General features: G+C 46.4%; 1 protein-coding gene across 2 annotated transcripts; it reads left to right on the forward strand.

Annotated features, from left to right (window-relative positions):
• Positions 1-8415: 8415 nt before the first annotated feature.
• On the forward strand, positions 8416-121677 carry LOC138569690 (FK506-binding protein-like). 2 transcript variants are annotated; one of them, XM_069647880.1, is made up of 2 exons: positions 8416-8654; positions 117426-121677. In XM_069647880.1, the coding sequence occupies exon 2, from the start codon at positions 117734-117736 to the stop codon at positions 118619-118621; it is 888 nt and encodes a 295-aa protein (XP_069503981.1). In that variant the 5' UTR covers positions 8416-8654; positions 117426-117733; the 3' UTR covers positions 118622-121677. The 2 variants fall into 2 exon arrangements, with proteins under 2 accessions (XP_069503981.1, XP_069503982.1); XM_069647881.1 differs by having other exon boundaries at positions 8416-8572.
• Positions 121678-121896: the final 219 nt, after the last annotated feature.

A 121896-nucleotide genomic window follows, 5' to 3' on the forward strand; every position in this document is an offset into this window, starting at 1 on the left:
CCACTTCCTGAATGGTGAGAGCCACAGGTTTTGCTGCTCCTACCAGCAGATTAACATGATCTCCGACTTCTACAGGTGCTTTTTCCTCTTGTTCTCCTCCACTTCTCGGGTGTTGCAGGAGTGTGGGCTCTGGGTCTGTAGGTCAGCACCACCCCATACTCAATCAGGGACAGCATCCAACGTTCGATCCTGGTGGGTGGCTTAGATGATGACCCCGCCATGATAGGGAGCAGTGGTTTATGATCAGTCACTACAGTGACAGGTTTCCCCAGTATGCATATTCAAAAGTGCCGGCATCCCCATAGGACAGCCAGGGCTTCTCTCTCTATCTGGGATTATCGTTGTTCCATGCTGGTGAGCGCCTTGCTGGCGTAGGCAATCGTCCTCATCGGTCTTTGGGCATCCGGCTGTGACAGAACTGCTCCCAACCCGACTGGGCTGGCGTCTCCGATGATTTCAGACTCCTTCCTCCGGTCAGAGAATGCCATTGATTCTTTCCTCGTGAGCGCCTTTTTGATGGTCTCAAAGGCCTCTTGTTCTTTGCCAGACCATTCCCAAGTCTTGTCTTTCCTTTTCAGCATTCTTACAGGCTCGGAGAGGGTCATCAGGTTGGGTATGAACGTACCACAGTACGTAACCATCCCTAGGAAACTCCTGACCTCCGACACGTTTGGTGGTGGTTTTGCCTCCTGAATGTCTTTGATCTTCTGCGGGTCTGCGGATATTCCTTTCTCATGGAAGACAAAACCAAAGAATTCAATGCTGTCCTTCAGGAACTCACACTTTTTTCGCGGTGCATGGTGAGTCCAAGGTTTTTAATCCTTTCTAGAGCTTTCTCGAGGCGAGCCATGTGTTCGGCTTCTGACGTGGCATAGACCAGGATGTCGTCGCTTAGGTTTATGACCCCTTTGAGACCAGCTAAAGCCCCCTGAATTACATTTTTAAATACTTCAGCTGCGGAGGAGACACCGAAACGTAAGCATTTGTACTGGTACAATCCTTGGTGGGTTGTGAAGGTAGCAATGTAGCGTGAGTCCGGGTGTAGCTGCAGCTGATGATACCTGGACCACAGGTCTAGTTTTGAAAATACTCTTGCCCTTTGTAGTAAATCCCACCGCGTCATCAAGTGTCGGTGTGATGTGTCTCTCGCGCTTGATAGCTAGATTGGAAAGTCTCATGTCGACACAGATGCGGACTGTACCGGGTTGCTCCGACTTCATTGCCACAATGATGGGGGACACCCATGGGGTGGGACCCTCCACCCTTTCTATGATGTCCATGTTCACCAGGTTTTGTAATTCACTCTCCACCTGTAGTCAGAGGTGAAACAGTATTCGACGATGTTTAAGTGCAGTTGGACGTATGCTCTCATCTGTGTGTAGCTTAATGGGCCCGCCCTTTAGTTTGCAGACACCTCATAACACTGTTGTGAACCTCTCAAAAACCTCATTTATATCCTTGGCATACACAGTGAAGGCAAAGTGTACAATGCCGAGGGCCTCTGCAGCTTCGCAGCTCAATAGGGAGTGCATGCTGATGTCTGTGACAAATAATTTTGCTCGAATTTCTTTTCCTTCATCAGCAACTTTGGTCACGAACGTGCCTCTGAGAGGTAACGGTTGAGTCCCCCCAAATGAAAATATTTTGGCCCATGCTTTCACTGTGCCTCATAGTGGTGGGTTCCTAGCACACATACTGATGCCTCGGTATCCACAAGCAGAGGTGTCACTTTCCACCTACGGCCACTGTGCACATGGGCTGCCTCCTCTTCTTCTTGAGAAAGTCTATACTCGAGATAAAGAATATCTCTGCCTCCTCCTCCTCTTCTGCTAGGTCCGGACTCGGCATATCTTGTTCAACAATCGCCACCTGTTTCTGCCATCGCAGTGTGTCACTGGGCATTCTGCTGGCCCCTCTGGGAATGGTGACTGCTGAGGGGGCTTTACACATCCCTGCAAAATGTCCCGCTGCTCCACAGCGCCTGCATACTCTCCCCATTGCCAGGCATTGCCTGCGTGTGGAAGGTCATAACCACTGTTAGGGCACAGCAGCGGCGTCTCAGATCTCCTTGGAGGCCAATCTCGGCCTCAACGGGCCAGCATTTTGCAGTCGCCCTATCACGCATGCATCTTCCACTTTTAGTGATCGAATCGCAGCGTCCAATTTGGTGGTGTGGCTGTCCGCTAGTTCATATGACCTCCCTATTTCTAGAATGCGGGCCAGTGACAACCCAGGCTCACGTAGGACCTGTCGGCGCAGTTCTCCTGAGCTGCACCCCTGTATTAACTGGTTTCTTACCGTACCATCTTCATTTTCCAAATGACATGTACTTGCCAGGTGATGAAGCCTGCTTAGAACTGGTTGAGGGATTCCTCCTCTTTCAGTTTCTCACTGCACATGACGAACCTCTCAAAGTCTTGGCTGGCTAGTGGCATGAAGTCTTCTTTGAGGCTATCCTTGGCAGCCTGGTAGGACTTGTTGATGGGAGCAAGGGACTTGAATATTCTGTGAACCTCCGACCCAGCTGAGTATATGAGGGTTGCAACTTTGACTTTGTCATCCGTTTCGCCAGTTGCTTTAAAGTACATGTCTAGCTTCTCGATCCACAGCAGCTATTTTGGCCACAGCTTCGAGGATTGCCTGAGGTTTCGAATTCCGTATCGGGCCAGTGTTCCTTGTTGGCGTGGGGTCTTTCTAGCTTGCGGGGCCCCTGCCACGTCTTGGCCGGCTCCCTGGGGGTCCTCTGCTTCACTCATTTATTTATTTATTTTTTTAAAATTAGTTTTAAACAGTCTGAACCAAACTTACAATATTATCAGTGTATTGTTCATGATTCGCGCATGTGATTCCCTACCCTCCCCTCCAACCCCTCCCCCCAAAGACCACTGTTTGTCCATCAGTTCTAATTGTACCAGGTTCCGAGCTGAGGCTGGATATACTTCGTCTGAGGTGGTGTCTTCCTCTCTGGGGTGGAGTAATGGTACCGTGAGCGCCACCCATTGGTTCAAGTCTCCGCTGGTGTCCAGCCTCTGTTCTTGCAATGGATTCCCCCATGCTCCTATTTCGGCTGTCACCCACCTCAGGAGGTCCCCCCACCACAGTGCCATACTTGGGCTCTTTGTGCTTTTCCATCCCATAGCTATGCGTCTTTTCGCCGTTATGTATATCAAATCCTTCAGTTTATTTAGAGGTTTGTTTTTCCTGCTTCTTTTGTATCTGCCCAAGATGTAAGCTACTGGTGTCTGCACATCTATATCGATGCCTGCCTCTGCCACTTTTGCAGCTGCCTACGTCCAGAAAACTCTTATCATTCGACATCCCCAGAACATATGAGTCATTCCTACCATAGGTTCGTTACATTTGGGACATTCTTGGGCTCCAGCTCCCCTGAACCTTGAGATGACTTCTGGTGTGAGGTATTCTCTGTTGGTGATGTAAAACTGTATGAGTTGTAGGCGGGCATTCCTGGAGACCTTTTTGTGGTAGTGAGTTACATTTCCCCATTCCTTGTCTTCAAATTCCAGGCCTAGTTCGTTTTCCCATTTCGCTTTGCATTTGAGTTAATTCTTGGTCGTGCTGTCCAGTAGCGCTTTGTAAAGCCGTGAGGTTTCACGTCCCCCCTCAGCTGTGTTTAGTATGGTTTCGATGACCTCATGTTCTGCTTCCGGATTCATAACTTCTGGCCATCTGTCCACGAGCCTCTGCACCACTGCTCTATGGAGCAGAAACTGCCCTGTCGGCAGTCCTGTGGCCTCGTTGAGCTCAGCGAACGTTAGAATCCCCTGTTTGTTTATTAGGTCCCCCAATGTAGCCACGGCATGAGGCTCCCACTGACTATGCATTTCCTTTTGCGCCCAGGGTCTATTTGCCATGATTGCTGCTATGCGGATTTGTGGGGAGTACGGGTCGCCTATCTTTGCTGTCTTGCATGCCTATCTCTAAAGCTGGGTTCCCAGCTTAACCAGATATGGGCTGTTTTGTATTACGCCTGTTGGGACCCAGAGTAAATCCCTGAGTAGCATCTGGGGAATGGCCGGTTGCAAGAGTCGAGTGTCTGTCGTGGGTTCGTCCGCCATCCACTTCACTACATGTTTCAGTTGACTCCCCAGATAGTATAGTTCAAAGTTGGGGATTTTCATGCCTCCCCTTTCGTAGGGTCTCCGTAGTATCTCTAGCGCCACTCTGTGCCTCCCTCCCTGCCAAAGGAACCGTCTGCAAAGCTTGTTTATTTCCCTGAAGAATTGAGGGGGGATGTTGAATGGGACATTGGTAAAGTTGTGCAATAGCCGGGGTAGCGCCACCATTTTGAGAAGTCCAGCCCTACCTGCCACTGAGAGTGGTAATTTTCCCCAGAAGTCCATTGATTTCTCGAGGGTATCCTTGGCTCTTACCATGTTTAGGGTGTGTTCAGTTTTGGGGTTGCGGTGAATGGTGATTCCCAAGTATTTGAAGGAGGTTGTCCTCCATTGGAGGGCCATGGCAGGGAGGGGTCTGGTTTCGTCCCCGCTTAGTGCAGCCAGAGGGTAGAGGCAGGACTTATCCTTATTAATCTGGATCCCCGCATATCTATAGAACCCATCTAGGGTCTCTAGGATGTATGGCAGCAGGTGTTCCGGGTTATATAGGTATAGAAGTGTGTCATCGGCGTACATTGAGATGAGGTGGGGCACGCCGTCTATCACTATGCCCCCATCCCCATATTCCTGTCATAGGTAAGCAACTACAGGCTCAATAGTCATGATGTATAACATGGGGGAGAGCGGGCATCCCTGTCGCGTGCCCCTGTGGAGAGACCCATTGTCAGAATATGTTTTATTTGTGCACACTCTAGCTGTGGGGTTAGTGTATATGAGTTGAGTCCATTTTAAGAAGGATGGCCCTTTTCCCATTTTTGTCATGGTGGCGTACAGCCATTTCCACCGGACTGAATCGAAGGCTTTAGTGGCGTGTAGGGACGCCACTTCGTATTTCTCTTGCCTGTTTTCAGTGCTATATATGACATGGTGCAACCTGCGCAGGTTTTCTGTAATGGTGCGCCCAGGCACATAACCCGTCTGATCCTGATGGATCAGTAGGGGGATTACTCTGTGCAGTCTTTTCCCTAGCAGGGACGTTAGGATCTTGTTATCTATGTTTAACATGGAGAGGGGCCTATACGAGCCGCACTCCACACCGTCCTTTCCAGGCTTTAATAGTGGGATAATAACAGCTTCCCTCATGGTTTCTGGGAAGATACCCGTCTCATAAGCTTCGTTAAACACTTGAGCTAATATTGGTGCTAGGACCTCCTTGTATGTCTTGGAAAAACTCTCCCGGCAGGCCATCCGTGCCCAGGGTTTTCCCAGACTGTAGGGATCTAATGGTAACCAACACCTCATCAGGGGTGATGGGTTTGTCTAGGGCCTCTGCCGTTTGTATATCTAATTTGGGTAGCTTATTGATGTCTAGGACATCATCTATTTCAGTGTCTGTGGGCGACGCGGCGCTAGCGTAGAGGTCCTGATAAAACTCAGAGAATACCGAATTTATTTCTATCTGCGTGTGTGCTGTTGTGCCATCTGGTTTATGGACGTGGCACATAGGTGTCCTGGGGATTTCCCTCTTATAAAGCCAGGCTAGTAGTTTCCCTGGTTTGTCCCCTAGGGCATGGCTTCTCTCAATGTATTTCGCGTGGCTTCATTTCCCCAGTTTTTCCCAATATGTTAGGCAGGCTTGTCTAAGCTCAACCTCCTTCTGCAGATGTTCAGGAGTTGAGTCGGCTCTCCCTTCTAGCTCCCCCAGATCTTTTTCAGTGCGTTCCAATGAGGCTACAATGGATCTTTGGGCTCCCCCCACAGTCGCAATCATTTCCCCCCTCATGACAACTTTGTATGCTTCCCATACCGTACCAATGTGTCGTACACTGTTTATGTTCGTCTGCCAGAAGTCCACCGTGCTTTCTCTTATTGGTCCTCTGCTTCACTCATGGCGGCAAACTGCACAGGCACCTTCTACGTGATCGAAGGCCGCAGTCCGCTTCCCTTGGTGCACTTTGGTGGTAGCAGAACCGCACAGGCAACTTCTTTGTGGTAAAAGGCAGCGGTTTGAACCCATAGGCGTGCTTCTTGGACACCCTGCGTGTGCGTCACTTGGCACGTCGGCCCTTCCAGAGACCACCTCAGGATGGTTGATGAGATGTCAGTTGTGAGCACAGTACACTGTGCGATGGAAGAATAGAAGAAACATTTTTCTGTGACTATAAACAATTTGTTTTTGTTTTTTTTTAAAGCGCCCCTCTGGCCCTTTTGCAGCTCCTGTGGTCCTTTTGCTTGATGTTGGCCCTCACGGCGCACAAGCACTCCACGTGTGGAGCCGCTGCCGTTGGGACCTAAAATGGCAGTGGCTGTTTTCCCCGCAAGGGTTAATGCCTCTGGCAGGCATCAGATCGGGCTACCGAAGCTATACACAGCATCGGAGCACCTTCCCCCTGCCCAGCTGCATCCTCGTCGCCAATGTGATAGTTGTAATTGCCCCAGGACTTCCGTGAGAAGCCCTTGACCTGAAATGAGGGACATGGACACAGAACTCCTTGTCTCTGGCTCCCGGTGCACACTGCCTGTGTCGCGGGACCGCTTCCTTTATTGTAATACATGCACAACGGCAGAACGTTGCTGTCGCGCCACGTGATACTATCACATCTTCCATAGCTCCCAAGAGCGATGAGCCACGACACAATGTCCTGCCGGAGACTCTGCATTCATCCACCCAGGATGTCACTATGCCTCTGGTCAACCACCCCATAATCCGTAAAGGCAGCGGTACCCCTGCTGCCTCAAAGGCCATGCAAATTAGTTTTACAATACACAGGCCCCTCCCCAGGCCCTTCCCCACTTTGTCCTCTGCACCCCTTCAACGCCAGCTGCACGGCTCGGCAGGCACAACATGGCCCACCCTCTTGATCCCGAAGAAAAAAATGAAAACCATTATCCAAATTGGATGGGGAAACCAAGGTTGGCCCGGTACACCTCACCTTGCCGTGTGCGCTGGGCGGCTTCCCATCCCGGGCAGCAGCAGTTGGCTCCATGCTCCCTGCAGCGCTTTCTCAATACAGTGGGTCTGAAGCGTCATCTCCCTCAACCGCAACACCATAGCTCTCAACTCACACGCTTTTGGCGGGTGTCATTGGCCTTGTAAACAGCTCACTCACCTGCCAATCCTCCTACACGGCCATTGGTTTCAATGGGCTCTCACCTGCCAAAAACAAACCTTTGCGAAACAAATGGTTGAGAGCTATGCAACACCCCTTCAAACGGCAAGGGGCCTGGGAGACAGGCAGGCTGCCCTCCGCTTGCCTATTTGCAGGGGAGCATACCCACACCTGCCAGCAACCATTGCCCCTCAAAGTCAGGCAGCTTACATCCCAAAATTGTTAAGCATTTGAAAGGGTAGATTTTTTCCTGGAAAGCGGGAGAATTGAATTTTCCCATAGGCTTGCATTGGGGTTAGAATTATTTTAGGGGGGAGAAATAGAAAAATTGCAATATTTTTTATTGATAAATTGGGAGTCTCCCACCTAAATAGGGAGGTTTGCATGAATTAGGGAGTTGATGGATCTGGGTCCCTGTCCAGAGAACAGAAACATTTTAACTGAGGGGGGATGCGTTGAAGAGGTAGTCTACATCCTTGGGGCGAGGGGGGGGGTGTAAAGTTAGGAAAGGTTTCTGTGAGTGGATGCGGGGGCTCAAAATAAGTACTGGGACGAGGAAGAGGGACGTGGACGTAATTCTTTATATTTCACACACCTAACATGGCTACCACTGTGTCGTTGGAAGTTGCTGTTTTAGTTCTATCACAACTACCAATAAGGTAATTTCCTGATTGGATGCTCTGTACACGAGTCATGACAAGAAAACCAAGTGAAAGGGTCAGATAAATGTAGCTGGTCTGGTTCGTTACAACATTGAGAAAGCGCTCGAGGAATGTATGTTTCAGAACCAAGGAGCGCAACACGAAGCGGAGAACCACGGATGTGAAGTAAAAGAAGGAAAATATAGCTTGATTAAATGATCGGCGAACCGACCTCCCACTCGTGGTGCAGGAGCACCAAAGCCCGCAACCCCTTTATTGATGTGTCTGTTTTTCCAAAGTGTCTCGGAGAAAGACAGCTGCGCGCTTTAGTTATATGAACATAACATTTATTGCAAAGTAGACAATGTTGCAAAGAAGAGAGTCAACTCTCTATTTACGATAATATGATGCTTTGATTATTGTAAATGGATGTGCATGTGTTTTTTAATTTTTTTAACCCACCCATTTTCTATCTTTTGTGCAGCAGACTTTCTTATCTGCCGGTCGTCGGCGTTTAGTATTTATTTAGCCCACACGCGTCGTTTAAAGGGCTGGGCTTGCTTTGGGCTTCTTTCCCCAGAGGCTGGCCTTGGGTTTCCTAGCAGGGTGCTGTTGATGTGGAACACTGGTTTCCGCTATCGCTGCCTGCAGAGCTGTCAAGGCAGCGCACGTTGTTGCCCAGAAGCTCTGCCACCCACAGCCTTCAGGGATGGGGGAAAACAGCAGCCCCATCAGCGTCATTCTGGTGAGCTCTGGGAGCAGGGGCAACAAACTGCTGTTTAGGTTCCCCTTTCAGAAATCTGCAGAGCATCCAGCTTCCCAGACAAGTAAGTGACAGCGAGGTGCAGGCTTTTCCAGTGTAGCAGGCAGGACAGGGATCCCAGATAGCTACCCTCGTGATAGCAGGCACACTGTTTACAGCATTGTCTATGCCCGAAGGGTAATCTTTATTACGGCCTTTGCCTTCGCTACTCCCAGTCCTTTGTCAACAAGGACGTGGTAAGGATATCCGACTCGGTCCTGGAAATGGAAAGAATTTACTGGGGGAACCCTCTCATCCTTGACGAGGCCGTGTGGACGAGGGGGCGGCCCCAAGGGTCATAGTCCCTGGCAATACAGTATCTCTTCATAGATCCCAATCCTGGCGATTTGCATGAAAGCAAATAGCATTATGGGAAAATAGGTGTGTCCAGAAATTTAAATTTGAAACATGGATTATTGTGATTCAGTGAGAAACCCTTTTGAGTGAATAATGGAAGTTGAGCTCTGCTGTTTTAATTGGTCACACTATTCTAAGAAAAAAAGTCTCTACATTGCAGAACATATTTACCAGTCTAAATATCTACAACAAGTATGTGTCCCCAACCCTTTCTAGGTTTCCTTCATGCTGTTCTCAGCTCCTCTCGTGGACCCAGGTAGCACCCGTACTTTGTGTCTGGGCTCTGGGCATCCCGCTTGTGCTCCACCGACTCTCTGGGTGACCTTCCAATCCTCTTCTCTCCACTCTAGCACTTGTCCGCATCGCTAGTTCGCCTCCCCCACCTAAGGCTGCGCGGCTTCACTCCAGGAGGCATCCCAAGTCTTCTGCGCACTTGGTTTGTTTTCGGTTTCTCACCCTTTAGCTCTGCTATCTTCCTGGCTCTCGGCTTCTTACAGAGCCCCCCCCCCCCCGCCCCCCTCTGCAGCATTCATACTCTGCTCTCGGTTCCTCTGGGGCAGGCTTGACAAATGGGTTTGCCCTTCTATTTTGTACTTGGGATATCCAATAGGCAGTCTCCAGCAACTGGACTGCCCATCCTGGTTCTTGTAGGTATTCCTCATTGCTCTGTCCTTCCTTGTTGTAATACTGGACTGATGATCATCATACATTTCAGTAGTACTCTTCTTTGTCTAAGTATTTTCATGGGACTTAGCTTCCTCAACTCTACACAAATAGAGGTTTGGGGAATTACACGGTACTGAGTGGGGTTACAGGAAGGAGGGGGGTACTGTGACTAATCAATGTAAGCGCAACAGTGGTCCAGAGATGAATATCGGTTTCTAAACCATCAATCAGCCCCACACCTCTAGTACACCAGAAGGGATACAAACAGATTGGAAACAAGTAAATTATAAATCTCCTTGTCCAATTTTGGCGACATGGACGGAACTGCAGGCTTATCTCTGCAAGGTCGTGGATCTTTGGTTAGTTGCAACACAGCGAAAATACAATTATTACCCATTGATAAAAGGGACTGTCCAGTCAAGGCTGTATAAAAATATTTACTTTATTATTTTTACAACAGACAGTTCTAGCACACTACAAAATACAGCCCACCCTGTAAAAGAACACCAAGGACAGACCGTTTCACAAAGGAAAGGGATGAACTCTGAGTACTGATAGGAGGGTAGACGGTAAAGCAATCGGTCTTAACTATTCAAGGTTATTTGGTTTTAGCACCAAGGGAGCATGGGGTCATAAATGTCACTGTGGGCCATTGGAGAAGGCCCAGGGGGACAGAACCACAATTTACCTGGGGCTTGAGATGATCTTGATGCTTGACAGCATCGAGTCGGTTCCAGGACGCTTTGCAGCTCCTGCAACAGAGTTCAAGATGGTAGACAGCTGCGGGTATCAGACGACAGGCAGTTCAGCAAGCGAGGCTGGATGGATGGCTGCAGGCTGGCTTACATAGCGGCTCGGGGTCAAGAATTGTTATCTCTGTGCTGGTTTGCCAATCTGGAATGCTTGTCGAGGCGTCTTGGATGACTTTAGTGACTGCAGCGATTGGGTCAGTGGTGCAGCCGGTCACAGTTCGAGGGCTCGACTGTCTCTAAAAGATGGACGCTGGTTGATGCTTTTTGTGGCACTCCTAGCTTCTTCGCAGGGCTTGTGTCGTCCTTTAAGGTGGACGGCGCAAAGCTGAGGGAGAATGTTTGCAGGCAACAGCCTTGTCCTATGTTCAGAGAATCTCTGGCACTCCCCACCTAGGAACCTTGCTGGCAGAACCTAGCGGGGCACACTGTGTGCAGGCTGGGTACCGGTTCTGGAGCTGCTGGACGGGTCCTCTGAGTCCGGCATCTCCCTCTGTTCCCTGGGAGATGTTCAGGGGAGGGATCTTGCTTCCCTCTTGGAAATCCTGACCTTCCTTCACTGGCAGAAGCTGTAAGGAGACTGTACCTTCAGCCAGCGTCCAAATGAGTCCTCCTTACTCCTTTCGAAGTCGTCGTATGATCTGGCAAAAGAGGGTCTCAATCCTCTTTTAAAGACAAATGAGCCCCAGTGATTGGTGCAGGCTACGCCTACCTTAATAAACCAAAACTGGGTCCCCACCAACAATCTTCTGTTATGCGTGAGGTCATGACCAGAGTGCTTTGCAACAGGAAAGGCAAGGGGTGACAATTGTACTACTAAGTCCTACCCATCCTCCTGTCTGTTGTGGATCAACGTGTCTCTCTGGTTATTTGAGCTCTCTGTGACTCCTCGAAGTTTGTGGCGAAAACAGACTTTCTGTCTCCCATCAAATCACATACTTTTTCCTTCTGAAAGGGGATTCCCTGCAGGGTTTGCCTACTGTAAACAGTTGTCCCAGACATGACATTCACTTCCCTTCATACAGAGGGGTGGGAGCTAGCTTCAAGCAAACACATTGCATCTCAAAAAGGTGTTGGGGTTTCCTGCCCTTTGTTAGTTCTGTGAACAGACCTCTTTGTTGCCCTACTTCAATTAACTCTCATCAGTATGCGCTGCCACCACACAGAACTTAACAATGGGCACAGTGGGTCCATGGAGCCTTTGATATTTTAATTAGGCTGGCCATGGCTGGAGGAAAGTGTCACATTCTCCCTTCTTGAAAGGCTCTGATGCACCCGTGGCTGTCACATTCCAGCTGAACATGACAGGAGGACCGCGCCGTTAGGCTGTGCCGCCCAGAGTACACTTGACTATGTGTTTTTTTGTGCAGTGAGCATTGGCAAATGTGTACGGATTAGCCCCACACATTTCCTGGAGGTTTAGCTACCAACATTCAATTTCTTTAAAAATAATATCAAAACAGCCCAGGCGAGTGCACACTCCCTGTGCAGATGGTCGAATTCCTCACAGATACTGCCTTCTCCGAAGGGGATCGTCACTGGTCCCACAGGCTTTCCCTTCCTATGAGATCCACCCGCTGAGTACCACCCCCAGGGAGACTACTGCTTAGCAGCCTCACCTCCCTGGCCTCATGGAAAGGGGCTCCCTCCCATGGAAGTAACAACGATACCCTGGAATTCGTCAGTGTGTATATACCCTGTAGTCCTGGTTAAGTTGGCCTTCCCATAGGAAGATCAGTTTTCGGGTGGCTTATAACTTTGGCACCATTTGATGAATCCCCACAAAATGTTGCAAAAAAATATACACCCAACTCAGAATTTTTTTTGTTGCAAAGTTTGTTCTGGTCAAATGGGGTAAAGTTGTACGGGGGTTCCCAATCTTTTTGAAATTCAGATAGATTTGAACGGGACATTTTATTTTTACTCTTGCGGCTACAGCCCGATCTGCTGGACAGATTTCACCAAACCTGCGTGAGGAGCGCCATGTTTTTTAACAAATTCCCCAAAAGTTGGTACAAAAATATATCTGTCTCTGAGACTCACTTCCTGATTCGGTGTCCGCTGACATCTGTGGACCAATCCGAGGGCTGCATGATATCCGCAGACATTGTACGCAGGCGTTGTTTGGTCAATTGAGAAACGTGATGTGAATCAAACCTTTTGCAACGTGAGGTGCGTCCAAAAGTTTGCAACCAACACCATGAAGGATTTGCAAACTGCGCCCATAGTCTGCGAACATTACTGTAAAAAAATTCAAAAACATAACAATAGACTTGCCTAAGGGGTTAAAGTGGGCACAGGGCCTACCCTTCAGCAATGTCCAATGTCTACTCTGAGATGGCCTGCAGGGCCTGCAACATGGCGGAAGCCCATGCACCAGGTATTGTGCCCAATGGCCATGACTGGAAGTCATGAACAGTGGCCCACAGTCCCATTATTGAGGAATATGACCAGTGTTTACTTTGGGGTTATTCATGGGTCAGGCAACACTGGGCCTAGCCTCCAGCAATGCCCAATGCCTACTCTAGATGGCTAGCGGAGCCTGCAACATGGATGAAGTCCATGCTTTGGGGATTGTGGCCACTGGCAAATGTTTACTGTGGGTTGATTGGTGGGGCAGGCAACTTGGCTGAATTTCATGTTGCAGGGTGTGTGGCCAGTGGTCATGACCACAATTCATGAACACAGGCTGTGGTTGCCCATGGCCACCAAGAGAGGGGTTATGGGGTTAAGGTGAGCTGGAGCTTGGCATCCGGCAATGAACAATGTCTGCTCTGAGATGGCTAGCAGGGCTCTGCACCATGGATGAAGCCCACATCCAAGGGATTGTGGCCACTGGCCATGGCTGCAAGCCATGAACAGTGACCCACGGTTCCATTATTGAGGAAAAGGGACAATGGGCCAGGCTACAGACCATGGCCAAAGTTTACTGTGGGTTGATTCAAGGGGCAGACAACTTGGCTGAATCTCACGGTTCAGGATGAGTCGACACTGGCCATGGCTGCAAGTCATGAACAGAGGCCAGAGCCCCACAGTTGGGCTATAGTGGCCACTGGGTCCGGCTGCAGGCCAGGTTCAATCTGCTGTGGTTTCTTTGCAGGACCAGCAACATTTCTGAAGCCCATGCCTCAGGGTTTGTGGCCACAGGCCATGGCCATATGCAGTGGACAGTGACCCCTGGTCCCATTGTTGTATTGTACCAGCTACAACAGTCTGCAGGCCAGGACCCGTAGCTATTGCGGGTGATTTGGTGACGATGGGGTCATGGTTGAGACTCATACCCTAGGCAATTCATCCGTGAGTTTCATCCCCAACATCTGCTGCTCAGAATCTTTAGTTATAAAAAACTTTGAAATTCAGGCAAAAACATAGGTAAAGGGACGTTATGGTTGCAGTGCAAAATCTGAAAACCAAAGAAATTTGCCAGTTAAGTTATGGAACCACAATGCACTGCTCAGACTAACACCCAGGAAATTAATGACAACATCAAAAATGGTTCTAATAAAAGCGTTAAGAGGATGAGAATGGACGAAAAGATTGAATCTAAAAAGCTAAATGCGCGTTTAGTGTGCATTCGGCATAGTAGATGCGATCGAAGTCCATAATACTGGACAGGGGAGCAGGGATTGCGGGGGTGTCCACTGCATGCATGAAAGGCAAACGGGTACAATCCTAAAAGATCGAATTACAAAATGTGGACAAGTGGGCGCCTTAATTTTGTAATTTGATCTTTTGGGACACGTTCTTACGTACATCCCAGAAGGTGGTGTATGCGTAGCCAGATATGGCTGTCATCAAGGATACTTAAGCACCTGTTTGAAGCTATGTTGGCCATCAAAAGAGGTTATCTTTCATATATACCATTAACATTTCAGATTTGGCTACTAGAATAGCGAAAACCTAATGCTTTTGGTAAGGGCAGATGGGGAATGTGCGTGAATATTATACACATCCGCTTAGTGATGTATTTTCTATCCACCGTTTTGTAGCATTCAGGTCTTTTGATGTATTGAAAAGTGAACATTCTGTGCGTTGCTTGTTGCTATTGGTTGGCTCTGCTGTCAATTTAATGTCAAAGGCTTCAGATTTGTTTAGAGTGTGGTGTAATCTGTGTAGTTTCACCCTTTTGGGGGCAAACCTGTCCACTCCAGGGAAAGGCAATCTATCTGGAGCTACCGAGGATGCAGTCGTCGGCAGATGATAGCATTGCGTTCAATCACACGGCGTTTAGAGGAGGTGTCTCGTTCTAAGCAGCAACAATGCCCCCACACATTTACCTTGTACAAACGTTAGCATAACACCAGTATTCTAGTGAGTCTCCTTATTTCTAGAGAAGTGCAGGGTGTAAACCGATCTGCATCTTCACTTATTTATAGAAGTAATGCGAAGTCTAATTTATTTGCCATTGAAAAACAATATGAGGCAACTAGGGTCATTTTATGACATGTTAATTCCAAGGCAAACGTGCCTTTCCTTTTCCATTTTTCTCTGTCTTTTGAACAAATAAATGCTGCCTGCAAACTTCGCTTTGCAGGCAGCATTTATTCATGTATTTCTATCCAATCTATCTGGTCTTGAGCAGGTGGAAAGCTGAGGTGGATTCCACAGGAATCCATTGAAACAGATCTTATCTCTGCCCGTTCTCCTTTGCCTTGCCAGTGCCGGTAAAGGAAAGCATTCTGCACTGCTTTAACGCCTTGATTTACCACACCACCCCTTTTTAAAATCCGGGTGAACACGAGCATATAATTGACAGTTTCTTTTGTGATAAAAGCCACCCTAAAATGTGTTTTTCTAGTTTATTACAAAGATATAGGCATTTGTATTCCTCGTTCTTCAGTGTCACTGATTTATAATGATGAGGAAATCCACGTATTTACCTTCTGTTCACTGAAAAAGTACAGTTTCCCATTCTGTTGCATATACTTCTTGAGTTGCCAAATTGGTTTAATCTGTTCCTATTTCAAAAGTAGCAAAGTGTATTCTTTTCTTGCATATGTAACCGTCTTTACTCAGCTAAAAGTAATTACACAAAATAGATTCCCCAGACTGACTTGGTACAGCAGAGTACTGATTCTACTAAGGCAGCAAAAGTGATTCTTATGCTTCTCAAACTTTACTGTAGCTTTTAGCAACAGAACGATTTAAAACAAAATACATTTCCCAGCAAGTCTTGGAGCTTTGGTAGTTTCTCTTTCCATTGACATTTGCATGGAGTCACATGATCTGTCTGACCAATCGTGAAAGGTCTGTCCCTGGAGACCTTAACTCCTTTTTGATACAATCTTTCTTTGGTGTGCCTCACGTCGGCCAGAGGTAACAATGGCCACCACAGAGATGCCCAGCCAAACCATGAAGGACTATCCCGCCACTGTAGACCTGATCGAAAACAAGAAATCCAGGGAGCCACGGCACCCGAACAAAACTGCAGCCCAGCGTGGAAAAGCACCTCCACGAAGAAGTCTTCGGTTCAGACCCTGAAAGAAAGATGAGGACAATATCAGTCTGCGGTAAAGGTAGCGATAATTGAACAGTAATGATAACAGTCAAGAGGCACTGCCCTGTACTAAGTATGGGGAATCTATTCAACGGCAAGATGCAGAAGCAAGTGTTATGCCAGCTCAAAGCTTACTTACGCCAACAAAGCCACTTCCTTAATAGGCTTGAATTATAAACTGAGTCCCCCGACCTTTGGGCTATCTGCATGGCCCGTGCCAAGTGGGCGCAGAAGACTGACACGCCAACACCGGCTTATCCATGACCAAGCACATACATCTTGCCACGCTTGGTGTGGAAACTGTGCAAAAGGGACGGTGTAATCAAGAGTTGCCTGTGCCTATTTAACACGTTTGTATTCTTTGAAGCAGCACACAACCCAAAGGTTTGGGTGCTCAGGAAAGGTAGGATAGGACACGCAATGTATTCACATTTTGGTCCGCCTGGAAACAGTAAAAGTGACCCTCTCCGAGGAATAAACTGTGTTAAATGTCCTGAGCTCTGACATACGAGACATGTTTACAAGAGAGGAGACAAAGATGCATCGCCAGCGTACCGGATATGGCTTTCAGAGAGTGTTCTGAATTGTCACCCCAACTATCAAGGATTGCCAGCACGACCAATAATTTGAAGTCAGCGGTCGGAAGAAGCATCCGCCTTTTAACAGAAAGAAAAACTAAAGGATATTTGCATATGGGATCTCCATACACAAATTTGTGACCAGAGGGCTTGGAAAAATGGCATGGATAGACAAAGCTCAGATTCCCACCAGCTCGGCCAACTCCCTGAGGAACTTCTCCCCTTGACCCTCCTCTTCACTGATGTCACATTACGGGACTGCAGTGTCGCTGACATTGTGCCCCCTAGGAACCCTAGATATTCCAGGCTGCAAGAAGGAGTCGCCGCCTGATTTCTGCCGGTTTATTTACAATCCTCATCCTGGAGAACATCCACTGATAACTGAACAGGCCCTATCAGGGTATGTTGATATTTTTAGGGACATGATTTTCATGTTGTCAAGATATACTATCATCCGATCCCGCTCCCTGAGAGACACCACCACTACCAAGTGTTTAATAAATGGCAAAGTGGTTAAGAACAGCCCAAAAGGCGTGCTTCTGCATTCCTAGCATTGGTCGTCCCAGAAGAAATGCTTGAATTTCCTGTGCACGGGGAAGTTGGGGATTGAGAGTTAGCCATCCTGCAAATCTAACCACACCAATCGGCCCCCTTCTTGCAAGATGTCTCTGAGCATATGGATAACATCAATCTTGAAATAATGGTAGATCACCCAGCTGGCAAGCTCCCACAAGTGTATTACCAGGAAGATCTTCTCTTTTCTGTGCACTAAGGAGAGGTTGCTCAAAAATCTATTTGAATATCGGTGCGCTTTCCTCATTGCACGCTTCCTTATGCAGCAGTTCCACTTCTTCACAGGTAACTTGAATGAGACACGGTTGCCATTGCCAAACAGGCACTCCACAAAATTCCAGAATGAACCCTGAATGGTACCCAGTCATCTTATAAAACTCTCCCCAAGCTGTGCACAAAGAGTGCTGTACAGTGCCCACTGGAGACTGGAAATATAAGGCTACTCTCATCTTTGCTGTTGGCGGGATGTCTCCAGGTCGTCCTGAAGCATCATCTGCCTCCACAACCATAGGACAGTAAGAAGGAATCCTGAGGGCGACTATCCCAGTATTGCGAACCACATCTACTTCTATCGGACCTGGACGAATTATATTGAATTTGGCTGCACAAGTAGCCCCTGCTGCATACGTCCCTTCCGGAAATGTTGGAGGCAAACGCCTTCTCAATGGAGGATTGTTTATTTTATTTTTTTTCAAGGTGGTGAATGTATGAAAAAAACATCCCCAGGTCCTTGGAGAGTGTATTGCTTTAGAGGAGCCTGTTGGTAGCCACTCCCACCTTGGAGGAAGCTAATTCTCTGAGCTTGGAATCTATTTGAAGGAGTAAGCACCTCCGCTGTTGGCATTGCCTAGAAAGCATACAGCTCATTGAGGACCTCTCCAAGAGATCCATAGCTTTGCCAGGGGTCCCCATTATATCCAGTAGTTTTATCTTGGCGCGTGTGCCAGGGGCTGTCCATTCCCTTCTATGGGTCCTGGTGTCTCCAGGATATGAAGGCAAGTATGCAAGAATACATATCAGGGATGACTGCTGTCTTACCAGACAGTGTAGCCCTGAGGCTTGTTCTATCTATGACTTTTTTGTCCAGGTTCCAGCGGGAAATATACCAATATGTATGTGGTGTAAAGGGGGTTGGAGAAAAAAATAAACTCACCATTTTCTGCCGTCGAACTTCTGGGGGTCGCAGTAATCACACAGATCCCAACTTCACTCTTTGTTACACACATGTCGAAAGATTATAAGGCATTCTGGGGTTTATGGCCAGCTAAGCAAACAGTGTATAAAAGAAGCCCCATGAATAAAAAGAGGGGTTAGAAAGGAGAGATCTAGATATGAAGAGGAGAGTTGAGGCTGTAGGCATTCAATAGAGATACTAACGCCAAATTCTGCAGACAAAAGGGACCAGAAAACACATGCTTATAAATTGATATCTCACTAAATATTGAAATGCTACTTTTGCCACATGTGCTTTTCATTTTGGGTTATTTTTCATGAATGAATGCACAAAAATGTTCACAGTATAACATGCAGCTGTTATTTTTTACCCAATGAAGGCTCGTTAGTAATTCGATGCCAGGACCGTGAGGAGAGTATTACGCCCGTCAAACTTTACTGAAACTTGTAGCAGCAAAACAAAACAACTTTAAAAAGCATATTTCCCAGCAGGCCACAGTGCTTTGGTTCTTTACATTGACATTCCCACAAGATCAATTGATCCATCAGCCCAATACTGAAGGTTGTGTCCCTGGAGACCACCCTTCCTGTCTCTGACAAATCATGTTTCTTTGCTGCTGTTTCATCACATATGTCATGTATTTCTTGCTCTAGGAATTTGCGTCATTTATTAAGGTTTATGGCCATTGTTGTTGTGTTGGGAGACATGGTATTTCACTGTGCTAAAAGATAGGTTTGGATGCTAACCTGTGTTGGACACTGCTCTTGTTGTTACCTGCGTTCATGCCTTCTGGACAGTACATATTAGCCTTCTTTGGGAACTCTGAACCTAGGAGGACATAGCTGCTATAACTACTCTGGTCTGTTTGTATACTGCACTCTAGACCATATTGTGATTTTTAAATTTAGATGGTCACTACTGTTGCTGCTATTAGCGTTCTTGCCTCCTGCTCAGTTTCAGTGCACTCTAGCCCTTACTGGGACTTTTAAATCTAGAAGGACCCTGCTGTTATGTATCTCGCCTGACAATTCATTGCCATTTGAAAGTTGTATTCAAACATGCTTTTACAATCCTGCCTATGTAATCCAGCCCATGACTGTGACTCCTGTTAACATAATATGATTGCCTGTTTGAATGGGTCTGACACGCTGCACTACCCACTTTAGCTGCCTGCACCACCTGCTTTAGCTGCCTCGCCCATATCTAAGCCAATACAATACTGTGACTTACTCCGGCAAACCAGCCCATGCTCTTCACCCAGTTACATTAACGTGCTATTGGCCTGTACCTGTACCTTTATTCTGCATCACCACTCGACATAATTGCCCCTTGCCGCAGAGTTATTCTAATATCGTGGACATGCTGCCCCTGCCTCCGGCAAGCATTCTCCTTTCCATCTTAGCCATCACATGGTCTTTAGCTAAGGCATATTGTGCAACGCCCATCTGCACCAATTGCACCCCCTGCAACATCTCCTGTGCATACTCTACCATAATGCATCACAGTACATCACCACTGCCCAACCCCCACACATACACACACTCTTCTAACCCTTACCTTAACGATCCCACACTGTGGCTCAAACACTTCGCAACCAAGCCTACGCCCAACCAACCATGCAGACTTCCAATTAGGAATGCTAGACTCAGATCCAGACTGCCTCGCATTCCCTGTGCCCAACCCCATCACACCAACACCCCCTCTGCCTCTATTCAGACCTCACCTAAACCGCCCACAACCACACCTAAAGAACTTAAAGGAGCTCTTATCAATGCCAGATCCCTCACTGCTCACGGCCTCAATATCTCGGACCTCATCACCATCCAGAACCTCGATTTCATTGCCATCACAGAAACATGGCTACACGCTGCTTCTGGCCCGCTCTTATCCCTCGCCATTCCGGACGGATACTCTATCCTCAGAAAAGACCGCTTATCCAACCTATCCAAAGTTGGTGGCGTTGCCTTCATACATGGGGACAATATTAATATGAGACCGATCCCTAACGCTCACTGTAGTTCCGCTGAATCTTTATCAGTGAAACTCTCACTCTCACCTACCAACACAGCGTCACTTCATCTCATTTACAGACCACCCGGTCCCCTCTCCTCCTTTACAGAAGACATTACGACTATCCTGTCTAACACTAAGCCGAATTCACAAGCGCTGCTACTAGGGGACCTGAATCTGGGATTGTCTGACCCAAAGGATCTCATGGCTGCAGAAATTGCAAGCATTGTGTCTAACCTAGGTTTCCAACAACACAACCTTGAACCCACCCATAACAAAGGCAGAACGCTTGACAGGTTCATAGACATGAATTGTAATACTACGATAAGCTCTAACACAGCCCGTGCCTGGTCCGACCACCATGTCATTATTTTCCAGCTACCAGCCACCTTTCCCAGCACTAAACCTACGATAGCCCCCTCTATTCCCACCAGGAATAAAAAGGACATCACTAGGGACGCTACTCCCGCTTATCCTAGCCATTTTAAACAACTGTGCCACAGCCTTTAATGACCCCACGGTCCTAGTGGACTTGTTCAACCAAACACTGCTCAAAGCTATTGACACCATAGCCCCACTTAAACTCAGGAAAGCTAAACGACGAGCTCACCTGAATTTGTGGTTCACTCCACACCTCAGAGCTCTGCGTAAAGAAAAGCATAAGGCAGAATCGCTCTGGAAAAGTCTCCCGTGTACCTCTAACAAAGACAACCTCTTCATCACATCCCTTAACTACAAGGAAGCGATTATACAGGCAAAAAAAGAAACTTACAACCTGCGTATCTCGCAAGCTGAATCCAATACAAATGAGCTATTCAAAATTCTTAAAGAATTAGAATCCCCTTCACCCATATCAGATACCTGCAACAAAGATAGCACCTGGTGCAATAGTATTCAAAATGCTCTCCTTTCTAAAATAACCACCTTACAAGCCAAAATCAATGCCAAACAAAACTCTCTCCTCTCCAAACCACTTGCACCTCAAACCTCCACCACTTTCTCCCAGCCTCCATTTAGCTTGCTCCCTCTCACTATCCCTGAGGTTGAAAAAAATTATCATTAACCTTAAACCTTCCAACTGCCAAGGGCACTCCTTTCTGGCACCTATCATTAAGGAATCTGCACATGACCTTGCTCCCTTCATTACCACATTTATCAACTCCTCATTTCAATCTGGAATTGTCCCCAACAATCTGAAGGACGCATGGGTCATCCTACTGCTGAAGAAACCCACTCTTGATCCATTCATACCGACCTACTTCAGACCGATCAAAACAGTCCTGTTCCTCCTAAAAATCTTAGATAGCGCGGCCTACCTCCAGATACAGAAGTATCTGGAGACTAACAATTTACTTGCCACAAGACAATCTGGTTTCAGACCCAGGCATGGGACAGAAACAGCTCTATTTGAACTGAAAACTCAAATAGAGGATTTAAAAGATAATGGCAAACTAGCCTTGCTACTACTTTTGGACCTCTCTGCAGCTTTCGATCTGGTCAATCACCAGATCCTTTGCCAACACTTGAAATCTGCTGCCCACTTTTTTGGAAAATGCCAGTAACTGGATCAGATCCTTCCTTGACAATAGACTCATGAGAGTATTCTCACCCACACCATCTGCGACCCCCATCGCCGGTCCCATGCGGAGTCCCTCAAGGGTCGTGAGTATCTCCCACACTCTACAATGTTTTTACCAAACCATTGTTCGATGTGCTTGACTATCTGGGTGTTACCTACACCAACTACGCGGATAACACCCAGATACTCATCCCCGTCACTAGTGACTACATTGCAGACGCCAAAGCTCTGAACGACGTATACCAAGTTGTCCAAGCCTGGATGACTCACCACGAGCTCTGTCTTAATGACGACAAGACAGAGCTCCTCATCCTTGGCACCCAACAAATACTTAGCAAACTGGACCCATCCTTCAGCACCTTCAACATCGACGGTAACTCCATCAAAGTGGCTAAAGAGACCAAACCTTAGGTATCTAGCTCGATTCCACACTGTCCTTAAATCGACAAACAAATGCAGTCGCTGCAGCGTCGGCCTATACTTGTAAGCTGATTACAGCATGCTGCACATTCCTCTCTACCCAGAACTGCATCACTCTCGCTAGGACGTTAGTGATGTCAAAATTCGATTATTGCAACGCACTTTACCATGGCACCAACCAACGTAACCTTAGCATTGTTTTGGGAGATCTGCAATTTGTTATCAGAGCAGCCCTCAATATTCCCAGGTCAGCGCACATATCTGACACTAGGAAGAGCCTACACTGGCTTTCGGTTGCCCAAAGAATCTCGCTCAAATCACTGACTCTCACTCACAAATGTGTCAACCATCAGGCCGCTATCTACTGAAATTCCCACTTCTCTCAGTACATTCCCGCACGGACTCCAAGATCTGCCCAAGCACAATCGCTTATTATTCCTAAATACAACTTACAGACTGCCGGAGGCGTTTTAGTTTCCCAGTCCTTGCTTCCAAACTCTGGAACTCTGTGCCACTGTCCATCAGAACTATCCCGTCCGCTACACTCTTCAAACACAAAACCAAGCTTTGGCTTTCCTCTACTTCCCACCTACTCCCAGCCTAGTCACCTGTTCTACTACTCCCGTACTACTGGCACTTCTTTGCATGAAAAGTTAACTCTGTACCTGCTCTGATGCTTATTGTGACCTGCGACCTAAGATATGCACCTGTGAAGTTAATCTTTGCCTGTCACTGTATCAATGCCATTTTTGTACCCTGTGCCTTTAAGATATGCGCCTGGTTGCCCTCGGGCCTACCGCGCTATACAAATAAATAAAATAAAATATGAATACAAAAGCACTGTCCCATTTAGAGAACTGCCACTGGATATTAATCCCCCCTAGTTCCCCCAGACCTCCGTCTCATAAGATAATTCCATTTAGTAAAATGTGTTGCCATTCAGCGGAGGTCAGGACCTTTTTTGTTACTGTCTGCATGACATGCGCTGTACTTTTAAAAAAGTTTTAATTATTTGAGCAAAATTGGACTCCAATCAGAATATTTAGACTGCAAAATCTGTTTTTGTCTTTACAGTTTTTGTTCCACTGATTGAGCCTACTCATGTTTTGTGTTTTCAGAGTCACTTACTGAGGACTCAACCTTCGTAAAACCGATTCACCATATTCGTGGCAATGTTTGGCCTTACTGGCTCCTTCTAGATTTCATAGTCCAAATTTGTCCAGTAGGGACTAGCTAGTCCAATAAATTACTCAGTTCCATTTTGTTACATCGTAACATTGCTCCCAGCTTCATTTATCCAGAGTGGTCATTACTTATGTTTACTTACAAGCTTTGTGTGATTGGCTCAATCGTGGAGCATGCCTGCAATATTCTGTGTGCCATAGGGATGGTGTGCTGTTCTCTAATTCTCTGATTCTTGGACAGGATAAAACAGCTAGACTTTGACAAATGGACCAATATGATAAGGGGTGCCTCTTTTCAGTGTGGTCCCGCCCCTTTTTTTGTCTAATTTATTAAGGCTTCTACAAAGTGTAACCTGCTGATTCAGTCTACATTGTCAGCAGTATACTTGTGACTTGTAGACTGTCTCCTGGTATGATACTGCTTTCTGTGGTTCAATCTTTCAGAATATTGGCTGTCAGTGCAGGGGTAAATTGAGCAAAACTTGAAGATGCAGGACACAGACACATTTATGGTGATTATAGATGAATCGGGCTGGGGGCTGAAATGTTTTTTGCCTCGTCCACCCCCCTTAACCCTTCATTCAGGTTTTTTGCCTTGTACAGGGTATTTTCAAAGCAGCCTTCTGGGAGTTAATTACCAAATTGGTGCTAGTCGTGTAATACAAATGTCTTAATTAGGTCTGCCTTCGTGCCACTCGCTTTATAAGCACTATGCTTGTCTTTGACTGAGGTCCTGTTAAAAACAACCATTGGCAAAGCCAACAGTTTTGACTTATTCATAAGAGTTAGGCATTTTCCAGGCACTACTATTTGATGCTGGGTACTTGCACCATTTTTCACTTGCTACCATCCCTGTCCAATTAATACCACCACGGCAGTGCCTAAAAGCCCAAGCTGTTGGCATTCCCAATGCTTGTGTTACAGGTGTTAACAATGAAATGCAAATTTGGAGGATGATCGCCTACTCCCCCATCTCCCCAGACATATATTGTAAGCCATTTGTCGGTACTAATTCTCACTGGTTGTGAAATGTGATGCAAGGGTCAAATCGGGCAATAATCTGATTATCATTCTAATACTTAATGTGAGGATTATTTACCAATTAATCCTAGTCCAATTCGTACTCGTCCCAGTACATATCTATAAGGTGTCCGGCCTCCCCCAGAAGCCCATCTCCTATTTTTTTTTTCTCTTCAACGTTTGACTCCTTGTATCCTGCCTCTTTGTTGGGTATGTAACTCTTGACAGACCCCAGTTAAGCATAACCAACTCATAGCCCCATCCAGCCATGTTGGGAGGGAAAGGTGCGGCGAAAGTACTGCGGCGAGGAAGAGGTGGACTAGGAGTAATGTAGATTTTGAGTAAATTATCACATCATACCTGCATGTCCCTCTTATTGTCCCAGTATATATCTCTGAGGTATACCAACTAATGTTCTGAGTGGGAGTAAAGGAATACACAAGCAGACCTCTCAAGTTTCCTGTGGCTATGCATGAGAAGGCCATCCAGTCCTGTTTTTTTCCCTTTTGGATTCTTGAGCTTGTAGTTTTTAATATCCCATTTGAAATTTGGGAAAGCTAAGAGTCCCAGCTTTTGGAGCAAAAACAGGACTGGATGTCCTTCTCACGGATGGCCACGGGAAACTTGAGTGCTCTGCACAAGCCACAAAAGTATGCATACCACCCAGCAGCGCTTTATTAACTGCAACAGTGGGAACACTCTGGATTTACCGGGTACCAACCCCAAGAAGCCTAGCACCAGAAAAAGCTGCACACATGCTGTGAAGATTCAAACAGCAGTGACGTACAAATGTATTGTTGACCTAAGTAACTACCCTGCAAATATCATCAGTTGACGCACCTTAAGCCGAGGATGCAGCCGTTGCCCTCGTCGATTTGCCCTGGACTCTTATGGAGGATAGACTGAAAGGCCAAGGATATAGTGTCCCTCACCCATCTACTAATGGTAGGGACCGAAGCCCTGGACCATGAGCAACGGTCGCAGCAAAGAAATAAGGTGTCTTCTTGAATGAGTAAACTTGGAGGTCTACAAGTTAAGGCACATGTTCAACGCCCCCCCCCGGCCACCCTCAGTTTCCTGGCTGAAGTGATTGCTATTAAAAAGGCTGTCTTGATGGAAAAATCGTTAGGGGAAACTTCCTCTAATGGCTAAAACTGAGCTGACTGAAGGGCCTTTAAGAGGGGAGGAAGATCCCACAGGGTTAACTCAGAAACTGTAGTAGGTCAAAGAACAATATGCTGGTCCTAACCCTGTTGATGCTGGGAATGCTCTAATAGCCGACCACTGGTACCTTAATGTGGAAACGGGTTGCCCCGTATCAAACCCTTCTTGTAGGAACTGGAGAATACTCTGGGCCGGAGAGCAGGTCGCGAATAACTAATTTCTTATGCACTAGGCCTGAAATACTGCCCAGCGTCTAAAATATGGCTTCAAAGTAAACTGTCTTTTGACCCTTTGAATAGATTCTGCTAATCTGTGGAATATCCCAATTCTCTGAAGCCCCCCCATTTCAATTTCCAATGATCTTTGTGAAAACTCTGGGAGCTCTACGGGAGGGCTCTGAAACTGGTAGTGCTTCTCCCCTATCGGGAACTGTTGATGACTTTTCCAGATTGTTACATGGAAATAGGCATCCTCTAGATCCAATGAAGCTAGGAAATCTCCTTCCCGGATCAGGGGAATCACTCATTGTAGACATTCCATCTTGAAATGATGAGTAACGATGAAGAAGTTAAGGTCTTTAGGTCTATTATTAGCCACAACTTTCCAGGAATACTATTGAATTGGTTTCCTGACCCCGTTCCATCCAAGGAACTTGAGATTTTGTTTTGCAAATCCCACCATGAATGCTGTCTGTAGCAAGTAGCTAGATGATCGGAATGTCTGAGGCGGCCGTTGCCTCTATTGCTGTAGGGTGCTTTACTCGAAACGCTGAGTTCGTCTCTCGCGGTGACAGAGCTCACGCACGGCGAGTCTGGCCTGCTGGCGAGGTGTGCATGGCCGCGTTACCAGCAGTGTGAGTGCGGCGTCACACAGTGGTTGGGGACCGGCGACCCCCGAGTTCCTGATCTCCAGCTGTTTCTCTCATCTTGTTCCCTCAGCTACTCCCTGCCGGCGGCCTGCAGTAACACGCGGAAATAAGCTGTGGGTGCAGTTTGTAGCACGTACAGAGTCCTTCGTCTCAGGATTCTGACGGGCCTGGGAGCATCATAGTCGGTTAAGCTCCCGTTGTTCCTTTGCTCTCTTTCCTCTGGCGCTGGTTTAATGCCCCTGCATTCTCACTGCAGTTCCGTTATCAGTATGTCAGGTCTGACGCCAAAGAGCATAGTAAGTGGGTATAAAGCCTCTGTCCTGCACAAAGCCCAAGAGAACATGGAGACTTCTATTCCTCAATATGCTGTGGACGGTGTTCCTTCCCCTGCTCACCTTCTTTGGCTTCCCAGGGGATTGGCAGTCGATTCTCTGAGGTTCTTGCTCTAAGTGCAAAAAGGAGATTAAAGCTCCAGAAGGACCAGCTCCTTCTTAACAATCTTTCTGTCCAGCGAAAAAAACGAAATTGGTGCATCTGGGAAGAGTGGGAACACTATAAAGCTATGTACGCAGTACCCTATACCACCTACACTTAAGCTGTTTGATGATCCTGATGCAGAGAAAGGGGGCATTCTAAGATCAAGGCACCTGATAAATTGGAAGCCTGTAATCGGTTAAAAATCTTCAAGAACGGGGCAATCAGGATTCATGATTTCAAACACTTCTGAGAGGGGTTTGGATAGATCTAAGGTTCCTGACACTTGGCTGCTCCATAAGAACCAACTACTGCTGGACCTAGCGGCCTGTTGAAACCTCGCAGAATTTCAGTCTTGGGTGGCATTGGTGGGCTCAAAATCTCATGAGCCGGATCTACCAATCCCCCACAAGTCACTACAACCTGCAGATAACACAATGGATAAGTCCTCACAAACAGCTATTCAGCAGGGGTTACATCAGGGCTGTCAAACTGACACCACTGAGTCTCCGCCATTGAGGTCTATGCAGCAAGTGAAACCAGCAGTCCTTATTGCATGCCCCGAGATCAGTAAGTCTGCTGAGATCATGGACTTTTCAAAGAACAAGGATGTACGGATTAAGAACTCTGCTATGGCGAATATTACCGACTATAAGCTTGGGAGCGTTGCTTGGATCCCAGAAATTTTGTTCTTACAAATGTAAGAGACCAGCTCAATCTGAATCCAGGGAGGCCCTTAAGAACAAAATCTTAGCTTGGCTTAATCGAAAAGTGATACCGAACTGCGTTAGACCTCAGTACCTGAAGGTCCTTAGGAGAATACAGATCGAGAACTGGTGCAGCTCAGAGAACACAGACTGCATTGTAGTGGGATGCGGATCTAGTAGCCTACCCTTGTTTTTTGCATAAAATTATCAAGTTGAATCATCTATCACTGAATTCTAATTTAAATATTGTATTGAACTGATCTCCCCTAGCTATGGACTCATTGGGCCTCATTAGGAGGATGGCGGTAAGGGGTTAACGGCGCTGTTAAAGGTGCCGGAGTCGTTAACCTCTTACCGCCCTATTACGAGGTCCGCTCGCGGGACCCGCTCTGGACGCCTGGTTTTACGAGACGTCCTTTGCGGGTCCCGCGAGCGGCCCAGCATGCTAACGGGCCCGTCATTAACAGGTCCGTTGTTAGCATGCTCCCCAATCCCATTGAGCCCTATGGGGGCTCGAATGGGAAAGGGGATGTACCGGGTCGAGGTTCCCTGGATGGGGAAATACCGGGCCCTCCAAGGTTGGAATAGCCCAGTATTTCCCCATTCAGGGAACCTGGACCCGAGTTTGGAGGCCAGACTGGTAATAATGCCTATTGATTCTTATCGTTTGGCTTCACTTTGTTTTATATTTGTATGTGGTTTTCTGTCTGTATGCGCCATCATGCCTCCGGGCCCATTGAGCGCGTTCTAAATAAATAAAATGTAATAAATGGGGTGGTCATCTTCTTTTTAAAAAGAAAATGTTTAAATGCATTTAAAAGCATCTATATAATAAAAGGCCAGGTGTATGTTTGTCCGATGCAGTCATGCGCAGTAGACCCTGCCCGCTTTGCGTGTTGTCACCCCTAGATGGAGCTTTTGTCATAGGTTATATACTGGTCCTTCTGTGTGAATGAAAACCTACTGTATCTTCTGTATCCCATCGCCTGTTGTCACCAGCTAGAGGGAGCTGGTGCCTTAGGCGATGTAGTGGTCCTACTGTGTTAATGAAAAGATAAAAGCAATTTTTTTTCTATCAACAAGAATTCCAATCAAATATGCCACATAACATATAAACATTTTGAAAATGTCTTTCTTTACACACTTTGGCCCATCTGCAAAGTCCTTCTTACAAGGATAACAATACAAAACCAAATGAGCACAATTGATTGACCTAACCCAAGAGTTCCAGGAGTACGAAGGCAAACCAGTTTTTGTGTACCCATACAATTCCCACTATTTATCTTATCCTGCGGGTGACCATATCCCCCTACCCTCATTAAGAAGCTTCTTCCCAATTATGCCATGTATTCTGGAATTTGGTCGGGCATCCCTGTGCATTATACACTTTTTAAAAAAAAATGTTTTTTATTTTATTTTTCTTTATGGCATGCTGATATGCATATCCTATATCTGTTAGGACAGTTTTTCTAAAGTCCAAATAAGGGCTTCATAAAACTATATCTGACGCAGTACAAAACTCCACTGTACCACCTTGGTAGCGTAGGCAGAGCAGCCAGGTTTATCTTAGGAGGGAAAGAGGGCTGTAGATCAGTGCAAAGAAATTGTAGCATACATATGTTCCAATGAGTGTTAGGGAGAATTCTCTCTTTAGGCTGAATTTCCTAACCTAGAGAGTCCCCCAGCAGCTTTGCTGGATTTCTGGAGTTTTTTTTTTCTCCTGCCAAGAGTGAGACTCTCTTTCTCCCACTCTTGGACATGATTTATGCTGTTCCTTTGACTGCTAATGTGTTTTATGGGCTATGGGGTCCTTTACTCCATAGGGTCTCATGTGTTTTTACTATGGGCCTCATTACGACCCTGGCGGAACGGGTTAAACGGCGCCGTAAAAGGCTGCGGCGCCGTTCAACTCGTTCCGCCACATTACGAGGTCCCCTCGCGGGACACGTTAAGCACGCCTGGGAAAACCAGGCGTGCATACCGGGTCCCGCGAGGGGAAGAGGGAGCAAACAACGGGCCATCTCGTAATGGCCCGTAGTTTACTCCCTCTCCCATTCCCATTCAGCCCTATAGGGGCTGAAATGGGAATGGGGATGAACCGTGTCCGTGTCCTCGAGTGAGGAATTACCGGGCCATCCGAACTCAGAATGGTCCGGTAAGTCCTTAATTCCGAGGACACGGACACGGATGCGGTTTTGCCCGCAGCCATGCCGCAAATTGCGGCATGGCTACCGGCATAACTTGTAATGAGGGCCTATGTGTGTTACACAGCACCCTCCGTGCAGTAACACAGGGGTGTCATAGTGACACCCCACCATAGACTCCATACCCTGGGACTGACTACTGTCTCCCAGGGCATGTAAAGTCACCATTAGCTTTACTAGTCCCAAATTATTAACAGAAACCAGTACAAACCATCATATTGTGGACGTACTGGTCGGGGCAATTCGATTGCCCCGGGGTCTGTTAGTCGAGGGGGCACGTCTCCGTCCCCCCCTGATCGAGTTTTGGCTGGTGGCAGTGGATACTACTTTTTATATTCGACCGCAAATATATCCCTATGGGATTTTCCCATTGTTCGAGGCTACCAACTTTAATTATTTAATTCTCATAGCCTCGGACATACTGCCGGTTTATTTAATTAATATTAATTCGCCGGTTGGTATTTTTTGCCAGGACTCTATTCTAAAATGGCGTTTGTGTTCTCTTCTGTGACTCCAACCCAAGTCGAGCCCTTTGTTCCACTCTGTGCCACTCTGTCTGGGTACCACAGGGAGTGTGGGAGGGGGTTTAGGCACCCTGGCCTGAGTTACCAAGGTAACTCAAGTCGCACTCTTGTGTGATTGGCCGGCTCACCACTTAGCATGTTTGACAGCTAGGCTGAGTGAATGGGGGTGTGCTGCATAAAAGCAGGGCTTTGGGGAGTGGAACTTCAGAAGTCGCCACAGGACCTGAGAATCCGACGAGGGAGAAGCTGAGCCGACCTTCCACAACGACACCACCGGTGGAGCTCTGCGGAACCGACTCACCACTTCCCGACGACAGAGAAGATCTCCCGGCTGGAGAGGCTTCTTCCCCTGACTGGTGGGCACAACCAGTTTACCTTCTTCTCTTCGCACCCCAGACCGGCTTGTGGTCGAATTGCCTGTGCCAAGCACCCCGGCAACCAGATAGCCACTTACCACTGGACCGCAAACTAAAGGACCGCTCCTTTTACCTGAGAAACTCTGCGGCTGGTTTCCTCCCTGGCAGTGCAACGGACTCCTGTCTTCCTCCCCTCCCCCGGACGAAGCACCGACTTGCATCCGCTGCCAGGAACAACTGCCCCCCCTGGAGTATTCTCACCACTTTAAGGTACCGTGTCCGCCAGGCCTCCCTTTCTAAAGATTGCTACAAGGTAATAACCCCTTAACCTTCTGGACTGGGCTGGCCGTCTTGACCCTCTAACTGGTCCCTTTCTTTTGGTCCAACTCCTTTTTGAACCTTTACAAGACTCTTTTGCACTGCAACCGTGTGACCTTGGACACATTTCGTTTTGATCCTCTTAAAGTGGATCCGGCCTACTGAACTCTAAACTCACGGTTTTACTTTGCCTCCCTCTCTTGTTGTGTTCTTGAAAAAGTGTTGGGATCTGTTTCAATTTATTCTCTGCTTTTCTCTCCCTCTTAAAACGAATTATTAGAGTGCCATCTGCGTTAAGCGCTCACCGCTGTCTGAAAATAAGTGGGGCTTTACTTAAGACTTGTCTAATATTCTGCTAAGGGAGTGTATATCTTTTAGTGACCGTGTTTTTGAATAACTTACTATTAGTGCCTGTGTGTTTTTCTAGATGTGGTTTTAAATAAATAATTATATCTCTTTTACACCAAGCCCTGGTCAGTGTTTACTTGTTCTACTGTGCTCTTTTGACCTATTGTGAATACTCTGTATACTGCCTAATTCTTCTTGAGGGAAGTCTGACTGCTCAGCCACAGCTTCCAAGTGAATCTGTGTGGTACAGACTGCTACCAAGTGGGTTTACTGCCAAACACCTGTAGTCTTAAATCTTTTGCAGTAGTCCCAGAGGGAACTGCACAGGTTTCTGCCTAACAATGAAACACTATGTATTGTAAAAATTATGATTTATTATAATTCCATGTAGGTCAAGATAAATCTTGGGAAAGGTAAGTACTATCACATATCATATAAAAACCAACTTAATACTTATGCAAACCAAAGAATAACCTTATTTAGAGGAGCATTAAACAAGTAAAGGTGAGTTGAACCTAAAGTTATGCATTCAGGATAACACTGCTATTCTTGGGTAATAAGACCTGGTTAGTTATACTTTTAGAATACCATCTGTAATTCAAGGGCAGCAGACCCTATTGGTCATAACATACAGTGTTATTCAATTACAGAATTACCTAATTAGATCAACACTGTTACAAGTATATCTTGCAACATATGTAACTTTCTTCTATCAAGAATGGATACAGTTACAACACCAATCTTACTTTTAAGAACACAGTTCAAAGGGATTAACTTAACTTGTATACTTTCTAGAGGGGCCATAAACTACAGTGAAACTAGTTTAGAAGTGCACTAAAGCAATTCAGAGAAAGCACAACCCAATAATACAGTTTAAGAAGAGCAGCAGCTATTCATGTTCAGTGTAATCAATTGATATTTACACTATAACACTATTTCTGTCCACTGAATAGATGGCTATACCAAGGATACTTTTTAGAAGTGTAGACATTTAAGAAGGCAATCAGCAGTTCAGGGTAATTATGGACCCATACACTTTCAGAGGGGCTGCAAGCAACTCGAAGACCAGTATTAACTGAAAGGCTGTTTTAGAAATGCACTGAAGCAGATCAGGGAAAGCAAAACACAATGGTACGCTTTAAGAAGAACACAGTTATTCAAGGTCGGTAACCCCTATTGCTAAGCTTTTACACTCATTCAGTTAAGAAGAATAAAACCGTACCAGCACTTATAACTTAGTAGTGGGGGAACACAGTTCAAAGTAAGTATGACTGATGTACTTTTTAGAGCAGCAACCACCAACTTAAAGGTAAGTGATACATTTTAGACACTTTGTAACATATGTCTATTACAGAGATACTTACCACAGTAACTTCTTTAACAAGTAAGTACTTTTCACACTTGTTATAATTTCAAGGCAGAAGCCTTATCATTTAAAGTCCTCACCTACCCTAATCTATAGCATGTTTTCTCAGAGGCAGAAGAGGGAGTCTAGTTGTCTCGGAGCCAGGTGTAGGCAGGTTACAATAGGGTTCAGACGCATGAATGTCAGAGTTCCAGAGGATATTTCTTCACACAAGTAAGTATTAGCTTCAGAGTTAGTTTGAAGTTTTAAGGGACTTCACAGAAGACTCCCTAGAGTTGTTACAGTGTTAGGCCTGGGCGAATGGCATGGGCAAACTCCCAAACGCACAAGTCACCCACTCTGGATCGACTCAAGACTTGAAGTAAGTAAAACCCAAGTCAACACAGTTCCTTAGCAGAAACGAAGAGCTCTTGGGTGGATGGCTTCATGCTGCAACAACACAGGACCCAGTCCCTGGAATCTCGGTCTAGTGACGAACGAAATGGACACTGGAGGGGAGCTTGCAGCAGCAGTCGTCCGAAAAGCTTCCAACAAGGGATTCATCATGGCATCTCGTGGCTCTCTGGTTTTGGCACCCTTTTACAGGAACTCTAGTGAAGGGATTTCAGGGATTCGAATCGTGCCTCTGGAGGTCAGCAAGAGTCCACCAAAGTTTCAGCAGGAATCTGACTTGGGAAGACCATGGACCGCACACTGGCTCGTGGTCCCTGGGTATTGGCAGTTTGCAGCCCAGCAAGGTCGCAGCTCATCAAGGGATGGCTCAAAATGCATGTCGTCTGAGAGTAGTGGTTCTCACCAGCCTCAACATCTTTGGGACCCCCAGGTCGATTGGAAGGAAGGGTTTACATCAGGCTCTTCGTCTTCCTCTTTGGATTCAGCTTCAGTGGTCAACTCGTCAGCAGCTTCCAGAATCAGTCTTTAACAGGAACTACAGCATAATATTTGCAAACACTCCCAGACAGCCAGCCCCCCAGTAGGAAATGGTTCCTTTCAGACAAGATTAAAGACAAGGGCGGTGGAGTCTTAGACTCCTCCCTCGCTTCCTGCCTTCACATACACTCTGGAGCCTGGGCAGGGAATACAAGGAACTTCTGCCAGAGACAAAACTACAACCAAGATCTTTCCTGCCTAGGACTGCAGAAAAACCAAGACCCAAGAAAGAACAAGGATACTTAAAAATAGTGAAAACGAAGGAGCCCACCATTCTAGCAGAACGGTGTCCCTCTTATGCATTATTGCGGCTGATTTGACAACATGTGAGTTATATGAATAAAAAGTCATTAAGGTAAAACCACTGCCACCAGCCATTCAAGTTAACTTGTAATTGTAACACAATTGTTACCAGGTAAGTGAGAAAGGGGATACATTATCTCCCCAGCACTCCACATAAGGTGGGGTGTGGTGGCTCACTATATAAAATGTAAAGGGAATGGTAATCCCACTTTACTCCTTGGGAACTGTAGTTCACCCAAGAGGATATACGAGAATTAAAAAGGGAAGCCCAAAGGGGCAGCCCAAGCCCAAAAGCTATAGGAAACTATAAAACCAATCACACACTATGGAGAGACATAAAAAGGTCACCCATAAACATTGTAAAAGGCTGGGTGAGAAGGGAAAAAGATTCCCACTCACCTAAAGACAAGGAGAAATGATCACCAAGTCCAAGCAAAACGTTCTTGGGTTGACACAGGTCAGTAAGATTTATCACAAAAATGAAACTCTTATCTAACAATACCCACTTACCATATCTAGGAATGTCTGGCTTACCCCCCTTCATAGCTATGTTTCTTTTTATAAAGATGACTGCCGTAGACAGCAGTATTTTTTCTAGATGACCATAGGAATTGGTTCCCCATATTCCCAACATCAACTTGGGCTCAACAGTTCTTGCTATTTCCATAACCTCACCAGGTATTGATATTCCCATAACCATTGCCAACATAAATAGAGCTCTTTCCCAGAAGCAGTGTATCTGTGGGCATTCCCATATGATATGGAAAGAGGTACCGTCTGATCGGTCGCATTTCGGGCATCGTGGATTTGATGCCGGTCTACATCTAAAGTGCAAGGTACGTGAAATAATAAGTCCTATTTATTTTACATTGGATTACTCAAAATTGGGAGGAAATTGACATCTCCCTCGGGAACATCATAGCTTTCACCCAGTTCTCCAGGTCTGTGACCCATGCATCCATCTCCCGTCTATGCTGTAGCCCATGTAAGTCTTGAGATAAGGACGATATACACTGGTATAGTTTGGAAGTGACCTTCATGCTTATTTGTTCTGATAAGATGTTAGCTTTTAAGGGGGATCAGGGCGGGACATCATGTATATCTTTGAATCGAGCATGGGTAATTTTAATATAGTAATTATCTTTCAACTTCAGGGAGCACGTACGTCTGTTGTAAATCGAGGATGTCAACGAGATCCCCCTCATCCAACATGTTCTTTAGAGTAAGGATACCACTGCAAGCCAATCCCACAAACGCGCACCAATTTTTTAATTTCGGGTAATGGTGAGTTTTGCCACAAAGGTTGGGCAAGCGTCGGTATCCCACCCCAACCAATGCCCTGAGTCACGACCTTCCATACCTTTTTAATAATATGTTGTTACCTCTGGTAGGGCAGGATCACTTCCACTCCCGTATAGTGATTGTACCGGTGCAGGCCCTGTCATCCGCTCCAGTTCAAACTTAATATGGGGTAAATGAGTGTTGCCGTGCAACCAATCATTGACCACCGTCATTTGACTGGCCTAGTAGTGGTGTCTAAGATTCAATAGTCCTATGCCTCCCTCTCACAATGATCATTGTAATGTAGATAGACCAATCCTAGGTTGCTTTCCACCCCATAAAAGGTCTCTGAGAGCAGAGTTCACTTTGGTAGACTTCGTCTCGGGAACGGGCAGGCAAGCTTTTTGAAGGAGGTAAAGATATGTAGGCAGCATGAGCATCATAAATAATGCTGCTTTCCACATAGGTGTTATTGGCTGAGTTTGCCAGTATTTTACGTCTTGTATAAATCGCTCCATAATGGGATGTAGGTTTTGGTCACAGAAGTTTGCTTGATTTGTTCCAATATGTATGCCCAAGTATTTGAAAGCCACATGTGAAATCTAATAGAGGTAGTTGTGGTGGAGTTCCAGATTACCATCTTGTACTGGAAAAAGACTGTTTGTTTTATGCCAATTGACTAAATGCCTCCTTTTCTTGTAAACATTTGGTTACAATGGGGCATGATTTCCTTGTGTTACCCAGAAATATCAGGTCATCTGTGTAGAGGGAGACTCTATCCTTGTGTCCAGTGGGCAAGCGGAATCCCACCCAGGTTATATCCGTCCAAAGTTGTATTGCCAGTCGTTCAGTAGCTATTGTAAACAAAAGGGGTGGAGGGAGGGAGGGAGGAGGCAGCCCTGCCTGATTCTCCAGGGGAAAGTTCTAGACGTTATCCCATTCACCTTACCTTTGCAATAGGTGCCATGTAATAGCCTGACCCAATGAAGGAACTGCTCCCCAAAGCCCATTTTTGCCAGCACCCGCCACAGATGTTCCCATAGGACACAGCCGTTTCAAAATCAACTGGGAGGCGTGCTAGAGGTTCAGGACGAACTGAAGCACGGTCCATTGTCAAATGGGAGTTGCCTGATATTCATTCGGGTGGATTTGTCTGGTAGAAAACCGCAATGGTCTGGTCTTGGTGTATCAATGAAGTGATCACCCGTAGCATTCAATTAGCAAGTACTTTGGCCGGTAGTTTAGTTTCCCCATTTATAAGGAAAATTGGTCGATGGGAGGAGCATAAATGGGGGGGGGCTTATCTTTCTTCTGGATGACCACAAATGTGCCCTGCTGTAGGTCCAGGGGTAGGGTGTTGACTTCTCTGCTATGTAGCAATAAATTAAGCAATTGTGGGACTGGCTGCCCAATGTTTTTCACACTATATTGGGAGCCTGTTGGGGCCTGCAGTTATACCATGTTGAAGTTAGGAGAGTGCTTCCGCCATCTCCTCCTCTGTGATATCAGCTTCAAGGTTTGTCTGTCTGTTCTTCAGAGAGTCTGGGAAGAGTGACGTTACATAATAGTTCACGATTCGTAGGAGGGTCATGTCTTTTCTGATATATGGCTTCACAACATTGAGCGAACACTGTTCTCCATATTACGTTCGCCATTCTCATCTTCTAGTTCCCTAACATATCTATTCCCCTCATCCCTACTCTCCAACCAAGCTAGCATCTTCTGACTTCATCCCCAGCCTCGTAAATTCTGCTCAGCCTATCCTCATGTGCTTCTTTTGCGGTGTCGAGATGAATATTTCAAAGTGTTTCTCTGCCCGTCAAAAGTAATCTATGCCTCAGAGGGGAGTCAGAATGTAGCAATTTCTCTTAAAGGCTCTGAGCCACAATTTCACCCTCCATTCTCTTTTGTGTCTGGGCTTACGTTTTGACAAAATTAGGGATATCAATTTACCTCTTAAAACTACTTTATAACCCCCTTCCAGAGTATTGTTGGACTATTAACCGACCCAGTGTTAAGTGTAAAATATTCTCCAGTTTTGGCCGTGATCCCTTCCATAACATCTGGGAAGCCGAGATAGTAGTTATGTAAATGCCAACCTGTCCTTTTTGGGCCTATTACTTTCTAATTCTAGGAGAAGTGGTGAGTGGTCCGAGATAGCCCTTGCCAGGAACCTAGCTGAGGCGATTGTATGCGCCTTCTGATGTTGGACAAAAAAGTTATCTATTCTAGACATAGATGCATGTACCCTAGAGTGGAAGGAATAGCCCCCACCCAGCCCGTGAACTGCCCTCCATACACCACAAAGGTCGAGCGCTGTCATGGAAGTGTGTAGTCTAGTGGGTACATTAGGGTCTCTGCCCCAAAAGTTGAGTCCGACCCGTGCTTGGGTCCATGACTTCATTGTCGTCTCCCAGAATTCGTCCTGATGGTAGAGCAACACATTTTGGATGGTATTTAGGAGCTCTCCAGAAAGGGGAGGAGGGGCATAGACAGCAAGGATACCAATAGTGTTCCCTCATAGCTCCCCTTCAAAGAAATCTACTTAGTGGCTCTCGCTTCATAGAAAGGACCATAATAGGTAACCTTTAATGTGTAAGTAGCAGTACCCCCATGGGAACTCCTGAAGAAGCCTGCATGTATTGCGTTTCTGTAGTTTGATCGTTTAAGAAATTGCAATCTGAGCCCGCCAGATGTGTTTCAAGAAGAAGTGTCCAGTATCTATTAAGAAACTGAAGAACAAGGCTCCTCTTATTGCGAGAACCTAAGCCATTCACATTCCATGACATCAGTCTGTTTTCTATCTGTATTTTCAGGTCTTATAGGGGGAAGTGCTTTGGATCTAACCATGTCCCATAGGTCCAGCCAAGGTACATACACCACCCTCTGTTCCCTTTCACCAATACTGTGTGCTTTCAAAAATAGAAATTAAAACCCCCTCCATCTTCCCGCGCATACTTCACCCCAACCTGAAGTACCTGTCACCCAAACATGTAAGGAATTAGTCCCAAAACTAGTATTCAAAGGAAATAATTCAGTGTCAAAAGATCACGCAAACAAAACCAAAAAAGAGAAAGAAAATCAGACAGAAGAGGGAGTGTTTTCTCAGTTGTGGCCAGTTTGGCAAGCCCTGGCCCTGTGCCAATGGGCAATAGCCGAGGCTTGTCAGTTCCCCAACCGTTAGAACATTAGGTCTCCAGTTTCCAAGGGATCTCAGCCCACTTTCCACAATGAGTCTGAGGCATCTATCGGAGAGAGAGTCGAGGGTAGTTGGGGTTTCGGCACACTAGAGGGCGGTGCCTGGTTCTGTGATCCCGGAGTATCCCTTCCTCATCCTCGCCGACCGGGGTCTTTCCCCAAGTGAGTCTCTGTCCATGTCCATGCGTTTGAGGGTCTGAGAAGGATTGGATCATTCCGTTATGGTGAATTATGAGGAGTGCCGGGAAGAAGAGGACAAATTTGACCCTGTTCGCATGGAGATATCTTTTAATCATATAAAAGGATTGACAGGCTTTCCGAACCTTCCTGGTTTTGGCGCCATCGTCTGTTATAGGTCCTTCCGCTCTTGCGATTTGGAATCGGCGAGCCAGTGAGAATTTGGTGTGACCTTTCGATTGAAAAGAGGTTAGAGAGGGTCTTTGGTTTCATGAGGTCTCTTAACAAGTTTTCTAGGAAGAGTTGCAAACTGGAGCCCTTTCCAGAAGGCCCATGATGCAGAGGTTATTTCTCACCATCCTCGACTCTGTCATCAAGGTCCTTCATCTTCTGTGTCACCGTGGACAAACAACGCTCCATTGCTTGACGAGCATCTTCGGAGTCCGAGATCTGCTGCTCTGCTTCACCCATCAATCTTATTTATTTGCATGTATTTATTTGGCCATTTTCTAGAGTGCACATAACCCAGAGGCATCTAGGTGCTGAACTTAAGAGATTGGTTACAGAGGTGAGCTTCATCATGTACAGTTACAGTGCTTCATATATTCACATCATGCAGAAATACAAATATACAGATCAGACACATCATGCATAAAAACATACATAAAATTCCTAGTGTCTAGTGAATCAAAAAGAGCAGTTGTGGCACAACGTGAGTTCTTAACAGGCGTGGCATATGATACTGAAGGTTGCAGGCATAAGTACTTAGTTGAGTTTACCTAGTATTCGTCTTTATAGAAATGGGCAGTAGGTTTGGAATGGGCTGTCTGGACTGGGCCAATGTCTATTGTTTTGACTCTAAGCTGAAAATCAGGGTTTTAAGGCTTTTTCAGAATTACCAGAGGGAAGTTTCGTTTCTCAGTTTTGGAGGCAGAGAGATCCACAATTTGGCCGCTACCACAGGGAAGCTAGAGCCACCTGCTTTCTGTCTCCTAAATCTCAGTGGCCCTCATTACGACCCTGGCGGAAAGTGACTGACCGGACCGCCACAGCGTAAATAGCGTTTCCGCCATTGTACGAAGGAGCAAAGTGCGGCCCATTCCGACCCATCGGGCACGAGCACCACGGCATGGCGGAAGTGCAAAGTCCGCGATGGCGGAAAAGACCCCAAAACGGCCCACACCGCCGCCGTACGGCGCCCTAGGTGCAATACCGCCACCCATCACAGCGGACACCGCAGTGTGCGCCTACCGGAAAGTACGGTGACCGGAAATATACGGAAACGGAAGTTAAAACATGGGCCCGGAACGGGAAACATCCCGCGTACACCTATAAAACCACTAAAAACACTACCCTGAGACACACCCCAACCCGTCATCCACCCTAGCGAAACCAAGAAAAATGGGAAAAGTAGCGAAGAAAGCGTGCGACCGCAAGCGGCAGGTCCACTTCTCCCGTGAGGAACTCACCGTGCTAACAGAGACCCTCCAGGAGAATGCTGCCGTCGTCTTCTGCACACAAATGACCAGGACGGCACTTGCAAACAAGAAGGCCATATGGGCTCTGGTGGCACAGCGGGTAAGTGCGGTGGGGACCGCACCCCGCACCCCACAGCAATGCCGAAAGCGATGGGACGACCTGCGGATACGCGTCCGCAGCATACTCTCTGCCAACCGCAACATTGCCACAGCCACCGGGGGAGGTCCTGAATCACCCATCAAGTTGACCCCCTGGGAAGAAATCTGTGCCTCCACCATCGGAATGGAGAGCATAGAGGGAGTCGGAGGGATGGAGAAAGGAGTGCAGACATCCGAAGATTCAGGTAGGTGGGCCAGATAAAACAATGCCAAATCCACAAAGTCCATCCATGTGAAGTACCATGTGTCCACATAGTGCAACAGAAACACATGTCCAGGAGAACGTCCACACACATCGGCCTGATAGCGCACGTTAAAACCCACAATAAATACATAAATAATTAAAAACCCCTAAAACACGCACTACACGTGCAGCAGGCACACCCTAACTGCAGGCTGCCAAACAACTGCACCCTCACTCCACACACAAATGAAAGCACCTCCAAGGCCCCGACCCAAATCACCCTCAGGTACCACCCCAATGCATGTGATACAATGCCATTCCAATTCCCACAGACCCATCAATAACCCTCGCCCTCCTTTACTCCACCACAGGGTCCGATCCAAACGACGAGCTTCAGGACACCCCTACCAGCACACCTGCAAAGAGGGCCAAGACCAACGGCCAAAGACCCTCCACCTCAGCTGCACGCATCAAGACACGGCAGCAGCACAAATCGGGTGGCAGCACAGAGGAGGGAACATCAACAGGCACCCCAGCAGCCAGCATGCCCACACCACCACCACCACAGGTCCCCCCAACGGATGCCACAGAAGGCACTGCCTCTGGTGGCAGCAGCACCATAGGTGACACCCCATTGATGGCAGCATGCTCCGACACAGAAGACGGGGATGTCGAAGACAGATCCATCCATGACCTGTCCCAATCCCCCTGTCTGTCCCATCCCGTACAACATGAGGATACCACGCAGGGGCACCCACAAGACGACGACTGGCCATCCCCCACAAGCCCTGTGGCAAGGCAACATGAGGTCAACAGCCCCTCTGTGACACCCCCGCAAATGGCCATGGCCCAGCAGCGGCAACAGTCCCTCGACCAGTTAATCGTGCAACAGCAGCAACTGGCCACGCTCCTCAAGGACCATGCCGATGAATGTGGGGGCACTAAGGCAGACATAGAAACATCAACTGAGACACTTAGGGCAGAAATGGAGAGAGGTACAGAGACACTAAGGGCACAAATGGAGAGTAGCACCGAGAGCCTGGGAGTCCAAATGGAGAGAAGCACCGAGAGCCTGAGGGGGGAACTGCATGCGACGTCCAAGGACGTATGTGCCGAACTTGCCGCAGTGCGCCGTGTGCTCACTGAGCTCTCGCAAACCCTTAGGGACATGCATGGACGTGAGCAGGCAGAGACATCATCCGTTGCAAGTTCCGTCCAGGGCAGCCCCCAACGTAGATCTGGGAGGAACCTGCGCTCCACAGGCAGGGGTGCCCCTGATACCCGCAGAGGGGGCTTGCAATAGCGACTGCCCACTGACAATGAGCATCTTTGGACACTGGTGTTCGGGGGGGAGGTAGGAGGGTGTAGGGGGTGTGTTGGGCTCACTTGGGTGGCGGGTCGATAGGGTGTTCAACATGATATCACATATGCCATAAACAGTGCACGATCAACCAATGAGATGTGTGGACATTGATCTTTGTGTACTAGGCCATCATAGGCGTACAGTCCATATTGTGCATGTCCCAGACACACACAGTGCCACGAGTCCCGTGTCCATGTATCAGCCACCAGGCGTGAGTGCTAGAAGCATACATCAATGAGATGCTGACGAATGTCACGGCCCTCCGGTGCCTCGCAGACTCCTTGAGGTGCTGCCACATCCCCGCCCTCATCATGACCATCATCAGGTGCTTGCAGTTCTGCGTCAGGGGGCATGGGCACATTTCTACGTACGCACATGTTGTGGAGCATGACACATGCCATCACCATCTTTGCAACCTTCTCATGGCGGTACAGGAGTGCCCCGCCAGACCTGCTGAGGCAGCGGAAACGACCCTTCAGTAGGCCGAATGCCTGTTCTATGACTACACGGGTACGTGAGTGGGCATGGTTGTAGTCCTCCTCATGCTGGTCCCGTGGGTTCCGGACTGGTGTGAGGAGCCATCTCTTCAGTGGATATCCAGCATCACCTGTATGTGGACGAGAAACGTATGATGTGGAATGCCATTGCTACGTACGCACACCCCCCCCCCCCTTCCTGCCAGGTAATTGCCGAATCACATACCCCACATTATCATGCATGTAATGAGACTCACCGAGTAGCCAGGATCTGTTCCCTGCGTGTCGCTCCATGTAGCGTGGTATTGTAGAGTTCCTCAAGACCATAGAATCATGGGTTGATCCAGGGAATCGGGCACAACAATGTGTAATGATCCTGTTGGAGTCACACACCATTTGTACATTCAGAGAATGAAATTGTTTTCGGTTGCGGTACTGGGCCTCCATGGCATGTGGGACGACCAATTCCACATGGGTGCAGTCGATGGCACCAATGCAACCCGGTATGCCGGCAAGTGCATGGAATCCCACTTTTGTGTTGGTAATTTCCTGCTCCGAGCGTGGTAGGGAGATGTAGTCGTCTGCGTGCTGCAGGAGGGCATCGAGCACTTGCAATAGTGTCCGTGAGAACAGTGGCTGAGAAATGCCATGCAACTGTCCGACTGTGTGCTGGTAGGTGCCTGTGGCCAGGAAGTGGAGTACAGACACCACCTTCAGTAGGGGTGGGATGGCGGTTGGGCTGTCTATCATGCTGACAAGGTCAGCCTGTGTCATGTCCACAATGGCGGCTATGGTGTCCCGGTCCAGACGGTAGAGGGTGTGGATCTGCTCATCAGTGAGGTTGAACGGATGTGCTCGGAGGCGTGGGATTGCGGGCTGCCTGCGTGGTGGTAGTGGCTGTGCTGGCGGCCCTTGCTGGCCCTGCCTTGCCCTCCTCCTCCTCCTGCGTCTCCTCCGTGCGGCCGGTTGTAGTTGGTGTTCGTCTTCTTCCTGGAGTTGGAGTACTTGCAGTGCTATCAGGTCCCCCAGGGCCAACATCGCGAGTCCTGCCGGTGGCATTTCGGTGTGGTTGTGGGAGGAGACTGGCTGTGCAATTTATGTGTTTTCAGGCTGTATGGCCTCCACCTGTGGTGATTCATTCCACCTGTGCAAACTGCTCTCCCCTTTGGCCGAGCACGTCCCGCACACAACTCTGCAATTCGGGGAATGGCATCTTGCTATTGCAATCATGTATTTGTACCCGATGGCCGTGTAACATTGGTTGATATGTTCATTCTGCTATGGTCCCATTGTTTCACATACTATCTGTTCAGTCGCGAACAGACTTGTGAAGGGTCAGTGGTACGTAGTACTCGGGTAACGGTGGGCCCTCATGCATCACTGTACCGAGTTGCAACGACGGGCGGGGCGTCCCATTTGTGGGTGAAGGCAGTTGCCATTTTCACACACAGCCGCACTAGATGGATTAATTAGTGATTTCAAACGGCCACAGATGCTTCTTCGACGTGATGTTGCAAATGAGGAATTCGAAGGGCGGCGCTTTCGGTTTTCAGCTAGCGGCGGGGAAATGCCCACAGGTCTGACTGCAAATATAACGTACTATTGTTCAATGTCCTTGGGACAGGGGCCATGGCGAGGATGCAATGATTGATATGAATGGTTTGGGATGCGCAATAGCGACGTGGGCGATGAGGCCGGACGTTCCCAAATACATGTTACTTCACAACACTGGCGTTACGGGCTGGGGCACTGTGGATTTTGCAGGCTGCATAACGCACAGACTCAATGGATATTTCTAATGTTATGTGAGTAAATATTCAGGCGTTTTTATCCCGGGATGAGGGAATGATGAATGGATGCATGGGCAGGTGATTTGATACAGAGTTTGCCATGTACAGGGCTTCTTGGAATCTATACGCCTCCCCTACGCTATGTGATGCAGGGCTGCCATAGTGGGACCATCGTCTATCTGGCCTTGTTGAGCCCTCCCTGTCTCGACGCGCCCTCAGACACTTGTGTCCATGCACGTTACCAATCCCATCTGATGGATTCTGTTTTGACAGACGCATGCACAGGTACACTCGTTTGTGATGGTGTTTACACCTCGATATAGATAGTTATGAGTCGCAAGTGGTTTTTGGGTGGTGATGAACCTTTGGAGTGGGCTAGCATGCATATGGCTGTGGATTTAGTGTGATCATTGAAGTGAGTTGTTCGAATGTAGTTCTGATGGCCATTCTGTTCTTTTTATTTTCTTTTGGTTGACAGGTATCTCCTCCCCTTTTGCCACTGCCATCTGTATGCCACTCCTGCAGATGGGTTTTACTCCCGACACCTGCTGCTTCGTGTTAATCAGTGGAGCAGCATTACGATCTTATGGGACGATCGCCAATGGGCCACATGCCCTTACGCAGTACTGGTGGCTCGGAGCAACATTTCGGCCTTTCAGCTGGACTAGTGCCTCCCCATTGGGACGGCCCTGCGGTTCTGTGCGCTTCCATGTTGCCTTTTCGTACGTGAATGTGGCTCTGTGTACCATGATGGAACAGGGCGTCACACAAGTAGTGGCTGGTCATTTCTTGCGGATGCAGCCCACAATGGTGAAATGTGTTTTGGAGTTCATGGCCTGATGGCTGTATGGGCTTGGTGATTTTGTTGTGCATTAAATTTCTATTCTGATTTGGCCCGTGTAGCGTTCTTCTTTGCAAGTGATGTGGCATATTCCTATTTGGGGAGCGATGTATTGTGAGGAGATCTGCATTTGGTTCCAGCTTCGGAGTTTAGTTGCGTGGTACTGTACTGGATGCATTTGCCTACGAAGCCCGTGAGGTCAGGGATGGGGGCTGCCAATATGACTGTTTGAATGTTGTCATGCTCAGGGGCGGGGGATTGGGTTTTGTGTAACAGATGCCGGTCAGCCAGGTGGACTGGTGGAATGATGTGATTTTCGGAATATTGCTGGTCACAGGTGCCTGTGTTTGCGTGCGTTTCTTGGTGGGGGACTGTGGTCATGTCCATTGGGATGGCTTCTGTATTCGTGCCATCTGTGCCCTGCAGCTCCCATTGGCCCCTCTTGTGTTTCATTTGTTCGTTGGCATGCATGGGTGACTTGTACATTTCAATGGTTGCATTGTGACTTCATTGCACCTACGGGGAGTTGTACTTTGTGGGCAGGGAGCGGTGTACAGGCACTCAGTGGGGCCGTTTACGGTTGATTCGCGATGCCGTACTTCTCACCATGGCGGAATGGTTCATTCCGCCATGCTTGATGGCGTTAGGTACATGTCCGCTAGGGTCGGAATTAGCGTACCCTTGCGCCATGGTGGTGTTTACGGTTTGGCATGGCGCGCGCGTGCGTGCTTGGTGCAGTTAGCGTTGGCGTTCACTACGGTGTCGCTAATGGCTTCGTACTTTGCGGTGACGGGTCATAGTCGCACCGAGCGCTATTCGATGGCGGTATTGCATTTCCGCCATCGTTTTCCGAATTCCGCCAGGGTCGTAATGAGGGCCAGTGTAACGATCAGGTTAGAATATGAAGCTCGTGTAGGTCTATTAGATTGGGTTTTGACAATTAGGTTGCTAAGGTATGCTGGTGCGTTGTTAGAAAGACATTTGTGGTTGAGAGTAAATTTAATCCTATCTTGGACCGGAAACCAGTGAATGTGTCGTCTAGTTGACAAAATATGTTCATTTTGTTGGTATATTAAAGGCAGCTCTAATAGCATTATTTTGTGCTACTTTAAGTTTTCTGATGTTTCTTGTACTAGATCCAGCAAAAAGAGAATTGCAGCACTCGATCCTGGAGAGGGTCAATGCTCTTGCCAGGGTAATGCTGTTATTTGTCGAGATGAAAGGTCTACTGGCTTTGATTAGTTTTGACATGTAGGCTGCAGACGAGACAATGACAATGGCATTGACCTGTCTTGTTGGAGTGAGGGAAGAGTCAATATAGACCCCAAGAGTTTTTATTTGGTTGGGGACATTAATGGTATTGCCATCAATGTTGAAATATTTGTATTGTTGTGATAGGTTGTTGATCTTAGATTTGCGGCCAATTAAAATTAATTTGGTCTTGTCATCGTTGAGGCATAATTCGTTTTGGGCCATCCAGGCATGGATGGCGAGGTGCATTTTGTTAAGGTTGTTTGTGTCCTGTGTCATAACATACTGTGATAGCTATGAGTATTTGACTGTCATCCGCATAATTTGTATACGTGACACACATTTTGTCTAACTTGTCAAATAGAAGCTTTCTGAAAGCATTATATAATGTAGGTGACAAACAAGAGCCTTGCGGTACGGCACATGTTACTGGAGCTGGTGGGGCTGCTGCTGAGGCAGAGAAGACCCTCCCAGTACGATTAGAGAGAAAGGATTCAATCCATTTGATGGCTTCAGGGGAGAAATGGACAGCTGTTTCTAGATGATGGCCTAGAATCTTATGGTTAACCAAATCGAAAGCTGCGGCTAGGTCTAACAGGTGGAGGATGCACAAGTCTCTTCTCTCCTTGAGTTAGTCCATTTGCGTTTTAAGTCCAAAAGAGCTGTTTCCGTTTAATGGGCGGTTCTGAAACCAGATTGTCTCAAACCTAGGAGATTATTAGATTCCAGGAATTTTTGGATCTGTAAATAGACTACACAGTCGAGGATGTTTAGTAAGACAGTAGTGACAGATCAGAAGTTGGTTGGAATGTTAGGGTCCAGTGTAGGATTTTTTTTATCAGTGGTAATGCCCAGGCTTCTTTTAAGTCGTCAGGTACTGAGCTAGAGGCAAATGAGCAGTTGGGGAGGGTAGTGATGAAGGGTGCCAGCTCGTTGGCACATTCTTTGATGAAGGTAGCGGGACAAGTGTCACCTTTACATCTTGATGGTTTTAAACCTTTGATGATATTAATGGTTGGACACAGGCGTGAACATACATTTAGAGGCCACATGTGGTTCTATAGTTGAGGATGTGGTTGGAGGGGAGGAGTCGAGGCTAGTTTTTTTTTTTTAAATTTTAATTTCGATTTTATTTTGCAGAAGAGTGATTTTATCTGCGAGGACATTTCCATTGCTGATCTTTGATGGCATAGTCTAGAGTGGGGGCTGGTGACTCCAACTCGCGAAGTATGGCAAATAATTCTCTGGAGCTTGATTGGGCATTCTGGACCCTCAGGTCACTTTTAGTTTTAATGATTGCATCCTTGTAGTTGTTGGCTAGTGTCTGGAAGAGGGTCTTGTTTGTGTGTGTTGGTGATTTAAGCCAACTGCTTTCGGCAGACCTTTTTGTTTGCTCGTAAGGTTTGCAGGTCTGAGGCGAACCAAGGGTTAGCGTGCGCTATTGGTTTTGCATTTTTAGATTTCTGTGGAGCTACTTTGTCGATGGCTGCTAGCATGGTTTTATTGTAATGGCTGATTAATAAAGATGGATCTACGTCGGGGTAAACAGTATTCGTTATTGGTGACAAGAGGGGTAGCATGTTGTCACGATTTAATGTTTTTTGAACCTCTGAACGGTACAGTAGATGTGAGAGGGTTATGTTTGATATTTCTAGTCATTATAGTGGTGGAGAAGATGATGGTGTTGTGGTCCGACCAATGAGAAGGTGTGTTGAGTAGGATGTCTGTGGCACAATTATTGTCAGCAAGCCAGTCTAGGGAACGTCCTTTTTTGTGAATCAGAGAGGAGATACGATGTGTGAACACTTGGGCTTTCATGGAATTGTGCTACGTGACCAGTCTAGGTTATAAGGATTGACTACATGGAGTTAAAAACAGGCCGTTGGGTTTGTTTTGCTTTTTGCAGGAAGGTACACAGTCCTTTCCAGCACCACGCCACAGAATATACAACAAGGACTAATCCCATTACAAAGTCACCATCCCCCGAAATCCAGCGGAGGTGAGCTAGATAAAAGCAATAGATCGAGACATTGCTATGCTTCTCATTTAATGTATTACGAAAATTGTATAAGATGACAGGTTCTAAAGGAAAGTATTGTAATTAGTTTATCACTATTTTGTAGATTTTGGGCTCACGCCATCCACATTTGAGGCAACATATACTGGACAGTTGCACTCGGTCCTGATGAAGGTTGGCTAGAATAATTTGGCAAGGTGTTTCCGGCCCACAGTGAACTACAACCGAAACATCTGTCGACAGACCTACAACTCCTGCAATATAGTCAGAGAGATACATCTAAAAACAGGAGTCTTGAATTTGAATTGAGGTTTTCTTTGTTATGGAAACAATAAAACCCAGATTGAGAATGTTTACGAGTATGAAGAGGGTATATATGAGATATGAATGAGTTGTGAATTATGGGAAACGTTTTTGCTGAGTTTTTTACTTATACACAATCGTGTTGACAATTTGAAATAAATACCATGTAATTGTTAATATTTGATTATAACGACGCAGAATCCTGTCATCTTTGTTCTACCGGTCGATTTTCTGTTTGCTTTCATGGAATTGGCCAGAAAGCCTGCATAGGTGTCAAGGGGATCGTTTAAGCCTAGGTTGAAGTCACCTAGGATGATGGCTTTGGAGTGAGGTTTCATATTATAAGCCAAAACAGAGGCGATGTCATCTGCGAATGTAGATATAGGGCCTGGGGGGGGTCTGTAGAACATGTGAAGGGTAAGGGTACAAGTGTGCGTGAGGGCAGTTTTTAGGGTGATTACTTCACCGGATGTGATGGGGAATTCTTCTGATATTCTTATGTCAAAGGTGTTTTTGGCTAGGAGAGCTACTCCATCTCCTTTAGCAGTTATTCTGTACTTCCTTTAGATTGTGTATCCCTCTGGGATGGCTTAAGAAGGGGTGGGACCTGAGGCCGTCTGAAGCAAGGTTTCCATGACTGCCAGAGTGTCTAAATCGTTGGCTTTGATGAGGTCTGCAATGTCGAGGGCATGGGCAGTGATTGATCTTGCGTTGATGAGGGCACCTTTTTAAAGTTAGAGAGGTGTCAGTATAGTCAGGCTTCTTGATATTTGGATTAGAGTTCTTGGGACTTTTTTTAGGCTTTATCAGATTGTAGGTGACCCTTGGTATGCTAGAGTAGAAGGAGTCAGCCTTTTAGGAAGTGGTGAATTATGGGATTGCTGAAGTGGTGTGGACACAGGAGATAATGTGTCTGGTACGAGGGGTTCCTGGGGACTTTGCAAAGTGAGGGAGTTGGCAGGCAACAAAGGGGTTATGGCATACCTTCGGATGTGGTGTGGGCCAGTCCGAGAAGAGAGTCTAAATCTCTTTATGGGTCCAACAATGGGGCAGGTGGAAGGAGGGCTGATTGAGGCGGTAGTGCATGAAGTCTCACTGCCCTGGGTAATGGTTAGTGGGGTGATATGGGGTAGTAGTGGTGGCGCAGGGAAGGGGGGTACTTTCGGGAGGAAGGGGGATGAGCATGGAAGGGGGTGGTGTTCGATGCATCATAAACAAGCAAGACCCTTCCCTGCCTGAATGAATGAGCCTGCTGAGCAAGGGCGATTCCCCCTGGATTTGCAGGGTCCATGAATCTTTGTATTTCTTAATGGTGGATTTGTTAGGTAGGGTGAATGGGACACAATGGTGTCTTAACTAACACTAGAGGGGTTTAGGTGCTTAAGCCTTTGGCAATGGTAGAAGGGGCGGTAATATCAGATAGCAGGTAAGCAATGTAAAGTAATGGCAGTGGCAACATTGGCTGAGATGGCAAGTTACAAATGAAAAGAATTTAGCAATAACACTACGTGCAGTGACAGCAATGGCAGAATGCAAATAGACAGTTTAAGCGAAAACATTGGTAACAATGGCAGAGTAAAAATGGGGAGTTTATAGCATAGGCAAGGCCGCGGTGGCAAATTGCAGGTAGGTAGCATTTAGCACGAGTACTGGCAGTAGTGGCAACAAATTGCATTTCATTTTTTAACAAAAACATTAGCAGTAATCATACCAATGGCAAAATGCATGTAGATAATTGCTGCGTGTGGATTAAATACCTTTAGTAGTAGACGCCACTGTGTAGGCTAAGAAATGGGTAGAATATATCGAGGCAGGCAAAGCTGTCGTCATGAAGTGCACACCTGAGGGTCAGAACAGGTGTGGTGGGGCAACGCCGTAATCTAGGGATCAGCAGGCGGTTGTATTAAAGGATTTGAGTAACTGTAGACTTGGAGTCACATGCCTATGTCCGGTCCGATAGCACAGCGAGTAGAGCACTCGCCTTGACATCTGTGCAGAGCTTGTTGATGCAGGTTCGAATCCCGGCAGGGCCAAACTCAGCCTTTCATCCTTACGAGGTCGATAAATGAGCACCACACACTGTGGGTAATAAGCAGCGCTCAGATACCTGAGGGTTCTTAACGCTATATACATTCTAAATTATTATTATTATTAACAGTGCCAGAGGCTATTCTCATTGCTAGGCAGAGCAATAGACTAGGGAGGCTGTGGCTGCTTTGGGCTGCGTTCGGGGCACTGGATTACATGGTGAAGCTCATGCAGACATCAAGCTAAGGAACACTGTTTGCAATAGACAAACAATCCATGCAAAGTACTTACGAAGGGCAATCATACAGAGATGACGGGAGCTAGCAGGCTTGGAGCATAGCTTGCGAGCAGTTGCCAGAGATATTGTTGAAAAGAGTACAAAGTTGGTGCCCTCCATAGAGTATCTAGAGTTCTCAATGGCACTCTTCAAATCTGTCAAAGAAAGGGTGTCAGGGAGGGCTTTACGGAGTGTAGGGGATGGGAGGCCTCATAGACTGGGCTCTTTTCCCATGCAGGAAGGGCTTCTTTGTCTGGCAGCACAGTATTGGAAGGAGCAGGATTGGAGGTCATGTACCTGGTTTCCTTATTTTGCCCTTGACCATGACTTATATATGGAAGTGCTAGGGGTTCTGAGTGCTGGCAACAGCCTCGGTACTAACCGGGGGGGGGGGCAGTGGTGGTGGGGGGCAGTGGCGGCTGGTGAGTTTGAAAGCTGGTGGGGCGTACATTTCCCTGGGCGAATTTTTGAGCGAGCACGCGCAGCGCGTGAGGCCACAACACCCAAGGGGGGGACATTTTTGGGAAAATGGGCTCCAAAATGTGCAATTTACTGTCCAAAAACGCACCGAGATATGACAAAAGCATTAGGTTTTACATTCTAATGGTGGTTCACACTCCTTAAACACCACACTGACATACGACAGATAATCACACCAACGATTTACATTAGCAGCCCGGAGCATGCATAAACCGCTGCTCCAGACAACTCACAAAATATCTAACACCTGCACAACACAGAGTGCCCTATCTTTTCAGCTCTGCACATGTCAACGTTGCAACAGCAACCTTGATCTGCTACATATGTTCCAATGTTAGTCGGTTACCCCGCCTATTGCAGAGCCATAAGCTCCAAGAAACCGTATAAACAGCAGCAGTGCTATAGAAGACTCAATAGCATAGCATGACATGGTACAGTGATTCCCTCATTCTTCTGGGTGGCAGGACTCTGGGGGGTCCGAGCAACTTCTGTGACTGGCAGCAACAAGGGATGTGAATGTTAGTTCTGCTGCAGTCAGTCTGCTATACGAGCATCTGCGGCACACCGACTGGCGGGTCTATATCTGCCTATCAAATCAAGTGATGTGACACTGAGGGAGTGGCAGTGCCACAATAACGCAATTCTAAGCGGCGGTCTCACAGACCATTTTGTCCCTATGATATGATATGGCATTTATAACATGCCTATACACAAGTGTTTCAAAGCGCGACGAGGCAAGGGAGGGGGAACAGAGGGAAGACAGACAACGATCTTACTAGGCCAGGTGACATTAAGATCGCGCAGTTGCAGGGGAGGTGGGATAGGGAAAGTGCGGGGTGGTGGGGTAGGGGGCAGTGCGATACATATAGGATCAACAGTACAACAGTAAAAAATAAATTAGATAAATAAAACAGTAGGTAAAAGTGGCAAGTGCAGGGGTGAGTGCAGACATAAGAGGTCAAGAGCTGGGGGGGGGGACTGTAGGGATACAGAAACAGGCCCAAAGTGCTAATTACATCTGCCCCCTTTGTAAAGGGATAAAAAATGTTTTAAAGCTGTGAAAAATGTGAAAACTTATAAGTGATGTCACAGTGAGATAAAAACAATTTATCCAGGATAACAAACTTTAGTTAAATGGTGAAGTGGTGTAATGTTTGGCTTAGCAATACACTCTGTTTCAAAGAAATGACTTAAAAAGTACACAAATCATAAACAAATTTGACATATCTATAAGCCCTCATAGAAATAGGTTGAACAAACTGAGTATTATAGTAACTTCTCTCTCTCCCATCTTGCCTAAAAGACAACTACCACAATCCAAAATCGTGTGCGTCGGGTAACCTGCAGTGGCGGCTGCTATCATGGGGCGGCCGGGCGCCGCCCCCCCCAGAAAAGAAAGAGGAAGCTAAAAGAGATTCAATCAGAGAACTTCTCCGATTGAATCTCTTTTAGCTTAGAAAATGCCTGCATTTCCTTTGCCAACAGCGCGGGGGCGCTGTGGCAAGGTAATCATGTATCAGGGCCGGGCCCGGCTTTAACAGCGGGGCGCGTCCCAATTTAGTTTATTTTTTTCCATAGTAGAGTGCGTGGAGCTCCTAGCCCCACGCACTCTACGTAGCCCCTTTAATTGGAAGCCTGGCGGGGCGCTTCAGGGCTGGCCCCGCCAGTATAAAATGTGCGTAAACAGCGCACTTAAATTCAGATTCCCTCCCCTGCCATGGATACAGTAATGTCATTGGCTGGCAAACAGCCAATGACATTACTGTATCTATGATGACTCACTGGCGGCGCAGGGTGTGTACGTGCGCCTGCGCCGCCTTCACACGTCTGTTTCTCTTTCTTTTCTTCACGGTGCAGTGGGTGCACATCAAACACGACTACGAGTGCTGCTGCAGCGGCGCCGCGGTAAGTACCATGATCCGGCCGGGCCATCCCCATGTTTGTTTTACTTTTTCTTTCTGTTTGGGACCGGGGACTCGGGAGTGTTACTTACACTCCCCTCCCCGGGCCCAAACTATGTGGTCCACCACGGCCCCAGGCCCAGTCAACACTGAACGACGTGTAGGCCTTGGCCTACGCGTCGTTCAGTGTTGCTGCCGAGCTGCGAGCCTTGGTGGTAGCGGGCCGCCCGGCCCGCTACCACCAAGGCGAGGGCCGCTGCCCTGGGCCTATTTGTTTTAACCCCGGTCCGTGCCCCATGCCGGACCGGTGCGCAAGGCCCAGGGCAGGCACTGGCCGTGCGCTGCTGCTGCCCACTCAGGCAGCCGCGGCCTGCGACCATGCATCTGCTAATTGTGCCGTTTTATATTTTCGCCATTTTCCGAAAATAAATGCTGAAAATATAAAACGGCACAAATAGCAGATACGTGGTGGCGGGCCGCGGCTGGCTACAACACAACTTCCAAGAGAGTCTGGAGAGCAGAGCATTACGTGCCGAGGTTATTTGGTGCATTTAAATGCGATGCTGTACAAGCACCTGGACCTAAGTTACCCCCTAAGAGCAGTGACCACCGAATTCATGTTACTGTAATGCACAGGTTACCCGACGCACACGATTTTGGATTGTGGTAGTTGTCTTTTAGGCAAGATGGGAGAGAGAGAAGTTACTATAATACTCAGTTTGCTCAACCTATTTCTATGAGGGCTTATAGATATGTCAAATTTGTTTATGATTTGTGTACTTTTTAAGTCATTTCTTTGAAACAGAGTGTATTGCTAAGCCAAACATTACACCACTTCACCATTTAACTAAAGTTTGTTATCCTGGATAAATTGTTTTTATCTCACTGTGACATCACTTATAAGTTTTCACATTTTTCACAGCTTTAAAACATTTTTTATCTCTTTACAAAGGGGGCAGATGTAATTAGCACTTTGGGCCTGTTTCTGTATCCCTACAGTCCCCCCCCCCAGCTCTTGACCTCTTATGTCTGCACTCACCCCTGCACTTGCCACTTTTACCTACTGTTTTATTTATCTAATTTATTTTTTACTGTTGTACTGTTGATCCTATATGTATCGCACTGCCCCCTACCCCACCACCCCGCACTTTCCCTATCCCACCTCCCCTGCAACTGCGCAATCTTAATGTCACCTGGCCTAGTAAGATCGTTGTCTGTCTTCCCTCTGTTCCCCCTCCCTTGCCTCGTCGCGCTTTGAAACACTTGTGTATAGGCATGTTATAAATGCCATATCATATCATAGGGACAAAATGGTCTGTGAGACCGCCGCTTAGAATTGCGTTATTGTGGCACTGCCACTCCCTCAGTGTCACATCACTTGATTTGATAGGCAGATATAGACCCGCCAGTCGGTGTGCCGCAGATGCTCGTATAGCAGACTGACTGCAGCAGAACTAACATTCACATCCCTTGTTGCTGCCAGTCACAGAAGTTGCTCGGACCCCCCAGAGTCCTGCCACCCAGAAGAATGAGGGAATCACTGTACCATGTCATGCTATGCTATTGAGTCTTCTATAGCACTGCTGCTGTTTATACGGTTTCTTGGAGCTTATGGCTCTGCAATAGGCGGGGTAACCGACTAACATTGGAACATATGTAGCAGATCAAGGTTGCTGTTGCAACGTTGACATGTGCAGAGCTGAAAAGATAGGGCACTCTGTGTTGTGCAGGTGTTAGATATTTTGTGAGTTGTCTGGAGCAGCGGTTTATGCATGCTCCGGGCTGCTAATGTAAATCGTTGGTGTGATTATCTGTCGTATGTCAGTGTGGTGTTTAAGGAGTGTGAACCACCATTAGAATGTAAAACCTAATGCTTTTGTCATATCTCGGTGGGTTTTTGGACAGTAAATTGCACATTTTGGAGCCCATTTTCCCAAAAATGTCCCCCCCTTGGGTGTTGTGGCCTCACGCGCTGCGCGTGCTCGCTCAAAAATTCGCCCAGGGAAATGTACGCCCCACCAGCTTTCAAACTCACCAGCCGCCACTGGTAACCTGTGCATTACAGTAACATGAATTCGGTGGTCACTGCTCTTAGGGGGTAACTTAGGTCCAGGTGCTTGTACAGCATCGCATTTAAATGCACCAAATAACCTCGGCACGTAATGCTCTGCTCTCCAGACTCTCTTGGAAGTTGTGTTGTAGCCAGCCGCGGCCCGCCACCACGTATCTGCTATTTGTGCCGTTTTATATTTTCAGCATTTATTTTCGGAAAATGGCGAAAATATAAAACGGCACAATTAGCAGATGCATGGTCGCAGGCCGCGGCTGCCTGAGTGGGCAGCAGCAGCGCACGGCCAGTGCCTGCCCTGGGCCTTGCGCACCGGTCCGGCATGGGGCACGGACCGGGGTTAAAACAAATAGGCCCAGGGCAGCGGCCCTCGCCTTGGTGGTAGCGGGCCGGGCGGCCCGCTACCACCAAGGCTCGCAGCTCGGCAGCAACACTGAACGACGTGTAGGCCAAGGCCTACACGTCGTTCAGTGTTGACTGGGCCTGGGGCCGTGGTGGACCACATAGTTTGGGCCCGGGGAGGGGAGTGTAAGTAACACTCCCGAGTCCCCGGTCCCAAACAGAAAGAAAAAGTAAAACAAACATGGGGATGGCCCGGCCGGATCATGGTACTTACCGCGGCGCCGCTGCAGCAGCACTCGTAGTCGTGTTTGATGTGCACCCACTGCACCGTGAAGAAAAGAAAGAGAAACAGACGTGTGAAGGCGGCGCAGGCGCACGTACACACCCTGCGCCGCCAGTGAGTCATCATAGATACAGTAATGTCATTGGCTGTTTGCCAGCCAATGACATTACTGTATCCATGGCAGGGGAGGGAATCTGAATTTAAGTGCGCTGTTTACGCACATTTTATACTGGTGGGGCCAGCCCTGAAGCGCCCCGCCAGGCTTCCAATTAAAGGGGCTACGTAGAGTGCGTGGGGCTAGGAGCTCCACGCACTCTACTATGGAAAAAAATAAACTAAATTGGGACGCGCCCCGCTGTTAAAGCCGGGCCCGGCCCTGATACATGATTACCTTGCCACAGCGCCCCCGCGCTGTTGGCAAAGGAAATGCAGGCATTTTCTAAGCTAAAAGAGATTCAATCGGAGAAGTTCTCTGATTGAATCTCTTTTAGCTTCCTCTTTCTTTTCTGGGGGGGGCGGCGCCCGGCCGCCCCATGATAGCAGCCGCCACTGGTGGGGGGTGCTCCCAGGTGTGAGTGTCAATTGTGATGTGTCTGGGAGCCGTCAAACAGCGATGCATCGTAAAAGTACAATATGACAGTGTGGAGGCCGATGTCTCCAGGTATAGTTGATGTGTCTGCCTCAAGGCCAGGGGAACATAGGCGGTTGGGAGCCATCCTGCACAGATAGGAGTGTCCCGGTATCACATAGGTGGGCAGGGATTTGGTGTGTAACTCAGTTGGTTCCGATTTGAGCCATCGCAGGCAAGGGGCAGAGAGATTATAATCTGCAAAGGGCCCCTGTCACTACGGAGATCTGCCATCCCTCTCCAATCTATGGTGTCTCTCAGATTGTATTCCAGTACCAAGGGGTAGAGGGAGGAACAGGTCTCTGCAGCGTTAAGCAGTAAAGCTCAATAGGAGGGGAAGCATCAACCTCAGTCATCCAGGTGTAATTGGTGCATGAAGTTCTCTGAGGAAGTTATTAGTTCTGTGAGGAAGTTATTCAATGTAATACGGCTAATCTGCGGTGAACAATGCACCTTGAAATCCGCTCCAGATAGGGAGTGCTCTGTTCTTCACGAAGTCTGGGGCTCCACACGGATGCTGTTTGAGGCTTCCGCCACCGGCCCAGACAATTCAGGTGCACGGGTGCGGACCCAGAGAGGGATGGCACAACACCCAGCAAGTGACCGAGCAGGCCGATGGGGACAAAGTATGCGGATTTCCCGAAGAGGAAGGGACTCCACCACTCTAAGGGGGTCCAAGAGTCAATGGAAGATATGGTCAAAGAAGGCATGGGGGGGGACTAACTAAGGACCAGGATCGGACCAAAAGGGGGGAGGGGCAGGTTTATATAATGTTGAAATGTTTTGAAAATGCTAATAAAAAGTTGCATGGAACAAAATAAAGAAAAATTCAGCGTCCACTACTCATCTGGGTCAGTGTGTGCTGAAATTAAGTTGGAACTGCATTGGGAAGTAATTTTCAATGGAGTCCGGGGCTACGCTTTTTAGTGTATTATGAGCGTTCGTACAGATAATCTGAGAAGTGCATGCTGCAGACGCAGAATCTATTGCCCCTCACGTCATCCAAAATATCATTGGCTCTACTTTCAATTTCAGACACTGGAAATCTACAGCTTAAGAGCCATTTTCTTATTGAAATCCTTTGGAAATGCATGCTGGACTGTACTCTGACTTTTAGCATGGCTGTTATTCGTGCAACCCAAAACGATTGGATTGTTGGATTGTCCCTATGATTTGTTATATAAATAACTATTACTATATTACTATTAAAAATGTGTCACCGTAAGTTAATCAAACATCATATTCATTTGATAGCAAAAGAAAATTAACTTTATTTAAAAAAAATGGCACCTAAAGCAAACATGCATTGAAAACATGCACTACGAAAGATTACATTTGGGAACAATACTCTGAATTGGTATGTGCTAATTACAGAGATAAACATGCATAAGATGGTTGATAAAGGTATAGACTTTTTGAATAAAAAAAAATTAAAATGGGGTGTACATTGAGTATAAAGCAATAGAAAGTGGCCTAATGGAGAACGTTAACGCTACAGAATAGTAAAAGGTTGCTAACCATTACTTGGAAGAACAGGTGAGCTGACTCAGCAAGCAAGGTAAAAAGTGGAGAGCTGGTGATATGCGTTGTCAATCTCACAGATGTTTTCTTGTTGACTCCCACAGTGTTTATAAAGGTGTTTGTTCACACCCACCAGGCCTCTTTAACAATGTTTTACCTCCTCAATCCCGGCAGTGCAGCCCCCTTGTGATCGCAACCCCACAGGTGCGAACTGTCATTGATCACGGAGGGGACTGGATGTGGAGAAGGCAAGTGCAATAGGCCCGGAACACAGTCAAAGGACACAGACATATGTTGATACCTGAGTTACCTGGGGGCAACCAGATGTGGACTCCAGCATTTCGGTGCTGGACTGCCCATGTGGGCGGGACAAAGACTGATATGCAAATGGCTATTTCCCATCTGTGAAAGGTACAGTGAGCAAAAAGCGTGTGCTGCAAACTCTCATCTCAGAACAGGTTATCATGCCATGTTCTTTCTGGAGAGGAGCGCCTGCTACCTTATTTGAAATATATACAGTGAACCTACTCGTTACTTGGATTACGATGATGCACTGTAGCTCGAAGTTCGGGCATAAGGACCATTATCATCCTCAACAAGGATCTTGTAAGGCAGGCAACCCTGAAGTCATGCAGCTCGGTAACTCATAGCGTTGGTGTCTTCTTCGGCAATGTAGGCCAAGCAGCAGAGTTTTCTCTGCAACAGCAGTTCTTCACCAGAATAGGCATACGCTCACGATAGCAGATACACCAGGTGGAAACGTGTTCCATGCGACTGGGTTCAGGCTCCATTGATTGAGCCTCATGACTTTCATCTGTTTCCACATTGTCTCGAGTTTTTTCTCTTTCAAGGATTTCCTCTTCTGAACATTCAGACTTGTAAAGGTGGGGCTAAATTGTTACCATAGTTCCTGAGTAGTGAAGAAGCACAGAATCAACAGTGAGGTAAATAAAAACATTTTTGTTTGTATACACTAAAGAAAAGAGATTACCCATTAACATTGAATGTTAAAGAAGGACAAGCAAAGACAAAAGCACATTGTGAAAAGACAAGATTAATAGGCTCAAACTTTAAACGTTCGTAAGGACACAAGTTTAAATATGGTTTGGTAAAGACATTTGTCCATAATATAAGAAATGAAAAGCAACTACTGAGTTCATTCATTTTAGGCAGTAGAAGTACTTGTTCTCAGTGTGTCGCACTTGGCAGATGGCTGAACAGAGCAGAAACAAGTCGGGACGCTCGAAATGAAATACACTGACACAAAGGAAAAGAAACTCCAAAGTTGTGTCATCCAAAAGGGTTTCTTTACACTTGTCGAGGAACACGGCGTCTTGGCATTTCCATGTAGACACGTCAATAGTGAGACAGGCATGGTGCCAAGAGACACAAACACTGACGCAGAAAGTAAGATTTCAAAACCTTTAAAGTTTCAGGGTTAGTGTAATACTTAACTTGCCCTAGCGCTTCAGGGATGTTTCCCAGAAATTATACTTCTAAGGGCCGTCGGTGGCAAAGTCCAAATAAAAAGTCTCTCTGTGTATAAAACCTATGCTTGCCCTCACTCTATACAAAAATGTGTTGGCACGTGGGGGGGGGGGTCTTTTGTAAAAAATGCAAAGTAGTGGTTCAACAGAAAAAAAAGGAAACCCGGGTTGGGTTCCAGTGGCTTCCTTGCCAGGCGTGGTTTTAAGTTTTTCAAAATTAGTTCAATCAAATAAGGCTGCTTGTAAGGCCATCGCCACAGGGTGCTTGCAATGGACTCCAATACCTTCAATGTCTTTACGTTCCTTGGTGTTCCCTTCCCCGAGCATTAGTCGTTTCAGTTCTATGGAACAAATCAATCGTTTCCAACTTAGCTGGGCCTCCTAGGAGTCCATTACCCAAGCTCAGTCCCCTTCCAGCTTTCAAACAGTTTTGTCGGGATGTACTTGGATTTCTTAAGTATGCCTCTCTGGGTTCCCTTCCCCAAGCACAAGCCTCTTCCAACTTTCAATACAAAACAAAATGCATCACAGTTCCTCTCTAGGTTCCTCAGGGTGCGCTTCCCCAAGTTTAGGCCCCTCTTATTCCAAACACAAGTCGGCTGGTCAGGATATATGCCCTTCTCTTGGTTACAGCTTTTCTTGCCTACAGCTTTCTCATGGGGTATAATCGGAGGCTTTCAAAAACGCCAGGCTCTTGGATTTTCCTGAGCTTGACCACTCTGACTCTTTGCCCCTTTCTGTTTCTTATTTGCCCTTTCCTTGGTACCTTTTTATCCTAGGGTATTTACTGTGGAGACTTGCATGGTCGTTTATTGTTTTCACACTGGGGTGCACACTTGCACTGTTCTTTTCCACCTGTATTCCTTCTGTGCCTCCTGTACCTTCCTGCGTTAGTGGGCTTCTTCTGCCCCTCTGTTTTGTTCACTTCTGTCCTTGGCTGTGCCCACTGGCACTCCCTTTCCTTTGCCGTGCGTCTCTGCACCTTTTAATACTCCCACTTTCCTCCTTTCTGTGCTCAGTCGTACCTTCTTCTTTATTTGCTTTCGGGCCACTTGCCCTCTCTAGGCTTCTCTTGATTTTCCTGTGCACCCTCTTGCTTTTCTTTCACTTTATTTCTGTCGCATTTAAATTTGCATCGGAGCTGGTTGCCCTTTCCTTTTTAAATCTGTTTACTTTCTGTCCCCTTATTTCTGCGCCGCTCGCATGCACCATTTACTTGCTTTCTTTCTGCTTCTTGCTTTGTGCCGTTTTCTTAATCTTGCCTTTCTTTCTCTTTCCAATTCCAGCCACAGCATGCTCCTGAGTTGTACTCTCTCTCTGTCATGCACTGGGTAGCGTAGCGACGGCAAACAGTCTCTCCGGGATGCTTTAGGTCGAGGTCCGGGTCTCACCACCTGCCCCTCAGCCACCCTTGGGCACTGCACATGGCCCAAGGGAACAAGCACTTGTACAGACTCTGCCAGCTGGGTCCCAGTTGCCTTGCTCCGACTCACAGGAGACACAGCTCCCCAGACACACTGCAGCCCTCCTCACACACCAGGCCAACATTGCAGAACATCATTCTCCTCCGGATCCTCCTTCCTGCAGCTCCCAGCTTCCCGGCTTCTCTGGTCCAAAATGCTTCCCCAAGTCACTCATCCTCCTGTGTTAAACCACACCTTTTAATATTGAAAAAAACATTCAAGTGGAGTCGGGTGTAAATGGTAACTATTCACTGCCTGACCCTTGGGGCAAAGTTCTTTTTAGGGCAGGTTAACCTTACTTTCCCCATGTTATTCCTATGGGTAATCTGTACTGATCTTATTTGCCTCTTCCTCCTCTCAGTATTTGTTAGAAATGGGGAGGGGTAGATGGGGTGAGATTGGAGATAATCTTTATGGGTGGAATAATTATAGGATGACTGACGGAGGGAAGAGGGGAATTCCCGGCCCTGTTTTTATATCACTGGGGTGATTCCCTTCTTATTTAGTTATCTCTCAATCCTGGTCCCATACCATAAAGGTACTGATCTTGACAGCCGCCCCTTGGGTCTGAAAGGTGGGAAGAAAAATAGGTTAGGTATGAGGTTTAAAGTCCTATTGGTTTTCCCTTTGATCCACCCAGTATTCCCGCCTTTCTCCTGGATCAGGAACAATGGGGCCTGTATATACCATAAAGGCTTCAGGAACTTTCCCTCCTTGCCAATTACCCTGTTTGGATCTCGATCGTCCAGCCCAGGGTTTGGATCCAAAAGCGATGGCCCTTCCCTGGCCACCTGAATATAGGGTTCTCTGTCTACATGGGAGAATACCCCTAGGTTTCTCACAATAGATTGCTCACAAAAGACGTTGACATGAGACATGCATTGGAGTTGTGAAATGGGGCGTGAGCATCTAGTGATGTCAGGGATAGGGGCGGGTGATCTGAATTAGTGCAGCAAGGGCACTTGAACTCAGGGCGATGGATCAACAGATAAGGTAAGCACAAGATGGCGGTAACCAACCTGTCGTTTTTGCGTCTGTTAAAGTGAGAACAATTGATGCATGCACCAAAATACATGTCCAATCTATTGGGTCAATAACATTTCCGACCAAACTACCCCTTTAAACATAACTCCAGGAGTGCGGCAGCCTCACAACTGAAAGTGGCCTGGAAACAATGGCAATCAGCCAGCATAGGCAATGCGAGCTGTTGCCATGGCAACATCAAAAAACATAGCCTGCTCACTAAGGCTAGCAGTTCCTGGAGCCCTTCCCCAGATACTTAACCATGCCCTAGTGCAACTGGGTCCCATCTCCTCCAGCGAAGTTCAGCCGCTTTGGAGGCATGTTAGTATCTTCCGTCCAGAACGGCTGCCCCAGCTTCACTGAGCTTTTGCTCTAGAATGCGGCATGATCCAACATCTACGTCCTGCGTCGAGGTGCAGCGCTTGGAACTCGGCTGGGGTGCAGCCCGTAGAATCCCCTCAATTGGGATCCCCTCGCTCCTCAGGGTTCCTGGGTGCATCAATCCAGAGAAGGCCCATGGGGCTTTAATACAGGCTAGCGGCCAGGTAAGTAATGGTGCCGCCTCTGAATACTCCAGAAGAGGAAAAAGCAGATACTTTGAAAGGTAAGTCCCTGCCCAAGGCAGGACATTTTTTAAATGGGGTCAGTCGGCCTAAGGGGGGAGTTGTATCCCAGAGGGAGTGTGTCACACAATGGGTCAAGAGTGGAAGAGGAACGAAAAAAATAGTAAATGTAAAAAGGGTTAACCTAGATTCGTACTGGGACGAGGAAGAGGGACGTTGAGGCAATATAGGTTTTATGTGGCCCCATGTCGTGTTTAACCATTCTGTCAGTTCTGGCTTTTAACTAACAGCGATTTGAATTCTGGGACTTGCAGTTTTGTTTTTACATCATTTGTATATGTAGTATTACATAAGAGGCGTGAATCATATATATATATATATATATATATGGGTATAAACAGATTTATTAATATATTTAAGTATTGTAATTATACATATATATATAAAAAGGGGATATAGCAGGAGTCTCTGAAGGAGGATGCTTCAGTCTCTCTAACTGCTTCTTCAGTGCCCCCAGCTTCCTCCACATTCTCCTTCTGGAATCCCTGCAGGTTCTATGCCAATGTATCATCAGATGTTACCATGCTACACATCCCTCTTCTTTCTAGAAAAGTCTTTACTTTCCATAGTCTTTCAAATACATCAGTCTCTGGTACTTCCTTCCAAACTTTGATGCTGGCATATTCATCACAGTTGGCACATATATGGAATTTACTGGTAAGGAACATTTCTGATTCTCTCTGTTTACACCAACACCACTTTTTTCCACGTTCTCACTGGTAGTCTTACTCATTATTTTCATAACTCTACCATTATTCCATACTCTTCCATCACTTGTCCGTACAGCATGTTTAAACACTTCTATAACTTGGATAGGATCAGACCATCTCATCCCTTTCACTCTCAGCGTTTCTGGCAGCTTTACTCTCACACAACACCCCACCTCCATTGTTTCATTACCCTTAAACCTTTTCTTGTCATGCCATGCTTTATTCCTATTTTGTCTCTGTCTGATCATATCAACGGCATTACTGGTTGTCACTCCCATTTTTACCACCTCACTCATCCATCCAGGACACAACTTGGTGATTGCCTTTCTACCTCTGCTTAGTTCAAATGGTGATACACCCGTAGAACTATGTGGGGTAAACCTGTGTGCCATGATGACATTCCTAACTGCTTCTTTCCAACACTCACCATTAGCCCATGCCCATCTAATGACATCTTTAAGAATCCTGTTGTATCTTTCCACTACCCCATTGGTCTGAGGATGATAAATTGCACTAGTCACATGTTTAATCGACTTCTTTCCTAGATAATCCTCAATTTCTCTTGAAACAAATTGTGGACCATTGTCAGATAGGATAACTCCAGGATATCCTTCCCGACCACATACTTCTTCTATGAAACTGATAATATTTTTATTCGTGACACTAGACATTAATTTCACTTCTGCCCATCTCGTTAGAATGTCAATAATAACTACACAGAACATTTGGCTGCCTTCACTCCATATAGGACCCATAATGTCCATTCCAACTTTCAACCATGGTCTGTCCGGCACATCAGTCATGACCATCGGATACTCATTGCCCACACAACCCTTATCCGATTGACTACAAAGGATACAGTTTCTTGTGGCTCTCTCGATCTCTGCATCACATCCCAGCCACCAGTACGTATTCCTTATCCTTGATTTAGTCTTGGAAATTCCTTGATGTCCTTCATGACCTAGATCAACAATCTTCTTTCTCACATTTTCAGGCGGAATCAGTCTATCTCCTCTCAGCAAATATTCATTTTGCACACTCAATTCATCCCTAACACTCCACAGTCCTTGTACATCCGCTTCCTTGATCTTGTTGAGAGGAACTTGTCTTTTGTGTATATTCTCCATCACAAACTGTAGCTTTGCATCTTTACTCATTCCTTCAAGCCACTCCTCCTTAGCAACAGCTGTGTCCTGTACAACGCATATCATTTCCTGTTGATTCTCTTCACCATCACCATTGTTTTCTTCTTGGGTGTTTGTAAGTCTAGACAAACAGTCTGCAGCATAATTCCTCACTCCTGGAATATACTTAACCACCACATTGAACTCTTGCATTCTATGCACCCATCTCCGTATCCTTGCCGATACTTTGTCTAATCCTTTGTTCATAAATAGTTCTACAAGTGGCTTATGATCTGTATTTATTTCAAATTGCGTTCCCCAAACGAAACTCCTAAATTGATCCCCTGCCCAGACAATGGCTAGGGCCTCTTTTTCAATAGTTGAATACGACCTTTCTGCTCCTTTCAATAACCTCGAGGCAAACGCAATTATTTTCTCCTCACCATTATGCAGCTGCGCTAACACCGCACCCAGGCCCACGTTGCTGGCATCAGTAGTGATTACTGTTCGGTGGCCCCTTACAAACATTTTTAGTGCTGGTGCAGTCGTGAGAGCATTCTTTATATACTCAAATTTTTTTTACACTCCTCATTCCACTCATATTTAACATTCATCCTGGTGAGATCTCTCAACGCAGCCGTATGATCAGCAAACTTCCTAACATATTTAGAGTAATACTCAGCCATTCCCAGGAATGTTCTTAACTCTTCCTTGTTGCTCGGCTGAGCCAAATCATTAATTGCAGACAACAAATCCGGCTTGGGTGCAATTCCTTGCTCAGATATTACATGACCCAAATACTCAATTCTTTCTCTGTACATTTTAGATTTCTCTTTACTCAATGTGATACCCATTTTCTGCAGTTTTCTTAATGCTCCATCCAAAATCCTGTCATGCTCCATACGATCTCCAGCAAATATAAGAATATCATCTTGAAAAAATATAATCCCCTTATCACCATCAAAAATGTGATGCATGGTCTTCTGGAATACAGATGCTGCTGATATGAGGCCAAACGGCATTCTCTTATACTGATACAAACCCTCGGGAGTTATGAATGCTGTCAAATGTCTTGAGTCCTTGTGTAAACAAATTTGATGATATGCCGAAGTAAGGTCAAGCGTAGAAAACACTTTTGCAGGTCCCATGGTAGATAACAACTCCTGAATGTTGGGAAGTGGGTGCCTCTCGGGGATAATGCACTTGTTCAATTCTCTGAGGTCAATGCATACCCTTACCTTCCCCGAGCTCTTCCTCACCACAACCAGTGGTGATACCCACTCTGAAGCGTCAATTTTCTCTATTATACCTTCTTTCTCCAACTTTTTTAGTTCGCTTTTGACCTCATCTCTCATTGCCAATGGCACATTCCTAAGCCTCTGTGCTACTGGAATACAGTCCTTTTTGAGCTGTATTTTATGCGTAATCCCTTTTGCACACCCTATTTCATCTTTGAACACTTCCTTTTTCACTGCTTCTGTAGACATCTCACTGGATTCAATTGCATAGACAGACTCCTCAGCACTAGCATCCAACTTGACCTTCAGCCATGCCTGGTGCATCCAGCTGAGTAGAGGTGTTTCTCCCTTTCTTGATACATACACCTTAGCTTTTGCAGACCTGTCTTTGAAGGCCAATTCCGCTTCAAACCATCCAACAATGTCTATCTTGATACCTCCATAGGCATTTGTCTTAATATCCGATTCATTCAACCATCTTGGTCCAATTCTCTTCCAAATTCTTTCAGGTAATAACGTGTATTTTGCTCCTGAATCCGTCATCATTCTTACCGGCTTATTGTTTATCATAATAATGGTCTTCGGACTCTCCAATTCCACACCATCCACTGTGCTACTGACAGCAAATGCACACTCTTCTTCTTCATTTTCTTCTGCACCCCCAATCCAGTTCATGTTCGCTTTATCCATCCTGCAACATTTAGCCATATGACCCTTGCCATTACAGTTTTTGCAGATGATGTGGATAGCTGGACACTCCGGACTATTAGCCCAGTGTGTGGCACTGTCACACCTGAAACACGTTCTGATTCTTCCTCTACCTCTCTGATTCACTTGAGGGCGTCTGTTATTGGCAACCCGTCCTCTGTTATAGCTTCCATATCCACATGGAAATCCTCTGCCTCTAGTATCACCACCATATTTGTAAGCGCCTTGAGTTCTAGACTCCTCTTTCCGCCTCACCACCGCACTTTGATTGGTGGATTTGTCAACTTTTGCCATTTGAATTGCATTGATAGAGTTCTCAGACTTCACTGTGGTAGTTTTCACTCTTTCCTCTAGTGTCTTTACACAATTCTCCATATGCTCCACCTCCTTGGCTATGCGCAGGACTGTATCTAGATCAGGATCATCTTCTCCCCATAGTCTCTCCCTGATCTTAGCACTATTGCACTCCAACATAAATTGGTCTCTAAGTCTCATCAAGCTGTGGTCCGAATTTGCAATTCTTCGCTAGTTTCCTCAGGACCGTTATGAACTGTTCCACACTTTCTCCGCTCCCCTGTGACCTCTTTCCAAACTTGTATCTTTCCAAGATCGTACTCAGCTTCTTTTCATAGTGTCTATTCAACTTTGCAATACACTTTTCATACTCATTCATATCCCCTTCACCATCAGGTAAGTTCGGCAAGTCCTCAAACTTTTCTTGTCCCGCTGGTCCCAAACAGTGGAGTAGCAGTGCTTTCTTTCTCTCCATGCTGTAGTTTGCTCCACACACCACTGAAGCATAGTGCTCGAACAACTTCAACCATCTCTTCCATGGTAAGTTTGGTTCTCCAGCCTCAAGAAGAAACAAGGCTGGTGGTGGTACAGTGTGCATTGACATATTTCCAGTTGCAGGTTGGTCACCTGATCCACTATTGCTAATGATAGCTGCGGCTCCTCTGCACCTTATTGCGGTGCTCTTTTATTTTCACAACACACTATTCCTTGTATGATTGGCGCAACACTTCCTCTATTGTGGTGTACTGTGGTGTTTCATCTGTGACCTTTTATCCAATACAATTCCCTGTAGCTCAGTGTACCAATTCTCTAATGTACATTTGCTGCTATGGACACACTAACAAGGTACTGGGACGAATAGGAAGAGGAATGGACTACCAGCTCCTCATTGATAAAATGTTCCTTTTTTTTTTTACGATGACACTTGCTGTTGCCCGTTGCAATGTCTAATCATGAAATGCCCTCCAAGTTGTCGCTTGCACAACTTGTATTCACTTGGATAAACAATTCACCCACTGGAGCAATGGTCGCCGTGAGCTTCCTTTGTTTATACTGTAGCCACCCGATCCAAGATGGCCGCACGCACGCACGTCACTACGTTGCGGGTGCTTTCCTCTAACTTGAAGAGACGAGCTCCCTTCCACACGGGAAGCTCGCGGTAAGGTTCAAACAATGCTTAACTTGAGGGCACGGCACGAGGGGCTCGCGCATATGACTAACGGCAGCCGTGAGTTCATTTAAGCACATGTATATAAAACAATAGTTCCTTACGTTCACGATGCACTTGCTCGGACAGTGTCGTATCAAGTATGCACAATAAGGTTCACACTCACCGCCGCAATGATTTCTCAGCTGTTCCTGATCAATATCCGTCGTAATTCATCAGACAGTTCCTCGTCGCCAAATGTAGTATTACATAAGAGGCGTGAATCATATATATATGGGTATAAACAGATTTATTAATATATTTAAGTATTGTAATTATATATATATATATAAAAAGGGGATATAGCAGGAGTCTCTGAAGGAGGATGCTTCAGTCTCTCTAACTGCTTCTTCAGTGCCCCCAGCTTCCTCCACATTCTCCTTCTGGAATCCCTGCAGGTTCTATGCCAATGTTATCATCAGATGTTACCATGCTACAGTATAGGTCAGCAAGTCCCTGTGTGGAAAGCTCTCCTGATGAAAAAAGCAAGGACTAACCAAAGTGGTCATGCATATCATGTGGTCACTTGATAGCTATGTGTTTCTGATAATCCGAAGCATTTTGTGTACGTCCTTTCTTTTTTTTTGTGCCTGTATGCTATTTTGTCTCAATAAAAAAGTGTTTGTATCAAAAATGGGTGTTTAAATTAGGAGTAGGTATTTTCCCTGAAACTTTCTGTTTGTAGTCCTTGGCCAGATAAGACAAAAATATACGTGCGATTCATGTAACAAATCCAGAATGCCAGGATACCACACTTCCTGGTAATCCTACTTCTGTTCTTCCTTGTGACAATACTTTACTTTTGAGGTGCCAGCCTCTATGAGGGGAAACCCCTTTCTTTCCAGTTAAGTGTACTGATACTCCCTTCTGGCGTTAACACCCCCCTCCACCCACATCCCTGTCCCGACGTTGGATTGTGGGCGCTACCATCCTACTCTGGGAGGGCGAGGCAGGTCATAAGTACTGTGACAAGGAAGAGTAGGTTTAGGAGTATTGTGGATTACGGGTAAGTAATCTGATCATTGCCATCACTCTTCCTTGTCCCAGTACTTTAATTTTGAATATTACAAAATCCAGTGATGATCGAACCGTAAAACGCCACATAAAATACAATGTATGCTGCTGCACATTCCATCACCAATTCATTCACGGACTACTGGCACCCATTTTTCACAGCACATGCCTGTACTCAGAAAACCAGCACTAAAGGCGTAGACTGCCTGACTGGCCACTTTCAGTCTATTATGCGTGTTAAACATGTTTGAATCGTCCAATATAGTTCTACTTTTTGCAGAGACCCCCATTCTGCATTAGACCAGGATGTGCCATTCTTCTCTTTGATCTCTCCTGAACCTTCGCTGGAAGGGGGAACCCCCTGCAGACGCATAAACCACGCAAATGACAGTCTGTATAGACCAGCTGGTGGATGGCACTAAGGCACCAAGTGTGTCACACTTGTCCACTTTCCAATATGCTTGAGAACTGCTCTCCTAACATCCAACTTGTACCAACCCTCCTACTCTGGAGAAGACTGGTTCAGATGGAAGGCATGAAGCACAATATCCTGTGATGTTTGGAATTTGAGGGTGGGCATTTTCCACTTTTGGTGGCCACTGAATGTACTTTTGGAAGGCAAATGCACCAGTTTTAAGAAAACTGAACTTATTTTGTCACAACATTCTTTAGAATGGCACAGTGGGACACCCTGTGTGATGGAATGCAGTTTTTCTATTTTTTTTTTTTAACTGATCCCGCATTCATAATGCTCCCTGCAAAAAGCATAGTGCACCTAGGTATCTTTGTTGGGACCATCTGCTGATGTTTTAAGCAGCTGCCCTGTAGTGGCAAGATGTCAGGTTGAAAAGTCACATGTGCATTCCTGAACACAGCTGCTAGAACCCAAATTCCAACAGAACAAGGTTGCTTTTTAACTGTATGCACCTCTAGTTTCAAATATAATTGTCTACCCTACGCATCTGATGCCAGTTGTTAAAACTAAATATCAGCCATGTCTGGATATGACATGGTGGCAATTGAGATTACACAATTATACAACCACAAGTATTTGATGTCATTTTGTCAGGTTGGTGGACAGTGGCTCATTCATTACAGGGCCCAGTGTGTATTCATGTGTCTAGGCTGGCTGTACCCTAAACAATCTATTTGGCTCCACTCAGGAAGCCTTCTCTTTGACTCCCCTGAAAAGGGTTTTCACCTCATCCATGGAACAGGAGCACTCCCTACGAGGCCTCCTGGCAACTGGTGCTTCAAAAGACAGTTCAGCTTTACAACGGCCACCTGTGATGGTGAACCACTTTGCATGCACAAGTGATAAATCTAAAACGCCAGCCTGAAGCCGATTCAGCAATTCGATGACTTGAGAATCCACCTGGTTGCCCTTCACCTCCCAGTGAAACCTGACTGGATGAGAAAGGTTCCCAGGAAAACCCTCTGGGGAAGAAAACCCTGCTACGGAGTCTGGGTGCTGGATTGGTCCACACAGTCCCTCTTCTAGTCAAGTGTCCTTAGGAGTGTAGAATATGGTGATAGAGAGATTCCCCTAAAAATAGAAGGGTACAGTTCGAGATGGAATGGAGAAAGGGTTAAGTCTAATAGAAAGTGTATTACCCTTTAGGGCCGGAAGGATTCTTTGTTCAACAATGGTCCTGGAAACTGGTAGTAGGCAGGGACGAGCCGGATAGAGGTTTTAGCATGAATCTGAGAAGACAGAAAAGATATGAGCCAAGCGCGCAGAGTTACATGCTAGGGTGAATGAAAACGTTCCTACCCCTGCAGTGGTTCCAGAAGGTGGGGCTTGTGAGCTCCTCCCCCAAGGATCGGGAACGGCGCTGTGGCGATAGATTTCTGGAGTCTGGAAGAACCAAAGGTGAAACACTCTGATAGCTAAACGAGGGGGTAGAGGGGGTAGAAGAAGAACAGGGAAGTAATAACAAAAGAGAAAGTCTAGGATGTGTGAGGTGTGCGATGGAGCCATAACGTACTGAACAAGCGGCTTCTGGTACGGAAGGAGAGCTATGAACCAGACAGCCAGGGAGAGATTCTGAGAAAGGCAGAAGGAACACGGGTAAGCGAAAAGTATTGAGAGTAAGTCACTGGATACAAACAGCCTAAGAGAAGCGTACTTACAGAACGTGGCTACCATAAGAGTAGCGACGCGAAGTAGAACTGGAGAAGCCGCATGAAATACTGTATCCGGCCTCAGGGGCGGAACCGGCCCACATGAGCCGAGCCCAACATCTAGAACGGCGCTTCTCTATGAGGATGCCATCTTGGAGGAGGAAGCATGAACCAGTGCCAAACGCCGCCAACTGTGCCACAATGACCAGTCATGCCTGCGAGCTGTGACACCACCTCACAACAAGGTGCTGATTACTGAAGAACATTTGATGTAGGCAGACTGGGGAAGTTGGGGTGAGTTAGAATAGCCCAGGATAGAGCTTAGGTCCACAGAGGGTCTCACGATCTTGGATTTTAATAGGGCTCCCAAACTTCCTGTTTCCCCCCGCCCCCTCCACACTTCGTGTAGACAACGCACTCTGGGTATGATATCGAGAGGTAAGCTAGCCAGGATTAACCCATAACACCCGGCTAGCTCTGGACCAATCGGCAGTCGCATTTTGCCTCTATTTAGGGGGGGTGGGCCTTCCTTAGTTGATTACTTTTTGGACACTGCTAGAAGGATTCACTGGAACCTAATGAGTACAGCCTACTCCAAAGTACTCTCCCTGAGCGATGATGACGAGAAGCTCCAATGTGAAGGAAACCCCTTCTCCCTAATCATCCCAGTGGCTGAATTGCGATGACCATGTGGCTGGACAAGGCCTACTGTAACTTACAACTGAGACACTGGTGCCCAAGACTCTGCTCACTAAAGGTGATGGAACCCTGCGGGCTGTCTACAGACCTTTTGGTTGAGAAGGGCAGAAGAAAGAATTTTCTGTGCCACTGAGGCCGTGGACGTGGTATTCGAGCAACTGAAGAACCAAGGAAGAGAACCTAGCTCCTCCCAGTATCTCTGAACCACTAAACTGGCTTGGGCACCTTCGATGCTGTCCAACTGCCAGAGTCCTCTGACCTCATCCGCTTCTGCAGCTCTGAGTTAATGCTAGATGGTGATTGTGAGGGGTCAGAAATGTGAGGCGGACAACTTGGTAAAGGTTCCACAAGAAGACATTTTGTTAAATAATAAGGATTTGATAAACTGCACACTATCCCTAACCTAAAGTGGATTTTCAGTGCCTACCAAAGTAAACTAAAGGAAACACTCTTATCTGTCCCTCACACTTGTACATACATCAAACTCGTAAAAGTAATAAATGGCAATTCAAATGTAACATAAATAACAGTTATAGTCAACCAAGACCTAATAACTGTATATCGTTGTAACCTGGATTGGATACCCATCCCCATATTCAAAACATGAGTTTCATCAAAGGTTCAAATAAAGTTCCTTTTTGTAGCCAAGTTCAGATTGTAAAGTTCTTCTTACTTCACAAGTCTTTCACTTGGACTTTTAATTAACCAACATTTCAATTAGATGACAGATCTTTATCTCTCCACTTATAGCCAAGAGTTTACGACAACTTCTTTTTCTTGATAAACAAAACACTTCCACAATTGTTCTACATCAAAGGGAAAGTTTTGTCAACAATATATGAGACACTTTAGTGGATCTGCCACTCCTTCTTCCCGTCAACCACAATACAGTATTTCAATGATTTCTTCCTGGTCCACTAACCTGCCAGTACTACCACTAGGAAGTCCCTATCCTGGTGTACTCGCCTGCCAGGACAAAAAGCGTTGACTACTATACATACTCTGTGGTGAGATCTACTTCAACCTTTTTGAAACGTCTAACTTTTATCAACATCGACATTCACAACGTCTGTCGAGGAAAAAAGGTTATACGTTGGTGCTGTTTGTTCCACCCTTGGTTTTGCCACAGGCAATGCATTGTTATACTTCTCTCCTCCTGAACACTCTAAATCAGGAGGGCCTCTCTCCTGCCACTTCTGATTTCCAAATTTTATATCAATTAGCTGCTGAAAATATGTCTTTCTTAAACTTGCTTCTTTTTGGCTTGGGCAATGCTTTTTGGTGTTCTGCTTAACTATAGCCTTTTCCTTATTCTGGGGCAAGAATAGTTACAATCTTCTTACTACAATGTTCTTTTGTTATTTAGCCAACATGGATTATATGCTTTGTGAAGTATTGCCCCCTCTTTACTTTGGCAATAGTGGTTACGGCCAGCTTGCTTTAGAATTGCCCCTTCTTTACTTTGGCAATGGTGTTGGCTTTTCTAGCAGTTATTACTGTTGCTTTTCTTGCCTCTTTACAAAGTTTTTATTTTGCCAAAATGCCTCCGTTCGGTATTCAAAATGACTGTCGTGTTCAGCAGTCTTGTACAGAGCATACCTTTGGTTACCTTCTAATGGTAATCTCACTGTCTTCTGCATACACGTCAGTGCGATCCGCTGACATGGGTCGTTCTTTTACTTATGCTTCCATCTGCACATCCGACTGCTTCTGGATTCCTGTGGCTCACTCCGGACACGAAACAAGCTTCCCTCGCTCTTAGTGTAGGCTGGGGCTCGCCAGCCACCGGGACACTGCATGCCAACGGGAAAGCTTGCCACACTGCCTCTTCCCACTGCGTGACTTTTGCAATTCAATTTATTAACTTGGGAGACCCTCTAAGTACCGTCAACGGCTTTACACAGAGCGGCGGCTCCGGCGTCCCCTTTCTTCATCCACAACTGCAACGGGTGGTTTCTGCAACCCCGACCCTCTTGTTCTAATGGCCTGCACCTATATTCAAAGGTCCTGCTCAGTTGAGGGTTATTATATCCACTAAACTGCACAGTGCAGTTTAGTGCCTCTGTGTCCCTCTTTCGCGTCCCAGTACTCTGGGCATTGTGGGACTTGTAAGTCCCCAATGTTCTGTTTATCATTTCCTTCGTATCTATAAACTTCCACTGTATAGGATTTATATTGCTTGATGAATAAATCCCTAGGAAAGGGTTTTCAATGGTTTACTGGTTGATTCAGATTCAAAGAGGAATTATCTTTATTAGAAGTTAGAGTTCATGTTCTGATTGCCATTGCCAGAGATATTATGTGTGGGAATCACAAGAGTTGTCCTTACCCTCAATGTGGATATCTTTGTGAAGGGATGTCTGACTCTGACGTCAAGCCATTAAATATTCTGTTACCATGGGAATCTTCTGTGATGAATCCTACAGATCCCTCACTAAAAACTCTCCTCCCCGGTGGCCAGGGAAAGCAGATGCTTCATGGTGCTGACCTTGGGGGTGGTGTACTGCGGGAGGATCACTTGGGAGGAGAGGAGGCCCAAGGTAGTGATATCCCGTGGAATGAGACACAGTATTTGTCCTTGAAATGTGAAAACCTTTTAAAGTTGCCAAAGCATGTAATGTCCTATTGACGTAATGATGTATCTGAACCACATATTTAAACCTGTAGATGTGGGCACGGCTGATATAAGATCTATAAAAACCCCATGGAAAAAAGACTGAGACCCCTAGGATACAAATCCCCCTTACTCCCGAAGCTACAGTGAAAGGGAATTTATAAATGTTGCCTTAAATAAACGGTCTTCCTCTTTACCAATGAATTCTGATGATTCATCCATAAATACCTTTCAGGGAAATAAATATACCCTTCAAAATAAGAAGTTGTCAAAAAGACCTCATTTTGTTTTTGGGGACTACAAGTCCCACAATCCTATAAGTACTGGGACGAGGAGGAGGGCAAAGAGCAATTTTGCAGCAATATTGAGGCAATTAAGCCTGATAGCCCACACCTGAGGGAGGCTGAGGGGCTAAAAAGGCCCCCTCAGGTGCAGACCTTTAGAAAGGGGTGGAACTGTGGCTGTAGTGTATGCAACAATAGTAGAAGCAGGAGGAAGAAAGTATAATGTTGGCAATCCAGGCAGAAGTGGGAGGACTAAAGGGACACCGGGACTCTGATCCAGCAGATTTCAACTGCTTGTCTTGTGAGGGTCCTGTTCCCCAAAACTCTGATGTGCAGAGGTTGCGCAGCGGAAGGCGTGATGAAAACCGCTCTTCCGCATGTGAACCTCATTGCAGAGATTGCGCAGCAGGAAGCGTGTCGGAGCCCGCTGCCAAACGTTGTTGGGGCGCCGTGGGTCTCCGGAGCTATAAGGCCCCCTTAATGGCTTAAATGGCCGGACCAGAGACTCCTTCAGTGAGGAAAGGTGTAGGTCCAAAGTGAAGCCAGAAGTTGTAGAAGTTCTGCAGCCCTCGAAGGAAGGAATACAGAAGCCAGTGAGTTAGATTCAGCGTTTTGATTCCTTGCACAAACACTGCCGTTAACAGTATCAAGATCAATAATCACTCGACTATGAGCAAAAGTGATGCTAAGCTGATCGTTGATTATTTAACAATGGAACACTTGAATTGTAGCACTCGCGTATGAGCAAACATTCATTCACTTGCGTAAGAAAGAAACGCAGTGAAACTCTGTTGTTGAAAACATTTGTAAAAACACAGGAAGAAGTGGTTGCGTGTGCCTAATAAAGATTCCAGGAGGAAGACTGACCTCTGAATCTTTTTACTGAAGCAGTCAAACAATTCTAATAGAAGTTAAGTGTTCAAACGTTGTTGTTATTACAAGTTGTAAAGAGCAAGCATTGCCCAAGTCAAGAGTGAACAAGGTGTTTCCCCAATTAAGATTGAAATCGGCCTTTCCCAGAGCCAAAGAATGGTGTAAACATTACTGTGAGCCAAATGTAACATCAGCATTGCATAAGCCAAGAGTGTGCAATCATTACCTGAAGCCAAGATGGTGGCGACAAAGCTTCTGGGTAATTATCCTGGCTAACAGAGTACAGAGGGATAAAGGCGAGGTTGGGGAAGGGGAACTTGCTATTTGTAATGGTTCTTTGAAGTTGATACAACCTACATTGCCAAAACCAATAGGAAGAAGAGAGAAGTGCGTCCTAGAGGCAATTATGGGTTGTCATTGTTACAGACGGACAAGAGTGGCAAATAGACTACCCGGCTGTAAAAGGTGTATTGCTTACTGATCAGTAGCACAATTTGAAGGTGAAATCCTATGAGGCAGAGGAGTAGACCCTCATGGTGACATCTTGCAGAAGTTACTCAGATTTGAGAGTTGCTAACTAGAAGTGCTGTGAAGTCATCCTGACAAAGATACAAATCGTGACTCCTAATCTTATAAAGAAAGACGTACTAAGTGTTAACCAGGAACTGTGTTTCATTAACATTTTCAGAAGTTGTCTTTACCTTAACCTATTTCAAAAAAGGTAGCAGGCGCTCCTCTCCAGAAAGAACAAGGCATGATAACCTGTTCTGAGATGAGAGTTTGCAGCACATGCTTTTTGCTCACTGCACCTTTCACAGATGGGAAATATCCATTTGCATATCAGTCTTTGTCCCGCCCACATGGGCAGTCCAGCACCGAAATGCTATGGCAATTCCGCTCTGAACAAGAGTACCAACAGCAACCCCATACACGTTTTCAGCCTTGTTGGGCCTCATCAGTGAGGTGAAGCTGTGCCTCTCTGAGCACAGTGAGCAGGGAGTCCACGTCTGGTTGCCCCCAGGTAACTCAGGGTGACCAACCCCAAGTTCCTTTCAAATATTTACCTTAACCTAAGCAAGAACTGTTATTTCTTCTTGGACAACTGGAGGTTGTGGCAATGCATCTTGGCTGGGAATGACATTGATGCTATTTCGATGAAGTGGAAAGTATTTTTGACAAGAAGAGAAATGTTTCTGTTGGTTGAACTTTGGTTAACTGAACTTTACTTTGACATTGAATGAGCCAAGAACTAAATTGAGACTGTATTACAAACCCGGATTTCCTTTTTTCTTTTTGGAACATTTGGAGCTGAATTTACCTTGAAACCTGGGGAAAGGGAGTTCACCCAGGTTACCAAGAAATGCTGTCAATATCATTGTTGATGCTACTATGAAATGCCATATATTTCTTTATGTATCTGATGTTTACATGTTAGTGTTTTCCTTTTGGTTTTGATAAGCAGAGAAATACTTGTCAGAGATAGGATAATGAGGTGTTTGATAATATTTATAATTGAATAAAATGGCTTATTTTGAGCTATCATCCAAAAGTTGTCCACCTCACATTTTGTGTCCCCTCGCACTTCCTGTCTGAAGAAGACGAACACTGCGTCCCTCCAACGGAATCCTCTTGTTCTCTTGGGGGCCCTTCTCTTCCCAGGTGATAAACGCAGCTAATACCATCCCCAGGGTTAGGATCAGGCAGCAACTCTCTTCCCCAGGCCACCTGGGAGGAGACTTTAGACCAGGATGTGATGATTCCACTGGATTCATCAAAGGGTGCTCTGCTGCCTCCTGTGGCGAGCCAGAAGGACTCGAACCAGAAGGTTTCATGTTAAGACTTTTTTAATTTAACTAAAAGGGAAAAAACTCTTCTTTCTATCCCTATTGCTAAAAGGGGGATTCCCATCCTACAAAACTATACTAAGGCGCTCATCAATAGTCAAAATAATAACCTAAGTCCTTTCCAAACCTATCTTCTATCTGACCCTACCACTGAAGAAAACTTAACTTACACAAAGCTGAAGACCTTGCCTTCAGGGTTATGTAATTTGACCTCTCCTGGGTCTGCTGGGTATCTCTTCTTTGGGACCCTTTTCTGCCCAAGTGAAGAAGTTCACAAAAAGTCTTTCCAAACAAAAAGTCTCAAATCCCTGAAAATGTTGAAGATCTGAATTGGTGTAGATTGAGTGATATCTCCTTAATGCCTTTGCACCACTTGGTTGGGCCTCTCCCCTGTATCCTCACTTTGGTTGTCCCTGTGTCATTCTTTAATTTGTTCTACATTTATCGCCTTGTGCTCTTCTGGTGCTGGTGACTCTCTCACTCTGTCTTATTTATTCCCCAGGCGTGTTGGGGACCCCTTATCTGATACTCTGCCATTGGTTCTGCATAGGGTTTGTGCGCCATTGGGCTAGTTATAATTCCTGGGTCTCCTGCCCTCTCGCAATCCTTATGATTAAGGTACTCTTTCTCTTCCTTGGGGACTTTGTGCCTTGGTTCTGAGATTGGGGGCAATTCTTCCTGTTCCTCTTGCTCTCTAGCTTCTGTGTCCCCTTCCACTGCAAGCAACCCACATACCTTTGCTGATGTGGGGCTTACTCCGGTGAGGCGGCTTTGACTCGTTTGTGGTGTTGCTCTTCGGCGTTCTCCTGAGTGTTGTACCTCACCCACCTCTACTTCTCCTGGCTCGTCGATTTTGGAGTGGTAAGCGGAGGACTAGTTTCTCCCTCCCCCACTGATTCAGCATCGTTTCTTGGGCTCTGTGCCCACCACGTCGTCTGCGTGTTCACGCCTCCAGCTGGAACTGGGCCTGCTCGGTCCTGGTCTTGCTGCGGTTGCTCCCCTGTGAAGTGCGACTCCACCTACAACTGATGTACACATGTCGGAGGCTCACGTGTATTTTCTTTCCTCCGTTCAAGGCTGTTTACGCTTTTATTCTTGTGCCGTGACCAACAAGGGGCGCGTTGAATATGATCAGTTTTCACATCCTTGTAGTTACCAGCATTGTCGTGAGCCAAATGTTTTCAGATACTTTCAAGATTGTTTGGAGTCCTTTGGTTAAATGAAATGTCTTATTACAGAATTCCCATGATTGCAGATAGTTTCTTTTCAGGGAGTTCCACAGAGGAATGGGAGTAATTTTCCCCTGGGGAGGAGTCACCCCCAGTGAGGTCCCACTTTCTCAAGACCCTAGCTAGGGTGTTACTTAGCAAGCACACCTCCCTAGCCTCAAAGGGGGTGGCTCCCCCTACGGAAGAAGGGACGAAGTCTCCAGATTTGTCACTCTCCGCATCTGAGGCCTGTCGAGTCTTCTAGTGTCCCCAACTCGACACTGCCTGGTTACTAGCCTCTTTCGAGTTGCAAGCCGCCTGCAGTGCGGTACCACTGTGCTGTGTTGAGTCAGACGAGCCTGCTTGCCGCCGAAGGCAAGTCCACACTTCTGTGCACCAGACCCATTTGAGTCTTCCAGTGCCACTGACCTGACTCTGTGTGGTGGTCCCTGCGTCTTCCGGCTGCAAGCCATCACTCATGCCGAATAGCACTGCATGCTTGGAACTTATCATCACTGCTCCCTGACACAATCCTGCCTCGTGCTGCAAGCACCCACATTCCCGGTCATTCCCGGTTCAACGCCTGGCTTGACGCTGTTAACTGCAAGACCAGGAACTAAAGATATTTGGAGTGGTTCTATCTCCCTGGCCTAAAGGACCGTAGTGACTTGTAACTCCCCCTCTCTACCTTTTCCAAACATATTCATTAACATTGACATTTGCTGTTGAAATCTCGTTCGAACACCCCTGTCTACAAACCCAGAGTTTTATTTTATTTAAATGTCTGCTTCCTCTTTTTTTTTTTCCCTTACATGGCTTGGTCATGTTGTTTAGGTATGTGCATTTTTGTTGGTTGACGTAAAGATCCTATTTTTTTATAGAGAGAACATTGGCTTTAGATTTCTCTCTTTTGGTATCACTGTACAATTGTATGGATTGCTTCTGTCGAAACTCAGACCTCTCCTGAAAAGTATAGGCTGCCTTTGGCCTGCGCTATGTGCAAAGAAGGTGTACTCTACGTGTTTTGTCTGTTTCCCCTTTATGATTGGGATTACTGCTGGCTTAGTTGTAATATGGGGTTGAATAGATGCTTGTCACTTCTCATCCCTGTTCTCCTGTGGAGCAGTTGTCATTTTGTTAAATATTGCATACACCAAGTATGCACCCCAATCAAAGCCCTGAAACTGTTCAGTTTTAACATGACCTGCACTCTCCCTGCATAGTGAAATCAAAATACAAGTTTTGTACTCCAATCGCACTCTGGGCGAAGTGGAGATTTTTCAAAAACATTTAATTTAGTTGAATGACGTGTTGCCAACATACCGTAGTGCTCAAGAAACGTAAACCTTCCCTCACACCCTTTCCAATATGCATCCCTCCACAAGGATCAGTCCTTTGTCCACTTCTCTTCACCCTGTGTACCTTGTGTACCTTGTCTCCGGGTAAACTTGGTTGTTTGCCTCCACCTGCTAGCCGGTGAAGTGGCCTTTTATCTCCCAGACTTGAAAAACATACTCTTTGGGCACTGCCTTCAGTTCACTGGAGATTCTTTGTTACAGTCACCCAAGTGTCAGGATTTGACTTTGGAAAACTAGGCCTCATTGTTCTCTGGCCCAGGAGAGTGTTGTAGCCTGTGTTGTAGCCCGTCCTCAGCACCATAAGGATCACCACGCTGGAAACCAGATTAGTTTTTCCCTCAGAGAAGCCCATCTGTCCAGGGAAATTCAGTGCGCCCTTGCTCTCCCTATATCTTATTACCTAAGGGCTCACTGTACACTCAGATCCATCAAAGAGAGAGCTAGGGAATAGGCTGGAACTTTTTTCAGAGACTGTTGGGGAAAGGGGGCAAGAACTGCATGCATGGCACCTCACTGTGGTAGTCCTTAACTGACTGTGCTCTCAGACCCTGTTTATTTTCATGGCCTCAGTGTTCTCTTTCCACCTCACACCACCTCTTCTCCCCACATCCCCACGCTACAATTCCGGTGCTCATTAATTTACAAGAAACCTTCATACATACTCCCCAGTCTCTTTTAGTTACTCGTTTCTATCCCAAGTGAACACCCATCTTTCTCTGCAGCTATGTGCTTTAAAGTGGTAGTTAAATCCGCACTTTTAGAATCACGGAATCTGATATGTCCTTAGGAGCAGAGACCAGGTGATCAGTTCACCATTTTGTGCCATCCTCAAGGTAAACACTTTTCTTCCCCACATCCTTTATTCGCTGGGCTTCACAGTATTTTGATAACCCTTTTAACACCCTTTGTGGGTTCTTGACCTGCACCCAATCACCTTCTTGAAAGGATGTTTGTGAGTACATTTCAGTTGGTCATAGTATTCCTTGTACTTTTGTTGATTTTCTTGAACCCTCTTGAGAATACATTTCATGTCTATGCTTTTGGTATGTTTCCTCTCTGCCTAAAATTGATTTAATCTATTACATGATTCTCTCCCCCTCAATATTACAAATGGCTCAACCCCAGTGGTAAGCATTGAGTGTCTCTTTCAAAGTTTCTTTCCACGGCAAAGCATTGGCCACTGCTAACTGTAAGGTATTTTTGATTACACCATTCATGCGTTCAGCCAGACCACACTCCATAGGATGGTAAAGTGATGTTCTTCTGTGGTTGATGTACTTTTTTTTCTCAAAAACTCTTTGCATTTCATCAGAGACAAACTGAACCCCAGTATCTGTCACTATTTCCTATGGGTCTTCCTCTCTGTTGAATACTTCTTCCAGGAACTTCATAACTTTCCCAGTGTTGATGGAGTCCTCTGCAACTCCCCATTCTACCCATTTGGATGTGTAGTCTACTAAACAAATAATGAAGATTTCTTTCATGATTTCTGGCCACCAGTACTTTTCTCTTAGTCGTCTTTTTGGAAGGTTCTTTCCTAAATGCCCTTCATGAGCTACTGCAGAATTTTTCCATGAAGACACTGTGGAGGAATGAGTTGTTCCCCTCTGGGTAGACATCCCCGGTCAACACATCTCATTTATCTGGGCATATCCTTGGAATGTATGTACTTTCTCTCTTCATCCTTCTTGAACCATGCGTTCCAGCCACATAGTTTCTTCATCTCCTTTCACTGCTTCTTCCTATTCTTCTCTGGAGATGGCTGGTGCAATTGCTGCTATGATACATTCTTCCATATCCTTATCTTGATTTTCCTTATTTATCGTTCCAAGGCATTCTTGACAGGCAATCTGCCACCACATTCTCATGGCCCAGAAGGTATGCCACCTTGATGCTGTACTGCATTATGTCTACCAACCACCTGTTTATTCTTGTCAAAGTAGAAAGAGATTTAGATGAGAATAGAATATGGATGAGAGGTTTGTGATCAGTCTTAATTGTCACTGGTAAACCCAATAACAATGTTTTGAAGTGTCTAAGCATCCAATTTATTCCAAAGGCATCTCTCTCGATTGTAGAGTGATTTATTTCAGCCTTATTCACTACACGTAAAGCAAACACTGTCACCACCTCATCTCCGTCTTAGATCGGTTTAAGTACGCACCCCAGACCAATGCTACTTGCATCGACCGTGAAAATGTTGGTGGCTGATGGGGAAAACATCTTGAGTGTGGGTGCTTCTTACTCTTTCTTTAATGTCAGTGAATTCGTTGTGGCATTGTTCAGACCACTCATACACTGCGTTCTTCTTCATGAGCGCTCTCATATTTTCCGTTTTTGTCATCAAAATTTGGGACGAACTTTGAATAGTATACTGCCATGCCCAAGAACGAGTGCAGGTGGTCTTTATTCATTGGTGCAGATATTTTTGAAATAGTTTCTACCATTTTGGCCTTGGGTTTCATTCTGTCCTGAGTGATGACGTGCCCTAGATACGTCACTTCTGTTACTTTAATCTTACACTATATAACTTGAGAGAGTCCTCTGTCACAAATAGTTTGTAGTACTCCCAACAACTTCTCATCGTGATCCTCCTCAGATTTGACCACAATCAATCTATCATCTTGGAAGTAGTAGACCCCTTCCAAGCCCTCGAATAACTGTTGCATCAGTCTCTGGAAAACGGTGGCTGCTGATGCTAAACCGAAAGGTGTGCACTTAAATCTGAATGCCCCCAACGGTGTCACAAAGGATGTGAGGTGTTCAGACCCCTCTTCCAGGAAAATCTGATAAGCCAACAAGTCGAGAGTTGTGAATGTTTTGGCTAGTTTAATTGTCAACAACATCTCGTTAATGTTAAGAAGTGGATGTCTGTCAATCCATATATTGGATTTGAGATCTCTCAAGTCTACGCACTTTCTTAAGCCGTTGTCTGGTTTCCGAACAATAACAATGGGGGCAAGCCACTCAGAGAGCCACTCGGAGGATTTGATTTGTTCAATGATTTGTTTGTCTCACAACCTTCTAAGCTCCCCTCATAGAGCATCCTTTGTGCCAACTGGTATGTTACGTACTTTGTGTACAACAAACAGGTTTGGCGTTTCTCTTTCGTATTATACGATGTTGGAATCCTAAGTTCTCTGAAGGTGTTGGTGAACACTTCTGGGAACTTACTTGATATACTGTCTTGAGAGAGAGCTGCATGTTAATTGACACTCAAGATGGGCTGAGCCTCTCCTGGATGTAGCTTCATACATAAAGTGGATTGTACGTGCACACCACGTCTCCAAGGGCCAAGGAATCCAGGCTGCCACCTGTCCCCAGCCGTATACACCGTTGGCCTGCCCACCCAGCTCCGGATAACCAGGACCCTTTCCGGCAACCACATACTCAGCCAAGGTAATCTCACTTCACCATTACCTCCCCTAACTCCCTACGAAAAACCCCTTTGCTCCTAGACACCCAGTCCCTCCTAATTTATTGCCTAGCACATCACACGGCTACTGACGCTACCAGCGCTTGCCTTCATTACGAACTACTAACACTAAGACATAAGCTTGCGCTGCTCTGCGATCAAGTCTGACGGGACATGCTGTTACCCTGTGCCCATCGCACGTCAATAGAAGTATTGTTCATGAAACTTATGTACACATTGTAATAATGACCAATAACTACTGCTAACAGCACACTGTATGCTTCACACAGTTACAGGTTCAAGGATTGACCCCACTCACTCCCCACCCCCCCGCTTGAAGCTAGCTCCTGCCCACTTAGAAACGTTTGCTCTCACTGCTATACCTGATTTATATGTTTGAAGTATCTAGTACCCACATCCACAAAGCTGCTACTCATTTTTGGCCGCTGCCATACGTGTCGTGCATGTTGCACTCTATTGAAACGCCTATTGCCCACCTCTTCAAACCATTTTGTTGCCATATGTGATTTGTATGACAAGTTTGTAATGTATATTTTGGACATGCCTATTTAAACTCAATTGAAACCTTTGCTAAATGTGGGACTAGCCTACCTGACTTTACTGTAACTCTGCTATAGTGGGACAAGCCTACTTAAATTAAACTGAAACCATGCTAATATGGGATTAGCCTATTTAAAGTTGTTTGCAACTATGTTTATGTGGGACTAACCTATTTGTACTCCACTGTAAATGTAACCATGCTAATGTGGGACTAGCCTACCTTTTGACCTGTAACTACCCCATTGTTGTTGTCTAGACTATCAATCTGCCCACCCAGGAGGGTCCAGCCTAGTCTTTTCTGTGATATTATATGAGAGACTAGTCTTCTCAACCGCTACCACCTTTACTAGGTAAACCAACCTATTTGCTTAGCATCTGCCCTTACCCATGTTGTACCAGCCTCCTCTAATTGGCATTACACACCTCCTAGCTGTACTTTGAAACACTGTAGTCTAATAGAACTATGTACCCTTGAAAGGCCCCGCTGACCGATCACTTCTTTGCACATCATGATAATGGCCAGTATTGATCTGATACCCTGCTCCCTGCAGGAAAGAAACCTCAGACTAAGAGCAAGACTAACCTGTCTTTACGAACCCAAGACTAATTACCAAAACCCCTTTCTTAACTACAACACCACTGCTACAGTTCAGGAAGCTTCTACTTTAGCTCCAGAAACCCTGAAAAAAACGCATAACTGCAACACACCCCCACCCCCTCTTCACACACATGGGAGAATTAATCACCTTAAACGCAAACCCTCCCCTACCCAAGGGCAGAACAACACAACAAGAATCTCGCGAGCTCTCATCAATGCAAGATCTCTTATGGCTCACACGACGGAAATTGCGGACATATTATCCTTTGCTGACCTAGATTTCATAGCAGTCACTGAATCCTGGCTCCATGATGCAGCAGGCCCCACCCTCATGCTAGCCATCCCAGACAAGTACCAAATACGTAGAGTAGATGTACCCAATGACGGAGGAGGTGGCCTAGCTATTATAGCTAAAACTAACCTGGCAATAAGACCAAGCACTCCTCATTAAATCCTGCAAAATACTCTCTGCCAAAGTACCTATTTCCAATAACTGCAAGTTAACCATCTTCCTGCTAAATAGACCCCCTGGGCCAAGAGGCACCTTTGAGGAAGACCTATCAAGTCTCCTTACTAACACCACCAAGGACTCTACACAACTTCTACTCTTGGGAGACTGTAACCTGGGCTTCAACAACCCTGAGGACAAACCTGCCCAATCTATTGAAGCCATCTTGACAGAACACGGCCTTAACCAAAAAGTTCTTGCCCCCACTCATACCAAAGGGAGAACACTAGACTGGGTCGCCAACCTAAACTGTACTATTACTATCACTAAAATAATACCACAACCTTGGACTGACCACCACCTAATTGGCTTCTCCTCCACAATAGAGCACCAAAAGTTGACAAACACAGATATGGCACCCCCCCTCACCCCCCTTCCCTACCAGAAGTAAAAAAGATATCACAGTTGAAAAACTACTTCCTCACCTCCTCCCCACCCTCTCCTCTCTCAATAACAACTCTGACCCCAACGTTCTAGTAGAGACCTTTAACAATACCATGACCATGGCCCTTGACATTGCCATACAAAACTGCAATTATCCATGGATAAGTGCGAACCCTCCATTCATTAATGGTACAATTTATGCGTAAAACAACGCTGCACAATCCCTTCCAAAAACGAGGGAAGCCCTACTCAAAGGGCATGCATTCTAGACAAGGACAGTGTTTATATTGAAGTTCATATATTTTTTTCATTAGTCAAATATCATCATGAAAAAGCATTTACAAAGAATCACATGTACCACATTGACATATATATTAAAAACCAAGTATAGAAAAACACATTTCATATCTAGAAAAATACATATCATACCAAACCAGTGATCGCATCTCACACATCATTGCTCGCATCCGCTTTCATACTCATTCATACAAACAACCAAACATACTTGTGCAAAAAAGACTGCAATTTTTGGTAATAATTCTGTTCTGTAAATTAGAACACCCGTCTGCTGGGACTGATTCTTTACATCTGCTAAAAGTGCATAGTTTAACAATTTTTTATCTACAAATCCAAGAAAGGTAAATGTTCAGGAAATGCTTACTTGTGAACATGTGTCAATTACCCAATTTCTTTATCATATAAACCCAAGTTAAACCCAACCCTAAAAGGAGTGGGTTCTGTGATAGTGTCTACTCGAGTTTCGGGCAACTGGACCGAGATATGCCATTCCCATCTACTGCACCTCATCAGTGCAATTATATTCTAAAAAGACAAACCGTTCTTATTGACTTAATTCAGCTAGATATGTAGTAGATGTTGTTCAATGTTCCATATATAGTTTCTTCACGTTTTCAGAGTTCCATGCTTCTATGAGTCAAATGTGTTACTGTGGAAGTCACTTGTACCCAGAAGGAGGAAAGAGAAAAAAGAAGAAAAGAAAAAACAGAAACAAAGTTTTAACACTCATTCTTCTACAATATCCTCCAGGTTTAAGACATGTATCATGACCTCTAACCACTTGACTTCTAATAACACAACACTGTACCCTGTCTTGCCCATGCCCCTTCATAATTTTGGGCATAGTTCACTCTGTGTAATTACACCCATATTTTAGCACAGGAGACTCTGTCCTCTCTTTGAAATTCATGGAAGGGTACTGCAGCTGAATAATGCTAAACATCATTGGCCCCCAAAACCAAACCCGCGACACACACAAAATAGACAAAAAAGTTCTCTTGGATAGAAACGCCCCCCTCTCATGTGTTGTTTCTGAAAAAAGTTTTCTCACACCCAAGGTGAGTCCTAACTTGTTAGACATTCTCAACACCCACCAAGTGAGCGGTTCAATATTGTCTCACCCATTATTTCTTGGAAACGCACGTTGCACCACTTTGCACTCCTTCCTAGCCAACCGTACGATGAGCGTATTCTCCCCCTCAGCATTCGCAGACCAAATCCAAATCACATGTGGTGTTCCACAGGGATCATGTGTCTCACCGACAATGTATAACATCTTTACCAAGCCACTTTTCGATAAATTGGACAGACTGGGTGTCACCTACACTAATTATGCAGACGATACCCAGATCCTCATACCCCTTTTGGGCAATTTCGACTTGGACACGGCTTTGATAAACAAGATATACCTCATCATTCAGGTATGGATGGCATCACATGGCCTCTTTCTGAATGACGATAAAACGGAGATCCTGATTCTGGGCCTGGCCGCTAACCTCAAAAAACGTAGCCCCAGCTATGCCTCATTCAACATTGACGGCAATGTCATTTAAAGTAGTACCGTACGTAAAGGTTTTTACCTTGACTCTACATTAACACTAAAAAAACAAGTTAGTTCCATGGCATCCTCTACTGCATATACTTGCAAACTTATTAGGGCCTGTAGACCCTTCCTCTCCAAAGCAAGCTGCATCACACTCGCCAACACACTCATAATGTCCAAATTAGACTACTGTAACGCTCTATACATAGGGGCTAACAAATACATTTTTAAATAAAATGCAAACACTCCAAAATAATGCCCTCGGAGCAGCTCAGAATATACCCAGCAGAGACCACATCTCTTACATCAGAAGAGACCAGCACTGGCTAAAAGTCAGCTACAGGATCCTTCTCAAAACCGTTTACCTCCCCTTTAAATGCCTGAAGAACGCAGCACCCCCTATCTCGCAGACAGAATGATCAGAAAAACCTTGGCCCGCCCTACGAGATCATCCAATTCCCAGTGTTTAGAAATCCCTAAATTTAAACTCTCCAAATCTTGCAGAGCCAGCTTCACAGTTAAAGCGGCTTTATCCTGGAACGCACTCCCTTTAGCCTTCAGAATTGAACAGCCATACCTTAGATTCAGACGCAATATGTTAAATTGGCTTCAAACTAATGACAACTAATATTTGCCTGCTTTGCTGTACCTTTATACACACGTGACTACCTGACTACTTTTTTTTCTCCTCAGTCATCTATTGTAACATTTAACTGTACCGACTATCACACTTTCCTTGTATGTTACCTTCTCCCCCTGGCACTCCCAAACGTTATTACTGTAACTGTATTACTGTATTACTGTAACTTTACCATTCAAATATACCTGTAACTGCTGCGCCCAGCTACCTAAGGGTTTGGTGCGCATTACCAAATAAACAAACAAACCCTACTATGGAAGATCCGTTTTTTGCTAAATATAATTTGCAATATGTGCACCTATCCTTATATTCTAGATGAATCCACTCTTAACCTAGGGTGGGGTTTCTGCTGTAGCCAACAGTCTTAACACTTGTAGCTTTAACTTTTCTTAGATCTTCATCCAGGATGTTGGTGAATACATCGCGATCCATCATGATGATTGTGTTGATCATCATTTCTAGGGTATGGCCATTTATCTCTAAATGTTCCCATGGTCCCTTTTTTTGTACTACAATTGATTGACAAAATAACCCTGGGCATTTCTCTCTTTTGTACAATGGTAAGAAGGCTGTTTGGTGGTCCTATCTCTTCTAGGACTGACAGTTTCTTTCTTTGTACTTTTCCCACGTGAGGTTTTCCAAACTCTTGCATAATGTCCTATTAAGCCACATTTGTAACATTCTACGGTGCTGGCGGGACACTCTTTTGTGCCATCAGCATGTCCGAAACGACCACAACGATAACATCTGGAATTTGAATGATTGTTTGCTCTGCTGGGGTCTTTTGCTTTGTTGGACCTTGGGCCCCTTCTTATCATAGCCACTTCAGTGCACTCATTCTCTTGATCATCTGTCACTAGTTGTACTTTCTCTGTTAAAGACTGTTGAATTGTGTTGATATATTTATTCCCCAATTCTATCATTCTGGCGATTTCTATTGCTTGTTTGAGAGTGAGGTCCTTTGCCTTCCTTAAACGTTGAGTGTGCAGGTCAACTGTGTACAACACTAATTCGTCTCTGATGTATACATCTACCACGCCGGTAAATTTGCAAGTTGCTATTAACCCTCTTAGCGCCGCTATGTAGTAATCTAATGATTCTTGTTTTATTTTCTTGTGAAGAAATAACGCTCAAGGACAACATTGGTCTTCCTGCCAAAATGGCTATCCAATTTTGCCATAGCTGCATCGTATCTCTTGTGTGATGAGGTGGCTGTATCACCACCCCCCCCCCCCATCCTGTAGCATTATATCAGGTAGTCTACCGAGCGAGATGTTTCCATAAGGTCATCGTTACATTTTGCCCCACCTATTGCTCTTAGATAATGAATGGAGGTTCACCGGGGTTAGCAAGAAAGGAGCATGGAGGAGTAACATTATGCATGTTGTGGTGCTGTGATGGGCCTTATTTCGTTTACACACTTTTTTTTTTCTTTTTACTTCATAAATTATATTTTCTCTAAATTTAATGGGCGTGATCAATGCAATTCCTTTTTTTGTGTGTTTTCTGTGGCAATTATGTGTATGGTGGCTATTTCTGATCTGTTGTGTGTCGCATGTAATATGAGACTTTTTCTTTCCTTTACATTCTTTTCATCCTGTGCATTGCCTTGTACGAATGCTCCTTCTACAAGCAACCTTTTCAGTTCCTTGCACTCTTCAAAACCGAACGTACAGTGAGTGGGGCTTGTCCTTTTCTGCTGATGCAGCTTTACTTATGTGCTTTTATTGCCTAGGCAACCCTTCCTGGTTGCTGGCCCTCTTAAGTGACGCGCTTTAAGCAGGACCCTGTCTTTTGGTTTAGGTGTACCCTTCTTTGTGATGATGGTGTTACGGTGCCGCAGGGTTAAGGGTGTCGCAGCGCGCTGCTGTAACTCCTATCTTCTCTCCCCTCCAGACACTCTGATTGGTTGCTCCGCCTCTCGGCCCTGGGCTGGAGCTGCACAGCACGTTGGCTTGATCTGGAGGTTGCCGCCGCGACCTCCAGGCCCACTCGTTGACAAAATGTCAAGAATAACCTTGCAGACACAGATGTTTGGCGGGTTTATTGATTTGGGGACCGCAGCGGCGGCAGAAGCTGGGTGTCGGTTGCTCAACCGTCTCTGCTCTCACCAGGTTCCAGAGCTTCCATACCATGAAGCTCTGGAACACCTGTACATAACACCATTTCTCCATTTGTTTTTTAGATTGCTTTTTTGTTTCATTTTCTATCAAATTAAATTCTCTATTTTTCACATGACTGTTTTCAAACTTGGATCTTGGATCTTTCAATTTTATTTTTATTTGGTACCACATACAATACAGGGAGTTACAGGTTTGCCAGAATTGCAAAATGTGGTGAAGTAGGGAGCTCTAAGTATGACTAAGATCACTTACTGGGTAATTCATAGAATTCAGCGCACAAGTGGCTCACTGCGCCAGCCGCGTGCGCTAAAATCCATTTCCGCGCACAGCATATTCATGAATTTTAGCATCCAAAACCAGCCGTGGCGCAGCGACCCTGCAGCAGCGCCAGTTACGCCCCCAACCCCTCCCCGTGCGCCATGCACAGCGCACAAATCCCGTACATGGCGCACAGGCCCCGAACCATGAAAACGCCAGGAAAACTCCCCGCGCACCCCTCCGAATACATGTACACCCCGGCGCTGGGCGTTTCCCACGCGATTGGCCCTGTGCGAGCGGGGTACCTGTGTTACTGGGTGCGCGGGAACTTTCACACGCGATTGGTGACGTGCGAGCGGGGTACGTGTGTTACTGGGGTGCGCGGGAGGTTTCACACGCGATTGGCCCTGTGCGAGCGGGGTACGTGTATTACTGGGGTGCGCGGGAGGTTTCACACGTGATTTTGCTGTCAGAGCGGGTTACATGTATCCAGTGTGGTGCGCAGGGAGTCCTACACGTGAATTGGCAGTGTGGGTCCTCCCAGGTGTCCCCTCTACCCCCTCCACGGCCCCTGCAGGCAGCCCACACCACAGGGGACTACCTTGCATACTGGACATGTCCCGCAGGCAGCCCGTCCACCATGGCCATGCCCCCCAGCCAGGCCACGTGTCACATTGCACTAGTGATCACCAACTCATGTCCCCCTGCACCCCCACCCCCCATCAGTGAGGGGCACCTGCCAGCAGGCCCCCACTCATGTCCCCCAGCACCCCCACCCCCATTAGTGAGGGACACCTGTCAGCAGGCCCCCACTCATGTCCCCCAGCACCCCCACCCCCATCAGTGAGGGGCACCTGCCAGCAGGCCCCCACTCATGTCCCCCAGGACCCCCACCCCCCATCAGTGAGGGGCACCTGCCAGCAGGCCCCCACTCATGTCCCCCTACACCCCCACCCCCCAACAGTGAGGGGCACCTGCCAGCAGGCCCCCACTCATGTCCCCCAGCACCTCCACCCCCCATCAGTGAGGGGCACCTGCCAGCAGGCCCCCACTCATGTCCCACTCATGTCCCCCAGCACCCCCACCCCCCATCAGTGAGGGGCACCTGCCAGCAGGCCCCCACTCATTTCCCCCCCCCCCAAACATGTCAACATGACCCACAATCATGGCCCTCAAGGCCACCAAAATCCCATGGCACGCCTCCCCTGCCCAAATAACCAACCAAGCATAACATACACCCCAAATTCAAATGCCCATTACATGAAACAACCCAAATGGCATGTATGTACATCAACACATGTCCGTCACACACACACACACACTGGTTGTTATTGATTGTGTAAACCCACATTTTCACATGCATTAACCCAATGAGCGAATCCCACACATGGAACTAAAATATGAAAATGTATTATGTACAAAAATAAAGCAATGAAATGAAAGCATAACAAAATAGCAAACATGAAATGGAAAGCATGTGCAAAAGATGAGTAAATTAAAAGTACAACCAATCCAAAGTAATCCTAAAGAAAAATAGTCAAAACTCTACCTCCACCAACGCAAATCCAAAGGAAACGTAAAAAGAAAAATCCATTGTGAAATCAAAAGAAAAAGTTCAAAATAATCCATTGTCCAACTATGTACAATCCATTGTCAAGGGTCGTTGAGCCGAACGAAAGAAATGAAATCTATCTAAGAAACTGCCTAATAAAAAAATATATACAAATGTATGTGGCATAGTCCATTCACCACAAATCAAAGGAAAAGGAAACCTAACTCTAAAAACTATTTACAATGGCAGCGGGCTAGTCCGACAGCTCACTTTTCGATGTCCCGGGCCAGGGCATCATCGAACTCCCGCTCAATGTCCTGGAGGCGGTCCTCTTCCATGGCCCCGAGGGTTCGCAGGGACGATGACATGTTCACCTCCAACTGCCTGCGGATTGCCTCGAGGCACTCGGCCCGCCTCAGCGCCCTCCACATGGAGTTCTCCGCCCTGACCATCGTGAGCCGTGCCTCTTCCACCCGCTGCCACTCCGCATCTATGGTGTGGCCCAACCGCTGCCACACGGAAGACACTTCCAATCCTGGGTCCTCCTGCCCTCTGGCTGATGCCTGCCCCTCCGATGTTGAAAGTCCCGAGCCGTCATGGGTCCCACCTTGTTGCTGCTGCTGTGCCTGTGCCCTGGCTCTAGCTGCCTGCACATCCTCCTCCGGCTGGGATGCAGTTGTTGAGGTGGCCACCCCTGCTGGACGTCCGACTCCCGACTGTGGCAGGGATGTGTCCTCCACAAGCCTGGACGCAGGGTCAGAGGCAGCTCCACAGGGTACCCAGGTGATACATGGGTGGGAAGATGGCATGGAGGACGACTGGCGCATAGGGGGTTCAGGTGAGGAGGGGGTCGGAACAAGGTCCAGCAAACGGAGGAATCCGGCCCTGGTGACCCGTCCCAGTAGGTCAACGAGGCATTCGAGATGACGTGCAGTGTCCTCACGAAAACACTGCAGGTCACCTCGCATGCCCCGTTGATGCAACGCCATCCCACTCAGGACAGGCTCAACCCGGTCACGGATAGCCACGTCCGCAGGGAGATGAAGGCCAGTTGTTGTAAGCGGATCCCCTCCCTGAAAACGGGTCTGGACTTAGGCATCCCTGCTGGTGCAGGATGATGCAGTCACAGGATCGGGGACAGGATTACACATGGGCACCTCCGTGGCGGCCTGTGCTGCCTCCTGTCCCTGCCCCTGCACTGCACCAGTGGAATCCCCACATCCAGACCCCGTGTCTGTCCCTTCCACGGCCACCTCCTCCACCAAACCCCCCACCAACCTGGATGACTCTGTGCCATCTTCCTCCGTTGGACCCTGTGGGGTCTCAGCTGCCCCTTCTGCTGCCGAGGAGTCCAACTCCGACCTCCGCCTCTTGGACCTACCCTCGGCAGCTGCGGCCTGGGACGCGGCACCAGACTCCTCACTCCCTGACGAGATGACAACCTGGGAGGGGAGCCGGGCCTTGCGTCTCAGGCTGGCGGTGCGATCCCTGCCGCCTTGCTCCACAGCACCCTCTCCGCCCTCTTCATCAGTTGACGCTGCAGACAGGGAGAGATAGGACACAGGCATCAGGGCACTGTACAATGGACTGATACACACATGACAGTTGCACATGAGTGGCAGTGTCACACTTCAGATGTGGCATCACAATCCCCAACACACATGTCATTTCAACTCACACACATGAGCAATTCCACAGCAATATTGCACCAGGCAGCACCATCCATACACATACAACAGCATGAGCAGCCGAAGGTGAGCCTTAACATCACATGAAACACGGGGAGTGCACAAGACATGCACACACGCCACCACACTTACATACATGTGTACATCTCCACCAACTGTCGCAGTGATGAGATTCCATGTCACATCTGGCATTCAGCCTTCTACATATCAGTGTCACATGCATCCTTGTTGCATCACAGTTGCACACTTGTCAAATACACATACATGCACATGTACATAGTGCAGATACATGCAGCTGGAACCACCATCCATGTGTGACACCACAACCATTCCAACGTACATACACAGAAATTCAAACGTGTGCTCCCACATCTGCATTTGGCCTGCATGCTTACCAACACATACACCATCGATGTGTCTCACACCTGAGAGGACTCGCATGTGTCAGCCTCACGCCCCTATACATACACATCCCTACATGGCCCTACAAAAACACATGTGCAACCTGCACACCACGACACGCACAGCGTCCAATCAGTATGCATGTACACTTACCACTCGACTCCACGGGTCTGCCTCTCAAGGACCTGGACATGGAGCGCTGGGCGTATGCGTTCCAGGACCCTCATTTGGTGGTCGGACAGGTGGCCTTGTTGAGGGTCCTGGACCTGAAGTCCTCCCAGCGCTTCTTGACATGTTGTAAGTCATGGACTGCCACCCCCTCCGCGTTGATGGCAGTCAAGATGTCCATCCAGATCCTGGTCTGTCCTTCATAGTCAGCGCGCAAACTTCCAAAGAGGGCATCATACTGCCCCAGGACTTGCTCCACCAGAACACCAACTTCCCTGGCAGTGAAGCTGGTGGCCCTCTGCCTCTATGGCTGGGGGTTGCCAGTGGTGCCAGATGGTGTTGTGCCCGACATGGCAACCCCAGAGGCAGGAGTGGGTGGGCAACTGGGTCCTGGGGCTGGGCTGTGGAGCGATGGTATCCCAGTCAGGAGTCTTCAGTTCCAGCAGGGGTGGTCACAGCAACTGCACCCCTCGCTGACGTGCAGGCAGAAAATAGCAGGGCACGTGGGCAGCAGGCAGTCAGGCAGCAGCAGATGGTAGATGGGAGCGTGCTCAGGGCTCTGGGGGGCAGTAATTCGGCCTTCTGGCCAGGAGCGTGGTCTTCCGTGTGTTGTTGCGTGGCCAGCTTGATACGGAGTGATTTGGCACGTGAAAAAACTGCACGTCCGCGTGTGAATGCGTGTAATCCGAGGAAAGGGCCTACGCGCGTAAGTGACGTGACGCACGCAGGCGTTTCCATCAACACGGGTGCATGTTCATCGTACACGTCCAAAAACTGGACGTCTGAGTGTCAGCTTGTGTAATTGGAGGAAAGGGCCTTGGCGCGTACACGCGTAAGTGACGCTGTACGTGTGGGCCGCCTTAAAATGTACGTGTAGGACCCCATTTCCTTGTACGTGCTTTTCGTGGAGAGCGAGTGGGTGAATTCTGTACTTGTCGGTTCACACGCGATTACTTCACAGCGTTTCAAGTTCGTACTCCCTGTTACCTCTGACAGCGTTCATTTTTTTTGTTGGGCCTGTTTCCTCAAAAAGCGTTCACTTCTTCTTTTGTCCTGTCTCCTTAAACAGCGTACAATTCTTCTTTTGGCGGGGGTGTTGCCAACGCGCACACGTGTGTTTTTTTCACATTCTTTTTCCAGGCAGACGGTGAGTCGCGCACGCATTTACCAACTGTGCTTGCCCCGTGTGTCGCGTACCCCTTCAGAGGTCATTGTAGGCTGCGTGTAACACGCGCATGCTTATTTTTGTGTTTCTGGTGCCACAGCGTAGTGCGGGTTCATTTTTCCACGCACGTTGTCTACGAGGGGTTGCGTGCACGTTACTTTTTGTTTTCGGGGTGCCTGTGCGTTGCGTGACCTGTCATCTTCCCCCAGGGTTCACACTCAGCCTTGCTAGAGCACTAGGGTACGAATTCCATCTAGTACCCTACCCCTTTCACCCACAATTGCCCAGGACAATGGTTTACTGCAACTCCCATACGCACAACATCAGTGCCATGGTTGGGAGGCGACCAAGCGGTAAGGGAGTCAAAGGTCGCCGACCTCCAAAAGGTGGGCGCGGTAGGGGACGTGGCCAGGATTTGCAGGGTGCCCCTAGACCCCCATGTGTGGAGGACCAATCAGAGACACCCATGCTCCCCCTCCCCACCCCCATGGTTGAGGGAAAGTGGCCGACACCATCCCAGCTCAGCCCTTGTTGGACCAGCCCATTGTGGCACCTGACCCGGCACAGGATGGCTCCCAGGCTGACTTCCAGGTCAGCAAGTCTAAGCCATGTATGCCGGTGCAAGTTGGTGTCACCAGGCCACGTGGATCTGGGGCAGCGATGTCATCTGCCGCCCCAAGTAGGCAGGGTGGGAAGGCTGCAGGGGCAGCTGCAGCTCTATCCACCCCAGCTCTGAGTCTCCCAGCCGGGACAGTGTCGGTCCTGGTCCATCAAACTGACGTTGCCCCTGCCAACATCACACTTCAGCCAATGCCTGCACCAAGACCTATGGTCATTGTGCCTTCGCACACTCCCAGTACCCAGTCCACGTGCGCTTCTGCCCCTACTGACCAGAGCGGCGCAAGCCACTCGGGCTCCGCTCCACCTTTGAAAAAGAGGAAGAAGGGTGCTCTAGCACTACAGGCTGAGACCCCAGACACGGCTACACAGTCCGGCACTTCAAGGAAGCCTAGCTTCAATGACGCCGAACTTGATGAACTTGTGACCTATGTGTCGGCACATAGCCGCAAAATGGTGGTGACTGCAGGGTGCAAGACCACACCTGGTCAACGTAGGGCACACTGGCAGACCATCGCGGACCGCATAAGTGCCCTTGGATTTGTGAGGCGCACAGCTGATGATTGCTACAAGCGGTGGAATGACCTGAAACGCAGAGCAAAGAACAAGCTGGCCTCAAATCATGCTGCTACTCTGGTGACTGGCGGTGAGTCTACACCAGAGGACAACGAACTCGCTGAACATGAGTCTGTTGCTGGGACCTTCGTCACAGAGGAACAGATCCAAGGCATGGGAGAGCTACCTGATTACGATGCATTGTCTGGTGAGTGCCCATGCATGTGTGCGTAATCCATGTGTATGTTGTTTGGGTGACTGGTTCTGATTGAGTGCCAGGTGAGGCTGTGTACTCCTGAGTGTTATGGGTCACCCATGTGCTTCCTCCAATACATTCACATGCCTTTGATTTGGGTATGACAGTATCCCTTCCGCCCACAGTAGCCAATTAGCCCCACATTACTGCTGTTGCACTTGAACTATCATCTTGCAACAACATTGTTCTGATTTTTTTCTGTGTTCATTCAGGCTGATTGTTTAGATTATCCCATTTTTCATATGCTTTTTTCATCTCTAATGCCACATATGTGACATGCTTCTGTCATTGTTTACACCCCACATTGTGCCATTTTAGTTACCTGGTTATGTGAATGATTAGACCATTCAGGGCGAGGGAGTGTTGGCCTGCTGAAATTGATTTTTAGGGCCTGTTTGCATGTGGAACATGATAGTTGTTTCCTGTCATGTTGAAGTGACCAACCATTGATGTGTACATCTGCCTACAATCACTGTCTTATTGTACACTGGATGTGTTGCAGTGTGCGGCACATGCATATTTTGCAACACTATTCTGCATTAATCTTCTCATCATGTCCATGTGACATGGATGTGTGACAGTACTCATTCACTGACGTATCGCTGTAGTTGTCTAATTTACCATGGCTATGCTACATGACATCTGTGTGCTGGCATGTGTCATGTATGTGTAGTGGACATGCCACTCACAGGCAAATGTGTGATACCAGTGCTACACGACATGCTGCAAATGTGTTGCTTTTCCATCTTGGTGTCCTCATTGTCTGCCTTTTTGACTCCCCTTCAAACTGATTGACAGTGCATGCATGCCAGGGTTATAGTCATGTGGGACATGTGTAAAACATGTACAAGATCTCTGTCTTGTCAGGCCTAGGTGTGTGCTATGGTGCTCATGCCTGTTTCCATTTCTTGTATTTAATGTTTTTGCAGGCGACGACGCACTTGATGCTGGTGAGCTTCAGGAGATGGTGCAGACTAGGGAGGATTCTCATCCACGACCAGGCACCAGTGGGGGACGTGGTGTGGTGGTGGGTGAAAACACTTTGGTACTGCAGACCATACTGTTGAGGGGTGTCTCTGGGTGCAGCTCCCCAGACCTCTATTCAGGTGCTGAGTCGGATGATGAGACTTATGTGCTGTCGCAGGTCATTGCTTCTGGCAGGGATTCTGTTCTGTCCAACCCACCTGCACCAGGGGTAGAACCCTCTATGGGGATGTCAGTGTTGGTAGGTCTGCCTTTGGCGGGTATGGATGCAGGGTCACACTCCACAGCATCTGATCCTGTTCCTGGGCCAGCAGATCAGAGGGGGAATGCAGTCCTGCAGCCTCAGGCAGTGCCAGCACAGCAAGGTGCAGATCGCCTTGCCCCGAACAGGTGTGGTGCCCGCCGACGCGGTGGCCGTGCACCACCAGGCAATACTGTATGGGAAAACTCCATGTATGGTATGGCAACCCAACAGGCAGCATCAGTAGAAATGATGGCTCAGGCAATGGAGAGGGTGGCCACTTCCATTATCCCCCCTGAAAGGCAGATGGAGCAACAACAGCAGGCAACAGACTCCATTTGCCAATCACACAGGGAAGGCATGTTGGCGTCCAACAGGGACCGACGGGCGGCACTGGAGACTCTTCGGGAATACATATCATTAGAGCCAAAGGGCCACAGGGAAGCCCTGAGGGTGGAACTCCATAACCTCAGGCAGAGTCTGCTTGAACTTGAGGCTTCCCGAAATGTTGGGGCAGAACAGCAGCTGGAGCAGCTCACACGTTTGCTCTCAGCTGAGCTGCAGGCAACGCGTGAGGAGATCCGGGCATCCCGCGAGGCCATGCGTGCAGAAGTGCAGGCACCCTGTGACGTGCTGCATGGGGATCTCCGCACTTTAATCCTCCAGAATCAGACCTTCCAGACCCGCATGCTTGCTGCCATGGAGGACCATACCAGGGCTTTGCGTGGGCTGCCTCCCATAGTGCCACCACCTCCTGATGCAGCATCAGAGGGTGAAGAGAGCGACAGCAGTTCTCCCACAATGGCATAGCCGTGCAGGCCATGAGCCCATGGAGGTATTTTTTTTTCGCAACATCCACGCAGGTGGGTGTTGGTGTGCACCCTGTCCTCGAACCTCCTGGGCGGCTGCCTCCCCGCCCTCCCCACCCCCCACATGGCCTTTTTTTCTTTTTTTTTTTTTTACAACAAGTGTGTTGCCTTGTGTGGCTCCCGTGGGCATCCACTGTATTCTGGCTGGGCACATGCAGGCTTGTCCTGAGTTTGGGTTAGATGCTTGGGTTCGTGACACACACACCCCTCCTGCTTCCCGTTTCCATGGGCTTGCAAAGGGTATGACCAAGGGACAGTGACTTACACAGTGACATTGGGCTCCCATGAGCTGTGTGGGTAGTCTGTAGTCAATACTGTGTGTACATCCCTAGTGGGTATTGTTGTATTGTACACTGCATGGTGTATTGATATGTGCTTGTGCATCCATGTCTTCCTCCTAATTTGCAGGTTCCTTCCTCATGTCTTCACAAGGCCGTCTCCTTTGCAGATGGAGTTCATGTTGTATGCAGTACACTGACACATTTGCGTGGCAGCAACACTCTACAGTTGGAAGGGGTCGATGTGCTGGCTTATTCTGGTTGTAAGACTACCACTACTTTGACTTAGTACTGTCATGTTTTTGCAATGTTTCATGGTGTGTTGCTGTATTGTGTTGGTGGTAAGTATTTGTTCATGTGTGCTGTTTGTTATTGATTACTGGGAGCATATTGTCTGTGGGCAGTTTCCATTTGGGACAGTGCACTTTGTAACACTTGTGTCAGGTCTTGTGCATTGCTTTGTTTGCTTTCACATTGCATGACATGCCATGGTGGGTTGGGTGGCGGAGCTGGGGAGGGGTTGGGTGACATGGCGCTATTTTCATGTTGTATTTTGCAAGGGGGTAGTCATTCATGCAGCATAAATGTGTGTTTTTTTGTGACACAGCATTGGTTGTCTTTCAGCAGGTAGGGATGCACACAATGTAACAATTCCAGGTGACCAATCTCAGGCTGGTATGGTTGTGACAGTTGACTGTCCCTTGTGTCATCATCATTGATTGTCAGCTGGTATGTGCCAGGGCTGTGTGCACTCCACAGGGGGGTGATTTTAGGTGAAGTAATTAGCCACCAGCTGCGTACGGGCTGCCTCACTACGTGCCCTTTTCCCCTCCCATGCGCAGCAGCCGTGCTTGTGGGTGGGGATGTCGGGGCACCACCATGTTCACCGGCAGGTCCCGGTGTGTTGCAACATTGTGCTGGACACATGCTGCCACTATGATCCTGCACACTACTGGGGGCGCGTATAGCAGCTGCCCACCAGAGCGGTCAAGGGAGCGAGAGCGTGACTTGAGCACTCCGAATGTGCGCTCCACTATGCCCCGGGTTGCAATATGGGCTGTGTTGTATCTTACCTCAGGTGGTGTGGTGGGGTTCCGAATTGGCGTCATCATGTGGGTGCTCAGTGGGTAGGCACTGTCCCCTGGGGAGGTGATGATGGGGATCATTAGCAGGGTTGTGCCATTACTCTGTATCTGACATGCATGCATGTGCAGGGGCATTTATACTCACCAAGCAGCCATGTATCGCCATGCCGCCCAGATTCTAGGTCCCGGTTTAGGGTTGACATTCTGTAAATGAAACTGTCATGGGTGGACCCTGGATAGTTGGCATATACTGTGGTGATGACTCCCTTGGCATCACATACTAACTGCACATTGATGGAATGCCAGTGCTTGCGGTTTCTGTAGATGTGCTCAGTTGCCCTGGGAGGACGTAGAGCCACATGGGTGCAGTCAATGGCACCTAGCACTTTGGGGAAGTGTGCCACCCCGTAAAAATCCTGGACGACAGCCTGCCTTTCTGCAGGTGTTCTGGCCAGGTATATGTGCCTGCGGACTGATGGGCGTGCAGTCATGATGGCCAACACCTGGTGCAGGCAGCGTGACTGCGTGGCCTGTGAGACCCCCTCCCCCCCACTATGGCACTTGTCCGCTGAAATGAACCAGTGGACAATAAATGCAGTACATTGAGCACTTTTTCCAAGGGGCTCAGTGCTTGGGAGCACAGGGTGGGTGATGTGAGGTCACCCTCCCACTCACTCACCAGGTCAAGTATTATGTGAGGTGGAAACCTGTACCTCCCATACACCTGATCATCAGGCATCCCAAAAAGGCTAGTTATGGGTGTACAAATTCTGGCCCTGACTATCCTCCTGCGGTATCCCACGACCACTGCTGCGAGGAACGGTATATTCATCTTGGTGTCTGAGCTTGTTTGTTGTTTGCGCGTACTTTTATGCTGCGCGGGTGCACGTACGCCTGCTTCCTGCTGGCATATGTGTTTCTGGATTAGCGCGTCTTTTTTGGCGCACACGTTAGCCCCGTTCGATTCCATGAATACGTGTTGTAGGCACGCGTGTGGGCGTCCTGCGCATTTGCCTCCTGTACTTCCCCCGTGACACCCACATTTTCACGCGTTGTTCTCCATTTTCGTGTTACGCCCCATGTTACGCCTACTTTTGTTGTGTGCGCTTCGCTATGTGCGCTTTCGCTGTGCGCGTAGCACACGCTGTTTGAAGACGTGTGCGCCAGCGTGTGCCACGCAGGATTTTAGCACACATCCACCATGGATTTACACGCACACGGACTTCCATGAATCGCTGTGCGCGGGTTTCGCTGCGATTTTTCGCACTTGCGCTGCGATTCGCACGCTTGCGCAGGAATTTTCGCCGCACATTAATTCCATGAATTGGACTCTTAGACTACAGTCCCCAACATAATTACTAGACCACATTTTCTCCAAAGTACAGGTATTATTGTGTCGAGGAAAACGAGAAATGTCATAAAAAGCTGGTGGCTTTTGATTGGCCAATGGTGACCGATGCAGAGCCAGCCATGTGTTTATTTTATTGGATATTTGTAAGGCACCTATACAACAAATGGTGTTTCAGAGCGCCACAAGACAAAAGGTGGGTGGGGGAGAAAGATTACAATAACAGTCCTACTGGGCCTTGTGACATTCGGATAGTGCAAGTGCATTAACAAGAAGTGTGGGGGAAGTGGGTGCCGGTCTGCATGAAATACAAAGTGCTAGGGAGGGAGAGGAGAGAGTGCAAGAGAATGGGGATGGGGGGGAGAGGACCAGCGGGAGTAGGCGAGTGCTAAGTGCAGGCCAGGAGGGCACATGCCAGGGATTGCAAGGGGTAATGGTAGGCCAGGCCAGGAGGGCACGTGCCAGATATTGCAAGGGGTGTTGGGGGTGGGGGTCCACATGGTAAGTGTGAGGAGGGGGTGGACTGGGTGGAGGGGACCTGGTGCCCTATAGAACTCGAGGGAACCAGGCATCCGGTTACTGCGGCAGACGAGGGTGTTAGAAGGGGAAGGAAGAAGAGAAAAGGAGGGTCTTGAGGAGCTTTCGTAACTTGCGGCGATCTGGCTCAAGCCTGAGAGGGGCAGGGAGACCGTTCCAGAGGGAGTCTCCTGCGGAGGAGAGAGATCTGACTCCAAGCTTTGAGAAGCGCCTGAGCCCTAGAAAGCCTTGTAGAAGATGCAGAGGGTCTTGACCTTGATCATAGCAGCAGAGGGTCTTGAACTTGATGCTAACAGCAACCGTGAGCAGTGCAGAGATTATTGGGCTGTAGATGCAGTCCCTGGGCTTGATGCTAAGGATAAGTCTTGCAGTCCTATTCTAGATTAGTTGAAGGGGGTGAAGGGAAGGTAAAGGAAGATTGAGGAAGATACTGCAGGGTTCGAAATTGAGGGGAGCCGGGAGCTATTTAGCTGCTACTTCTATCCTAGGAGAGCCTGGTTAGCCTGAAACCAAGAGCTACTTTTGGCTCTCCAGGCCAGCTGGTGAATTGCAACCATGCGGGGGCTTTGGTGGCCTCCTTTTTTTAATTTTATTTTTTTAAATGTTTGTGTTTAGCCGATATTTCGACTTCTCACATTAGAATACACATCAATTCAAATCAAATTTAGAACACCATTACATATGAGCACAATTACATCAACATTTCATCGAGTTGAATTTACAATTTGATAAAACCCAATTCCTTCCATAATTTCAATGTTTCCGAAGTCAGGTTTCGTGGCCTTCTGACAATCTTCTCCAAAAGGCCTTTATGTTTATCCACACGGTTTTCTCTACAAATTGGGAAAAATATTTACTCACACAAGTTCCTTGTAGTCAAGCATTCTGACATTGTGTCTCAGATTCTGAGTTTGCATTTCCTTGCAGACATTAGTTACCATCATGATATTGCAATTTATTGCAGATTCTCAAGATTTCTCTTGTCAATACTAAATGAAGTCAAAATCATACGAATTCTGATCTCCAGTTTGAATTTGGATAGCATCACAAGTAGGAAGGGATTGACCTTCTTGGTTTATCCATAATTGGGAATTATTTAAAGATCACCCATTTACTAATCTCAGCTCTAGTTAGAATCCAGTCCATTGTCATAAGAGCCTTTTTAACTTTGGATTTATTCTCAAGTCTGCCTGCGATGAGTCATAAGTAACCAAGATTTGTAAAGCATCAACCTTCCGTTCAGATAGGACCCTGCATTTACTTTTCTTCAGAAGAGCTTGCACATCTTCATATAGCGAGTTCCTCTGAGGATCAAGTATACATCTGTAAAGTGAACTACCTTCCAGTCCAAGTGTGCTCTTAAAGATTGTAAACCCAACTCGTATTGTAAACGGGCAATGGGGAGGGATGCTGAAAGATTTAGAACCTTCTTCCAGATGTTGACTTCACTTCTTGCCCAATTGACGTTACAGGCACGAGGTGCCATATAGAATGGCTGGTATAACTTATATAAAACCTTATCACAGGGAGCAAGGATAATCTGCAAAAAGAATATAACATCTTCTTCATCTGCCACATGAGTTGTACTAATTTATCTTCAATATCCAATTCAATAGCTCTTATTGTCGGAATGGACCAGAGTCTAAAGCCTAAATATAAAACTTCTTTTGTGACTGGTACTAGTTGTTTGCTAAACATCCACCTAAACCTTGATAGCCTTTTTAAAGGATTACAAAAGCTTATGTTTGATTTAGCAGGATTGATTTCTAAATAATCATTATTAGATGCATACCTTTCAAAGGCTGTCAAAAGACGCTTGAAGCCGATGGGCATGTGGTCTAGTAGAACTATATATCGTCCGCATATGCCAACCAATGAATTGACTCGGAACCGATTTTGGGGCTGGCCAATGCGTGAGTATTCAAAGTTTCTGCTAGATCTGCTAAATAGAGGTTAACGAGGCAGGGAGCAAGTATGCAACCCTGTCTCACTCCTCTCAGTGGGTACCTAAGAGGACAGATCTTATTTGTATCATAGTATTTTTATGAAGATATATAATAATAGCAGGTAAACCTTCTGGCAATCCCCAATACTTTAATTTGAGCCACAAACAACCTCTATTAATCGCATTGAAAGCCTTCGACAGGTCAATCCATGCTCCATGTAAAATGGGACCATCCTTAGACCATCATTAGACCATGACCTATCGAACACAATACTCAATATCAGGCCATCCAATGACATGGAAAGGCCCTTCCGAAAGCCAATCTGGTGTTTAGATGGAATACTCCTTTCAGCAATCCACACCAGAATCCACCCCTCTAACTCTCTCAGAATCATGCCCAAGATACTATCGGCATCAAGAAGGGCGATTGGGCAGATCTGGCTAAATACCGCCCTATCGCCCTGCTTCTATATAGGGATAATAATTGCCCGTTTCCAAGAGGCGGGACAGCACATAGCTGCCAATATACCTTTTGAATACAATTATTAGAACTTGAGCCCAGACCACAGCATCACTCTTAAGGGTCTGATTTGTCAGTCCATTGAGACCAGCGGCCCTTGAGCAAGAAGCCCTAATTCAAGAGCTTCAATGATCTCTTGATCTGAGTATACTTGCCATGATACATAATTAACTGTCTCATTTTGAACAGGATTATGCTCCTAAACAAAGTTCTGAAATAATTATACCATGCAATCTCTGACACTTCATTACCTTGAAGGTGGCCTTGAAAGGTCTGGTGTCGGCTAATCATCAACCAAATGTTTCTAGAATTCCCTGAGCCACTGCCTCTAACTTCACCTGGGCATTGCGAGTACTGCACAAATGGTTGTGACTCCTAGACCAATTTTTGTAGTCATTGCACAATATTTTGTTCGAGAGAAGAAAATCCTGGCTCTCAGCCATTAGATTTAAATCTCTGAAAGATTTTCTTGATTCTCTTTTCAATACAGATGTCTCCATCAAAAAAGTGCTTATGACCGCTAATTCTTTGGCTGTCTTTTATTTTCAGACGGTCTATAGCCGATGGAAATTCTACAAAATGTTTTGGGGCACAGTACCGATCAAGATCAGAATCCAAACTTAAGCTTATTACAGTCGACAATTTTCTGTTCAAAGTGAGACCACTTCTGCTGAATTGTTACTACTCTATTTTTCCCAGAATTCACTATAACATCGGTATGGGCACTCCTCTGCGCCTCCTGTATTCCCAGTTGAAAGGATGCTGTTGGAGGGTTATGATCAGTGGAGCCTATGGGCCTCATCAGGGGTTGGATGGAGCGGTAAAAATGCAGCGCTAATGCTATTGCTGCCGCATTACCGCTCTGCCCAATCCAGAGTTTGGGAGGAAAGTGGGAGGTGGAAAATCTTTGGCGCTATTAGCGTGGCACTAATTGTGCTTGCGCTAATAGCGCTGTTACTGCCCTGTAGATCCTGGGGGAGTAGCAGCCTTGCTGGGTGAGTAGCAGCCTTACCGCAACTCGGGTTGCAGTAACGCTATTTGCATTGGCAGTATCCCAGCGCAGTTACTGCTGGGATACCGCCAAGGCCGTGATGAGGCCCCATCTTTCTTATTGTTAAATTATCACACTCAATTAACAAATCTTCTGAGAGAACCAGATAATCAATTATGGACCCTGCTAGCCTGTTCTTCCAAGTTCTAGCAGGAACTAAGTCCCTGCTGATGTTACCATTCGCAAGCAGTGGACCTTCCTGGCAGCATACACGAAGCAAGGAGAGGGGGGAGTCTAAAATGACACCCAAGGTTTTTTGCCTCACAAGAGGGTGAGGGGAGGGGACCCATAGAGGGCGACTATAGGGAAGGAGGGAGATAGGGTCCCTATGAGAAGGCTCTCAGTCTTTCTGGTATTAAGCAGACCCTCCGGTTTATAGCGATTTTTGCGATTCCTGCAAAATGCAGCAAAAACGGCCGTTTTGCACAAAAACTGCTGCAAAAAAACCTGAAAAAATTATTTAAAAAAAATCAGTGTCCCAGATTCTTAAAACATATCAATGCAAGAAATGAAATGTACGTACACATCTCATCACTTGCGCCCAAAAAAAGAGCTGCCCAATCCAGGTGTCCCTTGTGGATTTAATATGAGCGCCCATTCAGATGGCCTTTTTCACCTCTGAGTCAATCAGGGGGCGTTTCTGCCAATTTAAAAGCGCATCCTAAATTTCCACGCAAGATGCACTTTTGAATGTGCAGAAATTGTAGGCAACAATACAAGCACTGGCACTGTGGTTGCCACTGCATGACAGGGGGCCTCATTATAAGTCTGGCTGTAGCCGTGCCGGTAAAAACGGCATGGCTGTCGCCGGAGTAATTTTTTTTTCTGGCAGTCCCTCCGGCCAGACGCTGGAAAAAAGAAAATCCCCATTCCCATAGAGTCCCATTGGACTCAATGGGGAGGACGCATGCACCGGCACTGTGTGCAACAGTGCCCGTGCATCCGTCAAGGTCTGCGAGTGGGTGGCGTTCTGCCCGCCAGGTCAGACCTGGCCGGCTGAAAGGCACCTGCTCGCAGAACTCGTAGTTTGCTGGTCCAGAAACAATGGTAGCAGCAAGTTTACCAGTACTGTTTTGTCCGGACCGGCAACCTCATAATGACCCCTAGAGTCTTTCTTGACCCGGTCATGCATTTTTTTTAAGGTATGAACCACTTCTATGTCGCTTGCATTTCTGTTCCTCAAACAGGATAGAAATGCGTTTTTTGGGTTGCATTTTACAGTGGACGCACTGGGAGCTTGCAGAACACTGTTGGGAGAGCACTTCTATTCAAGGTAATACCCATTTTGACCGCCGAAAATTGATCGAAGTACAATTTGACCTATTGCCCCAGTACCATTTGATCGTTTTTTTTTTGTTTTTTTTTTCAATAAACATGTGGGGATTGGGGGGGTGTCGCCTGCTCCTTATGTTCAGTAGTTTGCCCTTGGGGGGGTTGCAGGGGTGTCCCCCGCTTTCTCAAAATTGGAGGTGGGGGGGTCTGAAGAAAAAAAAAAAAAACTAAAAAAGGACCCTGCGGCGTCGGATCCGTCCTGTGTTAGAGGGACTGATCTGACACCGCAGGGTTGAAGGGGAAGCAGCAGCGACCAAGCAGTTAACTAGGGGAGGGGGGGTGGGTTGGTGCTGAAAGGTACATTTTGGGTTGTTTGGCTGAAGTGCAAATCTATTTGCGGCAAAATTTACTACGTCAATTCCGGCGCAAATAACTACACTTCTGTCAAACAACCCAGAACCCTATTCAAGGCAGCTGTCCAGCGCACAATTTGCACTACAGCTCATCCTCGTGGAAATGCGAAGGTCGCCTTTGAGAATAAGGTGACCTGCTCATTTCCAAAAATGGGTTATCTAAAAATAGCATATGCTCGGCTTAAATGTCCAATTTTTTGAGGATCATGGTCAAAATCTACATTTAAAAAAAATGGTCCCACAATGAAAGTGAAAGGAGAGAGAGGAAGAGTGATGGGTGAGATGTGACGTGATATGCAAGAAAGCAAAGGGAGAGCAATGGGTCAGATGAGGAAGCAGTGCACAAGAGAGCAGAGGAAGCAGTGATGGGGAGGGCTGAAATCTGAGAGCGAGCAAAGGTACAGAAAGTAGATGGGAGCGTCTGGTCAGGGGGAGCAATAAGCCAGAAAGCAGAGAGGAAGTGGTTGGCCGGAAAGGGGCAGTGAGCTGTAGATTGGGGAAAAAAGATGAGTGAAGAGTGTGATAGAATGGGAGAAAGGATGCACGATGCAGAAGCAGCACAAAAGAATTAAGGACTGTATATTGCGGGAGGAATTGTAGAGTGTAAGGTGTGAGTTGGGAGTATGATTTGGAGTTTGGCAGGGGTGGGGGAGTGCAAATTGTGACTTGACAGTATGACATAGCACATTAGTATTTGTATGACCGAGTGAGAGGTTCAGGAATACAAGTTGGAATGGGGAGTTGGTGAGCTGTGTGATGTGTGTTGGTGAGAGAGGTGTGTGGGTGTTTGGGGGATTGGAGAACACGGAAGGGGGAAAAGTTTCAGCATTACAACTGATAATGATGAATTTAGTTAATACTAATAAATAGGCATGCACATTAAAACAAAAATGTAGCCAAAATAAAAAAAAACTGTTCTGCCAAGCCAGAGACATCTGGGATTCTTCCTATTAAATTAATACAAAAGATACATAATAATGACACCCTGACTCTCTTTTAGCCTTGCATTCTGCCTCTTCCCTACAGTGTGGCAATCTTACAACCTCCAGATAATACAAAATGTCCTGCAAAAATGCTGCAATAAATAAAGCTTTGTGCCGCAAAATTTGCCATTTCATGCCGCAAAATTTGCCATTTCATGCAGCTAAATCCTGGAAGGTCTGATTAAGGCAGAGATCATTGGTAGCACACCATGCCAGAATAGTAGTCAGTCAGGGATGAGGGGAAGAAGAGGAGGACGCAGAGGGAAGCTTGAAGGAGAGCTGCATGTTGTCTGCAAACACTGGAAGTGAGGAGAGATGGAGGAGATCAGGTGAGCCAGTGGGGCGAGGTAGATGTTGAAGAGCCACGGCGAGAGTCTAGAGCCTTGAGGGACGGTGCAGGTGGAGAGTGTGATAGGGCAGAGAAAAGGCCCAGTTGAAACTGGCAAGGTCAGCTGGAGAGGCATGAGGTCAACTAGTTCCGTGATGCTAAGGGTGTCACAGAGCCGATTTGTCAGAGTGGCATGATTGACCGTGTCAAAGGCAGAGGAAAGATCCAAAAGGCTAAGAACGGATGGAGAGTTGGAATCGTTGGGAGATGACCAGCTTCCCCAGGAAGGTGGTAATGAATATAGGATGGTAGTTAGCCAGGCAGGATGGGTCAGCAGAGAGCATTTTGAGGAGGGGATGCATGAGGGAGTTCTTGAGGGGTAGCGGGAAGGAGCCAGTGGCAAAGGAGTGATTACAGAAATCTGCCAAGGCTGGTGCAAGGGAGGCAATGTTGTCCTTGAGAGTTCCCCACTGCAGTGGAGAAGAGGTGTGCGTTCCTGCTCTCACCCAGCCTGCCTGATTTTCTGCTCCAGCTGCCTTTTGGAGGGGACCCTGACAAAGAGGGGATGCCACACTCCTCTCTGCTGTATGATGGGGAGGAAGGGAAACTCCAGCACCTCTTAGCCTCTTGCAAACTGTAGGAGTTCTTGGACATTTGATGACAAAACCTGCCAAGTGATGTGAGTGCCTTGGAAAATGATGGTGATACTTTGCAAATTGGATGAGTACTTGGGCGCCGGGGGGATTTTGGCAGACCCCCTGGAAAATTGCACAAGTGTATAGGCATATGATGGCCATATGTGCAATTGTCATAATAACTGACCATGGGATGGCAGTACCCGGCAAACATTGTGAGTACCTCAGCATACAATGACAATAATTCAGAAATAGTGTGCCAATACATGGAAAGTCTTTGGGTAACTGAGCATATGATGCAACGCATCGATACCTGGGCAATTCATTGGAACAGTTGGCAAATGGTCTGAGATGATAGCTCAACATGACGACATAACCCCGCAGCAATGTGGGTGCCTTGGCTTATGATGGCATTAGCTAGTTACACTTGACCTGTCAAATGATGTACGTATTTGCAAATATTTTCGTTGTACATGGGCATACGATGTCAATACCTGGCAACATAGAACACCTATTTTAATTTGTGTTTAAAGCAACGCTATTGCGTCTGTTAATCCTTCTATTAAGGCATTACTCTTTTTAAATCATTTTGTTGCATGTTAATAAATGAGCGTGCGTCTCTATGTTCAGTAAAAAAGGTTTTAAAGGGAGTACACAATAAAGAAAGGCGTTCATGTAAACTCTTATTATCCGTTTTGTATAACCTTTTTTTGAGTCAAAATGTGTTTTTAATGGCAATTTTAGATAGTCATTGTTGAAATTCATTCACATAACTAACATCCCGCTTTCTAAAAGTCTTGGTGTCTTTGCACCTGCAAAAGTATGAAGCAGGGGCAGAAATGTTATGTTACTTCAACTAGCAGAGGGTGCCCTGTACTCTCAAAAGGGTCCCTTGGCACTAAGGGAAGACCAGCGGGCAGAAAACAGGACAAAAAACAGTAATTAAAGAAACAACCTAGTGAAACGTCAATTCGAGAGAGTGAGTGTTGGAATGTAAGGTCATTTGTAGTGGGCCAAAGCAAGTGAGAAGCCTGGGCTGGTGAAACTGCATACTAAGAGGGGGCATTGTTATGCTAACAACTGACTGTGAGGAGTGAAAGTATCCTGTTGAGTACATGCTGATGGGATCAAAGGGAAGGGAGTGGGTGGACATAGATGTTTGTTTTAATGTTGTGTTGAAAAGCTGTTTTGGTACTACTGTAGAACACGTTAAATACAAAAATACAGAAAAATAAAAAAGGACAGGATCAAGGACAGCGAAGGATCTGCCTCCCATATGTGCCCTCATTAATGGAGTACCTTCAGGAGAAAGATGAAAAAAATCGGAGTTGCATAGTGGGTAACTCCCTACTCTGCCTGAGACTGGGATTGAGAACAGATAATCAAACATGAAAGTTGTCCCAACAGGAAAAGATACGAACTCGAACAGTGAGATTAATTCACCATGTGCTGTCTCCATATACACTTGCTGGAAGAAGAGTCACTCCTAGCTAGGTGCATCTACTTACTACCTAGTGTGTAGTTCTGGCTCTCTACCCAAGGGGGGGGCATCATTGTGTGTTATTAAATAACACGTTCTATTATATCCTCATAAAAGCTCTCAAATGTGTAGGAGCAAAGACACTCTATATTGGGCACATATCTATATTTGTTTTATTTCTTTGGCTAACGCAATTGGACAAGTTCTAGAATAGCAGTTTCAAGATACAATTATTAAATAGGCAATAGTGAATCAAAAAGCCTAAAGTCAGAATCGATACTAGAAAGAAACCAGGATGAAGGAATTAGAAAGGTCTAAAGCAATTACAATTGGTGTGTAGAATCATACATTGTTTTAAGTACATCAACAAACAAATTGCTTTATTCATGTTATTTTTTGTTTTGCAATCTATTATGACCAAAAACTAATTACTGGTTGGTCAATTTCTCGTAGCATGTGGTACAATTACACATATTTATTTATTTTATTTTAATGTGATACATTTTTTTGAACAAAAACTTTACACATAAACCAAGAAATAAATTCTAATTACTGTAAAACAACAACTTAGACTAGAACAACCAATTATAAAATCTGGAATTAAAAAAAGGAGATATATTTAGAAATATTCGCTTACATTTCATTATTACAGATTTCCTGGGTCACAAGCACCTTTAAGTTTTCACATAACTTCGTATGGCAACTCATTTCCTACTGTTATTTACCGGGAGGATGGCCTATCCACCTGTTTCAAATTTCAGGTTTTAAATTTCAAGTTTTCCCTTAACCATATACCATACTCTATATAGAGCCAAATGTAGACTAGGATTCAAAGTATTGAGACATATGTTCCAGAAGTCTTTAGATTTGATATGGTCAAGATTATGTACATATCTACTGTAGTGTTTTATATAAATTAAGCTTAGTCTAGGACATAATGTGAGGACATGTCTCGCAGTTTCAAGTGAGGCTTTGTTCTTACATATCCTGCAGAAACGCTCAATTTTGGGGATGGCCCGTTGTGGGCCCAACACCGTTAGAATAGGGAGGTAGTTAATACGTAGAAGTAATAGAAAACGTCTCAGATTATTCGAAGGGCAAAGATTTAAATATCTTTGTGCCCTTCTAAAAGTATATAATACATGAGATGTGAACCCATAGCTATGGAGACTCGCAAGATGTCTGAAAGTATTCTGCCAATCCCAGATTTTAAGACGTTCCGCCATTTGGGCCTTCAGATGTTCATAATTATCTCCCCAATTAGGGGTCCATTCAATCATCTCAAATAAGACTGTCATTTCTCTCACAAAATAGACCTGCTTATTCCCAACAATGTCTTCTTTTACCGTCCTCAGGAGAGGGTTAATCGGGGTGACCTGCACCTTAATGTAAATTTCTGCTCTTTTCTTTAATACCAGAGCTTTTAGGGAAGGTAGGCCCAACTCTAATCTTAGGATTGCCATTGGTATTCCCTGTGGCAGACCCAGCAGCTTACGCCAAAAACGACCCTCCAGTACCTGAAGCCACTCCAGATCTAAGTGGACTAGAGCTTCCAGCCCATAGGTTACCATAGGAATTAGGCACTGGATGTAGAGTTGGCGTGCTGCCCACACAGAGTATCCACTTTTATTGCGCGAGAACTGACATATCATGGAGGTTAATTGTGCTGCTTTTATTTTGCGAGCTTGAACACAGGAATGGAAATTTCCCTTGCAATCAAATTCAACTCCCAAGTATTTATAGCAGTTGGTATATTGTATTTCCTGTCCTCTTACTATCATTCTAGGGCGGTTCACTTTGCCATGACTATACAGGATCAATTCAGTTTTCGTTTGGTTAATTGTGAGTTCGTTCTCCTCCGCGTATTCCCATAGCCGCTTAGCCGAGCGTAGAATGCCACTGAATGTGTGGTCGAAAATGACCACATCATCCGCATAGGCCAGGACTAAACAGTGCTGAGCACCAACTTTAGGAGGGCAATTACTCACAGTTCCCAAACACTCAGGGATATCGGAGACGAACAAATTATATAATATGGGGGCAGTGACACATCCCTGTTTAACTCCTCTAGTTTGCTCTACCACCCTCGTAGTAGATCCACTTCCGTCCAGCCTCAACTGTACAGAAGTGTTATGATGTAATTGTTGGAGATAATAGAGCAATCCTTCAGGGCATGCCAGGCCCTTAAGCTTCCTCCATAGCTTCTCTCTATTCACCGTGTCAAACGCAGCTTTAAAATCAATATATAAGGCATACAGAGGGGGGTTATTAGGGGATAAGGCTTTATCTCTGAGGCTATTCATGATATACAGATTCTGGACAGTAGAATAACCGACTCTGAATCCACTTTGATAGCGGTCCAGAATCCCTTCCTTCTCTGCCCAGAACTGTAATTTCTGCAATAGTAAGGAGGCAAATAATTTGCCAGAGCAATCTAACATGGAGAGCAGGCGATAGTTGCCTGGATCAGACCTGTTACCTTTTTTAAATACCGGCACTAAGATTGCTCTTTGCCATGTCTCTGGAATTATCCCGTCCCTTAGGACTTTTTCAAAAAGAATTTTCAGAAAATTGGCCCAGAAGACTGGATTGCTCTTCATAAAAAGATTGGAAAGACCGTTTGGGCCCGGGGCTCGAGAGGCTTTGAGTTTGGTAATCTTGTCTATTAGATCTTCCAAATGGACCGGGAACAGCTCAGGGACATGGCAAGTAGTAGCACATATTGCAGGATAAGCTACCGTCGTGCCATTGCGTGTCTCCAGGAAGTTAACCCATTCCTCGGCATCAATTGGGTTAATCTGGGGGGTTACCCTATTCCCCCTATCTTCTCCCAGAAGTGCCCAGATGTTCCGGGCGTTTCTTGAACAGATAGTTCTCACGGTTTATTGCCAATTAGCCAATTTCTGCGATCTTTTCCAGTATTTTAACCATGTCCTATATCTGTTTTTTACCTCTCTAACCTTGATATGTATATCCATGATAGGGTATGTATTAGTTCTAATTCTACGTATATCCCTTCTCAGGGTCCGTTTAGCGTCCCGAATTGTCTTATCATAGACCTCAATCTCGCCCCGTTCTTTAATGACAAATGATGATTTTTTAGTTACATATTTAGCTGTAAAATTATAAATCCATCCTTCTAAGTCTTCAGCTGTACATTTGACAAACTTAGTATAGTAATCATTGTTCCACTCACCACAATCGTAACAAGCTTTAGATATATTTTTCTCAGACCATATTAATCGCGAACAGGCATGGTCAACCAGCAGGCTTCCTACCGCTATTCTTGGGGAAAAATCAAAAGCACAATCTAAACTCAGACTTAAGCCTCTGTGATCACTCCAATCATTATCTATAATTTCCATGTCATTGACTAAGGATGCCACCTCGGGGCTGATGAAACAATAATCTAGGGTGCGACAAGCAACACCTGCTCTCCAGGTGCAATGTCCCGGACGGTCACTCATCGTTCGACCGTTCAGGCATTCCAATTCCCAACTTTTCATAAAACACAGCCACTTCTCCCCTTCAGCGTCGCTGAGATCTTGAGACATGAGGGGGTACGGGTGTAAACGCTTATTATTAGTCGTGCCTCCATCCACTTTCATAGAGCAATTAAAATCCCCAGCAAGGACAATGAAACTATTTTGACATTCGTTAGTCCACTCGATAAAAAGATCATGCAGTTTATCTTGTATTTGATCGCTCATTGATGCGTCGTAGGGGTTATAGATGTTGACCAGCAAAAGTTTAGTCCAGTTATTCTTAAAGGGAATAACCACCTCCACCGCATTGATGTTATCCTCCGAATCGGTGGCTATTTCTCTGGATGTTATTGATTTTCTTACCCCTATCATCAGTCCCCCATAAGGTCTCCCCAACGGGCCTTTTTTGGTATAGGTCTGGTACAATTTATAACCATCTATTATGATTGGTGCAATTAACCAAGTTTCCTGTAACATAAAGAAAGAATAATCCATAATGAAAGATAATGACCCATTAGTTGCAGTAAAGTGCTTAAAACCCCTGGTATTCCACGATAGCAAGGAGCAAGTTCGGGGTCTATTTATTGCCAGTGGCAAAGCTTCCGCAAGCCACTTGAGAGTGTTCTGAATGTCACACATTTGCACTTGGTTTCCAGTGAGGAAAGGCAACTTAGTCTTATTATCAATTTTAATTGACTTGGGATCATCTTTGATCAGGGGATCTGCGTCATCAGGGTTAACATCTACTTCTAGTCCTACCTGCGCTAGGTTGACTCTATGTTTACGGATCAGCTGCGCCGAGGCCAGGACCGTGCAATGCAATGCTGTCACATTAGGATTAGTGGTGCATAAAGGCTCCACAAAAGAGAAATCCTCAGATCTGATGACTCTTAATTGGGGTATTAAATGGAGTTTCTCAAGCATAGCTGCACGCGGTAGCCATTTATCACGACATTGCTGATTTAGGTTCTTCACAATGCAGATCTTATTTTCCTCTCTGTTCTCTTCCCTCACCGGTACCTGAGTATCCCTTTCAAAGTCTGTACTTTCCAATGAACTATTAGGATTGTCCCGTTGAGGAGTAGAAAATTGATTAACTGCAGAATGATTGTCTATGAGAATGGAGTCATGGCTCACATTACTCACAGCTGAGATTTCTTTAGCTTTCTCCTCTAAGATCCAGCTAGTGAGTGTACCCCGGCCTTTATTTCGATTGTTCTTTCTTTTGAGTGCCCTTTTTTTAGCCTTTTTCGATTTCTGCTGGGGAATTGCTGTGTCGGGGAGTGGGGATGCCATCTCTACTGGGACATTTCATTAGGTTTGAAAAATTGTCCTGGTTCTTATGTCATTCTACTGTTAAGTAGAACACTGTCTATTTGAATCTACTCGGGTCTACGTACGGCGCCGGGTGTAGTTCTTGAGTGGGGCACCACTCATGCGTGTCTGAATGTTGACGCAGGAGTGCATAGGTACTATATATCCCTGACCAGTCAGTTACCCCCTGTTTTAATTTTTTACCAGGACAATTTCTCAAACATATATGTGTAATTGTACCACATGCTACGAGAAATTGACCAACCACTGATTCGTTTTTAGTCATAATACACATTGCTTTATTCATGTTATTTTTTGTTTTGCAATTTGTTTGTTGAATTGTAATTGCTTTGGACCTTTCCAATTCCTTCATCCTTGTTTCTTTCTATCATTGATTCTGCTATTCTAGAACTTGTCTAATTGTGTTAGCCAAAGAAATAAAACATGTTAAATCTTTCTTTATATATATGCTGAGTGCACAATATAGATTGTCTTTGCTCCTACACATTTGAGAGCTTTTATGAGGATATAATAGTACGTGTTATTTAATAACACACAATGATGGCCCCCCCCCGTTGGGTAGAGAGCCATCACAGGGACTACACACTAGGTAGTAAGTAGATGCACCTAGCTAGGAGTGACCCTTCTTCCAGCAAGTGTATATGGAGACAGCACACAGTGAATTATCTCACTGTTAGAGTTTTTAACTGTTCCTGTTGGGACAACTTTCATGTTTGATTATCTGTAGAGCAGGTGTAAGGCAAAAGACGGGAAAAGAGGAAAGACCTGAGAAAAACCATAGAAGCGGTGATGAATGCAACAAAGCGCCTTAAAAGCGGTGAATTGTTCATTTAAAGGGGGGTGAAAAAACGTGCTTCTGGAGGAGATATGTTCTCGCCACTAGATGTTAGAAATAAGTGTAGCTGCTGCATTTTGGATGTTCTGCAGGTGGTTGATACAATAGTCTGGTAAATCGCATTGCAGTAGTTCAACCTGGATTGAATAGTGGCAGTAATCATGGAGCAGCAGGATCTGCCACTGCAGAAGCAGCAAGAAACCACTCGACTGGTTTGTGGTCAAGTGGCTTCTGTCTTATCGCTGTTTAAACTAAGATTGTTGTCACTCATCCAGGTAGTGAGGGAGTGTGTTTGCAGTTTCTGTCAATGCCATAGTGCCTGTCCACTATGCACTGGAATGGCTGTCCAGTTAGATTAGTAAATGGATGTTTTCAGTGTATGGGAACAAAGTAAATCCAAATGATTGAATAAGGTCTGCAAGGGGTTGGTGTATAAACTAAAGAGAATAAGAGTAAGGGAAGAGCATGAAGGACACCAGAGTGAATGAAGAGGAGGAAACTGAGGAGTGGGTGTGACTCGCACAAGGCTTTCCGAGTGCCTTGTTACAAATGGCATACTTGTCTAGGTGGCCCAGTTGAATGGTATGGTTTGTGGTCTCAAAGGCAGCAGAAAGATGTACCATACCGAGTACCCTATAAACCGAAAAAGGCCATCAACCTTAGCCACCAGGATGGGTTCAATATACCATCCAGGTGAAACCTGGCTTGGACAGGGTGCAGCCAGGCATAGTTCTCAACGAAGGTTCAAAGATAATGGGTAGTATGAAGTTTAGGTCTTTTTGCTGGTGTAAGAAGATGTGTAATGGGCTGATGCTTGCTGGCAACTGAAGGGCTAAGCTAGGTTTCTTCAGGAGGGAAGTTAAGTTTGGAATTTGTTGAAGAACTGCAGGATAGGCAACAGCATAGGGGTTAACAATTCCCCACAATTGCTCACATTGGATAGGTCATGAGCGCTTTACCTTGAAATCCATGGTCTGCCTTTGCTCAGGAAAGTAATTCTGCCTTCCAAGAACTCATCACATCCTAGAGCCTCAACCAGAGATCTCTAATATGTGCATGTTTAAAATAACATATTTTGTTCAGCTGTTAACTACCCTGTTCTCATCATGGTTCTCCCTTTTTTTCTGACAGGTGCTTTGATTGTTGTAGACTGGCCTGTCAGAGTGTGGGAGCACCTGGATCATCATATGGAGTGGTGACACTGCAGCAAGTTGACTCACTTGGCATCGGGTCAGCGAAATGTAAGACTGCCTCCAGGAGCCAGCAGAGAAAAGGATGTTTTAGAAATATCTTTTAAACGGGTTCAGAACCTTCTATTTTGCCCATTTCCTGCTTGCATTCTTTTATTAATCCTTTACCACATTGTCAGCCCATTTACCAGCCTGCATTTGAACCCCAGACCCTATGTAGTCTTCATATTTACTCTACATTGTGTAAACATGGAAACTAAAGATGTGCTCTCTGCAAGGGTTAGGGAAGGGAACTGTTTGACTGCTGACACATGGGCCTGCCCGGACGGTAGTCTGCTGAAGACCATCTTGAAACATGGCACCGGTGTTGATAAGCCAAAGGAGGGTTCCACGTGCCGCCTTCTGGCAGAAGTGGACATGGAGCAGGACATGGCAGCACAGCAGCCTTTGCACTTCCCACTGAACGAGTGGGCAGAGGTGGTGCTGGGTGACGGGGACACACCATGGGGCTCAGCGGTGGACAAGTGCCTGGAGACCATGCTTGAGGGGGAAAAATGCAGTGTTCGTGTGGCACCACACTGTTCCTCTTTGGGTACCCTGCCAGAGCTATTGTTCATCATGCAGTTAGCTGCCTTTAGCCCTGCTCCGGACTCTTGGGAAATGGATTTTAATGAGAAGTGGGCCTTGGCCTTGCATGACAAGAGCATGGGGACTACACATTTCCAGGCTGGCAACCTCTTTGGGGCCACACATCGCTATGGACGGGCCTTGCGGCTGCTGCTGTCTGTGGCCCACTGCGAACTGCCTGCAACCATCGAAGGAGATTATGGCTGTGCCAAGGCAGCACTGCATACCAACCTGGCAGCCTGCCAGCTCCGACTCCATCAGTTTGAGAATGCTGTCCAGAACTGCACAAAGGCTCTGGTCCAGGAGTCCAATAGTGTCAAGGCACTCTACCGTCGCGGCACTGCTTATGGGGCTCTGAATGAGTTTGAAAGGGCTGGGGCAGACCTGCAGGAGGTACTGCGGCTGGAGCCAGGGAACCGTGCTGCTCAGCGAGAGTTGAAGCACCAGGCGGACAGGGCACGAGAGCAGGAGGCGAAGATGGCTCATGCCATGCACAAGCTATTTCTGTGACGATGGATTTAATTGCAGTGTTTTAAAGCACGTGTGAAAGTTTGGGACACATACCTACGGCAAAATTATCTCCTGCGTTGGGTATCAATCCTAGGCAAGACTAGAATGCTGGCTTAATTACGATACTGGAAGAGGGGCAGTGTGTAATTTGGCTACACTCATTCTGCTCCTAAAATTGAACACACTTAAGAAGTGGCAGATGAATGACTGGAGGTTGCACTTTGTATGGTTTTGAATGCCACTCGGTTGGAATTGAGCCCTCTGCAGCTGGCACTGAGCAAATGGTACTGCAAGTTCTGTTTTCTTGGTTGGAAATTTCAACTTTTGCCCTTGGATAATATTTTGTGTAGAATGTGCTGAATTGTAAATGACTAGTTTGTATATTGTTATAAGCCTTCCTCCTTATTTTGAACACTGATGATCCAACCGAGCTTGGCATCTTGATTTACAAATGTATTCATCTCTTTGCTAGCCTACAGGTAGGTAGGGTGGCCTGTTCATACACGGTTGGTGAATCCGAGTCCACCTTAGAAGCAAAACCGTTTTAGAAGGGCTTCAATTGTTTCTTATTTACGCCTGTATATCGTTCTATCGTGTAGCTCCTTGTTTATGAAAAGTGGAAAATCTATTGCAATAGGGCCACACGTTGCTTAATACCTCCCCGTCTACTTTAGCAGGGACTGCTAGCTTGGGTTGGGTTTGTGACACTTGAAGTGTTTTAAAGTTGGTTGGTGGCTGTCACTTAGAGTCCCAGAAGGCATGTTTGCTGGTGATACAAGGGCAGTGTCTCAGCCAATGGGGGCAATGAGTGGCTCCTCCAATGAGCTGGACAGCCACTTCATAGATCATGTGGTGAGCAGTGAAGACTAGATTGAGTGACCATAGAGTGGGAATGGGCCATAGGGTAGAGCAAGAATCTGCAGACGGGCACTTTGCAAGCAAAGGGATTAGATGGGACCCAAAGGTGGCCCTAAGAAAGGGCCTGTAGGTAATCTTGGACATTAGGGCCTTGGATGGCCATAGAAAGGCAGAGAGCTCCTGCCTAAAATGGCATCCAGAGAAGTAGATGTGCCACTATGTAGGTGAACATGGGGATGGACCGGTCCCTTTGGCAAAGACGGAGGGGAAAACATGTCACTTTGCCCATCCTAGTGTTTACATGGCAGCTGGAAGGCGTTGGATCCAATGTTTCAGACCGTATTTCACGCAGTAGTTATAAAGGTGTGGTTTGAAGACTTTTTTTACACCTGACCGTTGGCTCTATAATGAAAGGCACACTGGGGCTAGGGGGAATATGTTTTACTACTTCAAAGCACTGATGTCACAGTAAGATGTGTGTTTAATTTTATTTTTATATACACCCACACAATGAGAGTATATGTATAATGGACACATAATGCAATGGTGCATGCCATAATATGTTTTCCACGCTCTGTATGCATTAAATGGTTTTAATACACATTATGGGGCATCTAGACCATCACCATCCAGATGTGTGTGTAAAGCATGTACAAGAGTTCTAGGTTTGGCACTTTCTGGATGTACGTTTTCGGTGCTGCTTTATGCTGCAGTGTTACCTAAAGATAGAATGTGCCAGCTTTGTCCTTGAATGAGTAGTCTGCAGTCCACTGCAGCATTTGAAAGCACCAGTAGTGTGCAACAATGTAATAAGAAGCACACCCTGTACTGTGTCATGGGGACCATGCTTTAATGAAAAGTCTTCTCCAAGGATGGATAGTCCATTTTGTGGCTTTAGTATAATTTCCGGTTGACCTGTTAGAAATGGTATCCATTTGGTTCAGTTGCTGCCACATTTTGTTTTCATTATCTGCTGAACTGATATTGAGAATGTTTCAGTTGTATTTTGGCGCAGGTTCCCTTGGTATATCTATGTCAATTGCTTTCAGTTGGTGCTTGAATTAACCAGTAGCTGTATCTTTGTCGGTTTTTGTTCTGCTGGGCTTGGTGCAATCTAGCTCCCCAAAACCCACACACCACTGCTGGATCCAGTAGAAATCATTTGGAACTAGTTACAAATGTATACACCAGTGTTGAAGTATTTTATGGCCATTACAGCGATTGCTCGACAAGCTTTGTATTTGTACATGGTAACCTCTTCGCTGTATGAAGCCTGTTAAGAAATGTGACTTATATTAGCATTCCCTAGTTTTGGAACACTCGTCTGGTGCTATTATATGGCAGGATTTCAACACACTTCCCGGCCTTGTTTGTGGTAATATTTCGGGGAAGCATTTGACAAAATCTTCCAGATGGCCTACTGGGTATTGTTGCAGTGTGTTAATGTTCCATTCTGTTGAGATAGGTTTTCACCCTTGATGGATTAAATATTCTGAATATGGGTGAATCCCTGTCTCATCACAGGGGACACTTTTGTGCTTGGCCATCCGTGGCTGGCAATCAAATAGTCTGGTGCACACGTGTAATATTTTGCTAGTCAGATGTTGCCCAGCAGTAGCAGCATGTGGTTTCCTTTGCATGTGTTCCTTGGGTAAACGCATCCTTGTTTGACGGGATATTGGAAAGAAGGGGGTGCTGCTGACATTATTAGCTTCTACCTTCTAAGTGGACATACAGAAGATTTCTAGATCCATACATGGGTGTAATAAAGAAACGCACAACGCATGTAAATGGGCCAATAACGATTCAATACTTTGATATGTTTAACTTGTGGTGGGATTAGTCAGTTAAGGATCAAGTGGTTTGGGAGCCTCCAGATCTGATTTCCTCTGTAGAATTCATCTTGCCAGCAGGCGATAGTTGAAAAGTGACGGGTCAATTTCTGCATTAAAAGAAAGTGAACGTTGGACCTCTGCTCTATGACTGAGAAAGAGGAATGAAGAGCCAGTGATGGAGAGATGAGTCTGCGGCGCACAGGAAAATCAATGGGAAGCCTCTATCATGCCTCAGTTGATACTGCAAAGTTATTTTATCCACATGTTGGAGACTGTATCTGACTTGGTGCCATCCATTACAGTTTCTTTTTTCATAATTGATGTTTCGTTGAAAGGCTAAATAAAGTAATACACTTGTTTGAAGGTACTTGTCCATAAAGGTATGCATATTTGTATATTTAGAATAGCACTTTTCAAAATTGAGTCTGCCATAGCAGCTTCCATTTTTAATGGTGTTAAATGGTTCTATGATGTTTATTTTTTTTAACTGATTTTTTTGTTGGTGTTTTAAAACGAAGCTGTTGTACTAACGTATACATGGTTCCAGTAAAAGGTGTGCACCTTTTCTATTTTATCCACTTC

The sequence above is a fragment of the Ambystoma mexicanum genome, chromosome 2q (assembly GCF_040938575.1).
Source record: "Ambystoma mexicanum isolate Mex_15411 chromosome 2q, UKY_AmexF1_1, whole genome shotgun sequence".
NCBI lineage: Eukaryota > Metazoa > Chordata > Amphibia > Caudata > Ambystomatidae > Ambystoma > Ambystoma mexicanum.

Coding starts and splice junctions, on each gene's coding strand:
- LOC138569690 (XM_069647880.1), top strand. CDS start 117,734: ATGGAAACTAAAGATGTGCTCTCTGCAAGGGTTAGGGAAGGGAACTGT.